At 37.9% G+C, this 144,179-nt stretch overlaps 4 protein-coding genes across 7 annotated transcripts; 2 read left to right on the forward strand and 2 right to left on the reverse strand.

Moving 5' to 3' along the window:
• Positions 1 to 13,660: 13,660 nt before the first annotated feature.
• On the reverse strand, positions 13,661 to 99,594 carry LOC137962099 (squalene synthase 1-like). 4 transcript variants are annotated; one of them, XM_068808812.1, is made up of 17 exons: positions 99,538 to 99,594; positions 99,152 to 99,213; positions 98,833 to 99,019; positions 97,095 to 97,352; positions 78,103 to 78,145; positions 61,029 to 61,118; positions 60,052 to 60,127; positions 59,670 to 59,739; positions 59,400 to 59,543; positions 59,207 to 59,311; positions 42,114 to 42,260; positions 35,689 to 35,764; positions 35,447 to 35,535; positions 14,977 to 15,068; positions 14,733 to 14,778; positions 14,588 to 14,664; positions 13,662 to 14,293 (listed from the first exon to the last, which is right to left on the reverse strand). In XM_068808812.1, the coding sequence occupies exons 4-16, from the start codon at positions 97,287 to 97,289 to the stop codon at positions 14,608 to 14,610; spliced, it is 1,230 nt and encodes a 409-aa protein (XP_068664913.1). In that variant the 5' UTR covers positions 97,290 to 97,352; positions 98,833 to 99,019; positions 99,152 to 99,213; positions 99,538 to 99,594; the 3' UTR covers positions 13,662 to 14,293; positions 14,588 to 14,607. The 4 variants fall into 4 exon arrangements, with proteins under 4 accessions (XP_068664916.1, XP_068664913.1, XP_068664912.1 ...); XM_068808815.1 differs by lacking the exon at positions 99,538 to 99,594 and having other exon boundaries at positions 13,661 to 14,148; positions 14,267 to 14,293; positions 98,833 to 99,454; XM_068808811.1 differs by lacking the exon at positions 99,538 to 99,594 and adding an exon at positions 99,324 to 99,454 and having other exon boundaries at positions 98,833 to 99,213.
• Positions 99,595 to 112,926: 13,332 nt separating this feature from the next.
• On the forward strand, positions 112,927 to 113,694 carry LOC137963072 (uncharacterized). Its single transcript, XM_068810252.1, has one exon. It carries the CDS (start codon positions 112,927 to 112,929, stop codon positions 113,692 to 113,694), a length of 768 nt encoding a protein of 255 aa, XP_068666353.1.
• A 1,356-nt stretch (positions 113,695 to 115,050) lies between these two features.
• On the reverse strand, positions 115,051 to 116,982 carry LOC137962689 (small ribosomal subunit protein uS14z/uS14y/uS14x-like). Its single transcript, XM_068809701.1, has 4 exons — positions 116,874 to 116,982; positions 116,006 to 116,069; positions 115,450 to 115,549; positions 115,051 to 115,356 (listed from the first exon to the last, which is right to left on the reverse strand). Exons 2-4 carry the CDS (start codon positions 116,065 to 116,067, stop codon positions 115,348 to 115,350), a joined length of 171 nt encoding a protein of 56 aa, XP_068665802.1. The 5' UTR covers positions 116,068 to 116,069; positions 116,874 to 116,982; the 3' UTR covers positions 115,051 to 115,347.
• Positions 116,983 to 138,456: 21,474 nt separating this feature from the next.
• Positions 138,457 to 141,636, forward strand: LOC137962975 (inositol diphosphatase DSP3-like). Its single transcript, XM_068810130.1, has 5 exons — positions 138,457 to 138,817; positions 139,653 to 139,746; positions 140,816 to 140,867; positions 140,956 to 140,999; positions 141,102 to 141,636. Exons 1-5 carry the CDS (start codon positions 138,606 to 138,608, stop codon positions 141,381 to 141,383), a joined length of 684 nt encoding a protein of 227 aa, XP_068666231.1. The 5' UTR covers positions 138,457 to 138,605; the 3' UTR covers positions 141,384 to 141,636.
• Positions 141,637 to 144,179: the final 2,543 nt, after the last annotated feature.

Consider the following 144,179-nt stretch of genomic DNA (forward strand, 5'->3'; position numbering starts at 1 on the left):
AGTTACATAAAGGTAACTGAATCTCAAAACATCAATCGTGATAAGACACAAGTAGCAATTGATCTTGATAAAGCTGGTAATTGATCTACAAGAAGATCAAGATTATAACATCATTTTAGTCATAAAAATAAATCTTCACAACATATGAAAATTATCTTGACTTGATGTGATTCAAAGTTAAAGAAGAAGAAATAATACGTAAAGAAGAAGAAAATTAACTTATATCTTCATGGCTGAACTCCTTTTAGCAACTTCTTGGACAGATTTCATAACTACTTCATCAAGTGGGATCCTAAACTCCTTGCTCTGATACCATGTAGAATTTAGGATCTGATAAGAAGAACTTTAGATCAACGAGGAAGAAGAAGAAGAAGAAGAAGAAGAAGAAGAAGAAGAGAGAAAGGAGATGAGAAGAAGAACGTAGAAGGAGAGAGTTGATTAAGGGAAGAAGGGTTTGCGTCAAATAAGAAAGAGGAAGGCTGGACGAATTTGTGAAAGAAGAGGGGAAGACTTCAATGCTCTACCTCTTAGCCAATGCATTTATTTATAGTTTTACAATGCCCTTAGAGCTACAATTTGATAAAACAAAAGACATAAAAGGAACACATATTTACACCTCTATGCCATCTTTATGAAAAGTACCATATTTTACACATATGCCACCCCTTTGAAGTGTGGGCTTCTTGTCTTGAGTTTGTGGGCTTGAGCCCATCTTCCCAACAGATCGGGTGTCATATGGGGGTCCAAATATAATGGGTGAAAGAGGAGAAACTTACCTCAAGAGGATCAATAGATTCCACAAGAGGGTGGTCAACTAGTAGAGCAAATGGATTGTCTGTGCTAGAACCGAATGGATCATCCAATAGCACCATATGCTTAGGAAAGCTTATAGAAAGGGAGAACCCAAGTGGAGTATTACCTATAGGATAAAAAGATTGCCCTTCAAGGAAAGTGGCATCTATTAGCACAAATAACCATTGTAAGGAGGGATTATAATATAAGTATCCGTTTTGGTTGCGAGAGTATCCCAAAAAAATCCATTTAAGAGTCCAAGGGTTCAATTTGTTTGTATTGGGAGATGTGTCATGGACAAAAAAAGTACATGCAAAAATCTTCAATAGAAGAGAAAAAACATTATCATGAGGGAACAACATAGAGTATAGTGACTTGTTGTAGAGAACTATGAAGGCAACCAATTAATAAAAAAACATATAATGAAACCATATGTGGCCAATAGAAATGATGCACATTCATACACTGTATTAGAGTCCTAGCAACTTCCACTAAATTTTTTCCTTTCAGGTACTCCATTTCATTGTAGAGTGTAAATGCATGATAGTTGATGAATAATACCATGCTCACCAAAAAATATTTGAAACTCAACAAACATATATTCTTTGGCATTGTCAGATTGAAGAATCTTCAATTTTGAACCCAATTGAGTGGAAAACATAGCATAAAAGGATTTAAAAATAAGCAAAAATTTAGACCTATCTTTAATAAAAAAAACCAAGCTACTCTAGTATATTCATCAACCAACATGTTAAAATATTTAGACCGAGCAATATTTGAAACACTCAATTGTCCCCACACATTAGTATGAACTAAAGAAAATAGAGTAACACCCATAATTTCAAATCAAGGAGGGTAAGTGCTCTTATGGTGTTTACTCAAATGACACACTTCACATTGTAAGTCGGAAACAGAGTTAAACAATGGAAACATGGTCTAGATGGATTGAAGTGAAGGGTGTCCCAATCTATTATGTCATTGTAATGCCTTTTCTTGTGAGCTTGTTGTAGTAGCAACTACTGGTCTATCCAAGAAGGATATGAGGAACTACTGAACACAATCACTTGTTGTCGTTACTCTTCAGTTTTCTATTGAGGTCTATACCGTAGAGGTACATAAAAGTGATCGATTTCTAGGTTTCATTGTAAACCTAATAAATTACTTTCAATTACGTAAATCAATAGTATAATTAAAGTTATAGGATAATTACACACACACACACCAATCACTTGATTGGTTTGCAGATCCTGAAGAATACAATGACCAGGATAAAAAGTTATAGGATAATTAAACTTTTTAGTTAGCTAAGTGACAAAAATGTGGAAATTGAGGAACAAAGAAAACATTATCCAAGTGAAGAGGTATAGTAGTGGTATATCCTATACCTTGAAGAATACAATGACTAGGATAAAAAGTTATAGGATAATTAATCTTTTTGGTTAGCTAAGTGACAAAAATCAAACTTAATGGAAATTGAGGAACAAAGAAAACATTATCTAAGTGAAGAGGTATAGTAGTGGTATATCCTATTCCTTGTACCTTGGTTTGTGATCCATTATCTAAAGACACAAATTTTTCTTTGGGACAACGAGATAAAAAACTCAAGAGACCAACATTACCAGTCAAATGCTTGGAGGCCACAAAGTCAATGATCCAAGGAGAAGAAGAGAGAGAAGTAGTAGATAGCGTACCTATGACGGTAATTAGGGGTGGCATCGAACCGAGCCGGTTCGTGAACAGTTCAAGCTCAGCTTGCTGCCGACTCGGTTCGGCTCGACCCATCTTGATCTCAAATCGAATTTGTGTTCTAGGTTTTGTTCGTTTAATTACATGCATTGGTTCGGTTTGCGAGCTCACAAACTAGCTCGGTAACTTATGTCTTCGACTTTGAGTCTTCAAAATAGGGGACGACGGTGAGTCTGCGACTCTTCACAAATCAAGTTAGGCCCTGTTAGTGCCCTCTGTAAGTGAAATGTATTTCACTTACGCTGGGTAAAAGGAGCCAAAAGCCATTAGTGCCCAGCGTAAGTGCAGGGGGAAAGTAAAACACAACTATATTTCACTTTCCCCCATTTTAGGCATAATGGGAGGGAAAGTGAATTCAAAGGGATCGAGCTCTGAATTCAATTTCCCTCCCTCAATTACATCGGGTGCTTGGGCTGGGGCTGTCGGAAGGGCTCTGTTGAATGAGGGTTTCAAAGAAAAAATAATTTCTCTCTCGCTCACTCGCGACCTTCAGCGATTTCAATCGCCCTCTGTGCGACCTGTCTCCGGCGCTCGATTCTCTTCCTCTCGCCGGCCCCAGCATCGATGACCTTTGTTGTTTCCCATTTTATATCCATCCTATGTCTTTCACTCTCTTGGGAGGTCATCGCGGCGCTTCTTAGTCCCCATCCCCCCTCTTCCTCTCTCAGTTTCATCTTCTTCCTCCTTTTTTGACCATCCTGTGTAATTTTTGTGTTTGATTTTGGTGCTTAATAGTCTCTCTACAATATCTTTTCCCGTGCTTGTTGTTTCCTCTCCTTCTCCCTCATTTCTCTCAATTTTTATTTCATTCCTTGGCGCTCAAACAATTTCCGGCATGGTAGTAGTAGGGTCTCTGTCGCTGTAGTCCTCAGACATCAGCAGACGAAACAGACTCCCTTGTTTCCTTGTGTGATTTATTGGTATTATTTTCAAGGCAACCAGGTGGAATTTTCGGAGAAATTTAACATTACCATTGTTAATAGTAATTAACAACGAAGGGTTAATTAATATTTAATTTCTAGTAAGTAACTGAAGTAGTTTATAAAGTAATTAATAACTAATTAGTGGTTGACAGTAGACACCTAAATAATTCATTAATCAAATCATGGTCATTATTGGCTAAAAATTAATGATTAATGATTGGTATAATAGTGAAATGTGTATTATAATTAATGTTGAATTTATGGTAATAAAAATAAAACATAATAGTTGTAATATAAATTACTAAAATATGTTTACTGATTAATACTTAAATAGTTAATAAATTATTTGAGTAGTTAAAAATTAATATATAACTATTATATTAAGTAAACATTAACGACTTAGATATTCCCACGTGCAACACGGGGGAGCGAGTGCAGTTCCCTCATGCCTCACAGCTCTGTTTGAGATATATTTGTATTATTTTTATTTTCTGAAAGTCAGATATATCAAAATATTTTATTTAATAAATAATCTATCTGCACTTTACACCACACTTTCCTTTGTGCACACTAACACAAACAAGTACTTTACACTGCACTTTCCATTGTGTACACTAACACAAACAGGTACTTTATATTCCACTTTCCCCCTGCACTTTCATTGTGCACTAACCCCTCCTTAGAGCTTTTCTACTCTCCTCCAATCCTCCTCTTCCTTTCCCGTCCGCTTATCCCGTCTTCTCGAACAAATATATAGAGTAAAAAAACTCTCAGACTCTGTCGTAGGATGCCCTATTTCAATAGTGCCATCGCCATCTTCACCACCATCGAAAGTCTTCTCGTTTTTACCTTATTCTTCATCCTCTTCAACCAACCTGTTTTCATCGAGATTTTTTGTTGTTGACTGAATATAATAGACGTTAAAGGTAATCTATGTCCATCTTTACTTATAAGTTTGTAATATTTAGATTGTATAGAAAATTTCCTCTGTTTACCTTCTCGGGAGGAAATGTTATTTCTTTTCTGGTATGGAGATCGTATGTCATGGAAGAAACTGGAATTGGCATCTCCCTTTTGATCCATTTGAACTTGACCTTTTGTTTTCGAGAAACTCTTTCTTGTGAGATTGTATTTTCTTTTGGATTGCGCTAGTGAATTTTCAGAATTTTCTAGCACACTTGAGGAAAATAGAAAATCATTAGTTAACTTTCCAAATATGTTGGATAACTTGAGAAGAAATGAAAACCGCAAGCAAATTTTTGAAATTTGTTGGCAAGCTTCAAACTTAAGGAACCTGTTGGTTGTTTCTTTTTCTTTCCGTCATTCCCAAAGCATAGTATGTATGTAATGTCTAGTAATCACATATCCTCAAACCTAAGGGAAAGAGGGGGGGGGGGGGTGCGCATGACTGTGATTTCCTTTCAAAGAGGATGGGATGGGTGAATGGTCTGAAGTTGGTCTCGACAGTATTCTTCTAGCTCCTAGATGAAAGTGATATAGCCAATATTGAGGGCCAATAATTTATTAATTTTTGTAATCGTGGGTTTTACCTTTGATTAGTCCATGTAAAGGAGGCTCCTAGAACTAGTATGTCACCATGCCTATTATTTTTTTTGAATTTTGAAAAGGATTATATCGATGCATTTTTTCTAGTAGGTGCATTTGTGCTCTCTTTGTTGGACGTAATTATGTTGAAGTCCTAAATCAATTTGCTTCTAAGTTCATTCCCGAGGCTTTGCTGCATGTTGACATTCCCCTATTAAGCCTATGCCATTTCACACTATCCATTCTGCTTTTCTTTTATACTAGATGCCCTTAAACTTTGTCATACATAGGACTTTCTTTTCCTGCTGTAATACTACTATAATTGTACGTTTTTCGATATGCTATATGATTATTGCACTTTTTGGGGAGATCATGTTTGTTGTATTTCATGACATGAGATTGAAGGACATGGCTCACTTGTGGTGAACATGGAAATAAGACTAGTTTGGTGTGTAATATGTGAATTCTTCTTTGGAGCACCCAATGGCGGCTCCAAAGTGGCAAGTTGTTGAAGTAAGTTTCTTGAAAGTATTCTAAATTGAGTCTAAGACTTGCTCTTCTGATTTTTGGTTAGGGCAAGTATTATAGTTAACAGGTTTTAAAGACTGGAGGTTTAAGTCTTTGGATTTTCTATTTCAGCAAAGGTTAAGATTGGGAGTAAGGGCTTTTGAAAGGTCATTCTTCTACAACCCATTCTTTTTGGATTTTCACCATCACTGAGCTAGGTTTCCAAGTGATATTTTGGATTTTCACCATCACTGAGCTAGGTTTCCAAGTGATATTTTGGATTTTCACCATCACCGAGCTAGGTTTCCAAGTGATATTTTGGATTTTCACCATCACTGAGCTAGGTTTCCAAGTGATATTGGCTATTACTCAAGTAGCTTGGTACTCAAAACAATATAGCTTCAAGGAGGGTACAATTTATTTGACATGTATTTTATGATACGTTCTAAATGTTGGTTGGAGCTTGAACCCGACTCAAGCTCTAGCTCGAGCTCAAACTCGGATAAAATTCTTGGGCTCAAACTCATTTTTCCAATTTTAGGCTCGAGGCTGAGCTCGAGTTTGAGTTCGAAGTATTCAGATCAAGCCAAACTCGAACATATGTAGGTTCGAACTTAGCTTGGCTCGATACCATCCCTAACAATACTTGTAGTTGTAGTAAATTTGGATGCTTTGTTGGAGGTGGATTGGAACATAACCTTTAGTTTATGAAGTGTTACAATGTGGGACCCATCATGGTGCTCGAGCTGGTGGGACCCATCATGAGGATGTGGGACACCAAGAAGAGTCCTCACCCAAACAAGCACGAGTTAAAAAATTAAGAAGCACTAGCTAAAATAAGTTAGAAGACTTGAAGATCAAGTGGGACCCACAAATATCTTAGGAGCTGACAACTTTATCAAAATGAGCTGGAAGATCATAAGGGACCCACAAGGATAAGGCCACGAGCTGACCTCCTCCCTTATATTCGAATGAAGAAAGATTTCTAGTTCAACTCATATTAGTCTTCTAGTAGATTAGTTTGAATAGACTTATCTTAAAGAGTTAGAGTTGGAATGTAATTAGGATTGAAAGGCTAATTGTATAAAGAATCTACCTCTTCCTCTACTATAAATAGAGGTGTTGTAATTCAGAATTAATCAAGTTACACATCTCCATCTTGAGTTTATCTTTCTCTCTCTCTCTTTTTGCTTGGCACCACCTCTCTTTTCTCTTTTATTTTTCCTTCTCTACCCGAGAGCTCGTCTTTCCTTTTTTTTTTTTTTTTTTTTTTCTTCTTTCTCTTGCTCTGAATTATGAAAAAGGGATCCTAAATTCAACATGGTATCAAAGCATTAAATTTAGGATCCCTCATCAAAGGAATGCTCTAAAGAAGTGATGATCAACACCACTCAAAGAAGATTTTTTTGTGAAGGAAGAACACAAGCCGTGAGATAACTGTTCAATTTTTTTTCTTCATGTTACTAGTTTCCGAATTTTAGAAGGTGATTTAAGGATGAGTATGTGAGGGCTTTCATCTTATTATATTATGGATATGCATGCCTCTCTATCTAGAAGAAGTTATCAAAACAGATTTGTCAGTTTGGAAATTCTGTTAACCGAGACCAGTCCATGATTAGATTGTTGGATTTTTTTTCGTGGGAACAAGAGTCCCCTAATATAGAAGATTGTTATCGAGTCTCTTATGAGTGATATTAGAGGGAAAAAAATCAAAATGATAATTTAGCATCAATGCTAAAATTTCCCATGCATCGAGAAAAATAGAAGACTTCAACCACAAATATTTTTATCCAAGAAAAACAGAAGGAAACCTTAATTACTGCTATTTGTCTTGAATATGTTAAACCCCATATTGAGATTGCTAAGAGTCAACTTCTGAGTGCTTCTGTTGTCCCCAAGTTTGATGATGTATCCGCAATACTACTTCGTATTCCAAACACTTCTTCCTCCACTACTGAAATATCATCCGCTATGTATTCCGATCATAGAGGATCATCATCTGACCACGGCCGAGGCCGAGGCAGAGGTTATAGAGTAGGCAGAGGAAGAGGTGGAAGGACTGGTGCTAGCAAAGCAGATGGGAAAGAATGTACTCATTATAAAAAAAAATGGCCACACTATAGATCAATGTTATTACAAGGATTCCAAGGCATGCACTTACTGTGGACAATATGGCCATTTTATAGAAATATGTTATAAAACCAATGGATAATTAGAATTGACAAGGGCTAATCAAGCCTTTATAAGTGATACAAAAGAAGAACAACCCACAAAATCAGCAACACAAATTTTTTTTTATTGATGAAGAGTATGAGCTATTTCAGAAAATGAAGACAATGCTGGGTTCTTCTACTAGTTCCTCCGCAACTACTGCTGCCACTACCGCTTCAGGTATGCTATCTGCCTCATCTTCATCCTGGATAATTGACTTAGGAGCCTCCGAGCATCTTACAGGTAACAAAAATTTATTAAATTATCTATCTCCGAGTCTTTTACACAAGTTTGTTACCATAGTTGACGATTCTCAAACCAAAGTCCAAGGGAAAGGTTCCACTTTTGTCACACCATCACTTCCGCTCACTGATATTTTTTTCGTTCCTACTTTCCCTTTGAATCTATTATCTGTTAGTCAGCTGAAAAAAATATTTTAATTGCTTTGTTACCTTCTCACCCACTTCATGTGTCTTTCAGGATCTTATAACGAAGCAGGTGATTGGTGGAGGCCATGAACAAGGGGGGCTTTACTAGTTGGATGTGCCAAAAATGAATATGGTTTCCACTACTGAAAATGAGACACGATTATGGCACAATCGGTTGGGACATCCATCTGCACAGTCTCTTCATTATATGTTTTCTTCTCTTAAAGTAAGGTCAGGATTTCAATGTGATGTTTGTCAATTGAGTAAACATCAAAGGAGTACATATTCTCCTTGTCCAGAAGTCAAAAGTGTTACTCCATTTTATTTAATTCATACTGATGTTTGGGGGCCCTTGATTGTCTCCAATATTTCTCAAGCAAAATACTTTATTACGTTTATTGATGATTTCAATCGCGCAACTTGGTTGTTTATATTTAAGGAACGTTCTGAGATACCATTTATTTTTAAGTCAGTTCATTTTATGGTACTCACACAATTTGGTCAGAAAATAAAAATTCTCCGGTCTGATAATGCCAAAAAATACGTTTCCAAAGACCTTGACTCTTTTTGTCAAGAAAATGGCATTATCCATCAAACATCATGCGCCTACACTCCTCAACAAAATGGTGTAGCCGAATGGAAGAATCGTCATATTCTTGAGGTAGCTCGAGGTTTATTATATGTCATGAAAATTTTATACTTTTATTGGCCTCATGCAGTCCTTACGGCTTGCTTTCTTATAAATCGTCTACCATCTACCGTTCTTGGTAATAAATCTCCTTACTCTAGATTATTAGCAAATGATGATCTGTTTTCACTACCTTTGAAAATCTTTGGATGTCAATGTTTTGTTCATAATTCATTTCCTAGACACAACAAACTTGATCCTAAATCTATCAACTGTATCTTTTTGGGATACTCTCGCACAAAAAGGGTTATGTTTGTTATAGTCCTACTCTTCAACGTTTATTTGTGTCTAAGGATGTAACATGTTTTGAAGACTCCTCATTTTATTCTGATAGTGCTCCTCCTGGTCTGTCATCAGTACCAGGTTCCCCTCGACCGGTTGTGCCTCGTGATACAGAGATTATTCACCCCCCAGAGCAAGTGGCCGACACCACACCTGTCGAGTTAACAGATCCAACAGAGGTAAGTCCTTCATCACTAGTTATTTTTGGCCCTCAATATGATACTCGTCCTATTGCTATAAGGAAAGAACCTAGATCATTCACTAGACCTACTTCTCATCCCATTTCAAATTTTGTGCCTCATAATTGCCTCTCACCTTTATGTTGTCAGTTTCTTTCTTCTATTTCCTCCATATCTGTTCCACAATTCTATTAGGAGGCTCTACAACATCCAGGGTGGAAGGCACCAATGGATGAAGAAATGAAGGCCCTTAATGACAATCATACATGGTCACTGGTTCCTCTTCCAACAGATAAAAAACCCATTGGTTGCAAGTGGATTTATACTGTCAAACATAATTCGGATGGGTCAATTCCACAACTGAAGGCTCGACTGGTTTGCACAGGTTATACTCAAGGTTATGGAATTGATTATGAAGAAACCTTCTCTCCAGTGGAAAAAATGAACTTGGTACGTATATTATTATCTCTGGCGGCCAATTCATCATGGCCGATATATCAACTTGATGTGAAAAATGCATTTCTTAATGGTGGTATTAAAGAAGAAATTTACATGCAACAACTACTTGGGTATGTGGTTGAGGAGGAGTCAGTATGCCGCATAAAAAAATCTTTATATGGTCTAAAGCAGTCCCCTCGGGCATGGTTTGATAAATTTAATCAAGCCATCATACGGGCCGGCTTTTACAGATGCTCTGGAGATCACTTAGTATTTATTGAAAATACACCGAGAGGTAAGGTGATTTTGGCTATATATGTTGATGATATTATTTTAACTGGGAGTGATTCCGAGGGCATCCAGAAAACAAAGGAGAAAATATGTGCTGAATTTAAGACGAAGGATCTTGGACTACTCAAATATTTTTTGGGTATTGAAGTATTACAATCCAGACATGGGATTGTGCTATCCCAAAGGAAGTATGCCCTTGATCTACTAAAGGAGATAAAAATGATGGGATGCAAACCAGCAGACACTCCTATGGACTCAAATGCAAAATTATGTGGAGGCACTAGAGAAGATGTAGATATTGGGAAATATCAAAGACTAGTGGGACGACTTATTTACCTGTGTGTAACAAAGCCGAATATTTCATATGCAGTAAGTGTGGTAAGTCAATACATGCACAAGCCACAACTTAGCCTTTGACAAGCACTTGAAAGGATACTACGATATATGAAAGGAGCTCCAGGAAGAGGGTTTCCCTATAAAAACCATGGTCACTTCAACATCGAAGGATTCTCAGATGCAGATTGGGCCAGATCCTCGAATGATAGAAAATCTACTTCGGGATTTTGAATGATGTTTGGAGGGAATTTGGTTACATGGAAAAGCAAGAAGCAAAATGTAGTAGCACAGTCTAGTGCAGAAGTAGAATACAGAGCCATGGCACACACTGTTAGTGAGCTCATATGGATAAGATCTCTTCTCAATGAATTGAGATTCTACAAAGAAGCTCCGATAAATCTATACTGTGACAATGAAAAAATAAAGCATATTGAAGTGGACTGCCATTTTATATGAGAAAAGTTCCAAGCAGGTTTCTTATCTCTGAAGCATATATCATCACAAAGTCAAGTTGCAAATATTCTCACCAATCTAGTCACTCACAAGATTATATCTACCATATGCAGCAAGCTAGGCATTTATGATGTCTTCTCACCCCCAGCTTGAGGGGGAGTGTTACAATGTGGGACCCATCATGGTGTTCGAGCTGGTGGGACCCACCATGAGGACGTGGGACACCAAGAAGAGTCCTCACCTAAACAAGCACAAGTTAAGTAATTAAGAAGCACATGCTGAAATGAGTTAGAAGACTTAAAGATCAAGTGGGACCCGCAAATATCTCAGGAGTTGGCAACCTTATCAAGATGAGCTGGAAAATCATGAGGGACCCACAAGGATGAGGCCACGAGCTGGCCTCCTCCATTATATTCACGTGAATGAAGGAGTTCTAGTTCAACTCATATTAGCCTTCTAGTAGATTGATTTGAATAAACTTATCTTATAAAGTTAGAGTTGAAATGTAATTAGGATTGAAAGGCTAATTGTATAAGGACTCTAACTCTTCCTCTACTATAAATAGAGGTATTGTAATTCGGAATTAATCAAGTTACACATCTCCTTCTTGAGTTAATCTCTCTCTCTCTCTGCTTGGCGCCACTTCTCTTTTCTCTTTTATTTTTTATTTTCTTTACCCGAGAGCTCTTCTTCCCTTTTTTTTTTTTTTCTTTCTTTCTTCTTTCTCTTGCTCGAAATTATGGAAAAGGGATCCTAAATTCAACATGAAGTAACTCAAAACCTTCATCAATTAAGATTTCTTTGCCTTTTGAAGACTCAACATTCCCTTCATTTTTATTTGTTTTAATTGTAGAAGCTTGATTAATGATGACCCATTTTGGTCTTCCATGTATTTTTTAATAACTATCAACAAGATGATTAAGTCCTCCACAATTAGTACACATTTGACTCAGACCTTTTGTTCTTTGGGAACCTTGAATAGTCCTACCATCTCTTTCTCTGCCACATTTACTATTCCTTCATCGACCTTTAACATTTGCATTGCCTCCCCTATTCTAGGAATACATGACTGAATGATGTATTTGGAATTTGGAGTAGTGTGGCACACTTATCATCAAATAATGGCAAGACAATTGAGCTAAGAATTTGAGTTTTAACCACCTCAAGATATAGTTTAATATTTGCAAGGCACACGGAAGCCACCAATGCTTCAAGTTGTTTTTCTTGAACTACAATGTTAGTGGAGTATAGCTTGGCAATTTTCCATTCTTCCATAAAACCTCTGAATCTAGCAAAATAATCATACAAATTCTACTCCTATCTAGTATTGTACATTATCTGAAAGACATCATACAACTTTTATAAACTATCAGTACAAGAGTTTTGCACACGTCCCAAACAAGTTTTGTTGTTTCTAGGTGGACCACATTAATTGTTATGCTCTCTTTCATACTATTAACCAACCAACCAATAACAAGGGTATCCTCTTTAAACCACTTTTATGCATAATATCCTCTTCAGTTATGCCTAGAGGAGGCTTGATCAGATGATCAAATAGGTCTCGAGCAATAAGAAACCACTTAACTAATTTGAAACCAGCTCAAAAATTTGACTCACTTTTACCAAACATAGTCGAGGAATTCTCTTCCGCTATGAGTATCTTATAAATATCCTCAACTTGGCCCAAAAATAAGATTCTTTAGATGTAACACAAGTAAGCAATTATCTCTTAGGATAAGTTGTACTTAATAAAAAATATCAAGTAAACTCGAGAAGATAGAATTCACCAAGTACCAACTAAGGACGGTATTAATCGAGATGAATCAATCCTTTCCGCAATTAAAGAACCTCGAGTAGATAAGTTCTTGATCGTGTTTCCACTCAACTTATCAACACTAAGAGTCCTTTATCAAGAAAGACTCAAAAAAATAGCTCAGGTATGTTGAACCCTAGAGCACCAAACGAAGAGACACATGCAGGTCTCTTGACCTTGTGTTCTTTAGCAAATTGGACTCCTTTCAGAGGCACACATCTATCCAAAGTCTTCGTGTGGGTGCCCTTATGCAGCAAGAACACTAATATTAGCAAGCATTGCTCGAGAGGAAGAGTTCAAACTCGACTAAAATTCTGCCAATTCAAGAAGAAAAGTTTGAATCTAATTACTGTTGTGTTCTTTTTTCTCGACTGCTACTACAAATCTTTCAGGTAGACAAGCAATGAAGATCAATGAGTTGCAATGAACTCATGTAAGAAACTTCTTCTTGAGTCAAAGGGGTGTCAAGAGAAGCTTCAGCACTTCAAGAAGCCACAGAAAAATACCAGCTCGAGCTTGGTTTGTGAGAAAGAAACACCAAGAACGTATCTTGTGTGGCTGTTCTATAAATCACATGTCATTCTACTTTCTTTTACTAGAAATCAAATAGTAAGAACCCTAATCTATCTTAGATCATAACTCCAACAGGTGAGACAAAACAAGCCCTTATAAATTAAATAAAAAAAAAATATAGATATATATATATATATATATATTGTTTCAACACACACACCCTATATAAATTGACTACATTTTGTTGTATCATTCAAGCATTTAAGCTTTTTAACTATGTTTCAGAAATCCAAAACACCCATCCTTGGATGAAACTTGTGCCGCGTCACCTTAACAGTTTTTTAAAAGTTCTTCATATTAAACGTTGCAACAGCACATTTTCAAAATGAACAGTGTATTAATGGCTGTAAGTTGAAACACAGACTGAGCACATTTTAATACAACCAGCAAAGAAGAAATAAAAGCAGAGGGCCATATAGCGAGTAGTCAGAAATAAGAGCCCTTATCAGCTTAGAGTTACATTCTTACTGGTGAATATAATGAAATTTAATAAAGGAATTGATAATAGAGAAACATTGAAAGTGTACCTCCCAACAGTTATACTCCATATAAGAGTTAGCATTGCACTTTAAAGTATACAAATAAGAAACTACACTTTCCTGGTGCAAAATCATCATTCAATGTCTTTTCCCTTGAAGGAAACAAATGGGACTTCGACTCCTTGACTCTATGTAGATATCAATGAAAGAGTAGAATAATCGTTAAATATCAAACTTTTGAATTTGTTTATTCCCAAAGATACAAGAAAAAATAAGTAAAGGCATCTCAGGTGTGCAACCAAACCAACTAATACCCAGCCAAAACAAATGGTGCATGGATCCTCTTCATTGCTTGCAGTCTTTCAGCACAAGTGGGATATAAAGCAACTTCCGATTGATCCACTCAGACAAAATTTAGCACAAGCCACAGAGCTACTCCTTAACTTCCTAAATACAATACTTTCCTGGATAGAAAGAAATAAATTGATAGATAAAGTTCTTGTGCACAAGGGTAGAAATATTCATCAATACAGCATTTTAAGAGAGTGCCACTTCGATGGTTCCTAAAACTTCATCCCTTACCGTTCTGCACAATAGTACATACATTACCTGCAGAATTTAAGGATTAATAACTTTTAAAAGATTTGGTGAGCATAAATTTTTTTGGTTTTGAATAGAGGGGAGGGGGGAGATGACATGCTCTAGGGCAACTCTTGTCACAGTCTATTATAATATGAAGTCTCTCCCTCTTAAAACTATTCAGAAAACCCAATAATCCCATTGGTATAGGATTCATTAGGAAGACTACAGGTCCATTCATTATCAAGCAATATGATCAATAGTAATATATCTGATTATTTAGTTGAATTAGGTTTTAAGCAGGATGAAGTAAAACCAACATACCACAAGGTGAAAGAGGCAAATCATTTGGTAGAAATGAACCCAAAAAGGATTGCTAGCAGAAGGATTATCACGATCATCTGCATTCATGCTATCAATAATTAGTCAGGATACAACACAAAGAAGAAACTGCATAAGACAGACTCACCATTATTGAATTGTATGCCACTTTGCCCTCATCAATATAATATTTCCTACAAAACCCAAAAAAGCATTCCATCAGACAAATTGAAATAGCATAATGAAGCCACTACATAGGTCTTGAATATGTTTAAGCGCAAGGTCATCATGCACTCTAACCTGACCCAACAATACTTTAGTGATAAACCGAAGTAAAAGCATAAAAAGAGTAAAATTGAAGTACTGCATGAGAGCAATAAATTGTGATAGACCTTCTACTTAGCATCCCAGACGTCCGGCATGCTTTCTGGATTTTTTCCACTTGGTCCCTGGTTTGTGTTGCATGAGGATCGTTGGCATCAATCTGCAGCCACCACCAAGTATTCTCACACATTCATCTTTGGTTGAACAAGCTCCAGAGTATTCAATTCCAATGAGACAAGAAATTCCACAATATAATTTTAATAAAATTTAATTAGTTAATTAATGAAAAAATATTGCCAACCAGAACACCTTAACCACTGTGTCTAGATCAATAGAACAGCCATACAATACACTCACACTGACCAAGAAAATATCAAAATTTTGAAACGAATGTATTGGAACTTATTATAAATATAAAAATGTCAACACTTCTGATACAGAAATGGCTCAAAATACACTCACACTGACCAAGAAAATATCAGTGTTCTAATGTAGGAACAACCTGATTTGATTTATGACTAATCAGTGACCCTATACATACATTATTGTTTGTTTCCTTCTTCCAATCTGTTCATCATCATCATCAGACCCTTCCGCCAGTTTAAACCCTTCCAATAACCACTTTGATATTTCAAATGGGCTATCTATCTTCAAGAGTTTACCTTTATGTTGGAGCAAAAATCGGGATCTAAGAACACAGTAACATATGCATTAAGCCTAAGAAAGTTTTACTCACTACTTGCAAATCAAAGTCTTGGGTTTTCACATTTTAAACACCATTGAGCGAACTATCAATAACTTGGTCCTATTCTGAATAATGTTACTTCGGGTACTAAAAATCACAACCAATAGTATTACAGCTACTTATTAGAATGTACAAAGCTGTGCATTCCTAAGCGTTACTTGAAATTGTTGATTTTGCAAGATTTGCAGAGGGACATCTTCTTAGGTCAAAATTTTGAAATTGATCTTTAATTGTTATTTCTGGCCCAAGAAGATAAAGTATTTCACGAAGTTGGAAAGGGCCACACTAATCAGGTTTCAAAAGGTAATGCTACTGTTAAGTTGGGTCCAAGGCCCATCCTAAAATGACTAGACAACTTAAACATGGTATCAGAGCACCCAAGTACATCAATTTTCCCATTATGAGTATACAGAAGACCTTTTCCAGGTGCACCCATCAAGTACTTCAAAATCCTCTGAGCAGCTTCTAAATGGATTTTTTGAGGATTTTCCATGAATTGGCTCACAACTCCCACAACAAATGAAATATCCGGCCTGGTAACTGTAGCATAAATCAGTTTACCTACTAACCGTCGGTATTGAGTTTTATCCTTGAGTGTAAGACCCTGGGTGTCATGTAGATTATGATTAACTTCCATGGGGTTGTATATAGGTTTAGCACCTAATAAACCATACTCCTGTAACATATCCAATATATATTTTCTCTGAGAAAGAACAATACCTCGCTTGCTACGAGCAACTTCAATGCTAAGGAAGTACTTGAGAGAGCCCAAATCCATTGCCTGAAAATGTGTGGCCAGATATTGTTTAACTTCTGTAATACCATCAAGATCATCACCAGATAACACAATGTCATCTACATAGACAACCAAAACCACCATACCGGTCTTCCTTTTAAGTAGGAACATAGAATGATCACAATGACTCCTATAGAACCCAAATTGTAGTACCACATCACTAAACTTTTCAAACCAGGCTAGTGGACTCTGTTTAAATCCATAAATAGCCTTCTGCAGCTTACACACCTTTCTGTCTCCCCCTGAGCAACATACCCAAGAGGTTGCTCCATATACACTCCCTCATGTAGATCACCATATAAAAAGGCATTCTTCACATCGAGTTGAAAGCGAGGCCAACCCTTATTAACAACCACATATATTAAGATACGAACCGAAGTAAGTCGGGCCACAGGAGAGAATGTCTCAAAGACATCAACTCCAAAAGTCTACGTATACCCTTTCGCTACCAGCCGAGCTTTGTACCTTTCAATAGAGCTATCAACATTATATTTGATAGTATAAACCCAACGACACCGCACAATAGCTGCTCCTGTAGGTGGATCACATAGATTCCATGTTCCTCGAGACACCAAAACACTCATCTCATCATCCATAGCTTGTTTCCATTCTAGAGAGCACAAGGCTTCCTATACTGAACAAGGTATATGAGAAGTAGACAATGACATAGCAAAGGACTTGAAGGATGGGGACAAAAAATCAAGTGACACATATTTGGATATCGGATCAGAAATACAAGACCGTTTACCTTTTCGTAGACTAATAGGCAGGTCCAAATCAGAGACAACAGGATCTACAGGCAATGAGGAAGTTGGTGGATCGTGAGAAGAGAGCTTTGTAGAGGTAACTGCTGGAGGCACTGCAGGAGTACGAGAGCGACGGCTGTAAACACGAAGAGGCAATGAAGAACTCGATGACGCTAGTACATCCAAAACTGCAATAGGAACAAGATAGTCTGAAGGAGATTCAGGTGATATAGGAAGCTCAGTAGATGATGAAAAATATGGAGTATGTTAAAAAAAGGTCACATCGTTTGACACATATGTTTTCCATCGAATAGGATCATAACATTTGTACCCTTTTTATTGATGAGAATATCCCAAAAAAACACATTTGACAGACCGAGGTAACAACTTATCAACTGAAGTTCCAAGCATATGAACAAAACAGGTACATCCAAAAATACAAGGAACCACACCAAACAATTTACAATTGGGTTTTAAAACCTGAAGTGGAACTTGACCATTCACAACAGTTGAGGGCATACGATTAACCAAGTAGCACGAAGTTAAAAGTGCATCTCCCCAAAAAGATTTAGGAATATTCATATGCAATAATAGTGTCCTTGTAACCTCAAGAAGATGTCTATTTTTACGTTTACCCACCCCATTTTGTTGTGGTGTATAAGGGCAGGATGTTTGATGGGCAATACCATGAGAATCACAAAATACTGAAAATTTATGGTTAAGATATTCCAAACCATTGTCAGTACGAAATACATGAACACATGCACCAAATTGATTTTTTATTTCATTGGAAAATTTGAGGAATAGATCAAATACTTCGGACATTTCCTGTAGGATATACACCCAAGAGTCTCTACTGAAATCATCAATGAATAACACAAAATACTTAAAACCAATAGGGTTAGGAACCCGACATGAACCCCATAGTGGACTAATTCAAACAACTTGGTACTTTTACTAGAACTAACTGGGAAAAGGTAATGCAGCACTTTGCTTACCTTTTTACCCATATCTGAAGTACCTCAGACAGATTTGAGCATGTAGTTTCTTGTAGATTTTCAAAAAATACAGATCAATGGACTCAATTTTCCTTGTGGTATTCCCTAAGATAACATATTTCATTGCTTGAAGCCTACAATACTTCAGAGAGCTTGTTCTTTGGTGACAGCAGGTTCACATGGGGTGACAGAAATCAATTACATCTGACAGCAGTTTATGGAAATTGTTGGGTACGGTACTAAATTCAAGTAATTTCTATGACACAGAAAATTTAGATGGAAGTTGTTAATTGCATTCTTGGAAATTTACCAAGATCTTGATTGCAGATGATCCTAAGAAACGGAATTGCTCTTGTAGCTCCTCAACCACATGCTGGTAATATATAAGGTTACAGATATAATGTTTTATCTTCAAAAATTCAATTTGAAGACCATGAGATATTAGAAGCATCATAACCGATATAAAAGAATTAAAAAAAAAGCCAACTGACAAGCAATGAAGGATAGTTACTACTGAAGTTGGTGACTGATAAAGACCAGTTTCCAAGTGGAAAATATAACAAGCTAAACTATATATAAAAAAAAGGACAATATGAAGAAACTTTGTCTAAATGTTGAAGCTTCTTGGTCATATTCCCATTAATGATGTTTTCAATGTCAAGGATCATATTTTATATCCACGGACAGTTTGGAGGAAGATGAGATTCCCTATTTTGTAGACATCAAGGAAGAGAGAGGAAGAGCTTGAGGCGAGCAAATGATGAATTGCGAGATTGTGATGGGCATGGGGAGGGACTTGACTGGGGATTGAGGAGTAATTGGACTCTTTGGATCACATAGGACACTGCTGGTAAGGGTCTGCCGTGGGGCTGAACCGATAGGAATGACGAGGCACAGTTCATGTTCCAAAGTGAAGAGTGACGCGGGTGACTCCTTGGTGATCAAAATAATTATCAGATCCTGCAACGGCCACAGTTATCTCTTTGTCTTGTTGATCGCACTGGATGAAACAATAGAAGACAACTACTGAAGAGAGCTCTGGACAGGACAATCCATCTTGGAATTTTGAATTCAGCGACAGCAGGGGATACAGGTATGCAAGCTTGAATCCCATGATCAAAGAATGATCATCTACATCCTCGTACCAAAAAAGGGGAGTCTGGATTAGACTAGCTGAAGCTTCTGCATGCTCTTTCTGTATTGGAGCAAACTCTTCTGCCAAAGAACAAGGTGGCTGTTGTGGTCGTCCTTTCCCTCCTCTAGCCCCAAGGAAGGTGGTCGATTGCTGTTATGAGGATGATTTTCTTCATTGGAGAAGATATCACACCTGAACATAGAAGAGGAAACTTTGCTTATTGAACCGAATCTTTTAGAACAACAAATTCAAGACCAAAAAAATGTTTGGTTGGGAAGACAATTGGACATAACTGGTCAATGGAGAATTTAGAAGCCATGGAAAAGCTACACGGGAACTTATCCAAAGTGATCTCCTTCACGGAGCCATGTACATAGTTGTACCAGCTCGAACTATGGAGGGAAAACATCATATACTAGCTGAGGGGTCTTAAAATAGAGGTAGAGTTTTGCAAACTCTAGCAACTTGAAACCCAAAGGTGAGAAAAAGAGAAGAAATCTGTTTCAATCAAGGGCCTGTTGATCCAGATCTGGGACCAAGAAGTCCTTGAAAAAATAGGGGGAGTTAGAGGGGAGACTATTGATATTGATCCCAAATCAACGATTTGACTGGGCCTTGGTTCAAATCATCCCAAAATCAGATGATACTTTCTTCTCACTCCCAATCGAGGCAATGGAATGTAGGTGCACAATCACTGCTTCGACATTCACTCATAGTTTACATCATTCTCAAGTGGTCAATGCCAGAGAAGATAGGTGATGAGAGCTGAGTGACAACTCGCATAAGGACTCGATTTGACTGAGCCATTAATGATTTAATGTCATTACCACTCAGTGGATAACCCTCTAGAGACTGCCATTAATCAACATCAGCAAATTGAACCTGCAGAAAAAGAATCTAATGTTATAGAGCAGCGCTAAAGATCCCCTGATCATTAGGACTTCCTCCTGAGGAGGAAAGTTGACCCAAACGTTGTCATCAATCAGTCAGGCAGATGGAAGAAAATGATACCATGATCAGTTAGTGAATGAATCAACTAAAGGAAACCCTAACAACCAACCGTAAACGGCAAGGAAAGTACAAAAAGGGAGTATTCTAATGGAATTAATATATTTCATAGCAAAAGGTTGTGAATTTCGCTGCAGCATTTGGAATCAGTTTTTTTTTTTTTTGAAGAAAAAAGTGTTTTAATTAAAGCACAAGGCCAAAAAACTACAAAGTTTGAGGGGGAGTGTCCCTGACAATGAGGAATTAGAGCGAGGCTCCTTCTCTAGCAAGGGAGTCAACCAAACTGTTGGGTGATCTCAAAACATGAAACCAAGAAGATACATTGGACACCAGGTCCATACTTTCAAAAAAAAAAAAAAAATGCCAAAGACACCAATTGATGACGATGAGGGAACCTCCTTCAACAATCAATCTACCCTGAAAGCGAGAGTTGAAGATCCTGAGCCCATGAAAGGAGGTTGATAGTTTGGCAAAGGAAGCGTCAGCAGTACCCAAAGGACCAACATAGAAGAAAAGGAAATCTCCCAAGCTACCTCTGAAAATACCACCAAAGCCAGTAGGACCCGGGTTCAGTTGAGCTTGATGTGGCCCGAGGGAGGATGAAGCCAATACTGAATTCAAACAAGATTGGGCTCTGAAGGGGAGGCAATCTAAGCTCCTTTGCTCCTGATATAACCGGTTTCAAGGCGCTGAAAATGCGCTAGAGAACCAAGCAACGATGCAGTTGAGGGTGCAGAGAGAAACTGAACTCAGAGTGGAGAACTTTTCACAGAAGTGGCACTGGTTCCTTTCCAGCGAAACGGACCAGGGCATAAAGGCCACACAGGCTTTGAGTATAAGCTTAGCGGAAGTGAGAAGTGCTAAGAGAGGAGGACATTCTAGGACTCCGGAACACAGAAGCTGATGCCAAAAAGGCTGAAAAAAAAGTCCAGATCCGTCACGTGAAAGAGCAGTGGACTAATACATGGCTCATGGAGCCATCAACATCCCCACATAACCAGCAAGAGAGACAATGGAGGATGTGCCTCTTAAAAAAATTATCCAATGCAAGGATTTTACTGTGCAGCGAGCTCCAAATAAAGGACTTTAACCTTGAGAGAGCAGAAAGAGACCAAGCAGCTGGGGCGGAGTCAGGGGTAGAGGTCGGACACTTTTAGAAGCATGAAGCGACTTGCCACAGAATTCACTATCAGATGCTGGAGCTCAAATGTGAGAGTCATCAAGATGCCTCGGTAAATAAGCCTCATTGAGGCAGTGAAGGAACCTCAATGACTTAGATGCTTCAAAATCATTGAAGGCCTCTCTAGATCCCCATGTCCCAAAAGATATTGGAACCATAACCTCCCGAGATAGCATAAGCAACAGATCTGTGCAGTAACTGAGCTAGCCTACAGATGCTGCGAAATAGCTCCATGAGAGATTGCTGATCAATCCAATTATATTGTCGAAACCTGACTGAATCACCCTTAGCCACTTTGAAACACCAAGCATCACAAATCAAAGGGAAAAGGCAAGCAATACACTTCCAGATGGGAGCGAGACGCTGGAAGTTACAGTTACCGAATCACCAACAAGTAGGGATTCTGCCCTTGTGCGGTGATCCAAGTATTTTCCTTGCAGCAATTGATTTTCCAACACCATTTGGACAGGAAAATCTGATTTACCAGTTTGATGAGCCGGATACCATCTCTCTTACCCTTGACCACATCACTCCACTTGACCAGCTGGTGTTTGAAACCAGAATCAGCTCCTCTCCATAGGAAAGTTCTCATTAGCTTCTCGATTATCAGCATCAACACTGATTGGACAGTGAAGAAAGGAGAGGTAATAGGAGAGAATGCTGCTGAGAGAGGATTTAATGAGAGCGAGTCTGCCCTCCTTAGATAAATGTCTTCCTTTCCAGGGAGAAAGCCTCTTCTCCATTCTATCCAAGACGGAGTTCCAATGAACTTTGTCCAGTCTAATGGTGAAGAACGGTAGTCCGAGGTAGTTGGCCAGGAGAGAACCAACTTGACATCCCAAGATAGCTGCCAAATCTTCAAAGGCTGGTGGCCTCAATGTTGAAGCAAAGATGCTGGATTTCTGTTAACTTACTATCTGACCCCATACAATCTTGAAGATAGCCAATGTGGCCTTAAGGTTGAGGATCTGGTTTCATGAGCCATTAATGACAATTATCTTTTATCGTTAGCAAACTGAGTGATGGGGATGTCTAAGGCTAGGATGGAGGATGCATGCTGCAACCAACCAATCTCCCTAGCCATTTGAAGATTTGGATCCAACCGTGCCATTTGAGACCAAAACCCTGCTGCTCCATTACATGATCAAGGTGCTGCCAGCTCACCCTATCAAAGGCTTTATCAAAATCAATTTTGACAATCTGTTTGGGCTCATTGCACCTGCAAGTATCTGTGATTTCATGGACTGTCATGGCAGAATCCAGTATTCTTCTCTCCTTTTTTTTGAAATGATGCTGATTTTTATTAAGACAAAAGCTCAAAAGAGTAAATTACAAAGGAGGGAATCCTTCCCATACAATGAAAGATTGCTGGGAAGTTCCGAATTTAGCCAATTTATCAGCCAAAGAGTTGGCTGATCTAGGAATGAGATTCCAATTACAATGCAAAGAAGATACAATGTCAGCAATACTATCAGTGATGGGCCAGTGGCGCCAAGGGGGGAGGCTGTCTTTGGAACACCAACTAATAACCGTCTTTCAAGTCGCTTTCAATGATTAACTTGCCATGGAGACGATCTCTGAAGATTTGGAGGCCGAACAGTAGAACACTAACTTCAACAGTATTAGAATCGGCAATGCCCATTGGACCAGCATAAGAAAGAATGGGGTCTCCATTGTGATCTCTGAATATACCACCTACTCCTGCTGGACCAGGACATCCAACAGCACTACCATCAAAATTCAGTTTTATGCAGTCACAAGGGGGAGAATCCCAGATAGTCATTGTAGGAGCTCTGCTAGGGCCAAACATGTGAGCGATCAAATTCCGATTTTCCCGAAGGGAAACCCCTGAAAGAGTGGCAAAATCCTTCTTTGTATGAAGCCAGCTCGAGATGAGGCCGACGGCATGAGAAGCCGTGTTGTCTGAGGTACTAGCTTAGGAGTTGAATCTTCGGTTGTTTCCCTCGAGCCAAATGTACCATGAAACATACGCAAGACAGGCTGAAAGAATTAACTTGCCCAGCTGAGGAAGGAGAATCCCTCGAACCATCTCAATGGTGCCAAAGAGGTCCTGATGTAACCCCAGTTGGAGCCCGATTTTCTGAAATATCTTCATCCAAACTTGCCACGAAAATTCAGTGTAAGAGAACAAGTTGAACTGTCTCTTCACACTCACTGCAAAGGGGACAAGAAAGATCAGGGGCAGTGAAGCCTCTTCTGTGAAGGTTGTCTGAAGTAAGAATCTGTTCGTTGATGGCTGACCACACGAAGAACTTGATTTTGCTTGGCGTTGAGAGTTTCCAAGCCAGATTTGCCTTGTGCTCATGAGGACTAAAGTCTTGCTTTCTGGTATGAGAGTAAGCCGAAGTGACAGTGAATCGACCATTGTTACTGGGCTTCCAAATTATCTTATCAACTGAGTGCTCCCGAATAATAGTACTACTGAGTTTAGTAAGGAGAGAACAAAAAGCCAACGATTCCTCATCATTTAATCCCAGAAGAAACTGAAGACTCCACGAGTGATCACTCCATTAATCAGCCACAGAGCAAGAGAGATTGTTTGCCACCCTATGCAGCCCCAGAAAGTCCTCTGAGAGAGATCGGGGCCCACACCATTCATCTGACCAGAAGAGAAGGGTCCTTCCGTTGCCCGTGTGAAATGTGGTAGCATCTCTGAATATTGGAAGGAGCTTGAAAACTGATTTCCATATCAAGGATAGGAGGCGAGTAGCGCCACCCTCTCTCCACCATGCACCCGAAAACTGAAGGTAGAATTTTACCATGTTCTTCCATAAACTGTTGTACTTGTTGTTGAAATTCCAAATCCATTTGAGCATAAGAGCTCTGTTAATTTCTTTTGTAGGCCGGATGCCTAATCCTCCCCTATTATGGGGCATGCAAATATCTTTTCAACTGACCAGATGGTATCTAAAGGTATCTTCTGAACCCCTCCACAGAAATCGTCGATAGATGGCATCAATTTTGGAGCAAACGGAGGTCAAACAGTGCATAAATGATAACAGATAATTTGGAAGCCCCACCAGACAAGACTTGAGAAGAGTGAGATGACCCGCTGTTGATAGGAGTTTACCCCTCCAAGTGGCTAGCCTCTTTTCAAATTTCTCAATGAGGGGGGACCATAGTGACGCCGAAGGCCGAGCATCAAAAAGTGGGAGCCCAAGATACGTAGCTGGCATATTTCCCACAGAGCATCCCAGATAGTCCGCCATATTCCGAAGTCCAACTAGATCAATATGATAGCCAAGGAGAGTGGTTTTTCCCCAGTTTATGCTATCACCAGAAGCCAATTCAAATAATCCTAGCACAACACGTAATTTTCTGATCTGAACCATAGTACCAACCCCGAAGCAAATAGTATCATCTGCAAATTGGAGAATCGGAATATCAAAGGTTGTGCAATCAGTCGTGGGTAGGAGCCATCCCATGTTCTTGGCTGAGTAGATCAAGGAGGATAGGTATTCTGCCACCACATTGAAGAGCAGGGAGGAGAGGGGGTCTCCCTGTCTGATTCCTCTGGTTCCCTGAAAATACCCGCAAACTGTGCCATTGAGAAGGATGGAGTAGCTTGCAGAGGAGATGCAGCTTTGGATCCAGAAGCGCCATTTTTCTCCGAATCCCATCTTCCCCGGGAGGGTGTCCAGAAACTTCCAGTTAACTCTGTCAAATGCCTTTTCGAAGTCAAACTTGAGGATGAATCTGGGGAGCTTTTGGACCTTAAAATGATGACTAAGTTCATGATATGCCATGGCTAAATCAAGAATGTTTTTTCCCTTAATAAAAGCACTCTGGCCATGGTGAATGGCCATGTTTCTTCTCTCCTTAACAAATGCCATCTGATTCAAGCTGATTAGCTACTAGAGGACCCTATTGAGACGAGTAGCAAGGATTCCCAAGAGAATTTTTCAGGGCCCACTGATAAGATTAATCGGTCAGAAGTGTTATGCATGCAATAACATTATTTACAATCTAATTAATTTTTTTTTAATTTACTTTATTTTATTTCAGTTAAAGGATTAATAGGCCACAAGGGGTATTTTTGTAATATTTTATCTATAGGGGTATTTTTGTAATATTTTATCTTAAACCTTGTAAGGGTGAACCCTATTTAAGGGGTAAGAGTAATTGAGAAGGACAAGCATTGATTTAGCGTTTCTCATCAAAGAACCTAGGGTTTTCAAGCTTCCCTTTGGCTTGATTTTCGTCTTTCTCTTCTTCCTCCCTACGAATTGCCGTGTTAGATCTGGGACCATAACAACTGGTATCAGAGCGGGAACACAATGAGCGATTCTTCGTCCCAAGAGAAATGGATTGCCGTGCACGATCTATTGGAAGAAATACGTGCATGATTGGTAGCATGGGAAGATGCTTTGCTGGATGGAATGCGTAGAACTTCCATTAAAATTTCTACAATTGAGAGGCATCTCGCTGCCCCAGAAAAGGTCAGACAACCTAAACTTGCTCGAGACTCTGTCTCGGACGGGCAGAAAGGCCAAGGGTCAGAAAATTTGACAATCTCCGAGCAGGCCAAGCCGGTGCAGCAGTCCCGAGCCGCTAGAAATCCAAAATCGAAGGCTTATATTGCAAACACCTCATCGGTAAGGGCAGATTTGCATTCAACTTAAAAAAAACCCTTCTCACGGGACGCAAAACGTCTCCCAGAACAGGAGATGCAAGAAATCCGAGATCCCTCTGTCTCGGAAAATCTACAAACGGAGAAGCCCTAAAGGGGTGCAGTTCGCCATCGGAAAGGTGCGGCTCCGTCGGAAAAGGGTCCGGTGGGCTGTGGCTTCCGGACTCTCCCTCTCAATCTCGCTCTCGGCAGCCCAGCGGGGAACCAACTTCAACGCTTTTGGGGTAAGTTTCTGAAACACCCTCAATTGGTATGTCTAAACGATTCTTCCATGGGGGTCAAGGGGTTCCAAGGGACTGAGCAACAGCGACGCTGCTCGAATTTTTGGCCTGGTGGTTTTCTATTCCGTGAAGTAGAGAAACAGTCCATTTTTTACGGAATTCAGGTTATAGTGTCTGAATTGAGAGATGGGAATTTTTTAGGAATTCCAGGAATACTAAAAAAATTTATTGGGGTGATTTGTTTTTCTGTTGATGCGAACAGTACCTGTGTGTCTGTTCTTGGTCAAATTGAAAACATTGTGCTTCAATTGTTGGGTCCCATGTATGCTGCTCGGGCTCTGTTCGTAGAAATTTTTCACTTTGGTGGGAGTTTTGAACATGAGAAGGTAGACAACGTGGAAAAAAATGGAGATAAAACTTTTTTGGGTGTGCCGGGAATGATCTTGTCCTTGAATTATATCACTTTTTATGGGACGCATTCTATTGTTGTGGGTGAACACAGCAACAGTGTGGCTGTTTCTGGTCTTTTTTCCAGCAGTAACAGTCCATTTCAAAACGTTGTGTTTAATTTTTTGAATGATATGTATGCTGCTCGGTCACTGTTTGTCAAAATTCGTCAACCAGGTGGGAGTTCTGGAGATGAAATTATTCTTTGGGGATGCCTTATTTTTCTGTAGCTGGATTGAACAGTCTGACTAAATTTCAAATTTCTGCTGCTGTAGCAATCTTGGGTTGGACAAGAGAGACATTTCCAATTTTTAAATTTGCTGCTGCTGTGAGAAATGGGCTCAACAGAAAAAAAATAAAACCTGTTAGAAGTGATGCAGATGAGCAGCACCTGAAATATGTAGAAAATGAAAATGAATCACAGGGTGCATCTATATCTCACGAGAATCAGGGACATGCTGCAGTGTTTACTGCTGTTCAGATCTGTGAACACATGTTGGAAACTAGAAAACTGATAGGTCCATATTTAGGCCAGTAGCATGGCAGTGTTTATTGGAAGAAAGGAAGTTCCACTACATTGAGTTCATTAAACCCAGAAATGGTTCTTTTAACCCAGTTGAGTGATTTTTTTACACCAAAGAGTCACCTATATGGATGGACAGAAGTACCACTTCACAGTGCCGAGAGATGGAGAGAACTGTTGGGGGTGCGTTAGCATTGTCTCCACTTACCAAGTCTAGTGCATATGCAAAATTCACAGGTCCACAAATCAGGAAGATATTTGAAAGGCAACCAGATGTATATAATTCAACAGAAAGAATTCATCTTGTTAGTTCTTTCATGGCATCTCTTCTTATTGGAGGTTATGCTAGTATTAATGAAACTGATGGAGCTGGAATGAACCTGATGGATCTCAGACAACGAATCTGTCTCAGCAGGTTATGCAGGCAACTGCACCAAGTTTAACAGAAAAACTAGGACAGCCTGCACCAGCCCATGGATTTTGCAGCAGTTCCACCTATTGTTCCAGCTCAATCCAATGCATTGCTGGATTATACAGAGCTGTTTCGACAGTGCAGAAAACAGTGCACAAAATAGTCTGGCCCACATTTTTCAAAATGATATACCACTTCTGCTGTTCGGTGGTGGTGCTGCTGTTGCAGTGAAGAAAGGTTCCACACATCAGCAAATGCAACCTGAAAGAAAGGATTTTGCTGCAGCGGGTGTTCTTCTTCTTTTTGGAACAACTGACTTAATGTCAACAGTAGCAAACTTGGGTCCTCCAGTTGCACAAGAGCCTGTTGGTGACACAGCATTTCCTTCACCTATGGATGTGGAGAGGAGACAGGAGGAAGCTGCTGGTTTTGCAGCACTTGGGTTCTTCCACAAATTTTTTTGTGCTGCTGCTGTGGCACTGCAGAAATCAGTGCTGAAATTTAAATTGTTATTGCTGTTGCAGTCCAGAAAGGTGCAAAACAGCAGATATTGCAAACTGAGAGTAAGGACTTTCTTTCATCGGTGGCAAATCTGGGTGCTGCTGGTGGCGCACTAGATGCTGCCAACCAGGATAATGGGGTAATGTTGATGGCGGTATATGCAAAATGTGGAAGGAATACAGTCAAATTTTTTTTCAGCACTGAACTCTGTTCCAGCAGTATTGTTCCAGCAGAATTGAAGGTCGATCTGCCCACAGTTCAGATACCCAATCTCTTGCAGTGGGCTCATCCTATACTGGTTGAAATGCCTACAATAGAGGGGGAGTTCTGGAATTATATAATCAGAGGTTATGTTGAAAAGGGGACTGTTCTACTCACTGGAAATTATTGGGCGGTCGAAGTGAGAAAGATTGGAGAGACTAGTGGGTTCTTCCACCAAATGATGTCTGCGATGCCAGTGCAGAACACAGTGCTGCCAGACAGCCAAGGAAACAGTGCTGCTGTGGCAGTCCAGAAAACATTGCTGCTAGACAGCCAAGGACACAGTGCTGCTGTTGCAGTGCAAAAAATATTGCTGCTAGCCAGCCAGCAACCAGTGCTGAAACCAGTGGCAGTGCAGAATGAAAAAGGTGTGGTTAATTCTGGAAATCTTGATAGCTGTTTGGCTGTAATTGAGCAGATGCTCCAGAAATTTTTTTGGTCTTTGACAGCTGTAGTTCTGGGTTTGGATCGTCATGGATACTTCGACGATGCTGGTGGTTTTCCAGCCCATGGTGGCAAGTGGGTTTGCAGGCTGCAAGCATTCTATGTTGTGATCTCGGTGGAGCATGTCTGTCGACATAATGTTGTGATTTTTGTGGAAAAAAATGTTGCAGAGCAAACAGTATTACCAATTCTTGGTGTATCCAGGAATTTAGCTGTTGTTGGGGTAGACCATTCTGTAATGGGCATAGGTTTACCTGTTGCAATTCCTGCTGCGGTGAAGGCGCTGTTCCTGCTTTCTATTTGGGAAACTTGTGATCAACATGATAATGAACAGTATGATGAATGCTTTGTCTACAAATGGAGCACAAATTTATCTACATCCCTGGGTAATCTTTTCACCAACTTCGACAAGTCAGACCTCCAACATACTTTGGTTGGGCAGATCACACAAGGGCTGTTTAATATCAAAGCAGAAGTTGCCAGTTTGGAGCAGGTGATAGTTCAACTTGTTGTTTGGTTGCTTATCCGTATTGGGGTATGCTACTGCAAATGATGCTGGCAGTGTTGGCAAAAAAATAAATAAATAAATAAATTGCAACTCTGGTAGAATGTTCCAGTTTTGTCGTCCAGAAGGCTGACCCAGATACCGCGGATGCTACTTGGGACCAGGTGGAAACGTCGGCAAGCAGACCCTACCTTCGAGCTTGAGGACAAGCTCTTTCTCCCGGGGGGGGGGGTGTAATGTTATGCATGCAATAACATTATTATTTTATTTACAGTCTAATTAATTGTTTTTCTTTAATTTACTTTATTTTATTTCAGTTAAAGGATTAATAGGCCACAGGGGTATTTTTGTACTATTTTATCTATAGGGGCATTTTTGTAATATTTTATCTTAAACCTTGTAAGGGTGAACCCTATTTAAGGGCTAAGAGTAATGAGAAGGAACATAAACAAGGGTTTTCAGTTCTCCTCAACGAGCTCAGGAGTGTACGTTCTCCTCAAAGATCCTAGGGTTTTCAAGCTTCACTTTGGCTTGATTTTCGTCTTTCTCTTCTTCCTCCTACAAATCGCCGTGTCAGATCCGGGATCATAACAGGAAGTCCTTTCAAATTTCAGCTGTGGTGGATTTTGGAATTAGAGCCACAAAAGAGGCTCTAAAGCTTCTAAATGTTAACCCATTGGGCTTGGAAATCATTCAACATCTTGGTAATGTCTTTTTAAGGAAACTCCACCTCATTCTAAAGAATCCCCGTTAAAACCATCAAGGTGAGGGCCCTTATCTATCGGCATGACAATTTTATAGCGACTTCCTCAGTGAAAGGTCATTCAATGAAGTCAGCGAGAGAGGGAGGGAGTCTCAATAGAGGTTGCCATGTGGGCTGAGGACAGCCGATGAATTCCTCTGTATAGAGATCTGAAAAATAACTCACAATATTATCAGTTATTGCTGCCCGGTTGAAGGTTAATTCCCCATTGATTATGAGAGAATTAATCCTATTTGATCAGCGATGGCATGACAAAATTTGGTGTTGCTATCAACCTCGGTAGACCAGCTATATCTGGCCCTTTGCATCAAGTAAACATGGTCATAGTGAATTACGTTTTGAAGCAAATTGGAAGATGAGACACAAAGAGAAAGGTCAAAATCATTTAGAGGTCTACCTTCTTCCACAATGTTCAGGGTGTGAATTTGGGGTTTGAGAGATTCGTCGAGTGAAGGTGGCTTTATACTAAGTTGCCCAAGCTTTGATTTTGGATTTCAATGCCTTGGGCTTAAGTGGCCCATCTTCCAATACTAGTTGCCCATACTAATACCTTCTTCCACAATACATTCTTCCATACTAGTTGCCCATGCTAATATCTTCTTCTACAATCGTTTATAGCTGGTCTAACATGGAGGGGTTAGGTGGAAGCTAGGTGTTATGTGATCTTGTATGGGTGCAAGGTCAAGTAGTTGAGCCTATTAGTATGTGTTTGAGAAGTAGTTGGGAATGTCAACTTGTAGGTTAGGGTACATGGGGGTAGTGATGTCAGGGAGAGGGTGAGTGACATGAATGTCAAGAGGGACAAGGACAAGGGCAGTTGGTGTTGGAATATATGATGTAATTAGGATGGCACTAATGTAATTAGTTTAATTTCTTGTCTCTTCTTCACTCTTATTATGGTGAAGGGTATACTCGTAAAATTGGTAGTTTTGATGCTTATAAATATATCTTATGGGGGAGGGTTTGGACAAGTCCAAAACCCTAAATTCCTATCCTCTCTTTCTCTTCTCTCTTCTTCTTTCTCTCTTTTTCCTAAAGTTATCATCTATGGAAGCCTGAAAATCAACAGCTGGCTCATCAAGGAGTAGTGTCGGCTTGGTTTTGCAAGTTTTGGAGGAAGGGTGAGGGTTGTCTTGCATTAATGTCTCCAAGAAACAAAGGAGCATACTTCGCTAAGTAAGGCCGAGTCTGAGACAAGGCAGTCTAAGTGGTGTGCCGATTCAACTTAATCCCCACTCATTGTGTTCTTCCTTTGTCAGTAATCTCTGTCTGCCTTCATCTCCTCACGAAATTGGAGTCATTTTTCTCCATCAAGATTTTGATGATGAAAAGACTTCTAAATTGGGTCTTGTGGAGAACCAAACATCTTTGTTTGAGGCAATTTGTATTCTGGTGAAATTCAATCTGCTCATTTGTGTTAAGGAATAATCCCACGTGGAGTAGTGAGTATAAAGATCTTGAGTTTATTAGTTGGAAAAGAAGTTTGGACCCATATCAGAGCAAGTACTCGTATGTGGGCCTTCACCCAAATTATCCACGTGCTTACACGTGAGGACTTCCACTCAAATTATCCACGTGCCTACACGTGAGGGGGAGTGTTAAGGAATAGTACCATATGGATTAGTGAGTACAAAAATCTTAAGCTTATTAGTTGGAAAAGAGGTTTCCTAAGGTGACTAGTCATTTTGGGATAGGCTTTGGACCCAATTTAACAATTTGGTTGGCTTCTAGGTCAACATCTATCATCTTTCAAAAGTGGTTAGGGCATGAAAAATATCAGTTCCCCAAAACTCCATTGGGATGCCATGGATTCGAAGATAGTGCTTGTGAGGTCCCGTTGGCAGTGATGATGACCATTCCTCGGTTTCAATGATTGGTTTAGTTTGAGGAGAAAGAGCAGTGGTAAAGATGTGCTCAAAATCAACATGTTTGAGTGAACTTGTTAAGGAATAGTTCCACATGGATTAGTGAGTACAAATATTTTGAGTTTATTAGATGGGAAAGAGGTTTCCTAATTGGCTAGTCATTTTGGGATGAGTCTGGGACCCAACTTTACATGGTATCAGAGTAGGTACTCCTGCACCTAAAGTATCCACTTGTAGAACCACAAAAAAGGGCTTACAACTAAAAATTATCCACTTGTAGAGCCACAAAAGAAAGCATACACCTAAATTATCCACTTGTAGAGCCACAAAAGGGGGCACACACCTAAATTATCTACTTGTAGAGCCATAAAAGAGGGCCTACACATGAGGGGGGTGGGGGGGTGTTAAGGATTAGTCCCACATGATTAGTGAGTACAAATATCTTGAATTTATTAACTGGGAAAGAAATTTCCATCGATTGAAATTTCTTTCCCAGCTCGCTATTCTCAGTTCTCTCCCTCCCACTCATTCTCCTTTATTTGGAATAAGTATTGATGATAATAAGAACAAGATTGGGGATCAATGCTCAGTTGAAGCTCTCAATGGAATTCAAAGTGCTCTTGGGATTTCTCCACAACTCAATTGCCCAAAATAAGCTGCATCTGATTCTTTTAGAGGAGACCAGGACAGGACTGAAAGTTTGTCCACTCTGTTGGTATCTGATTTTTTATACAGAAGAAATTTTGGTTGAGACCTCATTGGGCTGAGGCACTGCTGGGTGTCTCTTCCTTGCCTGGGCTGGGAGAGTGTTCTCTATCTCTGAAGTGGTGAAAGGCTCGTGCTCTATTTGTCTTGAGCTGAATCCAACGGATGGTACGGATGAATGGGCATTCAGTGGGCTGTATGGCCCCACTTGATATCAACATAGGGCTTCTTTCTGGAAAGAAACCCAGAGTTGTATCACTTCTAAGGATGCCTCATGGCTTGTTGGTGGGGACTTAAAGCTATACGATTCTGTCATGAAAATTTTCCTCCTGCCCCTACTATAATTCAATCTATGAAGAGTTTTGCAACTCTATTCGATGACTGTAGCCCAGTCGATTACCTTGCTCAGCTCCCAATTCACTTGGTTCGTTAGCAGACCTCCCCCGATCTTTGCAAACCGGACAAATTTTTGGCAACTTCAAAATTGGCTCTCTCGATTTCCAAATTCCACCTGCCACCACCTGGCAAAACCAACATCTGATCACAATCCTCTCCTTCTCAACTGCTGTGATCTCAGCTAGGGCCCCTCACCTTTCAGATTTGAAGCCTGGTTCCATGATAGGGCTTTTAAATCTCTTCTCCTTCAATGGTGGAATCCTTCCAGGGTATTTTCTATAAAGCTCAAAGCTTTAAAAGCTAAAATCAGTACAAATTTTGAGGACTTCATAGGCAAAGATGGATAATCTCCTCCATGATGGACAAGAAAGAAGAAAACGCTACACTTAGCAGGAATTTGATACACATGCTAATGTCAGGCTTAGTTATAAGAGTCTTGTTACATAGGAGGGAATTTATTGGAAACACCAAGACTGTTTCAGTGGGTTAAAGAAGGGGATGGTAATACAGCTTTCTTCCATGTAGTTGCTTCTCACAATGAAAGTGCTAATGCCATTAGTTCCTTGAGTATCACTGGCCAGCAGGAGATGGACCCAGCCCTCATTGATCCAAAACTTACTAATATCTTCTCTCACCTTTATAATGATGAGATGCTTTTCAGGCTTCCATTCTTGAGGGTAGACTCCTGAGAAAGAAATTTGGAGCCCTGAGTCCAAGTGGATTTCGTGCTGAATTTTATGAAGGGAGTTCATTAAGAATGATATGACCCAAGCACTTTGTAGATAGGAAAGGCAATTTTATCTATTTACCTAATTTACAGTCTGTTCGGCCACTTACAAATGAATATGGAATAAAATCCTTACGCAAATAAAGATTTGGGTAATTTTACCCATTTACCAGTTTACCTTTGATTAAATGGAAAGGATATGGATAATGGTCATTCCAAACCTGATTACCTAATTACCAGAAAATATTTAAAGATAATATTATAATTTTAATTTAATAGTATAAAAGCTTAAAAAACCCTACTACTCTGTCCCCAACCTCTAACCAATCTCATTATCTTCCTTGTTGACTATCATTCTACAACTTGAGCAAATTTTAGAAAAAAATTAATTTAATTTCTATATTTTTATATAAAGTTTAAAGAGGGAGGTTGGTATCACCCTTTGTTAAACACTCCAGCTAACATGGGGAGGCACTGCCCGTCCTTTTCTTTCAAATATCTAAAACAAAGATCAAGAAGAAAAGGGAGGCAGGACCTTCCCTCCTCCCTCACATGGCTGTTTGGAAAGAAAATAAAAAGGAATGGGAGTTTTCCTGATTAGGTAAACATATGGGGAAAGGCCCCACCCCCCTTTTACCACTCTCTTTTATAAAGATTAGGAAGAAAAATATTGCTATAAAGGGAGAAGAGGGATGTCCCCACCCCATTTTCTTCAATCTTTATATACATTAAATTTATTTTTTATTAATGGTTCTTGTTTATATGAATACTATGATTTCTATAATAATTTTATAAGAATATTTTTTTATCCATTTATTTACCTGATTACCCGTTACCCTGTTTCTTTTACCCTTTTGTTTGTTGGGGGTAACTTCCCCTTTCTTTGCCTGTTTGGCTTCTTTTATTAATATTTTTTGCCATTCAAAAAAAAAAAAAGGTTTGGAGGAAAATGAGACTTACATCTCAATTCCAGCATAGGGAGATTGATGGAAAGCTTGTACAAGATATATTTTGTGGAAAACTTACCCAAGGAAAGAGAACACAGCTCAGAAATCTTACTTTTAGTATCTGCCTGTTTTTCGGAAGTCAGCAAATGGAAAATCAGCACTGCAACTCTTTGGCAACAACAATTGCCTTTCTTTAGGAGAGTAAAATTATGGACAGCGAATAGTTAATAGACTTCACATATCTTTTTTTGTTGTGTCTTAAGAAAGTCCAAAGTTAGAAAGCTTATGATTTTTTTTAATAGCTATAATAGAAAGCCTATAGTTAGTAAGATCTTTCCTAAATTAGCTGTTGGAATTCTTACTCTGGCACCTCTTGCTTGAATTTTGTCTACTCGATTTTTCTTTGTTTTGTTTGCTAAATTTATTCAAAATCCAATTGTCTTGTAGACTGTTTTATCACCATTGATCAAGGTCCATGTTTCAGCTTTGACCTTTTAACTTTGATGCCAACATAAATGCACTAGAAAAGAGAAGTCAAAGAATAAGGTTAAGAAAGAGTCACCTTGGATTGCAGAATGCAAGAAAAATCATAGAAAGCACCATACACATCAGACATTGTTCTTGTACGGTCAATAATTTTAGCGGTAAGACCTGGACAAAGAAGGATGAAATAGAAAACTAATAGTAACAAGAACATGATAATCAAATAATTACTGAACAAATAAAAAACCAAAGCTGAACTCTACATAGCATGTCTTCGACTGTTGCAACAAAGAAAAAAATGCCTAAAGAAAGTCATCTTACCACGCCTCATTTTTACAACTCCTCTGAAAACCTGAACATTATTGTAGCATAGAGCCAGAGTTCCAATAGCCATGATCTGATACAAACGAAAAATGGCACAACTATAAACATCTCCAAATATGAAAAGGAGAACTTCGCATGGACATCAGATCACTACACACTGCTAAAAACGTAAGAAGAGGAAGCCAAAACATAAATAGTTTACTAGCACTAGGAAGGAAAATAATAGCATGTAAATAACACATACGAAAAGTGAGAGAAGTTTCGCCACAAAATTATCATTAATTTTGTCCTTCTCTCCTTGGTGTGCAGCTCCCTACTCTCGGAAGAATTCTTCTCTCGGTCTGCCTTGCCCACCCTTTAGAAGTAATGCGGGAACAAGAGATTCAACTTAAATTTAGAAGCCCCGATGAGCTCAGTTATATCCTTGTTGGTCAAATTTCCACTTGGATTCGTACCAGAAAAGAGTTTGCCAGTTTTATGGGGTTCTCTCTCCGCCACAATAGGTGCACTCTTGCCAATTTGTCTGTCCCTTTCAGCCCACCTGATAACATTCCTTCGAAACCCCCTCCTCCTGACATCATCAAGCTCAACTTTGATTGTAGCACGCACGATTGTCCGGGTGTGGGGTTTGGAGGAATCTTCCGTGATTCGATGGGTGCTACTCTCGTCTCCAATGCGGGCCCAATGGGCATTGTTGATTCCACATTGGCTGAACTCCTTGCTCTCCTCAAGGACTTACAATCTTCCGGGACCCCCTCTATGGGCCCCTCTTTGTTGAGGCAATTCTCAAATTGTTATCAGATGGTGTTCCAGCAACAAGTCACCTTGGCGACACTAGCCGGTTTACCACCAGATTGTTGACATTGTCCCCCCTTTACAGTGTACCTGGACTCATGTCCCCTGCTTTGCAACTCTTTGGCAGATTCTTTGGCTAAGTAGGTGCCTCCCTTCAATCCTTCTCTGTTGAGGGAGTGTTGCTAGCCTTTGTTGTATCCCCCTCACTCTCTCTATATTAAAACTCTCATCTTTATAAAAACAAAAAAAAAGGATAACTGTCAATCGATTGAGGACAATATGAGACTCTATCGATCAATTTATGGTGAGCTTCTATAGGTTGAAGCTAATCTGGTCTTTTGTCAATTGATTGAAGCTAATCTGGTCATTTGTCATTTGATTGAAGCTTTTCTTCAACCAATTGAAGGATCATGAACTTGCACAAGAACTTTATTTTTTATAATCTTCTTCTTCCTCTTTAACAATCTTCACACGCCGGAGTCTGAAGTGCATAATATCAACCTTATTTAAAAGGTAGATGACCAAACCTTAGATAAGAACTTATATGAGACCTTTAGACAGAATAAAAGTTCTGAAAGTTTAGGCACTCAATGCAAATCCTCTCAGAGAAAATTAATTCATGGAGAGTTAACCATTCTAAGAAAACCACCTCAAGGGTATTTTGCTCATTTTACATAATTAGATATTTTTTATATATATATTTTAAATGATGCTGAATTTTATTATAAGAGCTCAAATGAGCAGATTACAAGAGGGGAAGCCTTCCCAAACAATGAGAGATTGCAGGGAGGTTCCGAATTTAGCCAATTTATCATCCAAAGAATTGGCTGATCTAGGAACGAGGTTCCAATTACAATGAATGGATGACACAATGTCAGCAATACAATCAGTGATTGGCCAGTGGCGCCAAGGAGGGTAGCTATCTTTTGAACTCCAGCTGATGGCAGTCTTTGAGTCGCCTTCGATAATCAGCTTGCCATGAAGCCGCTCTTTAAAGATTTGGAGGCCGAATAGAAGAGCACACTTCAGCAATATTTGAATCAACAATACCCACCGGTCCTGCATAGGATAGAATAGGGTCTCCACTGCCGTCTCTGAAAACACCACCAGCTCCAGCCGGCCCAGGACAACCTAAAGCACTGCCATCAAAATTGAGTTTGGTGCAGTCGTAAGGGAGAGGATCCCAGGTGGCCATAACCGGTTTCCTACAGGGGCCCGCCATGTGCGCAATCAAACCCCAATTTTCTCGAAGGGAGACGCCCGACAGAGAAGCAAACTCCTTCCTAGAATGTAGTCAACTTGAGATAAGGCCCACTGCCTGAGAAGCAATATTATCCAGGTTGCTAGCCTTGGAGATGAATCTCCGGTTGTTTCGCTCGAGCCATATACACCATGGGACATGCGCAAGGCATGCCAAGAGAATTATCTTGCCCAACTTAGGAAGGCATATCCCCATAACCATCTCAACGGTTCCGAAAAGGTCCTGATGAACCCCATTTGGAGACCAATCTTCTGAAATATCTTCATCCACACTTGCCAAGAAAAGTCACAATGTAAGAGAACATGCTGGACTGACTCGTCGCACACACCACAAAGGGGACAAGTGCGATCAGGGGTTGTGTAACCTCTTTTATGGAGGTTGTCAGAGGTGAGGATCTGTTCCCTGATGGCCGTCCATACGAAGAATTTGATTTTACTAGGCGCTGAGAGCTTCCATGTCAGGTTTGCCTTGTGCTCATGCATGTTGTAATCTTGTTTTCTAATGTGAGGGTAGGCGGATGCAACTGTGAATCGGCCATTAATGCTGGGCTGCCATATCAGTTTATCAACCGCATGCTCACGAATAGTAGTGCTGCTAAGTCTGGAGAGGAGAGAGCAAAAAGCCGTTGTTTCCTCATCATTTAGTCCCCGGCGAAACATGAGACTCCATGAGCGATCTCTCCAAGAATCAACCACTGAGCAAGAGAGGTCCCTCACCACCTTAGAGAGCCTCGGGAAATCCTCGGAGAGGGGGCGGGGGCCACACCATTCATCCGACCAAAAGAGGAGGGTCCTTCCGTTGCCTGTGTGAAAGGAAGTTGCAACTTTGAATATTTGGAGGAGCTTTTGAATTGCTTTCCATACCGGGGATAGGAGGCGATTAGCGCCATCCTCCCTCCACCAGGCACCCGAAGGTTGAAGATAGAATCTGACCATGTCGCCCCATAGGCTGTTATGCTTGATATTGAAGTTCCAAATCCATTTGAGCAAAAGGGCTTTGTTCATCTCCTTCGTATGCCGAATGCCTAAACCACCCCGATTGCGGGGTATGCAAATATCCTTCCAACTCACCAAATGATATCTGAAGGTGTCCTCTGATGCTCTCCAGAGGAAACGCCGACGGATGGCATCAATCCTATTGCAAACAGAGGCCGGACAGTGCATGAATGATAGTAAATAGTTTGGCAATCCTGCCAAACAAGACTTGAGGAGAGTGAGCCGCCCAGTAGTAGATAAAAGCTTGCCCCTCCAAGTAGTTAGCCTCTTCTCAATTTTCTCAATGAGGGTGGACTAGCGCGTCACCGAAGGCCGAGAGTCAAAGAGTGGTAGTCCAAGATATGTAGCTGGCAAATTTTCCACTGAGCACCCCAAATAGTTGGCCATACCCTGAAGCACCGGTGAGTCGATATGGTAGCCTAGGAGGGTGGTTTTCTTCCAGTTAATATTCTGACTAGAAGCCAATTCAAATAGTCCCAATACAGCATGCAATTTTTGAATCTGATCCATAGTACCAACCCCAAAGCAAATTGTATCATTTGCAAACTAAAGGATCGGCACGTCAAAGGCTGCACAGTCCGTCGTGGGGAGGAGCCAACCCAGATTTTTGGCCGAATAGATCAAAGATGATAGGTATTCCGCTACCGCATTGAAGAGCAAAGGGGAAAGGGGGTCTCCCTATCTGATCCCCCTGGATCCCTTAAAATAACCGCAGGCCGAGATATTTTATATTATGGTACTATCTTGTTCAGCATGTTGGATTTAGTCGATGTACAATTTTTTATATTAATAGGCAGAGTAGAATGGGAAAGGGAATAAGTGTTTTCTGTGTAATGTCATTTCTGTAATTTATGATTTAAACCTAATAAATAGCATTGGGGGTCGTGCACAATCCCCTAAGCAACTCATACAGAGCTTTGCCCCCTTTTTTCTCTTCTTCCTTTCTCTCCTCTTCTCTCTCTCTCTCTCTCTCTCTAGGTTTTCACACTTTTTACATGGTATCAGAGCAGTGATTGTTGCTGGGAGTGAATCTTAGCTAGAAAAACCTCTTCTTTTATCAGGATGACTTCACAAAAACAGGGTTTTTTAAATCTCCTCGACGACTGGTTGGTAAAAATTCAATTTTTCTCCTTTTTCTTCTGCCTTAACCCTAGGGTTACTTGTTTTATCATCCTTTAAAGGATTCCTCACGCCTTGATTGCCCTAAAAAGGGTTCTTTTTTAGTGATCTTGGGATGTGTGTCAACTATCCCTACCACAGTCAAACAAGGAACCTAGAGTGTTGCTACAGGTCTTTCAAAGAGGGAGAAAAGAAGAGAGGTACTTAGAGTGCACCTGTTTCGTTCAAAACTTGCTCTAATAGCATGTAGAGCAGAAACACCAAGTTCAGTAGCAAATAGAGGCTGTCATTACTTTCAATAATCAGGGATTAAGATAAAAGATCAACCCTTCTTACTTAAGTATTACAGATAACAATCAAAAGACTTACAAAACCCTCATAGCTTAACAACTTGTGAAGTTGGGTCAAACACCTATCCCAAAATGACTAGCCAACTTAGGAAACCTTTTTTCCTAACTAATAAACTTATGATATTTGAACTCACTAATCTATGTGGAACTATTCCTTAACACTCCTCATCACGTGTAGGTCATCTTTTGTGGCTTTACATATGGATAATTTGGGTGGAGGCCACATACGAGTACCTGCTCTGATACCATGTGAAGTTGGGTCAAACGCTTATCCCAAAATGACTAGCCAACTTAGGAAGTCTCTTTCCCAACTAATAAACTTAAGATCCTTGTACTCACTAATCTATGAGTCATTTTAGGTGACAAAAATACCCTACATATGCATCACATAGCCCTCATAGCTTAACACCTAATTACACTTTAAGTAACAAAACTACCCTTACATATGTGTCAACCTTAAAACAAAATAGACATCACAATAATGCCCCTAAACCCCACATCTCTCAACAAGTATAGGTTAACCCCATGATTACATAATTTACTTCAAAATAACTTTTGGCCAATGAATTTAAAATTTCTAAATAAATTGCTTAATAAATAAAATAATGAATTCATACATGATTATGTTATAGAAATGAAATAATTATAATAGTGTTATAAAATCCAGACTGCACCGATTGGTTCAGCCAGACCTATTGCTTCATCAGAGTAATAACTTTCAAGATCTAGAAATGGCTTAAAACCTAGTTGACGAAGTCAGGTTTGTCAATTCAACAAATGAACTGGTGGAACCGCCATAGTCACCGAGTCATTTGCCATATGAGGAATTCTCTTCCACAACAAAAATCCATGGGAGGGGGGGGGGGGGGGCAACTATTTCCCTCCCCTCTTTTTCAGCTCCAACAAAGGAGCTCCTACTTTCCTTGGCAGCTCCAAACCATCCATGGCAAAAAGGGTGGGGGCTCCACTCCCAATGCCATTAGACAAGGAAGGAGAAGGGGGCTGTTGCCCTTCTCCTCCCCCTTTTTATCAGTTATGGAGGAGGATCCCCACCCTTCTCAAATTGTGGAGAGGGGAGCAAAGCCCCACCCCACGCCCACCCCTTCCTTGCAAATCAGGGAAGATGGCTCTCACCCTATCCAAAGGCTTTCAATAAAAAGATAGCTACCCTTTCATATGACGTCATCTTCAGGTCAACCGTTGGTCAAAACTTAGTGACCCGGGTTCAACTAACCAGATCACCTGGTTGGGTCAATGACTAAGTTCGTTTTATAACTTTACATTATAAAATCATGGTTTAAGTAGCGATTTTATTCCAATCAATTTTTATGAGAAGCAACTATAAATGATTGAAATTATTAAATACATAATAGTTTAATGATTAACTAAATAATTAAAAATTCTATACAATAATTTGTCAACGAATAAAGTTGGGTCCAAATCCATGCTAAAATTACTAACTGAAGTTAAGAGGTCGTTTTCCAACTAATAACTATAGGATCTTTCTTAACACTTATTTATGTGGAACTATTCCCACTAATACTCCCCCTCACATTCAAGCTTGCAGAAATGAATAACTAGCCTGTGACGTGAACAATATGATAGGTATAAACTAAACAAGGTAAAAACAGACCCAACAAGACAGACGACTTGCTCTAATACCACATGAAATTTGCAGGAGAAAATTATTGGAGAAGTTAGGGTTTAGAGACCCATCTCTTCCATTTATAACTTTAATGATATCCAAAATTATAATCATATATATGCAATCCTTAAACCCTGGGATCTACTTTATATAAGAAAACACTTTCTAAGTAAAAACAGAAAATAAAGTTAAACTTGAAATAACTTATAAACAATACATATAATTTACTAGCAACAAACTTCTACAATTTCTCATACCTGAGGAATAGCGCAAAATCGAAAGACAAATGGATCTCTCAATGCAGACAAGTACTTTAGGCAATCCTCCCCATGTGTTAATGCATTAGTGACCATTTCGTTCAAGCACTCCAAAGCTTTGGCAGTATTTTCCTCATATTTGAAGCCCTGAATTAGATTTATAGTAAAAATTGTAGCCTAAGAAATAAGAAGAAGAGGAGAAAGAAGATAGAGGAAGAAAAGGAAAACAGAGATAGATGCAGAAAATCAACTTGTCCAGCTACTCCAAGCCACCAGTAGACAACTTTGTTAATAAGGTTTTTAGTACAAAAAGAAGCTTAAAACACATAAAACATAAAACTAATTAAGGATATGTCCATTGAGCCAGAGAAAATCACTTAAATAAAAAACCTATGAGCTTTATAACACTGGTCTACAAAGAAACTGGATACAATTCAGCTTTCTATACATGAAATAAGACTACCAAAATTTCAACATTGGACCTTCAAAATCTCCAACAAAAAAGCCAAACAAGTGAAATAAGTGGCTCGGTTAAAACATATCTGTTGATGGTTAATTTTAGTCTAGTCACTCATGTATAATTTAGTGTCAAGTTAAGGACTTACATGCATCTTACGCGTGATTCTGAATGCAAGATGTTGAGAGTTTTAAATCAAGGGTATTTTGGAAAAATTTCTTATGGGTAGTTAAGCCCAAATTCCCTTCTCTTATAGAATATTAACTTTAAGTTACTGGCCTTAGGTTTATGTTTATGCTGCTTCATAATGATGTGCTCAGTGTACATCAGAGAGAGGCAAAATAGTCTTTTATCAATTTCACTTAAGTAAATATAAAAGGGCGGGCAGGGGTCATGTTTCTCCCTAGCAACTGCCTAACCTTCTGCAGTAGTTGTCTCCTCTTCCTCCTTCTCTCTCTTCTCTTCTAATCCGTTCCAAACTTGATGTCCAACTCAACATGGTATCAGAGGGTGGTTGATAGGCCCTGGTAAAGTCTTTACATACTCTCTTCTTCTTCTTTTTTTCCTAATACCTGTTTGTGAAGCCCTTTTTGACGGTATTTCTAGTGCACCCATATTTGGCCCAGTCGTGCACATGTCCGTCCGTGGCACTTCCAGCAGCATATCATGCTCCCAAAATCATAACGTAGACGTCCTAGTCGCGCTGCTCTGCAAATAAGCTGCAACCTCCTCTTCGAATTGCCATAGTTCAGCATCTGCCTACAACGTGGCCTCACTCTCCGGTAAGCCTCACCATTTCACCAAATATTCCTTATAATGAGGCATGCCCTGACATCGTACCTCCCAATCAGTGATGATGTAGTCCACCTTGTGAGGAAAAGTAGTGGCACATCTATGGGAGCTCAAAGTCCGATAGAGCTTGAGGGACCCAAGGGATTTTCATTATAAGGTTTCAAGTTACTTACATGAAATACATTGTGGATGCGCAGGCAAGCAAGTAATTGCAGTCGATATGCAATGTTGCCGACCCTTCTGATGATAGGAAAAGGTCATTTATACTTCTTTATCAAGCCTTTGTTCTTTGTTCATAGTCGAAGATCAACCTATTGGTTGCTGGTGATAGTCAGATGGAACTGCTCAGAGTGGATTTTCACAAGCACAAGGTCCCCGACTTTGAACTCCAAGGGGCATCTCTTCTGATCGTTATATTTCTTCATCCTCTTTGTTGCTTTATGTAAAAAAGCACGAGCAAGATCAATATCATTCCATCTTTTTCCGAGTTGCAAGGCTGTTGGGCTCCTCCCAGACTTGCTCGGAAGTATGCTATGTGGCATGAGCAGTTGTTGTCTGGTCACCAACTCGAATGGGCTATGGCTGGTGGATTTACTTTTCTACAAGTTGTATGAGAATTAAACCACATCAAATAGCTTCAACCAGTTCTTTTGATTAGCATTAACAAAATGTCGTAAATACTCCTCCAATATGGCATTGATCCGTTTCGTCTACCTTGTCGGTTTGGGGATGGAAACTTGTAGAAAAGTTAAGGGTAGTTCCAAGAATTTTGAAGAGTTCGGTCCGGAACTTTCTTGTGAAAATCGAGGATCTCGATCACTTACAATTGTTCTCAACACTCCCCAATGTATCACCACATTGGCCATGAAATTTTTTGCCGCCACCATACAATCACCCAATACAGCCACAAACGTACCATACTTCGAAAATAGGTCCTCTGCCGCCATAATGGAACCAAGGCCTTCAGCTTTTCTGAGTCTAGAAATAAAGTCCATAGAAACGGACTACCACAGTCTTTTTGGAATAGGTAGGAGCTTGAGCAAACCCCCTAGTTTTTGCATTTCCAACTTATCTTGCTAGCAAATAAGACAAGTACAAACATAGTCCTCCACATCTTGCTCCATTCCAAGCAAATAGTAATTACCTTTTAATAGAGCAAGTGTTCGCTTTTGTCCCGGATGTCCAGCCCATTTGGTGTCATGACATTCCTGCAACAACTCATGTCGAAGGCCATCGTATTTGGGAACAAAAAGTCGTCCCCCTTTTTGTGCACAAGAAGCCCTCATTCAACCAAAATTGACACACAACTCCAAGAGCGGCAGCCTCCAACAAATTGTGAGCTTGTGAGTCTTGCCTAAGACCCACCTTGATGCGACCGATCAATGTTGTATGAACTTGGCAGAGAGAAGCAAGAGCTTCGAGTTTAAGTGTAGCTAATTAGGTTTGTAGCATAAAGCGTCGACCACATTGTTGTTAGCGTCAGATTTGTACTTGAGCTGCATATCGAATTCCGCCAAGAAGTCTTGCCATCAAGCTTGCTTTGGGCTAAGCTTCTTTTGAGCAAGGAAGTAGCTAGATGCTACGTTGTTGTCTGTCTTCACTACAAACCTCGACCCCAACAAGAAGTTTCGCCAAGTGCGTAAACATTGCACTATGGCCATCATTTCCCATTCTCCAACGGTATAGCGTTGCTCTGTCTCATTAAGCTTTCAATTCTCAAAAGCGATAAGATGTTTGTCCTGTTCTAAAACACCACCAAACCTCGACCCCAACAAGAAGTTTTGCCAAGTGCATAAACAATGCACTATGGCCGTCATTTCCCATTCTCCAACGGTATAGCGTTGCTCTGTCTCATTAAGCTTTCAATTCTCGAAATTGATAAGATGTTTGTCCTGTTCTAAAACACCACCAATTGCAAAGTTAAAGGCATCAGTAGCTACTTCAAAAGGCTTACTAAAATCAGTTAGCTGCAAGACTGGTTCTTTGGTGACTGCATCTTTGAGGGACTCGTACTCTTTTTGGCATTTGCTCAACCAATGCCATTGTTGTTTCTTCTTCAAAAGATTCGTCAATGGAGTCACTAAGGCTGAAAATCCCTTAATGAATCTTCGGTAGTAGTTCACGAGCCCAAAGAAGCTCCACAACTCCAATACTGTGGTTGGAAGGCACCAATCAGCAATTGCTTGCACCTTCTTCTTGTCCATCCATATCTTGTCCAATGTCCCAAAAAGGACACCTCAGATAGGGCAAATGAGTATTTTTCTCTTTTGATGAAAAGAGAGTTCTTTCACAACACCTCGAACACCTTCCTTAAGTGATGCAAATGCTCCTCCATGTCCCTACTATACACCACAAAGTCGTCCAAATAGATGACTACAAATTGATCCATAAAAGGCTAGAAGAGTTTGTTCATAAGAGCACAAAAAGTAGTCGGTGCATTCGTCAAACCAAACGGCATGACTAGAAACACAAATGAACCATACCTCATTACACATATGATCTTCTTCTCATCTCAATCGGTGATTTGAACTTGATAGTAGCCCGACCTCAATTCAAACTTACTAAAAACACGACCATGACGAAGTTGATCAAACAAGTCTGCAATGAAGGGAATTGGATACTTGTTCTTTACCGTCAACTTGTTCAACGCCCAATAGTCAATGCATAACCTCATGCTTCCATCTTTCTTCTTTTGGAAAAGTATGGGTGTGTCGAACAGAGCTAGAGTCCAATTAAAATTAAAGTATCCTTGTCCCAATTACACCCAAAGTCTAACACTTAAAGGATAAGTCCCCTCATAATTAAACAACTCAACATAAATAGAAGACTAACATAACTAAAACACCTTTAAACTGACTCTTCTGTGAGACCTTCTATGAGATTTCTGTAAGACTCTACCATATTAATTCTGGCTCGGTGAGACTTCTTAGTGTGAGAGTCATGTAAGAGTCTTCCATAACTTCTATTCAACAAGCTTCATTACACCGGAATCCAAGGAGACGCAAAGCCTCAATATGGGAAGGGATTGAAATTGGAAAAGCGTGAGATCTGAAACCAGCAACATCTGATAAGGGCGGCTCCAATATCTTGAAAAAGAGGAAGGGAGCCTAGCCAAGCAACCACTAGAGAGAGCAAATATTCTAAGTTCTAAGAAAGTCTATATATTTGCAAATGCAACATTTTTTTTTTTTTTGAGAATTCCCCTTACTGCCAGGTTTTTAGTGATTCAAATCCTATTGCAGTGGCTTGTTCAAGTGAATCTACGTCCTCCTTCATCTACTCTCCTTCCTGTCAATGCAGTGCAAATGAGGTCGAGAAGAATCCAACCCATACAAATGGTGATTCTGGCTCTATGGCACTTCCACGATCATTGCCATCAATAAGAGGTCATGATTTGTTTGGCCTTGACTTTCTTATTTTACTTTGGAAAGGAGTTTGTGCCTCGAATTGTCACCTTCTAGTAAAGTATGCATCTCTTGATAATCTTCTTTCCTCATAGAGATCCTTTGTTTCTTCACTTTCTTGAGTCTCTCTTCCTAGGTTTGTGGGGGATGATCTGAAATGTCCCAAATGAAATGTTTCTATGGATGAAGAAATGGGGCATTGTTATCAAGGCAAACATGGGAGCTATGTGAACCTCCTTCTGATCCAAGAATTGTAGGTTGTCGATATGTGTACATTGTAAAGCATAAAATCTATATGGACCTATTGAAAGGTACAAAGCCCAATAGGTTTTTTTTTTTTAGTGGCACAAAGCCCAATAGATTGATAAGGAGTACGTCCAAACATATGGAGTTGACTATTTTGAAACCTTTTTTTCCAGTGGCCCTATGGGCATTCATATTCTTTATGTTTATTGCAACGAATCAAGGTTGCCCTAATTTAAATTAATATCAAGAACACTTTTCTCTATGGTGATCTTCAAGAAGAAGTTTCTATGCAATAACTTCTAGGGTATGTTATTCCAACTGAGAGTACAAAGGTGTATAGGTTGACAAAGGCAATTTATGGGGTGAAACAAGCCCCAGAACTTGGTTCAACAACTTAACAAAGTGATTCTAGTAGTTGAATTTGTACATAGCTCACTAAGTAAGAGATTGGAATAGTGGCATTAACCATAAATGTTGATGACATTGTTTTATCAAGAAATGACAAGTAAAGATTTGTGGATATTAAATACCACTTCTTCTATACCATGGATGTGAGGAACTTAAATTACTCTTGAAATTGAGGTTGCAAAGAGTAAGTTTGGCATAATCTTGTCTGAAAAGAAGTGTGTCAAAAACATACTTCAAGAGAATGGATCCCGTTAGAAAATCCATCCAGGGGTATTTTGGTCATTTACCACTTCAGTGGTTAATTTTCATTATCTAATCTTGTTCTGCAAATTAAATAATATTAGTGGTTAAATTTTCATGTACATAGAATGTGTAGTTAAGGAGATTAAGGTTCATTAAGTGTATGGGGGCATTTTTGTAATTTGCAACTCAAAACACTTATTTGAGGAGTTTGGAAATTCGTGCACATGTCTCAAGGACGTCATTCAGGCTCTTCAGAAAGCTTTTCTTCTCTTTTGCCCCTTTTCTCTCAATTTTCTCCTCTTCCTTCATCCAAATCTTGATTTTACATGGTATCAGAGTAGTAGATCGTTGCTGGGAGCATTCTACTACAATTTTTTGTCATTTTTGAAGAGGCCAACCTGGTGGAAGGAGAAAAACTATTTATGATACTTCATCAAAGTTAAGTTTTTTTCTCCCTTTCTCTACTATAACCTTAGGATTAGTGGTCTTTATGAATTATTGAAGGATTCTATACACTTTGATTGCCCTAATTGGGTTCCTAACTGGGTTTTTTGAGAACTGCGTCACCCAACCCAATGCGAGATGCCTACGCCATCACCCAATTCAAGATATCAACCCTAATTGCTACTACTTTTGCATGATATTGGTTGAAATAGTTGTGAATTGCTGGTTATTGGATTGTTGAAGTGCACATATCCTATTTTTGTGCCCTAACCCTAATTTTGTGAGTGGGGCCCACCTTGGTTATAAATATAAAAACTGTCTAGAAGCTTAAATTGGTTATTGTGTGATCATATATCAGTATTATGATTGAGACAGGAGAAGTTTATACCTAGGCTAGAGAAAATTTTGGGTTTGATGGAAAGGATATCAACATGATTACTTCAAAAAAGTTGACAAGGTCTAATTGTCTTAATTGGGCTAAGTATGTCAAAATGTATCTTAAGGGTAGAAAGAAGTTGAAGTTTATCCGAGATTATCCCACAACGCCTCCAGATGATGATTGGGAGGCAGAGTACAATCAGGTTATGATATGGATTGTCAATAGTATTGATTCAACTCTTAGAAATCAAGTGATGAATTGTGAGACAGCAAAGGCTATGTAGCTGTCTCTATAATCTTTATATGCAAAGGAAAGTAAACTCTCTCGAGTTTATGAGTTGTATATAGACTTTCTTGGGTTCAAAAAAGGAAATCGAACTATTATAGAATATTATAGTACATGTCTTGGCATATGTTGCTTGTTGCAAAAAAAAATGGATGGTTTAGGTGTTGAATTTGATGCTATTAAAACCCAAGTATTAGCTTCAGCTGAAATTCCTACTCTCTGTACCACTTTTAATCGAATTATGAGGACCGAAAAGACTATTGTACCTGGAACAGGTAAAGGGGGTAAGATAATGGAAGACATTGCTCTTAATGCTTCCAACACTACATCAGCCCCTATAGATTCCTCTAGAGGTAGAGGTAGAGAGGGCCCAGGCAGAGATAGAGGACGTGGTGATGGTAGGTCAAAAAGGAAGTGTGTTCATTGTGGCAGAAAAAATCATTATTCTGACAGATGATGGGTTATGTTTGGGAACCCTGCATAGCTAATTCTACAACTCCTAATAGTGGAAGTGGGAGTGTAGATTCTTCTATGTTGATTACACCGGGTGCTCCAGATGAGATGCCACAATTGATACAGCAGTAGTGCAGATTGCTCAGTGCATGGCCCAGATCTCTATTGCCTCGACCTCAATATTTGTAGCTCATGCTTCCATCCCAATTCCTAGCTCAACCAGTGTTGACTCAGCTATGGCAGCTTATCACGTTCACTCGTCACCATCTTGGGTTCTTGACTTGGGAGCCTCCAGACACATGTCAGGTATGTTGTCATTTTTTTCGATTTAAAAACGTTTTTGTGTCAAACATGTTAATCTTGCAGATGGTTCTACCTCTCTTGTTCAAGGAGTAGGCAATGTTACTCCGGCTTCCTTTTCATCTCCTTAGTCAGCATTTTTTGTTCCTAAGTTACCTTTAAATTTGTTGTCAGTTAGTTAGTTTGCCAAGTCCATGAGTTGCTCTCTCACTTTTTATCCTACTCATTGTGTCTTTCAAGATATGGCAATGAGAAAGACGATTGGTTTTGCTCATGAGAGAGATGGGCTATACTACCTGGAGAACCATCGACAAAATAGCATTCAGGGGTTACATACCGCATATTCTCCTCTACAATGACACTTGCGGCTAGGTCATCCGTCTACAACAAAACTGATTCAAGTCTTTCTAGACCTTCCTTCAAGTTCTTCTTTTCAGTGCGAGTCATGTCAACTTGGTAAGCATCACAGAAGTTCATTTCCAGTTTCATCTCATAAAACCAGCCATTTGGTCATAGGTATTTTATTTCCATTATAGATGATTTTAGTAGGTGTACTTGGATTTACCTTCTTAAAGAAAAATTTGAGGTTTTTGATGCATTCAAACTTTTCTTCAATGAAATAAAAAATCAAATTGCTGCATCGCTTCGTATCTTACCTACCGATAATGGCCTCGAGTTCAAGAGCCATAAATTCTAGGTGTTTTGTCAAGAGCAGAGAATTATTCAACAAACATCGTGTGTCTTTACCCCTCAACAAAATGGCGTTACTAAACGTAAGAATCGCAATTTACTGGAGGTAGCTAGGATAATGATGATTCATATGCATGTTCCCAAGTCTTATTGGGATGATGTTGTTCTTACAACCTATTTCTTGGTTAATAAAAATCCCTCGTCTGTGTTAGAAGGAAAAATTCCTATGCAGATTCTTTTGTCGTCTGCGCCATTATTTGCTATTTCTCCCCGCGTGTTTGGATGTGTCTGCTTTGCTCATGTATTTGGGTCTTCCAAGGATAAGTTATCTTCCCGTTCACTAGAAAAACATTTGTATCTGCTAACATTACTTTCTTTGAGGACGTACCGTTCTTTTCCTCTGTGTTTTACCTTTTGATCAAGTTGTCTCACCTGAACCGGCACCAGTTATCCCTATACCAATTGATGAGCCCGTTGGACTAGCACAAGCTGTTACTATCGAGAAACCATTACAAGTATATAAAGAAAGAAGTATCACCACCAACTCTCTCATTGGACCATGATTCTACTTTGTCTCAAGATCTTGGAGATAATTATCTACATCTTCCTATTGCACTCAGGAAGGGTGTCAGGAAAGGTAAAGGTACGCGTTATCCGTTATCTCAATTTGTGTCTTTTGGTCTTTATCTAACTCCTACAAAAATTTTGCTTTTTCCATTTCTACTTGCACTATCCCTTATTCGGTGCAGGAGGTTGAAAGCAAGCTATGGATGTTGAAATGGATGCTTTAATAGATCAGGACACTTGGCAAATGTGAAATCTACCATCTGGGTGGTTGCCACTGGGTTTTACTATCAAGTATAATGCAGACGATTTTATTGAGCGGTATAAAGCCTGGTTGGTTGTGAAGGGGAATACTCGAACCTTAGGTATTGATGTGTTTTAAATTTTTTCATTTGTTGCTCGTTTGTCGTCTGTAAGTATTTTGCTCTCAGTTGCAGTGAATCAAGGGTGGTCCCTATGTCAATTGGACATTAAAAATGCCTTATTATATGGTGATTTGGATGAAGAGGTATATATGGAACAACCTCCATGATATGTTGATAATGGGGAGACACATAAAGTATGCAGACTTAAGAAGGCGATTTATGGGCTGAAGCAGAATCCATGTGTTTGGCTTGAAAAACTCAGCCAGGTTGTGGTATCTATTGAGTTCTCGAGGAGTCATTGTGATCACTCCTTGTTTGTGATGAAGAGGTCCTCTAGAACTGTCGTGCTTTTGGTTTATGTAGATAACATTATATTATTTGGGAATGATATTTTTGGTATAGAGAATACCAAGTCTCATTTGTTTGCACATTTTCAAACTAAAGATTTGGGACCATTGAAATACTTTCTGGGCATTAAAGTGGCGAAAAGCAAAGGTGTGGTGATGACACAATGTAAGTATGTCACAGATATACTTCAAGAGTATGGTTTGTTGGGAGTCAAGCCAGCTGATACCATAGTGGAAGTGGAAAATGATCTCCTTGATGAGCAAAATGATGAATTAAATGACAAAACACAGTATAGGAGGTTAGTGGGAAAGTTAATTTATGCAACAATTACTAGACCAGACATTTCTTTGCAGTAAGTGTAGTGAGCCAGTTTATAAAACATCCTCGGAAAGTACACTTGGAAACTACACAAAAAATTTTGAGGTATTTGAAAGGAGCACCAGGAAAGGTCTTTCCTTTAGACTTAACAATCATATGAAGATAGAGGTTTTCTCTAATGCAGACTAGGTAGGGTCCAAACTAGACAGAAAATCAACCTTTGAATATTGTGTCATCCTTGGTTTGTTGGCGAAGTAAAAAGCATAATGTTTACCACTTCAGTGGTTAATCTTTTTAGGTAATCTTACTCTGGATGTTAAGTTATATCAATGGTTAAATTTTCAAGATATAAAAAGATTAAGGTTTATTACGTGTATAGAGGCATTTTTGTAATTTTTAACTCAAAACACTTATTTAAGGAGTCTGGAAATTCGTGCACAGTTCCCAAGGACACCATTTAGGATCTTTAGGAAGTTGTTCTTCTCTTTTGTCCTTTTTTTTCTCAATTTTCTCCTCTTCCTTCACCCAAATCATGATTTTTCCAGATCCCTTGGGGCCAAACCTACTGAGACTCTCATGGAGTATGGATAGTAGTGTGGATCTTAATGATGAAGATAGCTCGAGGAGGAATCATTAGATAATGTATAGGAGGTTGGTTGGAAAATTGATTAATGAGGAAGTAAATAAACTTGGTGTTGTCATCAGCTGGTGTTCAAAAGAAAGCTCCCCTCCTTGGCGCCATTGGCCAATCATTGATTGTATTGCTGACATTGTGTCATCCATTTATTGTAATTGGATCCTCGTTCCTAGATCAGCCAATTTTTTGGTTGATAAATTGGCAAAATTTGGAACCTCCCAACAATCTCTCATTATTTGGGAAGGTTTCGCCTCGTGTAATCAGCTCGTTTGAGCTCTCATAATAAAATTCAGCATCATTTCAAAAAAAAAAAAAAAAACTTGGTGTTGCATTTGTCTTGAGTATGATTAGTTAATTTATGGAAAAACCAAGTTCACTTGGAAGCCATGTACCGAGTCTTTAAAGTACTTAAAAGAAGCACAAAAAAAGGGATTATGGTATAGACCATATATATATCTTTTACCGAGTCTTTAAAGTACTTAAAAGAAGCACAAAAAAAGGGATTATGGTATAGACCATATATATATCTTACTATTAAAGGGATTTTAGATACTAATTATGTGGGTTGTAAGGTGGATCATGCATCTACTATTGGGTATTGCACCTATATTGATGGAAATCTAGCCAAACGATTTTTATTTTTTATTTTTTTTAAATGATGCTGAATTTTATTAAGAGAGCACAAACAAGCAAATTACAAGAGGGAAAGCCTTCCCAAACAATGAGAGATTGATGCGAAATTCCGAATTTTGCCAATTTATCAGCCAAAGAATTGGTTGATCAAGGAACGAGGTTCCAATTACAATGAATGGATGACACAATGTCAGCAATACAATCAGTGATTAACCAGTACCGCCAAGGGAGGGAGCTATCTTTTGAATACCAGCTGATGACAGTCTTTGAGTCTCCTTTGATAAGTAGCTTGCCATGAAACCGCTCTTTAAAGATTTGGACGCCAAATAGAAGAGCACTCACTTCAGCAATATTTGAATCAGCAATACCCACCGGCCCAGCATAGGATGGAATAGAGTCTCCACTGCTATCTCTGAAAACACCACCAGCTTCAACCGGCCCAGGACAGCCTTAAGCACTGCCATCAAAATTGAGTTTGATGCAGTCGTAAAGGGGAGGATCCCAGGTGGCCATAACCTGAATCCTGTAGGGGCCCACCATATGCGCGATCAAACCCCAATTTTCCCGAAGGAAAACGCCTGATAGAGAGGCAAACTCCTACCTAGTATGTGACCAACTTGAGATAAGGCTCACTGCCTGAGAAGTTGTATTATCTGGGGGTACTAGCCTTGCAGTTGAATCTCTGGTTATTTCGCTCGAGCCATAGGCACCATGGGACATGCGCAAGGCATACTAAGAGAATTATCTTGCCCCACCTAGGAAGGTGGATCCCCATAACCATCTCATAGGTGCCGAAAAGGTCCTGATGTGGCCCCATTTGGAGTCCAATCTTCTAAAATATCTTCATCCAAACTTGCCAAGAAAAATTACAATGTAAGAGAACATGTTAGACTGTCTCGTCACACACACCACAAAGGGGACAAGTACGATTGGGGGCTGGTGTAACCTCTTTTATGGAGGTTGTCAGAGGTGAGGATCTGTTCTCTGATGGTTGTCCAAGAATTTGATTTTACTAGGCGCTGAGAGCTTCAATGCCAGGTTTGCCTTGTGCTCATGCATGTTGTAATCTTGCTTTCTAATGTGAGAGTAGGCAGATGCAATTGTGAAACGGCTATTAATGTTGGGTTTCCATGTCAGTTTATCAGTTGCATGCTCACGAATAGCAATGCTGCCGAGTCTGGAGAGGAGAGAGCAAAAAGTTGAAGTTTCCTCATCATTTAATCCTCGGCGAAACGTGAGACTCCATGAGCGATCTCTCTAAGAATCAGCCATTGAGCAAGAGAGGTCCCTCACCACCCTAGAGAGCCCCGGGTAGTCCCCGGAGAGGGGGCGGGGGCCGCACCATTCATCCGACCGAAAGAGGAGGGCCCTTCCATTGCTCGTGCAAAAAGAAGTTGCTTCTCTGAATATTGGGAGGAGCTTTTGAATTGATTTCCATATCGATGATAGGAAGCGAGGTAATCTCATCATTGACGTTGAGTGTGGTGATGCGGTTGGCTCTTCTCTGTGCAAAGGCGACTGCATGGAAGAATTTAGTATTGGCATCCCCCTCAACGAGCCACTTAAATCTTGCACGCTGCTTCCAGTGCACGAGTTTACTATGAGCGAAGGACTACATTTGCCCTTGGAGGGCATATCTCTGGGTTACTTACGAGGAAGAGAGGTTTCTAGATTTCTCCTTAGAGTCAAGAGTGGAAATCTGAGAAAGGACGAAGGCTCTCTCGGCTGATGAAAAGGCCCAAGATCACAGCAACGGTTTCGGCATCTTGAGCTTGGCTGGGAAAGTCCACCCGTTCAGGCCAGCCACGACCATCCTCTCCCAGAAGGACTGGATAGAGGGGTCCGCCATCCAAGCATTGTTGAATCTAAAAAGGGTGGGGGGGCAGCTGTCGAAGTGGGTATCTACCAAAATCGGCCAATGATCGAAAACGACCCAATTGAGAACTTTGTCTGTGGCATTGCTGTAAAACTGGAGCTAGTCATTGTTGGCTAAGAAGCGGTCAAGCTTGGAGAGGATAGTGGGTTGTCTACCATTTGACCAAGTGAAGGTCTTCCCAGATAGGGTAACCTCATCAAGATCCCAGCTGCCAATAAAGTCTCCAAATAGCCACATGGAGGTAGTGATTCTCCAAAGAGGGCGGGGATTTCTCATGGCAGAAACGGGTAACATTGAAATCCCCCGCAAGCATCAAGGGAACGGACCACCTCTGACAAGTCCTCAAAAGGTCATCCCAAAAGAGATGTCTCTCATGGTGCGTAGTAGGACCATACACACCCACAAGGCACCAAATGTTCCCCGATCCTTTGTCTCACAGCTTGATTCCAAGGGAATAAGTGTCACAACAACGATCGAGCACCTCAAAATGCCACCAGCCGATCCAATCACATCCATAGAAATCCATCCAAGCTCCTTAAGAGGCCACAACTCGCAGATATATCCAAGGGGTAGAGAAGCTGCCTTGGTTTCTTAAAAAATAGAAACATTTGCCTTGATAGAGGCAAGGAGGTCCCAAACTGAGGCACGGCGATGCACAGATCCAATTCCACGAACATTCCAAGAGAGAATGATCATTGATCACTAGTCTTCTTCTTGTTCTCAGATAGGTGGTTATCTCCCCGAAGGGGTTCCGTGTAGACGGTACCCATCACCTTGGCAAGTTCCACTATCTGGGCCCAGGTTTCTAGGTTGAATTTTTGTTCTATCTGAAGAGCAGCAACATAATTCTGAGCTCTTTCACCCGGCTCTGGAAAGATGAAATCCCCTATCTCCCGATTGCAGGGGTATCTAGTAGTAACACTGGGACCACCCTGGAGAAGTTGTCTTGGTTAACCTCTATTCTGGCGCTCGTAGGTGGCAAGGGGAGGAAGAGAAGGAATTTTGGAGTCGAAATTTCTCGGAGGTGGTAGAGGGGGAGTTCATTATCTGAGTGGTGGTTTGAGGGGTGTGAGGATTGTGGGATAGATTTATAGGAAGGCATGTGGAGCTTTTAATGGGGGTGTGGTTATTTCGGGGGATAAAGTGGAGGGGGTGTGGTTATTTCGAGGGATAAAGTGGGAGGGTGAATGACAACTGTAGGTATCTGGGGGTTGGGATAGATTCTATCTGGGATAAAATCTGAGGTGGGTTGAGATGGGCAGGTGGTATGGCAGGCTGGAGGGAGGGACTATCAAGGAGGCAGGTGAAATAGCATCAGTGCCAACTGTAAGACTAGCTGGTTTAGGACACATTTGTTGGGGAGAAGAGACCGGGGTTGCTGCTTTCAATGTGCGGACAGGTTGTGGAGAATCTCTAGATTTAGCTACAGGACTCAAGCCACATTTCTGAAGTCTTCCATATCTGCCAACTCAATGTAGATCCAGAGTCAGGCATTGAGATGATGCCAGTGTTCAGTAAGAGGGTCCAGAGATATTATGGCGCCAAACCCCGAGATGATGCTCATGAAAACCTCATTGTGCCATAGTTCCGCAGGGAGGCCGGGACTGTAGCCCATTGCCCAAATTGACTAGAAGGAGTTGAGGGGAGCCATTCTGATATCCCAATGATGCCCAAGGGGGTGTGGGGTGTGAGAGCAAGGGCCATAGAAGACTCTTGCTGGGTTTCAAAATGAACAAGCAGGGATTGGGATTGAGGTAGAAAATTCTGGGTATGTAGGGGAGGTGAAGCTCATCAGTCAGCCATTGATCCCGAGTTGGTGGCCTCGGGAATATAGATCTTGGCGAGCACTGTTGAGCCACTATGATGATGAGTTTTATTATGAAAACTCAAACGAGCAAATTACAAGAGGGGAAGCCTTCCCAAACAATGAGAGATTGCTGGGAGGTTCCGCATTTAGCCAATTTATCAGCCAAAGAATTGGCTGATCTAGGAACGAGGTTCCAATTACAATGAATGGATGACACAATGTCAGCAATACAATCAGTGATTGGCCAGTGGCGCCAAGGAGGGTAGCTATCTTTTGAACACAGCTGATGGCAGTCTTTGAGTCGCCTCCGTTAATCAGCTTGCCATGAAGCTGCTCTTTAAAGATTTGGAGGCCGAATAGAAGAGCACACTCCAGCAGTATTTGAATCAGCAATACCCACCGGCCTTGCATAGGATAGAATAGGGTCTCCACTGCTGTCTCTGAAAACACCACCAGCTCCAGCCGGCCCAGGACAGCCTAAGGCATTGCCATGTGGCCATAACCGGTTTCCTACAGGGGCCCGCCATGTGCGCAATCAAACCCTAATTTTCTCGAAGGGAGACGCCCGATAGAGAAGCAAACTCCTTCCCATAATGTAGCCAAATTGAGATAAGGCCCACTGCTTGAGAAGCAATATTATCCAGGTTGCTAGCCTTGGTGATGAATATCCGGTTGTTTCGCTCGAGCCATATACACCATGGGACATGCGCAAGGCATGCCCAGAGAATTATCTTGCCCAACTTAGGAAGGCATATCCCCATAACCATCTCAACGGTTCCGAAAAGGTCCTGATGCAGCCCCATTTGGAGACCAATCTTCTGAAATATCTTCATCCACACTTGCCAAGAAAAGTCACAATGTAAGAGAACATGCTGGACTGCCTCGTCGCACACACCACAAAGGGGAAAAGTGCGATCAGGGGCTGTGTAACCTCTTTTATGGAGGTTGTCACAGGTGAGGATTTGTTCCCTGATGGCCGTCCACACGAAGAATTTGATTTTACTAGGCGCTGAGAGCTTCCATGCCAGGTTTGCCTTGTGCTCATGCATGCTGTAATCTTGTTTTCTAGTGTGAGAGTAGGCGGATGCAACTGTGAATCGGCCATTAATGCTGGGCTGCCATATCAGTTTGTCAACCGCATGGTAGTGCTGCTGAGTCTGGAGAGGAGAGCAACAAGCCGTTGTTTCTTCATCATTTAGTCCCCGGCGAAACGTGAGACTCCATGAGCGATCTCTCCAAGAATCAGCCACTGAACAAGATAGGTCCCTCACCACTCTAGAGAGCCCCGAGAAATCCACGGAGAGGGGGCGGGAGCGACACCATTCATCCGACCAAAAGAGGAGGGTCCTTCCGTTGCCTGTGTGAAAGGAAGTTGCAGCTTTGAATGTTGGGAGGAGCTTTTGAATTGCTTTCCATATCGGGGATTGGAGGCGCTTTTTTTTTTCCATTACTTTCATTTAAGTGAATACAAAATGGCAGTACAGGTGTTTCTCCCTGATAACTACATTTTTGTGGAAGCTATTTGTTCTTCTTTTCTTCCCTTCTAACTCCTTCCAAACATAATGTCGAATTCAACACAAAAGAGGGGGGGGGGGGGGGGGGGGGGGGGGGGGGGGGTGTTCGTGACAATGAGGGATTGAAGGGAAACCCCCTCTTTAGCAAGAGAATCAGCTAAACAGTTTGTTGCTCTAGAAATATAACTACAATTACAAACAAAACAACCAACAAGCTCAAGAATCTCATAAAAACTAGACCAATGATGCCAGAATTCAAAGTGATTAAAGTGTTAAATGAGTAATCAAACCAGTGTTATCCAGCCCAAAGAAAATTTAAAGACCCTATTTCCCAGTGAAACAATAACTTTCTTCAATCTTTTATTCTCAAAAAGCAATCCAATTTTGAGTCACTATATCAACAATATATTAGGATCATGACAGTGATTCCACAATAAACTATATGATCATTGTGAAGTTGGGTCGAAGGCCCATCCCATAATGACTTGTCAACTTAGGAAACCCCTTTCCCAACTAATAAACTTAATATCTTTGTACTCTAATCTATGTAAGACTATTCCTTAACACTCCCATTCACGTGGAGGTCCTCTTTTGTGGCTCTACAAGTGGATAATTTAGGTGTAGGCCCTCTTTTATGGTCTACAAGTAGATAATTTTAGGTGTAGGCCTTCAAATGAGTACATACTCTGATACCATGTGAAGTTGGGTCCCATCCCAAAATGACTAGCCAACTTAGGAAACCCTTTTCCCAACTAATAAACTCATGATCTTTGTACTCACTAATCCATGTGGGACTATTCCTTAACAATCATAACTTAGGCTTTGTCAGATTACACAATCAGCATATAATGCACAAGAAAATCTCGAACTCCACATTGTTATATAGAATAAAAAAGTACGAACTTGAATAGAAAAAAAAAATAACCACACCTCAAGTTTGTCAGCATATTTACTCCATATTTCTCGAGGCCAAAACATGCGAGATTTTGGTATCTCATTAATATCTTCTAGATAGTCACGAATAATATTTGTTTTCTGCAATTGGCAGCACAGAGATGGAAAACGTACATAAGAAATTATCTCACTGAACAATGTATATAAGAGATTTTCCAGCTGCCAACACCTGAAGAAATAATCCCATTGAATTGGAGAGGTCAACAGGAGCTAGATCTTCCAGCTCACAAGTGAAAAACAACTTGGACAGTCCTAAGCCAACAAGCCCTGCTACATAGTGGCAATACTCATCATAATCATCCACCGTTTCAACCTACAATGTAATGTGAGCTTGTGAAAAAACATGTAATATTCACTAATGACCAATCAAAATAGCATTAAAGGATAGAATAGGCACCCATTTATGTTCATAAATCACTTTCTACAATAGTTTACAAACCTCTTTGCAAATGAATTTTGCCATCCCTGCTCCCATTCTTTCTGTAATGTCTTCTATTGCTTCTTGATAACTAAAGAAAACATAAATGAAAGACATTACAAAAAAACTATAGGGAGAACAGGACACCCTTTTTGAATCTGAAGTTTTTCCTTTTTCTTAATACATATACAATTAGAAGAATCAAAAGCTAATAAGACCATATTCGACTTTCTTTCCTCTTTTAGATCACTATCTTTAATTAGTATTTGAGGTGGATACAGAAAAAGACCACAAGAAAGCCTATAAGATAGAAAAAGACCACTAGTAAACTCAATAAATAAATAAAACAACACTATAGCTAATGATTTTTCTAGTGACTAAGAAAACAGGACTAAGAAACTACCCTCTTCCAAGATCTAGAAAGGCATCAGCAACATGGTGAAACTGATCCATGAGAACTTTGTAGTCCTTTATTCCACCTAAATACAAGTGATGTGTCAGGAATAATAATAGTAAACATTACAATGTAAAAAAAGTAAACAAATAGATAAATCAGTGCAAAAGAAACAAAATAACATGTAACCTACCTAAAAGAGCATTCACATGTAAGATCCAAAAACAATACAAATACACACAAAAGGTGAAGAACAGAAAGACCACCACCCATTCCATTGCATGTGCTGATTGATCGTGCTTTGACATGTCATACGAGTGGAATCAATCTTAAGAAGTAAATTGTTGATTATTTATGGCATAAGTTGATCAAACTATGGGATAAGAAAATACAAAAAGATTCATATTTTAAGTTTTATTTATAAAATTAAGTTAAAAAAAACAATACAATCCTGCTGCATAAACATGAAAACAATGGATGCTTCATAACATTAAAGTTTCCATTGTTTATATCCAAGTCTTCTCCTACATACTTACTGAACCAATGTTGTAATCAAGTATGAATATAAACCAGATTAACTTTAAGTGAACTAAACACATTCAAATTCTTCAATTGAACTGGTGTTAAACTCATCCAATTTTTTATGACACAAAGGTTCCTAATGAATTTTTTCCACATGCATTATTTACAAATTACAATTCATTTTCCAGGTGTAGCCATTTTACTTCAACAAAAGCATTAAGCTGTGGACTCATCATCTTATATAAATAGGGAAGCAAATCATTGTTGTTGACACCATTTCCACAGCAGAGTAAAAGCCTTGGCGCTACACCACCTAGCTTTATATGAACTCCTTCAGTTATTGCAAACATACCCAACATAAACACAACTAAAAATAATTAAAAATAACATTCTCACTAGAAAAAGATTCTTAGAGGAAATTGTTGGCAGAAGAAGTAATCCAGAATATACAAAAAGAGCCTCACATGAGAAATGCCACTCGCGGTCATATATGTGCTGATGAAAAGACTGCAGAATCGGTACTTTAATATCGGTGCTAATACTTGTATCATCCTCTGCAAATAATAGCAAAGGCAGCTTCAGATAGAACATGTCCCAAGACTTATTTTTGTTGCTTTCCTCAATAATAACAAAAATGAATATGAAGAAGACAACAACAAAATATTAATGAGAAATCTATCTACTCTTAGGAACATGAAGAAGCAAACCTTGAAAGATAGTCATTGAGTGTGTCAGTCATGCATGCAATTTAGTTGAAGGGTATTTTTGTCATTTTCACCACAGTTGATGCAATAATTAGTGAGAAGAGACAAATTTTGTCATCTCAGCTAAGACGCCCGACATCTTTCCTGGTTGTTTTAGCATTTTTTTCACCAAATCAAGCCCTAAAACTTATTATTTTGCAGATCTGAATAGCTGAGGTCCAGATCTACAACATATAAAGAAATCTTATCGAAATTTTGCCGGAAAAAGTAGATCTAAGCATTGGAAGTTTCCCCTGAAGATATCAGGTACCTGGATCTTCAAGTCAAACTCAAGGAGAATAATCAGGTTCAACAAAAATTAAAATAAAATAAAAACCCTTTTCCCTTTCTTATAAATTTCCTGCCTTCTCTAATATATGATTATGGAAGTTTTTAATAACTTTTTATATTAGTGGTTTTTAATATTAGTTGTGTATTTGATATTATGATAAAAGTTATAAAACTGACCGACCCGATCACTAACCTGATGAGGTGACAGGGTCTGATTCAATCAGGTCTGAATGTCAGTTGAAAGAGCTCAAAAAGTAAATATATATATATATATTAAAAATTAAAAAGAAAAAGAAAAATATTTCAATGTGGTTTTGCAGGGGGAGGGGAGAGGCATCTTTAGTCGACAAGGAAAAACTTCTTAACTCTTAAGAAAAGAGTTTTTTCCTCTTCCAAAATCCTATTACAACTTCCATGTATCTCTTATATTCTATCTTTTTCTTTCAAGCATCATTGCTACCCTGGAAACGACCATGGCTACTTGTGGGTAACATCCAACCTTTCTCCAAAAACCCATTGTCACGCAAATCCCACCATCCTCAAGTCTTTGTCGACATGGAACCATATCCATTCCTAAAACAAATAGAACTTTCTAATCTCACAAAGATCTTAAGCAATTGCACTTTAAGGAGAAATCCAAATCATCTTTGCCTTCTTCCTCGTCGACATGGTCATCTTTAATCTGCCAAAACCTGCAAAGCAACAAGATTGACAAGCCCACCACATAAAGGATTCCTCTTTAGACTCTCTTTTGGACACCTGCAAATCAAGATACATGAGTTTCCCTATGCACAATGACTGCTTCATATCATGCAACTGTGAGAGCTTAGCTTTGCCTTTCACTAAAGGACCGGGGTTCAAAGGATCACAAGAAGGACAAGAATGCGCCCAAGGAGGTTGAAAAAGTATAAGCTTCACCACATACCTACCAAATATGTAAGGGTTATATAGAAAATATGGGAGTTGGGGAAGTGTAAAAAAAACAATGGAAGCTTCCCTCATCTACCACTTACTTGCATTAGGAAGATGGGAACACCCTAGATTCAACATAGGTCATGCAGGCAGGATGGGTGTTTTGTTCTCAAAGAAATCAATATTTCCACTCTATTTAATGCACTTCCCATCCATTCTACAGGCTCTACTCTATTGCACAAGGAAATTCTCCCCTACAACATAGCAAGCAATGATCTGGCAAACCTATCGCTTCACCCAATTCGCCAATTAAGCCAACAAACCTAGGGGTGGCAATTTTACTCACTTTACTAGTTTAATAATAAAATGATATCAAAGAAAAAATTTTACTCGTTTATGAATTCAATCAATTTATCCAATTACCCATCACCTGGTTTATCAACAAAACGGATATGGATAATCAGTTTTCGGCATCCAACCCATTTATTGGATTTTATATAATATATATCTAGCCTAAAAGAAGGGAGAAAGTAGAGGATAATAGATTGTTTTTTCAACATTATAAAGACGTTTTATTAGTTTTATTATTTTATAATATTCTATAGTTTTTGTACAAATCAGCTATTTATTATCATGTTTATGTGGTTTTAAAACAATATATTAAATTATCCATTTACTTACCCATTTAACCATTAAACGGGCAAGAAAATTGATACGGAATAAATTGTTACACATTCGGGTGAAAAAGGTAACACACCAAAGGCATGGCAAACGAAACAGGTAATAGAATACCCATCACCCATTTCGTCTGTTACCCATTTACAACCCTAGGCTAACCTAGCCGGGTCAATTGGGTTAGACCCAAAACCAGAACAATGACCAGGGTCTGGTTGAACCGGATTCGATCGATCGGTTGAATTGAGCCTGGTCTACAAATCCCCAAAAAGTAAAAGTAATTGTTGAGTGGTCGGAACCTTCTACCATTCATGAGGTTTGTAGTTTTCATGGTTTAGCCACTTTTTACTAATGATTTGTCAAGGGATTCAATTCCATCATGGTGCCCATCACGGACTACATGAAGAAAGGAGAGTTCTCGTGGTCAAAAGCTACCTCTCACGATTTCCAAGAAATTAATAAACGTATGACAGAGGCACCTTTTATGAGATGCATCAGGTATCGGAATAGGTAGAGTACTGAGTCAAGAGCATCATCTGATCGCATATTTTAGTGAAAAAATTAACAATGCTAAACAAAAGTCCTCTGACTTATGATATGGAATTATATGCGGTTATACAAGCTTTACATTATTGTTGTCATTATCTCCTTCCACATGAAATTGTTTGTACTCCGAGGCCCTTCAATATCTCAATTCACAAAAGAAACTTAATTCTAGGCATGGACGATGGGTCGCATACCTACAAGCATACTCTTTTGTCTTGAAGCACCAATCCGAGAGTGAGAGTAAGGTGGCAGATGCCATCAGTCGCAAGATTAGCTTATTGTCTGTTGTGAGTGTGCAAGTTACCAGTTTTGAGAAGATCAAAGATGACTACACTTCATGTCCTGACTTTGGTAAGGTGTACACTGAATTGTGAGAGGGACAGTGGCACATCATCGATGACTTCTACCTCTAGGATGATCTATTTCAAGTTGATAAGCTATGCATTCCCCGTACGTCAGTGTGAAACTTTTTGGCTTGGGAACTCCATGTTGGAGGACTTAGGGGACATTTTGGGCGAAATAAAACAATTAAGTGGAAAACCGATTTTACGGGCCGAGCTTAAAAAGGGATGTCGCAAAACTGGTAGGACATGTCAATTGGGTAAACATAAGAAAAAAACATTGGGTTACATACACCCCTACCATTGATTTTGTCTTAGGTCTACCACATACCTTTCGGAAAAATGACTCCGTAGTTGTTATGGTGGCTCACTTTGCTATGATGGCTCATTTTATCCCTTGTACTAAAACTTCCAATGCATCCAAAGTCGCTCGACTATTCTTTGATGAGATTGTCAACCTATACGGTCTTCCTCAAACCATAGTTTCTAACAGGGATGTCTGCTTCATAAGCTACTTTTGGAAAACTTTGTGGCACTTATTAGGTACACAATTGAAATTTTCTATTGCAAACCATCCACAGACTAATGGCCAGACTGAAGTCGTTAACCATAGTTTAGGGAACCAACTTCAATGCCTTGTTGGTGACCATCATCGGACATGGGACTTAATTCGTCCAACTGCACAATTTGCATACAACAGTACAATGAATAGGTCAATAGATATGAGCCCATTTCAAGTTGTCCATGGCTATCAACCAATGAAACCTCTAGACCTCATACCAATGTCTCCCCATGCTAGGGTGTCTAAGTCCACTATTTCATTTGCATGTTGAGTCCAAGAATTACATGCTGAAATTAATAAACGTATTCACACAAATAATGCCAATACAAAAACTTATGCTAATATGCACAAAAATGCTAAAGAATTTAATGAGGGTCACTATGTCATGGTTTGGATCCGACCCTAGCGGCTGCCTTCGGAGCAAGCTCGAAAGCTACAAGCCAATATTGCAGAACCATTTAAGGTGCTGAAAAGAGTAGGAACTAATGCCAATGTTGTTAATTTGCCACTTCAATTTGGCATTAGCTTCACTTTTAACATTGAAGATTTGATCGCATACAGAGGTCCTCCATCTATTCCTGACGATCCATTTTGTCCGACCCCTTCTGACTCTATAACTTTGTCCGATACAGCACCCATTCCCACCCCTACAGCCCCTCCTTCCTTTCATCCTTTACCACCAGCACAAAAAGATCATATTGATACTATTTTAGATGAACAAGGGTTTTTACAAGGAACAGTGCGGTTCAACGTTTCTTAGTACGTTAGAAAGGGCGTCCAAACTTAGACAACACTTGCATTTCTTATGAAACACTACAACAATTAGATCCGAATTTGTTTTATCAGAGCCTCCAAGAGCTACACTCGACGGGATAAAGATTTGCCTACCCCAAGAAAGTTGGTGGGGACACCAGTGTGCCACCAGTCACACGAGTCTACACTCGGAGACGTAAAGCCCCACCACCCCCATATTTTTGTAATTTTTATTTTTTTTTTTATTTTTATTTCTCCTGATTTTATGAGATTTATCAAATACTAATTCATCTCTTTTCTTCTGATTTAATGAGATTTATCAAATAGTGATTTATCTCTTTTTTTAAATTTCAGTTTTGTTTCTTTTTTAAAGGACTGTAATTGGATTAGTGGGAGATTATTGATGAATTAAGATAATTCTCTGTTTTCCTTGTTCTCTGCTCCCTCTCTACTCTTTTCTTTCTTCTTCTCATTTCCTCTTTTCCTTCTCTGAATCCCCACTTTCTTCCCCAATTTCACCGTCTAAATCCTTAAAATCACGTTTTTCCACATCAATCAACTCCTCCATCTCTAAATTAATCAACTATATAATGATGAAATACCCTTGACTTCTACGCTCTTACTAAAGTTAGGGCATATATGTCAATTAACCCCAATTTAGTACAAAAATTATTGAAATCTCATTGGTGAATACATCTCCGATCTGTTTTGTGTTCCTCACATATAGAGTAACTACCTTCCTCATCATTACATCTCAGATAAAATAAAGATCTACCCCTATATGTTTAATTCTTTCATGGAAAACAGGGTTACTTCAAAAAAAAAAAAAAAAAAATGATTGCTTCATTATCACACTTCAGCACCATTAGATCTTCAAAGGCTAATCTCAACTCTTTGCACACTGAGTTTACCAACATAAGCTCACTTACACGGGCTATAGCACGATACTCTGCCTCAGAACTTGAACAAGCTACAACATTTTATTTTTTGCTCTTCCAACAGATGAGATTTCCTCCAACAAACATACAAAACCATGTAATAGATTTCTTATCCTTTTGGATCTTCCATAGTCTACATCTGAGTACCCTTCAACCTTTAAGTGTTCACAAGTGTTCACAGGATAAAATAGTTCTTTCCAAGGGCTCCCTTCAAATAACTCAATATTCTCTGAGAAGCTTCCAGATAAATCTTGAGGATATTTTTCGTGAATTGACTCACTACACTCATGGGAAAAGAAATATCTAGTCTGCTCATTGTTGTATAGATCAATTGCCCAACTAATCTTTCTATACATGGTCATGTCCCTCAGTAAGATTCTCTTCCTCAAACAAATTTTAGCCACTTTCTATAGGTGTCTCCATAGGTTTAACTTTTAATAACTTATACTCATGCAACATATTAGTAACATATTTTCTTCGAGAAAATACTACACCTTCCTTACTCTTAGCAATTTCAATTCCCATAAAATACTTCAAAACACCAAGATCCTTGGTCTGACAATGTGTCTTAAGATATCCATTACTTCTTCAATTCCCTAAATATCACCTTTGGACAACACAATACCATCTACATACACAACAAGTACCACAAATCTAGCTATTCGATGTAAAACAAATAAGTAATGATCGCAATGACTCTATACAAAAAATCAAAAGCTGTAACAACTTTACTAAATTTATCAAACTAAGTCCTGGACTTTGTTTCAAGCTATACATCAGCCCTAGTGCAGGTTCCGGTGCACTTTATCTTCTGAATTTGATCCCCTTGTTGGATTTTTTGGATTGTTTGATCTGCGCACATCTTATATCTGCCCTAATTGTGATTTTACGTTGTGGGACCTACTTGAGCTGGTTGATTTGAAACTTTTTGGAAGGTTTATTTGATCTGTTTGGTATTCTTATATATCTGATATGGCTGACTCTGGTGAGGTTTACACTCCAGCAAAGGAGTCATATAATCCTGATGGTAAAGATATTATTATTATCACCTCTGATAAGTTTAATGGTGATAATTACCTTACTTGGTCTAAATCTATTAGAATGTACTTTACGGGCACGAAAAAGTTAAAATTTATTAGAGATGATCCTTTTGTTCCTCAGGATGATTATTGGGAGGTTGAAGATAGTCAAGTGATGACTTGGCTTGTCAATAACATGGAATCTAATATCAGAAGCCAAGTTATGAACTTTGACATTGCCACAGCTATGTGGTTGTCCTTGGAAGCTCTTTAAGTACAAGATTTTGATTTTCAGGACTCCATGAATTTAGCTCATGGAGAAAAAGGGAAACAAACCCTTTGGGAGAAAATAGGAGGAAGAAGGGTTATGGAATTGATTATTCCTAACCCTCCCCCTGAAGCTCTATTTATAGATTTATGAAAGTACAATATTACAATAATACCCCTAAACTTAGGGTTTAGGGTATAGGGTTTTAACCCTGGAACTTTAACATAATTACATCAATGCCATCTCTATGAGATGGTCCTTTATTTACCATTCTGTCATCACTATATGTGGGCCTATGGGCCTTCTCCTTGATTTGTAGGCCTTGAGCCCGTCTTCTATTTCTCTTGGATCCATGGGTCTTCCTTGTTCTTATGGGCCCGGGCCCATCTTCTAATACACTTTGATATGTGGGTCTTCCTTGGTCGTGTGAGCTTGGGCCCTGTCTTCCAACACTCCCCCTCAAGCTGGGGGTGAGAGAACAGTATGAACTCCCGGCTAGCTGCAAATGATGCATAAAATTTTTTTTGTATAATGTGCCTTCATCTTCCAACACTCCCCCTCACGATGGTGCTCTCGTTCATGAGGCCAAGCTGGTATAATATCAGTGAGAGTAAATCACTCCTAGCCGCTAAGACATTGCTCTAAAGTGTCCACCTCCACCACCGTGTCCCTCCACAAGACAACGACTCTCAACTGGGAGAGTAATATATGATATTAATGGGGGGAAGTAACATAAATATAATAATAAATTTCTCCATCATGGACTTCCAACCACCAAAATTTAATATTTCTTACGGGGATGAACGTCATGGACTTCCATCCACAAAAAATTGATATTTTTTATGGGGATGAAGTTCCTCCCTCATGGACTCCCAACCACAAATAATTTTGATATTTTTTACGGGGATGATGTTCCTCCGTCATGGACTCCCAATCACAAAAATTGGATATTTTTTATGAGATGAAGTTCCTATGTCATGGACTCCCAACCACAAATAAATTTGATATTTTTGACTGGGATAAAGTTCTTCCATCATGGACTCTGAACCACAAATAAATTTGATATTTTTGACGGGGATGAAGTTCCTCCATCCGAGTCAGAAAGGACGGTGGCTTTTGACTAAGTAATGTGGGTTTTCAAGGTGATGATGGCGGTTATGGGGGGAATGGGGGATTTTGAATTTCGAGGTGTCAGTTTTTCTAGCCAGGGGGATTGTCAAGGATTTGAATTTGAGTTCAAATTTGGGGACGATCTGGCCAAGTCGGGTGGGCCTAGGTTTGTTGTTGGCTAGGTGATTTGACTCAGTCGAGCAATGACTTAGTTGAGCAGGGGGGATGGAGGTTGACCTACCATTGGGGGGGACGGGGGGACCAATCCAGCGAGTTCGCCATGGAATCCTCTGTCCAGTGGGATGAAGGGGCTATGAAAACCTTTGCAATGTCTAACCTGGCACGGCTAGTGGTTTCCACTGCCCATTTGATTGGTTCTCCGAAGTTTCAGGCCATCCGGTTTAGAGCCTTTTACAACCAAAGCTCTGCTGGGATTCCAAGAAAGGAGAACCATTCACTGTAGAGGCAAGCGGGGGAGGTCGAGGACCAGTCTCTTATTTTCGAGAAGTTGGGGAGTTGGCCCAATTTTCGGAAGAGGGGGGAAATTTTGGTCTGTAATTTTAAGGGGTATCGATGAAGAAGGGGCTTTTTTTGAAGGGCTCAAGTATTTTTCCTGGAAGAAGGATGGTAGAGAGTTTCGGAAAATGCTCCAATTGAAAGAAAAACCTGATTTCTCTGGAATATATATATATATATATATCCTCGCCATGATTTGGTCTCCCCTGCTTTGAATGATTTTACATTCTCTGGTTCCACGGTAAACAGAGAGGGAGAAGGATATAGAGCTTGATCAGAATTCCTTGGGCCGAGGAGAGGACGCACCTTCAGTGGTGATGGCATCGAAATTTTGGAGGAAATAATTCCCTGTCGTCTCTGGGACAGAGATGAAAGCACGCTTCGATCCGTTTCGTATTGTGATACGGATCGAAGCACATTTTTGTCAAGGAGCCGCCTCAAGGAGAACTCCGAGTCTCCAAATGAGAGGATGACCATCGACCGTCAAGAAATGCCTCTTACGTTTTCGGTTTTGTTGTATCATCATCCAACCTTCTGAGGGCTCTTCTTCAGTGTTTCCTCCATTTTCGACGTCTTTGTTACTGTTGTTGCTGGTGATGAGGACCGCCGAAGGGTCCTTTTTGCAGCCGATGCAAAAAGGGGCCTTCCCAGAGCAAGTTTTTTGAGTAAAGGTAATATCCCCACCTACCTCCTCCAGTCGATGTGTTGAAGCTGGTACGCTCTTTTGTCTTCGCTTGTCACTAGCGTCGAAGACCACCTGGTCCCCACTTTGATTCATCTCAGTTTTCTTTTTCATGTTGGTTTTGTCTAGTCACACAAATATGCTCTTCACAGAGTCCCTTGCCTCAAGCAACACCCAAGCTCGAACCGATGATGACGATTCCCACGCTTTTGGACAGTGTTTTTTTCCCTTCTCTCATTCTCGTTTACGCTGCTCGCGCCACTCTCGCAAAAGAATCTCGCTTCTCTCTCATGCTCTATCCTCACCCCCGACGTTGCTGGAGCAACTTTCTCTCTCTTTCTTTTGGCTAAGAATAATTATTTCTCAGTTGTTTTCTTTTCTTATACTCATTACTGGTAGTTTACAAAACATGAAGTTTCAAGTTCTTTTCATTGAACTATGAAACCAGACACATCTTAGAGTTAAGAAGCTCATGGTTGTGTTACCTACTATTTTCTGACTTAAAAGAGTATATTCTCGTTAAACATGTTAATCTTGTTGATGGGTCAGTTTCATCAGTACAGGCAGTGGAAAATGTTTCCCCTCAATCTGTATTGTTAGTTCCAAAATTTCCTTTAAATATGTTGTATGTCAATTAAGTGGGTAAGTCTATAAATTGTTCTCTAACTTTTTACCCTACTCATTGTGTCTTTCAAGATCTCGTGACGAGGAAGATGATCAATTCCATTCGTGAGAGAGGGGGACTATACTATCTAGACAGACAAAACCCAAACAGTACTTTTACATGCACTACACAGCTGATTCACCTCTTCAGTGGCATCTCAGACTTGGTCATCCATCTCTAGCAAAACTAATTCAAGTAGTTCCAGATCTTCCTTCTAGTATTACTTTTCAATGCGAGTCATGTCAACTGGGCAAGCATCACCAAAGCTCTTTTCCTATTTCATCTCATAAGATAAGTGAACCTTTTGAGCTTGTCCACTCAGATGTCTGGGGTCCTTGTCATTTGACTAATCAGTTTGGTCATAGGTATTTTATTTCCTTTATTGATGATTTCAGTAGATGTACTTGGATTTATCTCATGCGAGAAAAATATGAAGCTTTTGATGTATTTCAACTATTTTATAATGAAATAAAGAATCAATTTACAACTTCTACCCCTATCTTGCATATAGACAATGGTCTTGAGTTTATGAATCTTAAATTCGACCCTTTTTTGTCAATCACAAGGAATCATTCAACAGACTTCTTGTGTGTTCATCCGCAACAAAATGGAGTTGTTGAGCGCAAGAATCTTCATTTAATGGAGGTCGCTCGCACTATGCTGATTCACATGAATGCACCTAAGACTTATTGGGGTGATGTTGTTCTTACTGCATGCTTTCTGATATATAGAATTCAGTCTTCTACTTTTGATGGCAAGATTCCTATTCAGATTTTATTTTTTTAGCAGAAGCGTGAATATATTCAGTCTTCTACTCTTGATGGCAATATTCCTATTCAGATTGTTTTACCTACTGCACCTTTGTGTATGTTTTGCACATGTATATGATCAGTCAAAGGATAAGTTGTCCCCAGGGTCTATCACGTGTGTATTTTTGAGATATTCTCAAACACAGAAAGGGTACAAATGTTACTGTCCATCTATGAGAAAAACATTTGTATCTGTTGATGTTACCTTCTTTGAGGATGTTTCATTTTCTAAATCTTCTAAATCTGAGTCGGTTCCACCTAAACCCTCTGTACCTAGTCCGGTTATTCCACTTCCCGTTGATGAATATGCTCCAGCCTTATGAGATGCTCCTACTAAAAAACCCATGCACGTATACCAGCACCGACAGCAACCATCTCATTCTGAACCAGACCCCCTCCTCACATCCGACCATGATTCTTCATTGTCTCCTGATCCTGAGGTAAGTGATTTGCACCTTCCTATTGCTCTTCATAAAGGTATTCGTAAAGGTACTCGCCATCCTTTATCTCATTTTGTCTCCTTTGCTTCCTTGTCTGATAACTATCATAAGTTTGCTTTGTCCATCTCCACTTGCACTATTCCTTCTTCAGTGCAAGAGGCCTTTTTGCAACCTCATTGGAAGAATGTCATGGATGTTGAGATGGAAGCATTAACTGATAGAGGGGCTTGGGAGTTATGTGACTTACCTCCAGGAGTTGTTGTAGTTGGGTGTTGATGGGTTTATACTATTAAATATAAATCAGATGGATCAATTGAATGGTATAAGACTTGGCTTGTTGCCAAAGAGTATACATAGACATTTGGAGTGGATGTTCTTTAGACTTTTTCTCCAGTTGCTCACTTGTCCTCTGTTCGTATACTTATATTTGTTGCAATTCATAAAAGTTGGTCACTTTTCCAACTAGTTATAAAAAATGTCTTCTTATATGGTGACCTTGAGGAAGAAGCCTATAGGGAGCAACCTCCATGGTATGTTGCTCAAGGGAAGACACATAAAAAGGCTCTTTATGGTTTAAAACTGAGTTTGTGAACTTGGTTTAAAAATTTTAGTCAAGTGGTTATATCCATAGGATTTCGTAGAAACCATTGTAATCACTCATTATTTATTCTGAAACAACCATCTGGAATTATTATCTTACTGATATACATAGATGATATCATCCTATTTGGGTGTGACAGATCAGGTATTGAAACAGTTCAATCCCATTTGGGAAATCACTATCAAACTAAGGACATGGGTCAGTTGAAATATTTTCTAGGTATTGAGGTAGAGAGAAACAAGGAAGGAACAACACTGACTCAGAGGAAATGCTTCAAGAATATGGTCTTTTGGGGGCTAAACCTACGGATACACCAATGGAGGTAGGACTTGATCTTCATGATGATCAAAGCCCAGAACTAAAAGATAAAACAATGTATCAAAGGCTAGTAGGCAAACTCATCTATGTTATAGTTACTAGACTGGATATTTCATTTGTAGTGAGTGTAGTGAGCCAATTCATGGAGCATCCACGTAAGATTCACCTAGAGGCCGCACAAAGAATCTTGAGATATCTAGAAGGGAACACAAAGAAGAGGTTTCCTTTTCAAACCTAATAATCACTTGAGGATTGAGGTTCTCTTTGATGCTGACTATGCAAGCGCCTAGCTTGACAAAAAATCAACCACTACATAGTGTATTTTTTGGAGGAAATCTAATCAGCTAAAAAATTGTTAAAAGACACCCACGTGTGCAGGTGGCATGGCTAGCAAATAAGGAGAAGAAGTTTCATAGAGATGGCATAGAGTTGTAATTATGCAAACTGGAGTATGTCCTCTTATGTTTATTTCTTTTTGAATAATGTAGCCCTAAGGGCATTGTAGTCATTGTTAACACTTTTCCACAACTATAAGGCATGGGGTAGAGCATTCAAGCCTCTTCCTCTTGGCTCAAATTCATCCTTATACCTCTCTCTTTTCCTCTTCTTTCTCTCCCTTGGTTACTTCTTTCCTCTCTCCTAAGAGTTAGAGTTCCTCTCTTCTCTCTTTCCCTTGAGATCTCTTGTGTTTATGTGTTAACCCTAGAAATCAACAAAAAGTAAAAAGCAGAATGTTGTTGGTCGGTCAAATACAGAAGCTGAATATAGAGCAATACCCCACACTGTCAATGAACTAATGTGGAAAAAATCTGTTGTCTAGGAATTTGGCCTTGAGCAGAAGGATCCTATGTCCTATGACTATGTATTGTGATAACCAGGCAATAATCTTCATTGCAAACAATCCAGTCTTTCGTGAAAGAACAAAACAGATAAAGGTAGATTGTCACTTCATTCGAGATGCAGTAATGAGGAATGAGGTACTACTTCATATGTTCGGTTTGGTGATCAACTCGGTGATATCCGACCTAAAGCACTGGGAAAACGTGAATTCCTGAACTTTTGCTGCAAACTGGGATTGTTCGACATATACTCTCCTGCTTGAGGGCGAATGCTGAAAAAACAAGAATAGGGGCATTTTGGTTATTTTACCTAGTTGTTATTTATATTTCTTAATGTAATCTTGTTCTACAAGTCAAACTATGTCTATGAACCAAATTTCATGTAAATGGGACACAGAAAATAGGAGATACGGATAATTAGGGTTTTCACTTAAAGTAGGGGTAATGTTGTAAATTGCACTTGTTAAATTATCCACTTGTAGAGCCATAAAAGAGAGTCTACACGTGAGGGGAGTGTTAAGAAATAATCCCACATGGATCAGTGAAGATCTTGAGTTTATTAGTTGGGAAAGAGGTTTCCTACGTTGGCTAGTAATTTTGAGATGGGCTTTGGACCCAACTTTAACAAACCCAACTTAACACCACTCAACCACTCAACCCTAAGCTATAAATAGAAGTTGGGGGACGTGCAGGTCCCCCATCTCAGTTTCTTTCTCAATTTACTCTTCTCCACTTTATCTCCCTCTTATTCTCTCTCTTCAACCTTATTTCTTCTTATTTTCTTTCAGTTAGATTGCTTCATATGCATCTTTCCTGCATTGATATACCTACAATGGTTTATTTGGAGAAGTGGAAGATATGATAGGGCTATCCACGACTTGAAGGGGCAAAGGAAACTCAATAGGTATAGAGGGACTCAAAAGAAGGAGAAAAATAAGGAGTACTTTCAAAAAAGTAGACATCATCTAAAATTTAAACCTACTTGTTTCTTGGGTTCATAATACCAATATCCCTTCTGAGTGGAAAGATAACAAAGAAAAACACACTGAGTAGAACGAGGGGCAGCTTATCATTACTGGAACCAACCGAGCGGACAAAGAATACTAAACCAAACACCCGAGGTTTTACTTTACACAATGCGCAAATTGGTTTAAGTACTTGCATGGGTACTCTCCTCTCAAGACCAAAGATGGGCATTCAGTTAATCAAATAACAAGATGTCAAGACTGCATCTCCTCAAAAAGACTAAGGAACATTCATCTGGAATACAAGAGTATGTGCCAATTTTAGAAGATATCAGTTTTTATATTCTACAAGCCCTTTTGTTGTGGACATAAATACATGAAGATTGATGAATAATTCCATGTAAAACACAAAATGATGAAAACCTTTGATTCATAAACTCAAAACCATTATTTGAATGGTCGAGTTCTTATTTCATTGAAAATTTGAACAAATGCATCAAAAACTTTTGACTTATCCAGAAGAAGGTACACCCACAACACTACTATAATCATCTATGATGGGTAAAAACTATTGAAAACCAAATAAATTGGAAGTCCGACATGGACCCCAAACATTAGAATGTACTAACTAAACGCACTTGAACTTCAACTTCTACTCAATGGAAATGAAATTTTGTGGTGCTTTCCAAGTTGGCACTCTCAACACTCAAATGATAAATTTGAAGGCAAGAGAGGAATAAAATGACCAAGCTTCAATGGAGATGGATAGCCCAACTGTAAATGCCACAAGAAGGGACTAACGGTGACAACCTTAAGTGCAACAAATTGATTGTTTGGAGCAGCATCTAAGTAATAAAGTCCCTCGTTCTCACGCCCAGAATCCTGAGATACGCAACGGAAAGGGAAGAATGAAAGAGAACAATTTAAGGGATTTGGTTGATTTTCACATAACAAATTTCCAAGAAGCTTTGGAACATATAACACAAAAGCCAAAGGGAGCTAAGATGTAGGTGAACTACACCTTCCCCTATAACAGACGAGGAAGAATCATCTGCTCATTTCACAAAGTTACAAGAAGAAAGTAGAGGATAACTCGGAAACAGAGAACACATACCTAACATGTGGGTTGATGCCCTGGAATCAATAACCTATAATGACTAAAGAGGATACATGAAGTGCAAATATACCTGATGTTGCCAAAGTTGCATTAGCTGATGTAGGAGCAGTTGTAAGTTGCTCTAAGCATTGACGCAACTTCTGAATTTTCATTCCAAGAATTACCAGTTGACCCTTGCTCACTTCCATGATCTCCACTGTTGTTGTTATCACTGTTCATGTTCCGCATTTATATATGATCTCCACAGTGTTTGTTTTTACTGTTCCAAAGTTACTATTCAAAAGTACTGTTCATTTTTACTATTCATCATTACTATTCATGTCTACTGTTCACTCGTAAAAAAGAAAATAGTATCGAAATAGTGCCAAATAGGACAGAAGCTAGAGACTTGGAATTATTCGGCTACGCTCCGAGGTAGAAAACGAAACGGAGCTGTACTCTACTTTGCTGAAGCAGCCATGGAGCCGCAACGGTTAATAGGAACGGCTTGGGGCCCTCTGGAGACCGTGAGGACCGCAATGACGGATTGCCCACGTAGTAGTAAGCTGGCAGGAATAGGGTCAAACCCCGAAAACTTGGAGTTGGTCAAATGCTGGTTTGCCTAATTTATCCGAGAGCTTATCAAAACTATGATTGGATCGATAACAGTGCACACACCTTATGTCCCCACGACTACCACTATCACAATCATGTCCTCAACCTCCCCCTCTCCCTCTAGACAACTTAGATCTGGTGGGGGCTGAGGATAGATGAAGGGCAACAACATCCGAATGCTGTGGGAACATTAGCACTTTTAGCCTGGCCCCAAACCATCCAGGAAGCGAGCCAGCATAGTATCTCTAATCCCTTTGGCCACAATAGCACTTTTAGCTCGAACAACTCTATTACAAGCTTTCTTGAGTGTGGGAACATTGTCATCAACTAACAACTACGCTAGTAAAGCATCATAACCAGGCCCCAAACCATCCAAGAATCGAGCAACCTAGATAAGTCCTCTTGCAAATTTATAGGATCTGTAGTGAAGGGATGAAACTCTACAATTTCCAAAATACTCCACGCATTTTTGTGAAATATTCTGCAACGATCTTTTCACCTTTACTCGTACTAAAAAAATTCATTATAACTCATAAACATGGGACAAACTGCTTTAGTAAGCAAAGATAGATTCAAGAGTTTTCCATGGCCTTCGTTTTATCACAACTTATTACTTGATCACTCACATGATGTTTGCATACAATTCAGCATCCAGGTCTGAATTAGAAGATCTTCAGCCTCCCAAACCCCAATCCTAAGATCAGGATGATCCTCTTGAATATATTTTGCCTTCCACTTTTCAATCAGGAATGTTTTAACAGTTCTTGACCAATTCAAATAGTTAGATCCATTTAACTTAACAGATGTAATTTTAAATATAATCATTGTTCTCAGGAAATTACCTCTCCAATATTAGCCATAGATGTACCCAAAATACAGCAAATGTACAAGTAACGATAGCAGGAAACAATTCCACACCAATCGACCTTCAATCAGTCCTTATCAAGCACGAAATAGTGTGCATAGAGGCCCCACAATTCAAAAAGTCAACTAGGAGAAAACCTAAATTTAGTACTCTACAGTCCTCAAGTATCAATTACTGCAATTAACCAACAATTAAAGGCATACATGTACCTAATTAAGTCTGCACAGATACACTAGTGCACCAGAATGAGTGATGCAGGCACAGGTCTTCCGGACCACTCTTCAACACTTCATTCAATCCTTACAGGATCAAAAATACACTTAATAATTGCTTAATAATTGCTTTAGACAGCAACACAAGCCATTAACCCTTAGGTTAAGCACAGAAAGAGGATAAAGCACTAACCTTGGAGTTCTATCAGCAAACAAAGTAAAACAATAGGGTCAGGAATAGAGGTCCCAGACTACAAGAAGAGAAAATTGCAGGCTTTAGACCTCCCTCAATGAATCGGATTGCTTTGATACCATGAAAAGTTGGAAATTTAAAGAAAAATAAAAGAAAGAAAAAGAAATAAGAAAGAGAAGACGGAAGAGACAAGCTGCGATGTGCAGCCTTTTATAATGTCACTCGAGTGAAAACTACATAGGGATCGAAATGCCCCTCATAAGTGAATGTGTGCAGCAGTATAAAAGAGGGCAGAAAAAATAAAAATTACATCTTTGGCCCTTTTAAATACCTACTACGTTCTGGACAATTTTAACTCCTCTATATCTGGATTTACCAATTGTTTGATGACTGAAATACCCCTGACTTCTAACAAAAATAAAATAAAAGGATGAAGGTAAGAAGAAAATTAATATAACTCAAAAAATCATAAATGTCAAATGGCAATGAAACTAGGGAAGCAGATGAAAACCTATCACGAATTAAAAATCAGGAAGGAAAGGGAACAAAAAGAGTGGGAACTTACCTACAGTATCCAGGGCTCTCAGAACCAAATAAAACACACAGACCTACAAAAGAGAAGAAGTGGGCTCAGTTCATAGCAAATTAATTCTCCAGCCAGAAAGAACTGATATTGTAGTCAGCATGCGCGTCTCCACAAGTAGCATAAAGTCTTCAAAAATCTTCATGAGGAACTTGGGATGATTGAAGCAATTAAAGGCAAAACTGATGTTTTATGACTGTTATGCAATTTGTAGAAGCCAGATGCCAACAAAAATCTCAGAAGAGTATTATTAATAGATTTACCACCTGAAAAATACATTTGTTGAAGAGAAGGCAATAAAATAAATCACAAAATCTACCATAATAGTATCTTTAGAATAAATTTTGACAATGTAATGGAATCAAACATAAAATTTAGATTTGACTTATTTGCTAAGATATAAAATATAGATTGGTTACAATCCTCACAAGCATACTTCAGAGTCCAGAGATTATGGATTCACAAATAGGACTTCTTTCACATTGATCTTACAAAACATCAAATACATAAATCTCCTTTTTTAGAACAAATTTCAAATTAATCAATCAGAAGTAGAAATTATCATACTCTGAAAAATAGATGATTTAGGGAGGAAATAGAAGAAAAAATGGATTTCTGGAAGAGGGACAGCTTTGCTGCCTTGGAATCCGAGCCTGAAAGGCCCTTTCCTGCTTCTTTATAATCAGGGTTTAAGTGAAAATTTACAAAAGGACAAAAATGTTCCTCAATACTCAAAATTACATATCTCCTAAAATACATGTCTAAATTGAATGAAAATTTAACTAGAGATAAAATAAGACACTCTCTATCTAATAGCCATACTATAAAAGAAAAATGTAATATTGAAAATATAAGAATGAAGTTGGATCCAAGGCCCATCCCAAAATGACTAGCCAACTTAGGAAACCTCTTTCCCAAGTAATAAACTCAAAATCTTTGTACTCAGTAATCCATGTGGGACTTTTTCCTTAACACTCCCCCTCACGTGTAAGCCATCTTTTGTGGCTTTACAAGTGGATAATTTTAGGTGTAAGCCATCGTTTGTGGCTCTACAAGTGGATAATTTTAGGTGTAAGCCATCTTTTGTGGCTCTACAAGTGGATAAATTTAGGTGTAAGCCCACATATGAGTACCTGCTCTGATACCATGTGAAGTTGGGTCTAAAGCCCATCCCAAAATGACTAGCCAACTTTTTCCTTAACAATAAGAAATGACCAAAATACCCATGAACTTGTTTTTTGACACTCCCCCTCAAGCAGCAGAGTAGATATCAAACAATCCCAGCTTATCACTAAAAAATACATGTTCATGTCTCCCCAAAACTCCGACCTGGTTTGAAGACTTTACATAAGGAGTTACCACCTTCCCCTGCATAATTGCATCTCTAATGAAGTGACAGACAAACTTTATATGTTTCGTTCTCTCATGGAATACAGGGTTGCTAGCAATAAAAATAGCTGTCTGGATATCATAATTCATAACTATAAGGTCAGGTAACATAAAAACAAACTCAAGAAGCACAGAATTAATTCACATAAGCTCACTAACTATATAAGTCATTGCTGGATACTCAGCCTCTGCACTGGACCTAGCCACAACTGTCTGTTTCTTACTTTTCCAACTTATCAAGTTGCCTCCAACAAAACAAAGTAGCCTAATGTAGAACACTTATTCATCTTACACCCAGCATAATCGGCATCAAAATACCCAAGTACATCAATTTTCCCATTATGAGTATATAGAAGACCTTTTCCAGGTGTACCCTTCAAGTACTTCAAAATCCTTTGAGCAGCTTCTAAATGGACTTTTTGAGGATTTTCCATGAACTGCCTCACAACTCTCACAGCAAATGAAATATCCGGCTTGGTAACTGTAGCATAGATCAGTTTACCTACTAACCGTCGGTATTGAGTTTTATCCTGAACTGTAGGACCCTGGGTGTCATGTAGATTATGATTAACTTCCATGAGTGTATCTATGGGTTTAGCACCTAATAAACCATACTCCTGTAATATATCCAATATATATTTTCTCTCAAAAAGAACAATACCTCGCTTGCTACAAGCGACTTCAATGCCAAGGAAATACTTGAGAGAGCCCAAATTGTGTGGCCAGATATTGTTTAACTTCTGTAATACCATCAAGATCATCACCAGATAACACAATGTCATCTACATAGACAACCAAAACCACCATACCAATCTTCCTTTTAAGTAGGAACATAGAATAATCACAATGACTCCTATAGAACCCAAATTGTAGTACCACATCACTAAACTTTTCAACCAGGCCCGTGGACTCTGTTTAAGTCCATAAATAGCTTTCTGCAGCTTACACACCTTTTCTGACTCCCCTTGAGCAACATACCCAAGAGGTTGCCCCATATACACTTCATCATGTAGATCACCATATAAAAAGGCATTCTTCACATCGAGTTGAAAGAGAGGCCAACCCTTATTAACAGCCATAGATATTAAGATACATACCGAAGAAAGTAGGGCCACAGGAGAGAATGTCTCAACGACATCAACTCCAAAAGTTTGCATATACCCTTTCGCTACCAGCCGAGCTTTGTACCATTCAATAGTCATCAGCATTATATTTGATAGTATAAACTCAACGACACCCCACAATAACAGCTCCTGTAGGTGGATCACATAGATGTCATATTCCTCGAGACACCAAAGCATTCATCTCATTATCCATAGCTTGTTTCCATTCTAGAGAGCACAAGGCTTCCTGTACTAAACAAGGTATATGAGAAGTAAACAATGACATAGCAAAGGACTTGAAGGATGGGGACGAAAAATCAAGTGACACATATTTGTATATCGGATGAGAAGTACCAGATCGTTTACCTTTTCGTAGACTAATAGGCAGGTCCAAAACAGAGACAACAGGATCTGCAGGCAATGAGGAAGTTGGTGGATTATGAGAAGAGAGCTTTGTAGAGATAACTGTTGGAAGCACTACAAAAGTACGAGAGTGACGGTTGTAAACACGAAGAGGCAATGAAGAACTCAATGACACTGGTACATCCAAAACTACAACAAGAACAGGACTGTCTGAAGGAGATTCGAGTGATACAAGAAGCTCATTAGATGATGAAAAATATGGAGTACGTTCAAAGAAGATCACATCTGCTGACACATGTTTTCCGTCGACTAGGATCATAACAAATGTACCCTTTTCGTCGAAGAGAATATCCCAAAAACACACATTTGACAGACCGAGGTGAAAACTTATCGACCGAAGTTCCAAGCATATGAACAAAACAAGTACATCCAAAAATATAAGGAACCACACCAAATAATTTACAATTGGGTTTTAAAACCTGAAGAGGAACTTGACCACTCAAAACAGTAATTTTTCAAGGGTATATGAGTTATATGTCAAGATGTTCAGCGTCAAATGAGGTCATCTGTCACAGAGTATCATAGTGAATTAATTGGAATATTGCTGAAGATTTATGTTTTTCACCCTTTTACTACTAATGAGAGGGAAACACGAAAGCAGTATGGACAAGTACACATTGCAAAAAATTTGGATGGACTAGGACCAGAATTTGATGTTGTTCGAGCACAGCTTCTAGCTTCCAAGGATGTTCAATCTCTCTTTACTGCATATAGCAAAGTTCTGTGCACATAAACTGCCATTATTTTGCAAGAGGAAAAGATGTTACAGATGTCCTTATGTCTGCCATGAACACTCTGGGATCCACACAAACTTTTAAAGGTATAGGTAATAGTACAAGAGGCAGAGGAAGAGACAGTCAAGGCAAAGGTCGAGGCCGTGGTGATAGTAGGCAGGATAGAAAGTATATCCATTATGGACAGACCAACCACTTTTCTGATAACTGTTGGGCTAAATTTGGCAAGCCCACATGGCAAATTCTCTTACTCATGATACCACAGAGACACCTACTAGGCCCGCAGTGCATATTGCACCTAGAGCATCAAATGAGATACAACAGGTAGTCCAGCGTATGGCACAATTGACTGTTGCTTCTACGTCGGCATCTATGGCTCCAACTTCCACTCCTACAGCTACTCTGGCTAGCTCAGGTTCGTCAGCTCTACATGTGCATCTTTCCTCTACCTGGGTTCTTGATTCAGGTGCCACTACTCATATGTCAGGTATGTCTTCATTATTCTTTAAGTTAAAGGAGTCTACTATTCAACTCAACACCTTTCCTCCCCCCCCCCCCCCCCCCTCTTGGGGGCCTTCTCCCTTCCGGTTTGAAAACTCCTGGACCCTGTTGGAAGCTTTCAACTCTTCCATCCCGGTCTGGTGGGAAGAACTGAATCATCACCCAAACCCTGGTTGGAATCTTGCCCTAAAATTGAAAGCTCTAAAGATGAAGATTCGATCGTGGTCTATGTCCTACCGTGCTGCTGCTGCTTCTCAGAAGGATTTAGTTCGTCGTCGTATATCAAAGCTCGATCTACTCGAAGAACAAAGGTCCATTTCTTCCCTTCAGTTAAATCTTAGATGTCAATTAAATTCTAAGCTCTCTTGTCTGCTTTGGTGCGAACCTATCCATTGGAAACAGCGGGCAAGATTCCGCTGGATGGCCGAAGGGGATGGAAATATGAAGTTTTTCCATGCTATAGCCTCGGCCAGGAGGAGGGTTAACCGTATCACTTCCCTCTGTCATGGAGACCAAGTGATTACGGATAGCCCCTCCATCTCCAACATCTTTGTGAAGTTTTTCTCAGAGTTGTATTCCGAAGAGCGTTTCAACTTACCGAAGTTGCCTCAACTCGACTACTCGAGGATCTCCTTGTCTGAGGCAACAGATCTAGAAAGGCCTTCAGCAATGAAGAAATTGAACTGGCAGCGATGAGGCTCCCGAAGGACAAAGCATCTGGACCGGACGGGTTTAATGGTGAGTTTTATCATAAGTTTTGGGATACCATTAAACCGGAAGTTTACAAATTTGTTCGAAATTTCCATCAAGTCGGCATCACTCACAAGGTAGTTGGAGCTTCTTTTATTGCCCTAATCCCAAAAAAATCTGCTGCCACTCTTCCCCAAGATTTTAGACCTATCAGCCTCACCACAAGCTACTATAAAATCATTGCTCGTTTGCTAGCTAACTGCCTCTGGCCCCACCTCTCCAATATTATTAGCCCCTACCAAAGTGCATTTATCAAAGATAGAAACATTCTAGACTCTGCCATGGCTGCCCATGAGCTTCTTGACACCTTAAAAAAATCGAACAGACCAAGATTCGTTCTTAAAATCGAATTTGAGAAGGCCTTTGACCGAGTAAACTGGAAACTAATTGATTACTTGTTCGATAGAATGGGTTTCGGGACGCGGTGGAAATTTTGGATGAGAAGTTGTATCTCCTCCCCATATTTTTATGTTTTAGTAAATGGGACTCCTTGCGGTTATTTCAAAGCCACGAAAGGAATAAGACAAGGGGACCCACTGTCCCCTTTCCTATTCACTCTCTTGGGGGAGCATCTTGCTTCTATGGTCGAATTTGCCAAAAGAACCGGCTGGCTCAATCCTATCTCAACAGATTCTGGCCAAGACATTCCTTTACTGCAATATGTTGATGATACTATTTTTTTCGGAGAAGGCTCCTTCTCTCAAATCTCGCACTTGAAAGCCCTGCTAAATCTTTTTGAGTTGTCCTCTGGACAAAAGGTAAGTTGGGCTAAATCTTCCATTTTGGGTTTTAATATTGACCCCCTGGTTCTCAGCTCCAAGGCAAATTATCTGGGATGTACAGTTGATTCCACTCTGGGTACTTATTAGGGTCTCCCTTTATCCTCTGCCTTGCCCTCAAAATCTGCTTGGCACCTAGTCATTGAGTGGCTGGAAGGTAGGCTCTCTTCCTGGAAAGGGAAATTCTTGTCTAAAGCTGGTAAACTCATTCTGATCAAGTCCTGTTTACATGGTATTCCATCTTACTTTTTATCCCTGTACCACTATCCTGTCTCTGTCAGCAAAAGAATCGAGTTTCTAAAAAGAAAATTTTTATGGGGAGGGCAAAATGGGGAAAAAATAGTATGTAAGCCTTTTGCTGAGAGTGGTCTTGCGATTCATGACACTGCAACAACAAACTCAGCTCTACTTCTGAAGTGGCTCTAGAAATTCAATATGTTCCCGTCTCTGATCTGGCGAAATATAGAGGCCGGTAAAGCAAACAAATTCTCCGGATGGTGGACTGCAGGAGGAAGGTATAACAGGCTCTCCTGTTTGGAAAAAAATAGCTGCCCTGCTTCCTGTTTTCAAAAAATCCGTCAAGTGCTATATTGGATCTGGTAGTAGGACAAAATTCTGGACGGATTGGTGGATTGGCCAGGCTAGCCTAAACTCTAGCTTTTGTCAAATCTTCTCTCTTGCAAAGAACAATGAGGATTATACTTCAACGGTCGGGTAGAACTCTTGTAACTGGAACCTAAATCTCCGTAGAGCTTTAACAGAAACAGAAATTCTTGAAGTTGCTGATCTTATTACGAGATTATCTGCGGTTCGTGTCAGAAAAGCTCCTGATACTCTGATATGGACTCCTTGTCCCAATGGTACGTTCTCTACCTCAGCTGCATATAAAACTCTTCTCACCCCCCCCCCCCCCCCCCCCCCTTGCTCAATCTGGTCCCTTATCTGCAATTGTGTGGACCTTACACGCCCCTCCAAGAGCAAAATTCCTTATTTGGATGGCTTGCCAAAATAAAATATTGACATTGGACTCGTTAATGCGCCGCGGAACTCAGGTCGCCGATCCTATGTGCCCGTTCTGCTTTGTCTCCACTGAAACTGCGGATCATATACTATTGTTGTGTAATTATGCTCACTCGGTGTGGACTACTCTCATCAGCAAAATTGGCCTAGAATACTGCTCTTCTCAAAACCTCACAGAAACTATTCATACAATTACAAAGGCTAATCTCCCAAAACTTGGAAAGCTTTTAATCTCTTGCTGTGTTGGTCACATCATCTGGGCCCTTTGGAAAGAGCGGAATAATCGAAGGTTTAATAAAAAATTTCTTCCTGATAACATTCTTAGCAATCATGTTATTGGGCAAGTTACATCATGGATTCGTATGAGAAAAGAATTTAAAAACCTTGAAGGAATCAACTTATGAGAAAATTGGAATCTGGTTGCAAAAATGTCTTATCCCCCTCGACCTCCAATAATGAAGACTTGGTCTCCCCCCCCCCCCCCCCCCCCTCGGCCGGATACTTTAAACTAAATTTTGACAGAAGTGCATTGGGTTGTCCGGGACCAGCTAGCTATGGTGGGGTTATTCACGATGATAAAGGAAATCTCCTCCTTTCTTTTTTTGGACCTATTGGGATTTCAAACTCTACTACGGCATAGTTATCAAGATTATTTAATGGCCTCAAACTGTTCCATCAAAGGATAGTAGGACCGTTATATGTTGAAGGCGATTCTCAAGTCAGTAACAGTTGGGGTACTAAGAAATGTAAACCACCTTGGCGTCACTGGAATCTTTTTGATGATGTATGTATTTTAACTTCTCAATTGCAATGTATATGGAATCATATTCCTAGATTTGCTAATCACTTAGTGCATGATCAGGCTAAATCAAATGTTTTTTTCCAACATCTTGTTGTGGAGGAAGGTCTTGTTTAGTTAAGTTTGTATCTCTCTCTCTCTTTCAGTAATATATTTCACACTTTTCCTCAAAAAAAAAAAAAAAGAGTCTACTACGATTAAACATGTTACCTTGGTTGATGGATCCATATCCTCAGTTCAAGGAATGAGTACATTATTTCCGTCATCTTTTTGTCACCCCAGTTTGTGCTGTTTGTTCCCAAATTTTCTTTGAATCTATTGTCCATTAGTCAACTCACAAGAGTAATGAATTGTTGAATTACTTTTTACCCTTCTCATTGTGTTTTCCAAGATCTCGCGACGAGGAAGACGATTGGTTCCACATGTGAGAGAGATGGACTGAACTATTTGGAGAGTCACTCACAGCACTCATTACAGGCATTACACTCTGAAGATACACCTTTACAATGGCATCTTCAGTTAGGTCATCCCTCCTCTGCACAAGTAGTTCAGCTTTTTCCCACATTTCATACCAGTATTTCATTTCAGTGTGAGCCATGTCAACTTGGCAAGCATCACCGGACACATTTTCCTCTCAGTCAATCTAGAAGCCGTCGCTTAATTGACATAGTGCATTTTGACGTTTGGGGTCTTTGTCCTGTATAGTAAGTATTTTTTGTTTTTCATTGATGACTTTAGTCATTGTACTTGGGTGTATCTCTTACAGGAGAAATTTGAAGTACTCAATATGTTTCAACTTTTTCTTTTTTATTTTTTTGATAAAAGTGCGTATATTGATAAACAAAGGAGAGGAACAAACCTAACTTTGGGGGCCTGACTCCACAACAAATGTTGGAGAGAAACACCCACCTTAGCTTGAGAATCCGCTAAATGATTAGCAGAACATGGAATTTGGATCCAATTACAGCTTAAATCAGAAAATAAATTACAAATTTCATTGAACACGTCCCAATGCCGCCACAGGGGGTAATCATGGTTAGCACATCAATTGATGATAACTTTCGAGTCACCTTCGATCAGAAGGGGGCCAGAGAGGTGGGTAGTGAAAGCCTTGAGCCCATTAAGAAGGCCTGCAATTTCTGCAATAGTAGAGTCAGCTATGCCAAGGGGACCTGCATACGAATAAAGTAGATCACTATTTCCATTGTGGATAACCCCACCAAATCCTGCAGGACCAGGGCAACCTAATGCACTGCCATCAAAGTTGAGTTTTATGAAACCAGGAGGAGGCGAAGTCCATGAAGCCATAGCATGAGGTCGGCGAGGGAGGATCATCTGAGCAATAGATATCCAGTTTCCTCTGAAGTTGGTGTTACTGAATGTTTTGAATTCTTTTTTGTTTAAGAGCTAGATAGAAACCTGGCCGGATATTTGATCAGTCAACACCTCAATAGGCAAAGACTTGAGGCTGAATTTCCTTATGTTGCGTTCCTTCCAAAGAGCCCAAATAATATGCCCCACACAGCAAGATAACATCATTTTTCCTAGCTTTGGGAGCTTTTGCGCCGGTAAGGGAGATGATAGTGCCAACAATGTTTCCAGGGGTACAGAATTGAAGACCAATCCTGCTTAAGAAGGATGTCCAAACTCGATAGGCAAATTGGCACGTCAGGAGAACATGGGAGGCTGTTTCTGGAGCATTTGCGCAAAATGGGCAAAGTGGGTCCAGGACAGGAGTACCCCGTCGGATTAAAGCATCTGAGGTCAAAATCTTGTTTTTGCATGCAGACCAAACAAAAAACTTGGCACATGGAGGGATAAGCAGGTCCCAGGCACATGCAGCGGGGTGATTTGGTTGGATTGGTAAGTTGCCTAAGAATGAATAGGCCGAAGAGGTAGAGAAATTTCCCTTAGAGCAAGGGTCCAGATCAGGGTATCTTGGGAAGAGTTTGGATGTCTGAGCGGGAGAGCGAGAAGGAGCTGGGATGCCAGGATGGCTTCAGTGTTAGAAAGGTTTCTTCTAAGATTAAGGTTCCAGCTCCCATTATTAGATCAATTGTCCGAGATATTGATCTCTGAATTATTAGAGAGAGAGAGAAGATTTCTGGGAATTACTTCTGAGGGGAGACTGGCCCACCCACCAATCAGTCTAGAATTTCGAATAATTTCCATTGCAGATGTAGCATTTTGTGGCCGTTTTGAATTTAGGCAGGAGTTGAGCAATTTTCCACCAGGCAGGCGAGAGGGCATGAATACGTCCACCAGCCAGAGGGGAGCCTTGCTTTTTCTTTGATAAAAGCATTCCAAATCAAATGCCAATCCATGTTGTACTTCCAAATCCACTTCATCAGCAGAGCAGAGTTAGTGAGAGAAGTATCTCTAATTCCCAAACCCCCAACTGCTTTCGGCTTACAAAGCTCCTCCCATTTAACCAAGTGGTATTTTTTTCCCCATTTCGCCCTCCCCATAGGAAACGCCTCTTAAGGAGATCAATTCTATTTCTGATTGATGTTGGGCGACAGAACATAGACAGGTAATAGTTAGGTATTCCTTGCAAGCATTATTTGATGAGAGTTAATTTGCCAGTTTTGAAAGAAATTTCCCCCGCCAGGTGGCAAGTCTCCCTTCCAAGCGCTCAATAACAGGGTGCCAAGAAGCCTTAAGAGGGGAGACTCGGGGTCAATGGCAGTCCCAAATAAGTTCCAGAGGATGACTCTATATGGCAACCAAGATAATTAGCCATAAGAGACCAGGTTCAATATTGTAACCAGAAATAGAGGATTTTTCCCAATTGATTTTTTGCCCTGACGAAAATTCAAATATACTAAGTAAAGCACTTAAGTTTTGAACTTGACTGAAAGTGCCATCGCATAAGAAAATAGAATCGTCTGCATATTGAAGGAGGCTTATATCAAGGGCAGGGTTAGGAGAAATAGGATTTAGCCATCCAGATGATTTAGCCAATTGAGTCATAGCAGCAAGTTGCTCTCCAACGAGCGTAAAGAGAAGAGGGGACAAAGGTCCCCTTGCCTAAGTCCTCTGGAGCCTTTGAAGTAACCAGAAGGCTTACCATTAATCAGAACAGAGTAGGAGACATTAGTTATGCAACTTCTCATATAAAATCTCCAACGTGTAGGAAAACCCATTTGAATGAGGATGTGGTCCAATAATTTCCAGTTGACTCTATCAAAGGCTTTTTCAAAGTCCAGCTTTATGACAACTCTTGGTGTGTGTGATTTCTTAAAAGAGTGGAGAATCTCATGAGCTGCCATAGACGAGTCGAGGATATTCCTACCAGTAATAAAACCACTTTGACTAGGACTGATGACTTTGGGGAGAACAGAATTGGGGCGCTTGGCTAGGATACGGGCAAGGACTTTGTATGAACTAGTTGTGAGGCTGATGGGTCTGAAATCCTTTGCCTGGACCGAACCGGAATTTTTTGGGACAAGGGCAATGAAAGAGGCTCTAATAGAGTTGTGGGTGATCCCTACTTGGTGAAAGTTGTTCACGAAGTTATGGAAATCATTTCTGATAGTGTCCCAAAATTGAAGGTAGAATTCTCCATTGAACCCATCTGGGACCGGGGCCCTATCTCTAGGCATACCAAGGACAGCTGCATCAATTTCTTTAGGGGAGAAAGGCTGCTCAAGATGAGAGGCATCAGATTCCGAGATCTGAAGGAAATTGATCTGATCTAGCACAGGACGATCAAAACATTCTTCTGCATAAAGACCTGAAAAAAACTTAACAAACTCGATAGCAATAGAGATACTAGCAGTATTTTCCTCCCCATTTATGATAAGGGAAGAAATACGGTTAGATCTTTTTCTTCCGGATGCAATAGCATGAAAGAATTTGGTGTTCCCATCTCCAGTAGATAGCCATCTAAATCTGGAGCATTGCTTCCAGTGAGTGGTTTCACTGGCTAAGAATCTTGAAAGATCATGAGTAAGACTAGGAGATGAGTTCAGCAGGAGCAAGAGCTCTTTGTTCTTCCAAGAAGTCAAGTTCTGATAATCTGTGGCGGATGGAAGCTTTTTGATTTCTAGCTCCATGAAGCAAGCAGGCCCAAGGTTTTATAGCTGATTTGAGAGCTTTGAGCTTGCAGTGGAATGCCCATCCCGGGTTTGTGTGATGTGGGAGAGCTTCCCACCATGTTTTGATGTGAGGGAAGGAGTCCTTGAGAAGCCAAGAGTTTTCGAATCGGAACTGAGAGAACCCCCAATTTGGGGGATGAGAGTTAATAAGAATAGGCCAGTGATCCGATCCAACTTTGTTAAGAACTTGGCCAGCAGTATTGGGGAAAAGAGACAACCAGTTGATATTAGCCAAAAACGGTCTAATTTGGAAAGGACAAGGGGGTTTTGACCATTGGACCAAGTAAATTTCTTCCCAGCGAGAGGGATTTCAATGAGTTCAACGCTGCTGATTAGGTCACAAAAGGCTCCATGGTGGATGTAATCCGTTTTGCGCTGGGTTTTTTTTCCGAGCACCGGAGGGTGGCATTAAAATCCCCAGCTAAAAGCCAGGGAACATTCCACTGTTGAACTTTAAGAAGGATTTCACCCCAAAAGGGGGACCTGTCTCCATTTCCCGAAGGCCCATAGATCCCCGCTATGGCCCATTCCGACCCCAAGGTTCTATCTCGGAAACGGACGCAGACGGAAAAGAGACCGTATTCTGAAGAGATTGCTTCTACTAAGTTTGGGTTCCAGATTACAATGATGCCCCCCGAGTGCCCGATAGCATCAATTTGAACCCACTCGGGGTCAGGACTAAACTAGATACTACTAGCAATGGAGCGGTCAAAAGACTGTAGTTTAGTTTCTGATAATATAACTACATTAGGCTTACATTCAAAAAAGGTGGCCTTGATAATGTCTCGCTTGGAGGACGAGTTGATTCCACGGACGTTCCAAGCTAGAACTTTCATAGGTCGAAGTGCTTACGAGTATCCTCCACCGTGTAGCAGAAAAGGCCATTGTAGTACTTGGAGAAGTCCCAACAGTATTCCATCATCTTTATGAGTTTTTCAGGGGGGACTTTGCTGGTCGAGTTCTTTATGATCCACACTTGCATATTCCGACACCTCTCCTCTCGGGTGAGGTGCGGAAAGTCCTTGAAGTATTCTGAGCGAGTGGGGTGGGGGGGTGTCTGGCGATTTTGCTTGTTTTGGCTTATGCCTGGAGTAGGTGATGGGGGCAGTGTTAGCTTTTCCATAACAGGAGGCATGGTTTGAGGAACTTGGGTTCATGGTTGTTGGCGGAGTGTGGGAGATGATGAGAAAGGAATTGGGAGAGGAGGGCGGTGAGCTGCTTGCAATGAGGGGCGTTGGGCTGTTTTGGTCGGGGGGTTTTCTTTAATAGTGGATGGGATTTCGGGAGGAGTGGGTTTATCCCGATATTTTTGGAGAACTCATCTGGCCGATTTGAGAGCTCTGGAAGACTCTGCAGAGTGGCATCCTAATGCTTTCCGTTTCGAATCATTGTATTTTGTTCCTCTCTACGCTTCGGCCTATGACCTGAATTCGTCTTGCTATGCTCCTCATCCTCCGCTCGCGTCGCAATGCTCTTCGTTTCGTTTTCGCCTTTCGTATGATCTACGTAGTTCCGCTTCATAGTATCTTGAGATGCAACATCGTCGATTTGGAGTGCACTATCTCGTAGTGCCCCGCTTTCGCTCCCTAAGCCATCGATGCGTAATGCACTATCACATAGTGCCTCTTTCTCATGCTCCTCTTTCTCCTCTTTTCCATCTTGTTGTCGTGCCTCATTGGCCCCCCCACGCTCGCCCTCACTCCCGCTCTCACGCTAGCTCTCACTCATCCTTTTTCCACAAAGTAAGTCCTGATAGGATCCGGTGCATTAGTGCTGGTATGATCGCACCCTGTTTCAACTTTTCTTTAATAAAATAAAGACACAATTTGATACTTCTCTTCATGTACTTCACACTGACAATGATTTGGAATTTATGGATTAGAACATTGATTTATTCTGTCAGAGTAAAAGAATTATACATTAGTCCTCATGTGTGTTTACTCCACAATAGAATAGAGTGGTTGAGCGTAAGAACCGTCATTTGTTAGAAGTTGCATGCACTATGATGTTCCACATGAATGTTCCAAAATCTTATTGAGGAGATGCGATTCTTATTGCTTGTTTCCTCATAAACAGGATGTCTTCTTTTGTTCTAGGAAGATAAATACCTTTACAGGTATTGATACCATCAGACACATTGTTTTCATTGTCTCCTCAAGTATTTGGATGTGTTTGTTTTGCACATATTCTTGGTCATGGAAGAGATAAATTATTTGCTCGTGCTGTAAAATGTATTTTCTTGGGATATTCTCATACTCATAAGGGTATTGCTTTTGTCCATTTACTAGAAAGACATTTGAATCTGCCAATATTACATTCTTTGATCATACTCCATTCTACTCATCGGTTTCTATAGATGAATTTGCATGTCTTACAAGTCCAGATACTATCGTTCCTCTGGTGGTAGAGGATGTTCTTATTCCTCCATCTAATGCCACTACAGGGAGACCTTTACAGGTATATCAGAGATGAGGTGTACCTACACATCAAATCTCATATCCTCCTTTCATGTCAGCACTTGAATCCTCCTTGCCTGCTGATCCTAAGGTGAGTAACTTACACCTTCCCATTGCTTTTCGAAAAGGTATGCACAAATGTACTAGGTATCTCACTTTGTTTCTTTTAATTCCTTGTCCAATCGGTATAAACACTTTGTTCTATCACTATCTTCTTGCACTACTCCTTTTGTGCAGGATGCTTTGTCATCTCCTCAATGGAAGGAAGCCATTGATTTTGAAATAGAGGCACTTCTTGATAGAGGCACATGGGTTTTATGTGATTTGCCACCTGGTTCTACAGCGGTTAGATGTCGTTAGGTGTACACGGTTAAATACAAAGTAGATGGCTCCATAAAGAGGTACAAGGCAAGGCTACACACAAACTTATGGTGTTAACGTGTTTGAAACTTTCTCCCAGGTCGCAAGGCTATCCATTGTACGAATTTTATTTTTTGTTGTTGTAAATCAAGGATGATCATTATCCCAGCTAGATATAAAGAATGCCTTCTTGTATGGAAACGTACAGTATGGAGCAACCTCCAGGATACATTGCTCAGGGGGAAATAAGTGAAGTGTGTAGGCTCAAGAAGGTCATATATGGTCTCAAACAAAGTCATCGAGCGTGGTTTGAGAAATTTAATCAATTAGTTATGTCTATTGGCTTCTCTCGAAGTCACTGTGATCGCTCCCTTTTCACCATGAAGCGTCAACCTGGTATAGTGGTCTTGCTTGTATACATTGATGATATTATCTTGTCTGGTAGTGACGAGAAATGCATTGAGGAGGTTAAAATACATTTGGCCAAACATCTTCAAACAAAAGATCTAGGAAACCTGAAGTATTTTTTAGGCACTGAAAGTGGCCAAAAGCAAAGCGGGTTTTGTACTAACTCAAAGAAAGTATGTCACAGACATGTTGCAAGAATATGGCTTGTTGGGAGCTAAACCAGCAAAAACTCCTATGGAAGTTGGGCATGAACTTTATAATGAACAAAGCGAAGAGCTTAATGATAAGACAATTTATCGTCACTTGGTCAGTCAGCTTATCTATGCTATAGACACACGTCCTAACATCTCATTTGTTGTGAGTGTCATTAGCCAATTTATGGAATGCCCACAGCAAGTTCATCTGAAGGCTACACAGAGAATACTAAGGTACTTAAAAGGGTTACCTAGTAAGGGATTGTTTTTTATTTCAAGATCACTTGAAAATAGAAGCCTTCTCTAATGCTAATTATGCGGGTCAAAACTTGATAGAAAATCTATCACAGGATACTGTGTATTATTGAGAGGCAACCTTGTTAGTTGGAAGAGTAAAAACAAAATGTTGTAGCCAGGTCAAATGCCGAAGCTGAGTATAGAGTTATGACTCATACGGTCAATAAATTGATGTGGGTGAGATCTGTGGTTAGAGAGTTTGACCTATTTCTTTTTTTACCTATAGAAAGATGAACCTATGACTAGGTACTGTGATTACCAGGTAGCCATATTTATTGTTGGAAATCCAGTGTTCCATAAAAGAACCAAGCATATTAAAGTCGATTGTCACTTTATTCGTGATGCTATGATGAAGAGAGAAGTTGTCACTCCGTATGTTAGATCTGGCGATCAAGTGGCAGAAGCATTTACCTAATCTTTAGGGAGACGTGAATTTAAATCTTTTTGTGACAAGTTGAATCTCATGGATACATACACTCCAGCTTGAGGGGGAGTGTTAGAAAATCAGTAGAAGGGTATTTTGGTTATTTTACCTTGGCTATAATTTCTGAAGATGACATTTTATTGTTCAGCAAGTCTAACTTTATTTGTAGTTCAAATTTGATGTCATTTGAGTTGATCAATAATGAGATATAAGGGATTATGTAAAGTGTAACTGATTAGGGGTAATTCTGTAATTAATTAACCGTTAATTGAATAAGAAGAACTTGGGGTCGTGCATGACCCCCAAGGAGAGCAGTTTCTTGTGGCTCTCTTCTCTCTTTCTTCTCTCCCTCAATCTCTCTCTCAAAATCTCACTTTCACTCATTTTCACAAAATCCATAGCAAGGATAAAGGAGCTCAAATGAGCAACCAAAAGAGTACACTTAATCTTTACCAAATGCAAGCTTACTCTTCACTTGATTCCTTTTTCTACCTTGTTCATAATTATCTTTGTCGATAATGTTTAGGACATTACATTCCATCACGTATTACTTATATGAAGAATGATTGTTAAAATTAATCAAACTCACTTAAAAAAATTAGGCAGATGAAAGTTGACCAATCTCAGAAGTACCTGAGAAAGTACTTCAAACTTCACATTGTTTTATTTACATTCCATACATTTATGTCAGTGCAGAATTTTGGGCAATGACAAAGATGACAATGTAGATATGAAATGACTGGAAACAATCTGGAAAGACCCATTGAGGAACGGACCCATTAGAAGACACCTACAGGTGTCACTGATAGACAAGAATAAGATAATCAATCTACCAATGTCTCAGGCTTATAGGTGATCAAATGGATAAAAAGATTCATACAGCAACACCAACATAATCAAGCCAATGTTCCAGTGATGATGAAATTCATGACTTCAGCATTTTATTTGTCCTCATTCTTCATAATTTATTTACATTAATAGCAATCTTTAGGTTCATTCACCTTCTAGACATAAAGTGAAAGTAACAAGTGGAGAGGATACAGGCCACTTAGGAGTCTTGGCCTTGTTACCACGTACAGTACAGTATAGCCTATCAACATATTATCAAACTGGCCGCAGAGGCAACTGTAGTCAAGATCCATTACTCATGGAAAACAATAAAGCAGCTGATTGAAAGCAATAAAATTGTCAATCCCTATTAATTTAAAGACAAATGTTACAGCATGGCATGGGATTTACCAATACAGCAACTCCCACTAGCCAAGAGAATGTGCTTTTCAGTGACTTGATTTCCATATTAAGTCATTTAGTCCTGGCTAAAAGTTCAGTTTTCCATGCTTGCAAGTTGGACAGATTAGTACACACTAAGACCTGCCAGAAGATTATAGTTCCGTCACTGACTGTAGGTAGTAGTGACAACGTTAAAGATTCACCTTCAGCAAATTACATGCTAAGGGCTATTCTTATTATGTCTATAGCAATTTACATGCTAAAAACAATTCAATGAGTGTCCATTTGGAGCTTGTTTCCTTCAGTAACGTACAGAGGAACTTCCTATATGAGTCTTACTCCTTGAGAAGTGTCTCAAAGACCAAACATTTTATCCTTGACAACTTAGAGTTACAAGTTTTAACATTTCATTCTGCAAGTCGATCCCAAAGACTATGAGATAATGTTCATTTGTGAGCCAGAGGTCCTACTTCACTAATGGCCACAAGTTTTATTTTTGGTTTTTGCAACATACAGATAATAGTATTAGTTTGAGATGGATTGGATTTTTTTTTTCTTTTCTTTTTTAAGAATTGAATGGATGGGATGGTATTTTTAGTCCACTAATAGTTTGCTTACTTTGAAATTTGTCAAATATATCCTCATTCAATAAAACCTTGTCTCCTAATCAGAATTTATATTATGGAGGATTTCATGACCAATGAAGAAGACACAATCCTGCCTGATAAATGAAGCATTATGCAATTTCCTGTAAGTCTAGAGATGAACAAAAAGGCTAGAGTTGAAACTTCTAAAGGAAATGAATAAGAAATAAACAAGATGGTATCATTATAAAATGCTACCTCAGCTTATCCATTTATTCATCCAAACCATGGTCATCTCTAAAGGAAATGAATAAGAAGTAAACAAGATGATACCAGGTTTGTTGAAGAGCAAGTATAGAAGAGTCTCACATGACTACCACAGTAAGAAGTCTCACAGAGCCAGAATTAATATGGAGTCTTACAGGAGTCTCAACAAAGAAGGTCTCACAGAAGAGTCTCAGTTAAAGGTGTTTTAGTTATGTTGAGTTGTTTAATTGTATTAGGACTTATCTTTAATTGTTAGACTTTGGGTGTAACTGGGACAAGGGTAGTTTAATTGTAATCAGATTCTACTTGTTATTTTATTATAAATAGAGGCTCATTGTACTCAAATTACAACAAGTCAGTAAAGTATTTCTCTTTTCCATAAATTCAACAAGGTTATTCTCAAAACACTGTTTGTTAGCAGGTTCTGTCCAGATTCTATGGCTGCCTCTACCAACATTAACCTACTTTCATACAATTGATGGTTTAATAACCTGGTATTACTTTATTAGCTTTTATTCTTTTTTTACTTCAACTAATAAATAATAGTGCATTTATCGATTGTTGGTTGAGAAGTTTATGACACTAAAGACTCCAACTACATGAATGCAAACCAAACCCAGAAGAAAACATATCATCATTAAGAATTTTGCATAGAATAATGAAGTTTGTGACCAGGTATATTTTTTAATGTATAACTATTAGCTACATGTATCATTGGCCAATATGTTTTTTTTCCTTCTGTTTTTCCTTTTTCCAATATTTTGCAAAGGTAATCTTTTTCCCTCTACTCATGTTCCAGCTCTTTTACAATATTATCACAAGTACACTTAAAGAATATCTACCATTTTGAACGTGATTATTAAGAAAAAAATTGAAGGCACAAATCCAATCAAAATTACTAGTAGACACCTATGTCAAAGAGAAAAATACATGACAATACAAGATTTTGTACTGAAATATTTTGAGATAGAATCAACAAAAGAAGTAAGCTAACATCTCACATTCACAAAAACAATTCATCACCTAATTTCAAACAAGAAGAGAATAACAGCAATAAAGCATACAGCAGCATCCATCATTTCTTTTGAAACAGGAAATAAAAGGAAACGGTTATAGAAATTATCAGTTTCCAAAGTAAGACTGATGAATGAATTACCGCATCACGAAGCTGAGGACAGAGCTGCTGAATGACGAGAGCAAAGCTTCGAGAAACCTTCTGAAGCATGTTATAGCAGAAAACCCAATGCAGTTCTGGATGGATCTGCTTCACAGCTTTTCTTGCTGCCAATTTCAACTTCACAAGCGAATAAATGTCCTCTGGATGCTTGAACATCGCTCCTAAAGTCCCCATTTTCTTTTTTTCCTCTTTCTATCTTGTTTATAACAAAAATGAATGAGATTCTAGAGCTTGCGCCTATGCAAAAGAGAATGAGAAGAAAAAGAAAATAAGTGAGATTAGAGAAACAAAGAACCAAGTTGAAAGAGCCATTCAGGAACAAAACCATTGTAAGTTTTATGGAAGTCCTCATTCACTAACCATTATAGCCCCTCTAACGCACAAATATGGAAACATTAGATAACACACTCTCCACATCATCAAGTAGGGAAAGCATTATTTACTTTTTGAAGAGAATAAATATGTCATTTAATACATTGAAGATCTGCAAAGTTGCATTCCTTTTATTAGTTACATGAACTGAATCCAATAGATAGTAGGATTGAAAAGATAACATGCAACTTTTAAATTTTCAACTACATTAACACATTAACCCATTAAGAAGAAAAAATTAGAAAAGGTAAGAGCAAAACTAGCATGTTGGTTCTATGCCTTCGAAAATCAGTCTCACAAAATGCTATGAATTTTTCTCATCTATCATAACAAATTTACTAATAAAAAAACAATACCAAAAATTTTGTCTACAAATCTTAATTGGTAGAAATTAACTTTTGAACAAAAGACGGTGCTTAAAACTTTTCCATGCTCCATTGTGTCCTTTTCATCATCCTATGTAGAAATAAGATAATAAAAAATCAGCCACCTCTTCTTGACAACGTCAAATAGAAACTAGAAAGTAGAAAGTATAAATATCTTTCCCTTAGCAAGATTGAATAAAGAAATCCCAACCATGAGAACCTAATTCGTGTTGCTCAGATCCCATGACCAATCAAACAAAAGCACTAGTTCTATCAAAATTTCAGAATTCAGTTAAAATGCTATCTATAGTAAAGAAGTTAGGTCTCATGTAAACAAAAAATTTCAATATAAACCAAACATCTAATGCAAAGGGCAGTTTACGAGATTAATTCTATAGTCTCACCCATAAAATCAGTTTCAAAACAACTAGGAACAACTAATGGAACAGAAAATGATTCATGTTAAACTTAAAAACTATGAACAAAATTTTTTAATAATAACTTTGATCTTTTTCTCAAAAATAATAATAATAATAACTTTGATCTCTCTTTCCCTTCTCGCTCTTTCCTTCTTCTGTCTTCTTCTTCCCTCCCCTGCAAAACACCCCCCCTGTCTAATTCCTATCCTACTCCTTTTTAGCAAAGAGAGAAAAATTTAGCATGCACATAATCAGTAAAGATTGTTACCTGAACCCATTTTAGATTTCTATAGTTCTTTACCCTTTTTGTGACAGAAAATTTTACACAGCAGATGGGGAAAATACAAGAAACCAGATTTACGTTGCACAACTATATACTCCTAACAGAGACATCAACTTTTATGATATGGTTCGCTGACAAAACAGAATGAAAGAGTATGTTGCACAGAGGAAATATAACCCGGTGAATGACCTTACATAATTTCAAAGTAACCCTCTTATGTAGCAAAATACAATATTATGACACCATGATGGTTAAAAGAAATATGATGAATGACTTACGTTACAAATTTGGAAGGAACCCTCTTATACAGTGAGATACGTCCAATACAGTGGAGCAATCATCATCTCGAAACCATCTATGATCCTAAGACAGTTATGATTCTGCATTACCATCAGATCCGTTGTGCACAACAAAGAAGCAACTATCAGCCTTGCTCATTGTCCCAATCATCTTGTTAGTCTTCAGCTACCGGGGAAAATATAAGAAACGAAGCAAAGACCATAAATTTCAAACAAACGAAGAAAAAGGAAGCCGTGGAAACAACAAATGACTACTTTTAATTGCTTTGAACAGAACTAGAAACCATAAGAGAAGAACCAGAAAAGCTTGCGAGAACTTCGGGCAGGCCTTGTGAAGACAAGAAAGAGGGAAGTAGCGATCTGTGAATCAGAGAGAAGAATGAGGAAGTAATCAAAGCAATGCGCTAGAAGATTGGCATAGATGAGAAAAACGGGCCCCGATTTTATAACCTCGAGAAATCGGAACTCACCCCCTGAAAGTCATATTGTTTTGGAGTTTACCAAAATGAATATAATATCGAAAAGATTAGATAGAAAAGCAAAAACTAGTTTGGAACTAAATTCTTAGTTTAAATGCTCAATATATTTACGTGAAACCAAAGTTTAAAAACTGATGGATTCACCAACTTGACAAGGTGACCTAATCCGATTAAACTGCAATGACCCAAAAATGAGATGACATACATAGTCACATAGGCAGTTGAACTTCTGCTTGGTGGAGACAAAAGGTGGAAGTTTTCTCTTCCATCAAAAGGAAGCGGAGAAGCTGACAGGGCAGGGACAGGGACAAGCCAAAATGCCAGAAACATAATTTTTCTTAAAAGTACTTTTTCAAGTTTATTCGCAAAAGTCCTAAAATTGGACAAAAGCTTATCTAAATTTAGACCATTGGAATTTTGTATCAATAGAAGCTAAGGAGAAGAGTGACCATTTGAATGGTACTGGGACCAATCGAACAATGACTTTACAAAATGCGACAAAATTTGATTTTGAGTTTCACCAAAGTGACCTATTTGTATTTTTTAAGAACTCGAGTCAAGAATTTTAAGTATTTATTATGGTTTTTCATAAAAGAAAAATAGCAAAGGTCCTTATCTAAACCCAACAATTATACTTTAGAACAATGGATCTCTATTGTTTAAGAATTTTTTTCTCTCCTCATTTTGAATATGAAGAATAGCTATGCTGAGGAGATTGGATTTAGGGTTTAAAGTTTAAAATTATTTTTAATTTTTTTTACTATCTTTGATTGTTAAATCATTTTATATATTCCAACGAGATTCTTCCAATTCGTTATATGATTGAGTTGCTTTACATGAGCTAAGCAAAATAGAACTTTTTATTTCTTGAATTCTTGATTATCAAGCTTTTAACTGGAATTGGAATTGGTATTCTCTATTTGTTAAATCATTTTTAATAGTCTAACAAGAAACTCTAAATCTTTTATTTTTATGAAAGCATAGTGTTTCGTTCTTTTTAAATCCCTCTTTGTACTTGTTGCTTTCATGTTGAACTTGTGATGTTTGACTTTCACATCATAAATTAGTGTTCAACAAATCATTTTTTAGTCCATAACTTCAATGCATATGATAAGAACCTCTTCAATGTCATATTTTCTCACTTCCAAAAGAAGAATTAAGGCTCTTCTAGGCAAGAGAGAGATAGAGATAAAGACAGAAAGAGAGAGAGAGACTAAGTGGGAGAAAAGGGGAGAGAAGGAGAGGAGAACAAGAAAAGAGAGACTTGAAGAATAGACTTGATTGATTTTTCCTTCGATCGAGATTCTTATTTATACTTTTTCCATTACATGTTTAGAAAAACTCCTCAATCAATTAGGTTCCATAATTACATCAATCAAAGGGAGATTACTAAATCAAAAGAAATAATCTAGGGAACTTCTAAATGAATTACAATCTTATCTTCTAGAGACTATTTAACAAAGGAAAGTAGAAATTCTAGGAATCCATCAAAAGAAGGAAGGTAGGACTCTCATTCCTATCCTTGACTTTTAACCTTATTTCTACTTTTGCCCTTGAGTATCATTTTTCTCTTTTGCCTTTGAACTCCTATGCCCCCTTGCATGTGCATGGGACCACATGTGTGCCACCTTTTCTCTTGCTTCTTCTTCCTTCTTCCTTGGTTTTTTGGAAATTTGAGGGTTGATATCACCATGATTCTATTTAGATGTTTTTTAGTAGACCTTTTATTTTCAAATAATTGTGTGGGTTTGCAAAATTCATCTTAAGTTTCAAATCAAATCAATTTGCATTCCCCTGAGCTACTCATCACATTTCTATGTTACATTAGAATTGAGGTGTTTTCTAATTTTGTACCAAAATGTTGTATCAACCTAATCAAGAGGCACTAGATGAGTTATCCTTGTAAAGAAAGTATAGCTTGGTATTTGTATTAGGAAAGTTTTGTGCAAGCAAATCCTCAGTCATTGTATTTGATCATTTTTTGCCATGGTTGTGCAAGTGGTTGCTATAATTGGGTTCTATTCCCAATTGGTGTTACTCTTGTGTCACATAGAACCCAAGTTGAATGACCTTAGTGGCCTTACCTAGGGTGGTATTGTTAGAAACAAAGTTATTTCAAAAATTCCAATTGTTTATTTCAGTTTTTAAACATTTTTTTTAACATTTCAAACTATTAGTGGTAGAAGAGTTTTACATTAGGGGCTTGCGATGGAAGGGCAATGCTGAAATTATTGCTCATTTTAGTAGAGAGTGCCCATGTAGGTCCAATAAGTGTAATTTTGAGAACTTTGCTTGGTATTTTTATAATGAAAGTTGATAGAAAGTGGTAGAAATGGGAGCCGGAACCCTAACTCACATTTTGTGAAAACATTGTGTCGGTGTCTCCTCCCTCTCTCATGTTCTGTCTCCCCATTTTCTTCCTCTCTCTCTCTCATACCAACATTGAATTTGCTTAAGTCTCTTTCACTTGCTTGAGAGAGTTATGTTGGTATCAAAGCCAATGGAGTTCGAGGAAGAAAAGGATTACTTGATTTAGAGCATGTCATGGGTTTTCTTTTTCCAAGGGAGCACCACACTCATCAATTTTTTTTTATCATTTTTTACTTTCCCACATAAAGGTCCCACTACACTTTCGACCAAATGTCTCTGGAGACCAAAATTTAGATGGAAATTGTCATGACAACTCGAATTAACTACCACCGCTCAAAGAGTGTGCCCAAGTGAATATATGGAATTAAGCTAGACTCACCCATTTGGAGACCTTAGAATATCACAACATCACCAAAATATAACTCATTATTTTCTCAAGAACAAAGCTTGCTTAAACAATAAAGTTATTGTGCCCTACTTGAAGTTACCATCAAGTTTGAACCACTAGATGAAAAATAAAACACTAACTATAATTTCTTACTTCAGTTAAGAAACCATTTTTGTTGTCATAGGAAAACAAAATGATACAAGAACCGGTTCCCCTTTAATATTTGTACCTTCTTGCTTTAGGTTATCTCTTGTTTCCTTCGAGACCAAGAAGATATATATTCTCTTATTCACTTTAACTTAGTGAGACAAGAATAATTCAAGCGGAAGTATTTTATGTCTTAAAATTGGTGCAAACACCAAAATTTTGTCAAAAGATTTTTTGTTTTCCGTATGCACTTGCTGAAAAGGTTTTGCTCAAATACACCTAGTGGGAGGGGGGGTTGAATAGGTTTATCAACGTTATCTCATTTAAAAAAACTTGCACAAACACATCTACTACATAAGAATTTTTATAGTTATTCGCAATCACTATTTCATACTGCTACTCCACTCCCATCTCTTGCCCTAGAACTAAAACATCCACTATCAGTTGCCAAATGATATCTACAACATAGAACCACAGAGGTTCAATTACAATACCTGTCTAAAAACTTTTGGACTTATAACCAATAGTTTTAGGTATGGGCTCCCAGATCCAAAAAGGATTTTTTTTTATAAAAATACAACTAGTCAATCTGATACAATTGACCTATGAGCAAAGATTACTTGCTTTATAATCAAGCTTACAAATGCCTCTTAATAGACATATCAAATTGAAAAATAATAATATAGTTATGCTACGTTCCTAGGTGAAACTACCAAATGATCAATAACACTAGAAGAGATATCAATGTAAATTTAAATAATGCTAATTTAATAGAAGTTTTGAAGTTGAAAATTGATAGTTAAAATATTAAAGATGTTGAAAAGTATTCAATAGATATAAAAATATAAATACTTAGCTATTTGAGACTAATTCTTGAGTAGGAGACTTTAATATCATATTTCAAAATTCAAGCTCTTAGAAATAACTGAAAAAGACAAGAGAGCTTCAAAAAATTCGTGTGTGAAGTTGTTATTTAGGCTAAAAAAGACTTGGGTATTTATAGGACAAAATTCTAGTTCAAAAAAATAGTCTTTGCACAATATCAAGCATGTTTGTAGATTTTGTCAAAAAATTAGTATGAAAATATTCCAATAATTTAAAAAATACTATTAAATTCTACTTGTGTTGCTTGTCTTTATAGTAGGCCACTTACACAAATTAAAAACATGTAAGCAAAGTTATGGCCTCTGGAAAGTATTGGATTTCCTTATCTGCATCTTAGGGTGGAATCCTTTCTGCTCCAATGGCTTTTTTGAAGGTCAAATCTTTTGATTACATCAAATCCTTTGTCTTTTGTTTCCTATTAGGGTGGACTCCTTTGTAGGGTTAGAATTCTCCATGGTATTTTTCACTTCAACTTAAGTCGAATCCTCTTGATGTAGTCGACTCCAATACATTGCTCTTTCTTACATATGTCGACTTCTTAAATAATTTTGAACTTACTGTTTCTCGGGTTTGACTCCTTGTTCCTTGTTGCTTGCTATATGGGGTATGCTCCTTCACTATGGGAACAACTCCTTTTATTATTTCAACATGAATTTGATTTGAAATTCTTCTTCATTGGGCTTAACTCTTTGGTTCTCTACTCGACTTCAGTTGAATATACTCAACTCTATGTGCATGTGTTCAACTCTTTTTTTTTTTTTAAGTAGTTGTCTGTAACGATTTTCTAAATTCTATTTATTGCCTCTTGCATCTAGCTTGACTCCTATAATGTGTGCTCGACTCCTTATAATTTGTGCTCAACTCCTTTTGCTTTTTGAAGTGGCAATCATAAAAAAATTAAATTTAACTTGCTTGTTCTTGCATGGGTGCTCGACTCGTATGATATGGAGATCCTTTTTGTTTTTTTTAATTCAGCTTAGAAAAAACTTGTTCTTTGTACACAAACCACTCAAAAGCAAAATAATCAAATTCTCATTTTTATTATCATAAAAATTTGGGTACTTAGCGGAATCTTGAACTTCTTTTGTCTCTCTTCTCATGTAATTTCATATTGGCACCAAAACATCTTAAAATCATCATTATCATAGAGGCATGCCCCAATCAAGCTTAATAAACCCCAATGGTTAACTCATAATTAATTTTCTATGTCAATTGTAATCAGCTAAAGGATGTTTATTCACATTATTTCATTGGACCTAATTTGCATTAGTGGTAATTTGGACGAAGTTTACATGGTTTAGTTTATTCAAACCAAGACCCAAATCCTTGATGTATAAAATATTTTGTTACTAAATTGGCCTATTTGTTATTGAAACAATCACAACCCAAATTATCCTTTGGGCCGCATCTAGTGACCTTTTTCATGGAAATGTTAATGTCATTGATCTCATTAGATAATATAATTACAAGGTTTATAACATCAAATTAATGTTAATCAATAGTCTGCTTCACCAAATAATTTAACAACACTAATTTGGTAAATTATGTTTCAAAACTAATCCAAACTCACAATTCTACAAGCCTAATTTCAAATGAACTTTTTTCCATAATAGCCAACTTTTAATTTAGTTACTTGAACTATAAATCATCAAAACTGAATTTTAGGTCAAAGATGAACCTAAACCTATACTTTGGGCTTAAAATACATTACCTTAAAATTTTTCTCAATGTTTTATGTCAAAATCGAATCTCAAGTTGAGCCAACATATTTGCAATTTTGGTTCTTCAACTAAAGCAACCTACTATGTTTCTCCAACTCATGTACTTATACTAAATAACACAACTTTGGTCTACTTTTACTATTAATTATTGAAAATTTTAATAACCAAATAGTATCTGATTTTAGGCCCAACAAATTAGAAGTTCAAATAAACCCATATCTCTAACACCCATTGTTGTCCCAATAATAAATCAAAAGTTTCATGAACTATTCAAAAATTCTTAGATTTACATAAATAAAACAATTGGAGCACTTATCTCTTTGTAACAATTTCTCCAATGGTTGAAGTCCACAAAAGTCGGAGCACTTATCTTTTTTGTAAAAAAATCTCCATTCCACTTTGACGACTACTCATTTGATGTAGGTTCTTCTCTCACGAGATAGGCTAGAGTCTATTTGAGGATTGATGTGAGTTCTTAAACATGTGCTTATATAGAATCTAGTGGTTCATCAACCTATTTTACTCTAAAGAGGATTTCTCCTCTATATCAACTTCCCAGTTAAACTAAAACACTAGTTAGATGAGGTATTCCACAACATCAAATCTTGATACCAAATATGACGCCCATAAAGGGGGGACTACGGGGCCTAATTCTCACAAAGTTATAAATAAAAATAATTTTAATCAATAATTTTCATAAAAATTCAATATAGTTATTATAAAACTACTTATAGGAATCTAAATATCTATTATAATTAATATTTGTAGGGTTTCTTGTCTTCTCTAAATATTACGATGTCACCCCTAAGATGAATATATCTTAGATAAAACCTTCTAACTCCCACTCCAAAAGAATCACGTAACTCACACAAAAATTGTATCAATTCTTAATATCATAGGAACTGACATAAGAAGATGATTAGATATCACAAATTTAAGGCCTAATTACTTAATTAAATGGTCATTTGTCCTATGTGTTATAAATACTTAATATAGTTTATTGATGTGATATCAAATCAGTACATGGTCTTACACCTCACATCCAATATGTGACCATCTAGCATACAAGGATAAAGTGAATTGCCCCATTTTTCACTATTATCAACCTAGAATTTTTTTTTTTTGAGAACTAGGCTCTAGGACACAACCAATATCACACCTACCTCCCAATAATCAATCACCAAAAGGTTGGATTTCATGAAATCAAATAATGCATGCACAAATCGATGAAAGAAAGAGTTTTGAGTAGGGCCACATTGGAAAAATGTTAAGTCTCTCACTTATCCCAATTAGAACCAAGGAGAACAAAAACAATGCTCATACCATTTGAATGTTTGACGAACAAATTTAAAGTCCCATAAGCAAATCATTCTAATAGTAAGCTCCTAGAAACAAATTGTTCACAAAGAAATGACCAAAAAATTGTAAAAGACAAATTTTGAGCTTCCATTCAACCAATTTAGTTTTAACTGACCTACCATTGTGTTTAACAACTCAAATTAAGCCTTTCAAGTTTTCATTTGTGTTATGGATTTTAAAATTGGTAGATTTTATAAAAGGACAAAATGTCTTTTCCAAAACCTAACAGTTCTATTTTGAAACATTAGACTTTTGTTATTTATAAAACTTTCTACCTCATTTCAAAGGAGGATAGTCACAAAAAGGAGGGACTCTCCAAAGCATTTTCATTCTTTCAAAACTTCCATATAGTTTGGATTTACATTTTGAAAACTTAAACTATCTTGTTTTTTTTTTTAAAGTACACAAACAATTTAGATTTAAATATTTTATTAATTTACCTTAAATTGTATATGAATAGCAACACCTGGATTGTTAACTCAGTCACATAGTCCAACAAGCTTTACTAGGCCTTTATTTTCATATTTTTTTGTTTTATTGAGTCGTATTTTGAAAGCTTAGTACACTTGTGCTCTTAATTTTTAAACCTTTTTTATACATTTTATTTTCTATTGAACTCATGTTCTTTGAGTTTGAAATAATTCATCAATGTTCAAAAATCGCCATTGAGCTTAGATTTCAAATCTCTAATTTGATTGATCCGCATGTTTAAAGGTCAAGTATAATAGAACTCTTATTTTAAAATCAATTGCTACACTTGCTAAATCATTAGTCATTGTTCAACAAATCATTTATGAGCTTTTGAAGTTCAAATATATCATTCTATTGGGAGGTTTTTATAAAGATTCTTTATTTTTAGTTATTGTTTAGGTTTACAAAATTGATCTTAAGTTTCAAATCCACTAAATTTGCATTCCTTTGAGTTGTTATTCCATGTCAAGAGCACATTAGGATTGGGGTGTATTTTATGTTATCCTTTACTTTGTATCAACTTATTCAAGACGCATCTAGTGAGTTTTTACTATAAAAGCAAGTAAATATTGATATTTTATTAGGTGAGTTTTGTATAAGCGAACATGCAACCTTGATAAACATATCATTCGTAAGACCTTTGTGGCCAAGGTTGTCAGTACATGTAATTGAGTTTATGCTAGGTTTGTGTGGCCTATAAGGCAAGTTGATGTGGCCTATTAGCCTTTTTAGCAAAAGTTGTTGTTGAGCATTTGATAAAACTTTTGTCATCGGTGTGCTGCTATTAGGGTTGTTTAACGTTAAATTTCTAGACTTGTGTAACCTAATAGTGTTGTTGTATTCCCTTAGTAGGAGTATATGTAGTAAGGTATTTTTTTTTTTTGAAATAGTAAATTATAATGAAAGATGTGAAAAAACACCTTTGAGTGGATTAGATGCCTAAGTTTGTGCTATAAACCACTATAAAAATCATTATGTTGACTGTGGTTTCTCTAATTATTCGCTAGCTTGATTGCACTTTAAGTTAGGAGTGTATTTTCTGTTGACATCGTTATTAAGGAAAAATTTGAGAATTTTTTCTTAAAAAATTGATTATTTGCTTGAAGAAACTATTCATTGCCTCTCTAGGTTTATGCCTTAGGACCCAATATTATCAATAATCCATCCTTGATCAAGCGTCTTAATAATCTGAGTCTCAACAGATAATGTGTAACAAACAAGGTGTAGTTAAAAAAATTACATTTAAGAATAGTGATAATTTTTTAAGATCAATAGTTTTACGATGTGTGATTGAACTTCTTATAATACTTATGTTTGGTCCCTCTTTCTCTATGATTGTTCCAAAAACATCACCCTTAGTTGCCAATATTCTTTCTAGGACCACCTTTGTTGTTGTTATTATTGTACCCCTTAGGTTGAGGCTACCCAGTAGTGTCTACACCCTTCACCCTGAGACTAATGGGTAGTGATTGCAATAATTGGTGCATGGCCTAAGGTTCTTGTTGATTTATCCTTGAACAAGAATTACTCCTATTGTAGTAATCATGGAAAGAGTGATTCAAAGCTCCATGAAACAATTTCTCCAACCACTTAATTGGACATTAATACCTATGATATGATTATGAACTCTACCATAGTTTTATTTTCTAGTAAAAAGGGCTACAACTTCAACTTGAGTTGGAATGCCTCACATCAATTTGAATGGCATAGTTGCTTCCCAATGAGTCCTAAAAATCATACACATTCCAAGTCTCAGTAACTTGGGAAAGAATATCAAGTGATATGGTGGCTTAGTCCACTTAGTTAACTATAATTTTGGTAATAACCATTTCTTATATTTAGGATTTCTTATAATGTTCTCTTTATTTTTGTCTTTCTCAGTAGAATTCTCATTAGGAATACTAATAGATTAAGAAAGTTTTAAGAGTATTCGATATGATCAAATGCAGCTTTTCCACATATAAATTTTTGCACAAGATCTTTCCATATCTCATAGTTGGTATTGTCTAACTTCACTAGCACTAGTTCAATAATCATAGTTATGATTACAATCAGATGATAATCAAATTAAAGTCATAAAATCACCAAATAATGTTAAAAATATGCTTCAAGATATGTGCCATGAGGATGTAGATGAATGTTGTTCCATCATACTAAAGAGTATTCTTCTACTTGTATTCACAAATAAAAAAGAAAACACCCTAGATAGTTTCTCTAAGTTCTAAAAGTTATCGTTCATGTAGATAGAGTTTCTACACATCATCAGTATGCCAGAAGCACATAAATTGTGTATTTTCATTTTGATTATTTTGTATGGTTATTAATCTTAGATATATTATTTTTATGGTATTAGAGCAAGATGATCCAAAAGATTTCATTTCAAAGAATTCCAATCATTGAGTTGCATTGTAGATGTGATCTACGATGAATCTTTTGTTTTCAAGATCAAAACAATGCATTTTTGTTGCTTTGGATTGAATCAAATTCTCTCATCTATTAGAGACATGTTTGATTACCAACAATGGCTAGGAAACGGATTGGTTGTCATTATGAGCATCAAGAAGCTGATTCCTCTAATTTTTCTTGATTTTTTAACCCAAGATCATTATTCGAAGATTGAAGACAACAAATCAAGTTGACCCGATATCACCTCAAGTTGACTCTTTAAAGTCTATTCTAGTCATAGTTCAACACATGGACTCAATACACCATCAAATTGAATGGATAGCCTACAGAAAGTGATTATCCTCTAGAGTAGGTGTATTTTCCTCTTTTTCTTTTCAATCTGAGTAAGAAAATGAATGATCTAGTTTTCTAAAGTTAGATTCTGAAAATTATGTGTTATGAAAAAAATTAGTGTTATCTTTTTTTATAAGTGAGGATATTGTAGGATATATTGATGGGACTATTGTTCCACATGGATGATACGTTTTTGTTCTTAAGAAAAGTACACCAACAAGCACTTCAAATAGTGAAAAAACAACTGGTTCTAATGGTATTGAGGACCTTAAGAAGAAAGTTGATTTTGAGGTCCCAATCATAACACAAACACTAAATTCATAGTGTATAATGTGGTAGATCCAAGATATGAAGGTTGTAACTTGGATTGAAGCCACTTGTCCATTGAAATTTCAATACAAGTGCAATAGGTGCTCAAGGCTTATGAGCTTTGGGAATAGTAGAGGATTTCTTCTCTATTCATATAATGCCAAAATATTTCATCTTAAAAATGAGTTGAATAACGTACAATAAAGGGATAAGACAATGACTAAATTTTATAATCGTGTCAAAGATTTGTGGATAAAGATGGCTTATGTTGGTGAACACCTTTCTTCCATGGATAAAGTCATGTATGTCTTTCAAGGTTTGAAAGGTGAATATCAAGTTTTTGTGCACTCATTGATATAGCCACTTCCAACCTTTGAGTTTTTATTTTCTATGTTTGTTGCAACATGGTCAAGAAAAATGTTCTTTTGGTGGATTCTTTGTAAAAGACCCTTGTTACCCATTATCACAAATTCTGCTCATAACACTTCTAGAAAATGTTGTGGATAGTAAGACAATGAAACAAATATAGTAGGCAAGGTGGTGCAAAGTCAATTTTCCTTCAAAATGAACCATTCGACCAAAAATTGTTGGACACTACAGAAATTGATTGATGCATAAAAGAATAACCAAGTCCCAACTTAGGAAATTGCCACTGATTTTAATGATCTATAACTCATTAAAGCGCAAAGATATGTTATTGATAGTGGTGTGGCATAAAATGTCTCTAATGATCCAAGTAAACCCCTTGACTGAATTCCTTATTTGGGTCTTGTTACTATTATCACTGGAGATGGGAGAGAGTATCCCTATACTCACATCGGCTTTATTTAGATTTGTACACCTAAAGGTCTCTTCTAATAAAGCATGTTTTGTTAGTTCCATCCTTTCAATATAATATGTTATTTTTCCTTTGTTTATTACTTTCATAACGTCAAGTGTGTATTTACTCCATTTTATGTTTTTTTTTAAAGATCGTTTAACTTTCGTGTTCATTCTTTTATTTCTGCCCAAGAACATTTTTATGGCATTGTAGGTCTTAGACATTGCTCCCAAATTTTTTTTGACAATTATTTGGTCATGTTTTTGGCGATAATCTAAGTTTTAATTCTTTATGTTTCACTTATCAACTTGTAAAGCACACCGACTACTTTTTTCTTTGTCCACATTTAGGTCTAGGTGACCTTTTGCAATTGGTGCACACTAATGTGTGAGGACTTGCTCATGTTGCTTCCTTATCACACATGAAATATTATGTGATATTTTTTTAGGACTATTCTCATTAATAATAGATTTATTTTGTGCATAAAATATTCAAAATCCTTGATTTTTTTATGTCATTTAAGTCAAGTGTGGAACTTTTTTTGAAATATTTAATTTGTATCCTTCAAAATGATTGAAGTGGTGAGTATATCTCTAATTCTTTCAATTGTTTCTTCAAAATCATGAAACTTTACATCAACGATCATGTGTTTTCAAAAGAAAGCATTGATATGTTATTGAAATGGGTCTTGCCATATTGATTGTTACTAGTTAGCTTAAATTTTTATGGGCCAAGACATTTAATTATGCAGTGCATGTTTTTCATAAACTGCTTACATCCATTTTGGATTAGAAATTTCTCTACAAAATGGTTTTTCATTTGGAACCTAACTTTTCCCATTTAAAAGTTGTTGGGGCCATTGCATATGTTCATATAAATTGTTGTCTTTGAGATAAACTTTTGACAAAATCACTTTTGTGGTGAATGGTGGGTAGTGATGATCATTGCTAAAGGTTATAAATGTTATGATGCCACTCGACCTATTTATGTTTCTAGACATGATAATTTTGATCAATCTAGCATTTTCCCTCCGCCTACCGCCTGTATCCCTATTGTTTTATCTTTTTCATCACCATTTGATTTCAATTTTTGGTACCCAAATTACACTAAATTCTTTAGATCCATTGTAATTGAGTCCACTTTTTTTCATTGTTGATATGTCAATTTCTCCATAAGTGAGTCGACTTTCCCCATCCTCTTCACCTATTCAGTCATTGAATCAACTCAATCCCCTCCAATAATTTCGGATTTATCCTTATCATCTACTAGCCTCCTCTTGCGTGTTAGTATATATCATCCATAACTATTTTTTTCTTGACTTCTCAAATTCCTAAACTTCATGGACCAAGAACCTAAACTGAAGCATCTAAGGACCTACAATGGGTGTGTGGGAAATTTATGTTATGCATGAAAATGGTACTTGGGATTTGGTACCTCAACCCCTAGTAAGAAATGTTGTGGGTAGCAAATGAGTTTAAAAGATCATGTACAAATTTGATGGTAGTGTTGAAAGATATAAAGCTCAATTTATTACAACGATATGACCTTGATAATGAGGAAACTTTTAGTCCAATCATTAAAATTGTTATAGTTCAAACTCTCTTTACATTTTGTTCTTGGATGTATAAATACTTCTCTATTGATTTGCAACAATCGTTGTGCTCTATCTATGACTATCGTCCCTGTCCTTTATAACAAATCGAAGTATATCGTGTTAGATTGTCAATTTTATTCACGATTTGATAGTATCAAGAGTGCTTTCAACAAACTACATTCTTAACGAAAATTAAGTGACATACATTTTCACTAAAGCCATTGCCACCCCATAGTAATTAAATTCACCATAGCTTACACTTATACTCAGCTTAAGAGGGGGAAGGGGGATGATATGTCCAATGATGATACAGAAGTGGGACCATATATTAACCCTAAAAGGGTATTATTCCTGTTTTTGTACTATTTTCACAAAATTAACCCTCATCAATGGGTCCCACTCGAAGAGAAGTGGGCCCCAATAGGTAGGAGTCCAAACGTTGAAACTGTTAGTGTCATCGAAGAGAAAAGCAGGGAGAGGAGGGTAAATTCCAGCAGCAGCCCACGGAAGGGAATACCGCCAAGAGTGGGCCAACCAGCATCCGTCATTTTGCTTTCGGCTCCTAACTTGGAAAGAGCTCTTAGCGCCTCATAAACAGTCATCGATTCGACCTTTTGCTCTCTTCACTGTCAAAACCCTCACCGTGTTCTTCAAGATAGAGACTGTGATCGGGCGCCCGCCGGCCCGACACCCCTCAGATTCCACTATAACCAGCAAAAGCAACCCCCCCAAATAGAGAAAACAGCCAGCACCCATTTTCTACTCTTCTACCAGAAAAGAGAAGAGCACAGATGAAGAATCTCTACCCTAAAAGCAAAGGCAAAATCTATCCTTCACCTTCGTCAGCTGCCACTGCTGCTGCAGCTGCCTCCTCCTCTTCTTCTTCGCCTTACTCGACTGCCAATGTCCTCAATCTGCTACCCGCAGCTATCTTAGCTCTCATTTCCGTTCTGGGGTTCGAAGACCGGGAGGTTCTCGCTTACCTCATTCTGAGGTCGATGAAGACGCCTTCGCTGATGCTGGAAGAGAAAAAGAAATGCAAGAAGCCCCCGAATACGCCCCACAAGCCGCTGCTCGATTGCCCTTGTTTCGACTGCTACACCAGCTTCTGGATTCGCTGGGACTCCTCATCCAACCGGGAGCTCATCCACCAAGCTATAGAAGTCTTCGAGGAGCACCTCGCTAAACGAGAGAGCCCCAAGAAGGGCCGCAAGAAAGACCGCCGTTTGACCCACAAGGAGAAAGGCCCGCTCCAGAAACTGAGGATTCCAGAGCTCGACGCTGAGACCGATAAGCCCACCGTCAATATCATCACGGATCGGGAAGCTCCCACGACAACAACAACAATTACGACGCCGGGAAAGAAAGACGACGACGAAGTGCTGGGAGAAGTCACCAGAAGCCCCCTGGAACCGGCGGAGCCCGTAGAAGAGAAGGTCTCGACTGTACCACCCCAGCAACCGGCAAGCAACAACCGCGGTTTGGTGGGGAAGGTCTGGCCGGACGTGATGGGGATGTTCAATTCCCGCTTGTGGGGTATTTGGAATCCGAATGTATGAGCGAAACGAGGTTGATTAGATTTTTCCGGTTTTTCTCGTTATCACGCTAATTTCCAAATTTTTTCTTCTTTTCCGGGAAAATTAAAAAAATTCCTCATTGTAAGTTAATCAGATACTTGGCCAATGAGAGTTTCCGTTTTTACTAATTACTAATTAGAACGAAACGTTTATTAATCTCATCGCTTTAATTTAAGCCGTCGTGTTTTAACTGCTCAATGAAAGCTTGTTAACAAAATAGGAGGCGATTGATTCGGCGCCAGGAGGGTGTGGGGGGGTATTGAAGAAAATGTGAGGGTGTTTTGGGTATTTAGAAGGAAAGAGGATAAGAGCTTGCGTGGCGTCTTATTCGTTGGTGGTGGGAGAAGGCAATTATTGTGGAGAGGGAAAGTAATTTGGTGTCTGGCGAGTGTACTGCCCTGACAAATGTTTTTGTTTTGCTACTTTTTTCTTTTTTTACGGACGTTTTTGCCCTCGTATATTATCATTAATTTTTTAAGAGTAGGGCATCCTATTAGATTTTCGACTGTAAGTACCAGTTGGCCAGCCGTTCAAACGCTCTGAAGAAAATTAAAAGAGCTTAGTTGTGAAGACCGTTCGACTGGACTGGACTGGATATTTTGAAATCATGCTTGCACTCAGTTCAAAAGTTTTGGGTTCTTTCCGTAGCTTTTCAAACTCGAATCATCGAGTTTTTCAAATCTCAATACTTTTGTCGTTCATGTGTGAATTGAACTGCTAATTATGGTGGTAGACTCATCTAAAATTGAGTGTACTCTCTCATGCTTCAACATTGCAATATCTGTATTTAAAACAAGTAATCCTTGCAAAATTTTAAACCAATTAAAACTCAAGATAACTACTGAAAATCACTTTTAAAAGGCCTAAACTCGTACTTAGAGCCACTAATTATAAGTCTCAAATGTTGGGTAGGTGTTGTATTCAGGACCCTTTGGGTCTGCTATTTTAAATAATGATTAAAATGAGAACCATTAAAAAGTAGTTTTAAACATTGCAATTGATTAATAAATTGCATGCTTGCGTTTCAATACTTTCAAATTGTAATTTGCTAAAGTTATTCATAAAGACTCTTTTAACTTTTCAGTTAAGTTGGTGTAGGTTATGTACGAACACAAAATGGTGATCCTTAAAATTGATCAATGCGAGAACTGGGTGAGAATCTCAAACTAGTTACAGAGCCAAAACTCGATTGAAATAAACGAAGTCACATTCATGGTTTGTCATGAATGGGGATTACTGAAAGTACTGTATGTAAACCACACCTCCTTTCTCTTCCATGGAATCAATTAGAAAGATGGTTTCTACTAGAGTGTTTTTACACCTAATTTAAAAACCAAATAACCAAAACTAGAATTTTATCAAATCATTATAAAAGTTTACTTCTTGAAGGCACAGTGTCTTTCAATGATGCTTCTCTAATCCAGCGTAATCACAAGTCTTTCAAATGCTTCTTAACCGAAAAGCAAACATAAAATAAAAAAAAAAAAAAACTAAAAACTTTTTCATGTCATATAAGCAACGCAGAATAATCCTAATTCTTCAAAGTATTAAAACAGCTACAGCAGCAAATCTCATTATGGAGAAAGAACATACGCCTAGCAGTGTCGCAGTGCTCCTCCAAGCCATCAGACTTCCTCAGCGATACTGCAAATTAAAGAACAGAAATAAATTGCAACACATCACACATCGAAGTGCAAGCAAGGATGAATGTTAGATCAATTACAAAACAAAACTCACCTTGATAAAGCCAATTTCTTTGGCATTGCTGCGGAAGCACTGCCTGCAACACATCAACCCATACTTCCTGATGAGCCCATGCCCATTTCCACACACCCGGCTGAAGCAAACAAATAAACAACAATGATGATTTCGGTCTCGGATGGATTATGAAGTATGCACTGATTGAAAGCAAAGGAACATATACCAACAACAAAGAATGCAAATACAAATAAATGAAATTTGAATTTGTTGAACATGTTTCTTTGAATACTCTGTTCCTAAATACATACTGAAAATAACTGAAATCTATCGTCTCAGAAAGACTAAAAGAAGAGAAGATAGTGGACATGCTACAAGATGAGTACTCATAGGGTAGCAAGCGTTTTAATTCAGCATGGAATACCAAACACAAAGCTCAAGCATTGCAAAACCATGGGTTCCCAGCTAGATCCCAGATTCCTAATATGAACTGAAATGGAACTATACTTGTATTCTTTTTTCTTTGGTATTATGTTCTACACTGCAAACAAACAATATAAAGGAAGAGAAGAATAATGTAAAACCAAAAACTCACCATGCACGAGAACCAGGGCCATAATTTTTCGGATGAGTACTCCACACATTGGAATGACCCATCTCTGCATAACGAGAGAAATTTAAGTTACAGACAGAACAAAATCTAGAGGCCAAAACAAATAAATTATATGTCATAAATAAGACATGTTTTCAACAGAAAGATCATTGTAACAAGCTAAAAGCGATGATGAATAGAGACATTTGACATCAATAAAAAACGTTCAAGAGAAAAATAGAACAACATTCAGATGTTACATAACTTGAAAAAAAAACGGACAAACATTTTCAGCTTCTTCCACGATAATAACATGTATTTCCCCTTTCAGTTTGCAAAATGAGCATCAAGCTGAAAGATGCAGGGAGAGCTCATTTAAACCTGGCCTTGGTGGATCAATGCTTTCTTTTTTTAGAAGGACAGAACGGATGACGTTCCCTTCACATTTTGTCCAGTAAAAAAGCCAATATAAAGTAATTTAAAATCCATTAGAAGCTCTAGTGAGTCCACTATTCTCGCTGGATTTAAATCCTTGTGGCATTAACTACTTGATATCTGGTATATGTCATTAACAAAATAGAGAGAACAGTATAGTCACATACACCAGTAAAATCGCTGATGATCCCCGAGCAAGAATTAGGAAGCCAAACAGAAAATAAATAATACAAAAGGCCAAGACAACGTTTTATTAAAAGAACAATTCAACTTCATACGAAAACACCATGCAATCTTTGCTAGAGAGAGAGAGAGAGAGAGAGAGAGAGAGAGAACGGAGAGGTACGCAAATTCGAACCAGATAGAAGGGTTTTTATTCCACCGGGATGAAACCCTTGAAGAGAAAATAATTGTATCTGTTATTTATCTGACATACCTTCAACAATTTGCTAAAAAAGACTTCAAGAACAGCGTCGGCACAATTGGCTGCAAACTCGTTCTTGAGAACGGAGGTAAGGCAGGTCGCAAAAGGTGAAAGAATGACCTAGGGTTTATCCCTCTATATAGGTCGACCCAGCATCACCGACATCTGATCTGATCTGATCTTGACGCTTCTGTAGCATCAGTGTTACTGGGCCCCCTCATCCGCACTAGTTAATCAGCTTCACTTCAGGACTTATTGGGCTCAGGCCCATTGTCCCATATGGTGAGCTTCCTTTCTTTCTTGTGTGGCCGAATTGTTCAACTAGGTCATCTGGCTTAATAACTTAATAGGAAACCTTGAGTGGAGGAATTAGGTTTTTCACTCTCCTTGGGTTTTAAATGTCTGTGACTCAACCAAGGGATTGGTCAAGTTGAACCTGGATCAACCATCTAGTCTCGTCCATGGTTTACAACATTGAGTAATTACGGTACTTTAATTATAGATTAAATTTGAATTATAAGGCCGTAATAGAAAATATTTTTTAATGACTAAAGGAGTGATTCAAAAGTTTCTTCTTCCCTCTTTGTATTGCTTTTTATTATGATAAAAAGGGGACAATTTACAAGAGTTCTTCACTTTTTAAGGGGAGATTTTATCTAGAGAGAGCACATAATTTACAAAAGTTGTTGTTAACAAGATTGTTGACGTATGTTGATTCCCATATAGATTTTGATGCTAACAAAACTTAATAGAGTTGAGAATTGTAAATCTAGTATTTCAAATACCTTTATTTCAAAAGACATTCATTTCAACATCTAAAGCATAAAAACAAATCAAACCTCTAAAAGACCTCAAGCATTATGGAAAGTCAATAAATCTTAAAGAAACACCCTTGAAAGATGAAGACAAATTGAAGATTAAAGTTTTATGACTTATTGAAAAATATCAAAACTCAATCCATCTAAAAGAGAACCGTTCAACTCCATTCAATTTAAGGTACAATGTAAACTTGGAGCTTTAAGATACAACATGCATTCAAACATGTTTTAAAATTATCATATACACATTTTAAACATGATCGATCATCTAAAACTGCATAAGCCAAAATTATAAAGCATGATTGATCAACCTAAGTCGATTGATCGATCATCTAGAACATGGTCAAACCATACTGTAAAACATGTCTGATCACCCATTTGGATTGATCAATCAATCCTTTCCATGCAAGGGAATTTCATACTAATTGAATGATCAATCTATAATATCGATTGATCATATAAAACTTTGCTAGTCAGGGATATAAAAACATAATCAATAATGGAAAATTCATTGAACAATCATACTTTCAATGCACTACCAACAAAAATTCTGATTGATCAATCATACTATGTCATTGATAGACTAACCTATAATATCAGATTGATAGATCATACCATCGATCAATAAGATACATTCCGACAGAAAAATAGCCCTTACACTCGATTGATCGATTAGTCACTTCACAGTGATCAATCAATGTAAGCTATGATTTTTGAAAATGGACAAAAAAATGGCTAATTTGGCTTGGGAAAGTTATAAATACCCCACCAAACCTCCCTTTGAGGAGTTAAGAAACTAGGTACATTTTACAAGCCATTATTCTCATTTATTTGAAAATCCTCCCAAAGTGTTTTTGGGAGAAAAAGAGAGTACTCTGGAAAATTCCATAATCCTTTATCAATTTTTTTTCCATTACATCTACATTAGACAAGCTCCACCTTAAGACTAGGATATGTTTCAGAGAGCCCTCTGTCTCAGAAAATCTCCAAGCGGCGAAGCCCCAAAGGGCTGCTATTCGCCACTGAAAACAAAGGAGGCTCCGTCGGCGCCGTCGGAAACAAATCCAGTGGGTTTTGGCTTTCGGAGCCTCACTCTCACTTGCAATCTCGCTGTCGGCAGTCCAACGGGGAACCAACTTCAACTTATTTTGGAGTAAGTTTCTAAAATACCCTCAATTGATATGTCTAAACGATTTTTCCATGGGGGTGACCTGGTGGTTTTCTGTTCCGGGAAGCAGAGAAAAAATTCTATGTGTGGTGTTTTATTTTTCTAGTGCTAAGTACAGCAGTAGTGAGCCCATTCCTTATCAATTTAGCAAAGTTGGGTTTAATTTTTTGGGTTTCCTAATTGCTGCTTGGGTACTGTTCGTGGAAATGTTTTAATTCAGTGGGAGTTCTGAATACGAGATTGAAGTGTTTATTTTTTTTGGATGATATGGATGTTGCTCGTATAGATTCTGAGATGGTTGGATTATCTGTCTGGACTTTAGTCGTTGCTATTGTGGCAATGTAGCAATGGACTCAAAAAAAAAAAATAGAAAACAAAAAACTTATAGGTCCATCTTTAGGCCAACGACTTAGCGGTGATTATATACTTAAGTCAACTATTTATGCATCTATGGACAGGTGGGAGGATGCACTGAAGGTGAGAAAACAAATAAAGGAAAGAGGAATTACGAAGACTCCAGGTTGTCGTATGATTGAGGTGGATGGCGTAATTTATGAGTTATTTGCTGAAGATAGTGACCATTATCTGTCCAAAGACATATATGATACAATTGAAGAAATGCTTCAGAGGATAAAGTTAGAAGGTTTTGTTCCTAACACATCAGAGGCAAGATTAGACACAGATGATGAAGAGTACCTTCCTACTGAGGTTACTTGTGGTTTTCACAAGGATATGCCGCTGGGTGCTGATAAGACCATTGTTCAATCTAAACCTTCAGATGTGGAGGTTCCCTTCGTTGTTGCTGCTTTGCTCAACATACAATCAATTCGTGAAGAGGGTGAAAAGGGAGACTTGTATGGTGCACATAATTATTTGAGTATCTGGATAGAACGGGAGCGCAACAACCACCATAGTTTTTCAACCCAAAATTTTTACTCTGATCTTTGGTTCATGAATACGTGTACTATGAAATCCCCTACTCAATCCGCCATGGAAAATTTAAAGTCTAATTGCAAAAAGGATGGTAAGCCCCTTGTTGTGGTTGGGGGTATGTCTCAAGGCAGTACAGACTTGAAGGTGCTTGAAGGGATTTGTATAATTGGAGTGCAAAAAAAAAAACCACTAGATGAAAATAAAACACTAACTATGATTTCTTACTTCAGCTAAGAAACCATTTTTGTTGTCATAGGAAAACAAAATGATACAAGAACCGGTTTCCCTTTAATATTTGTACCTTCTTGCTTTAGGATATCTCTTGTTTCCTTCGAGACCAAAAAGATATATATTCTCTTCTTCACTTTAACTTAGTGTGACAAGAATAATTCAAGCGGAAGTATTTTATGTCTTAAAATTGGTGCAAACACCAAAATTTTGTCAAAAGAATTTTTGTTTTCCGTATGCACTTGCTGAAAAGGTTTTGGTCAAATACACCTAGTGGGAGGGGGTTGAATAGGTTTATCAACGTTATCTCATTTTAAAAAAAAATTGCACAAACACATCTACTACATAAGAATTTTTATAGTGATTCGGAATCACTATTTCATACTGCTACTCCACTCCCATCTCTTGCCCTAGAAGTAAAACTTCCACTATCATTTGCCAAATGATATCTACAACATAGAACCACAGAGGTTCAATTCCAGTACCTGCCTAAAAACCTTTGGACTTATAACCAATAGTTTTAGGTATGGGCTCCCATATCCAAAAAGGATTTTTTTTATAAAAATACAACTAGTCAATCTGATACAATTGACCTATGAGCAAAGATTACTTGCTTTATAATCAAGCTTACAAATGCCTCTTAATAGACATATATCAAATTGAAAAATAATAATATATTTATGCTAAGTTCCTAGGTGAAACTACCAAATGATCAGTAACACTAGAAGAGATATCAAAGTAAATTTAAATAATGCTAATTTAATAGAAGTTTTGAAGTTGAAAATTGATAGTTAAAATAGTAAAGATGTTGAAAAGTATTCAATAGATATAAAAATATAAATATTTAGCTATTTGAGACTAATTCTTGAGTAGGAGACTTTAATATCATATTTCAAAATCCAAGCTCTTGGAAATAACTGAAAAAGATAAGAGAGCTTCGAAAAATTCGTGTGTGAAGTTGTTATTTAGGCTAAAAAAGACGGGTATTTATAGGACAAAATTCTAGTTAAAAAAAAAAGTCTTTGCACAATATCAAGCATGTTTCTAGATTTTGTCAAAAAATTAGTATGAAAATATTCCAATAATTAAAAAAAATACTATTAAATTCTACTTGTGTTGTTTGTCTTTATAGTAGGCTACTTACACAAATTAAAAACATGTAAGCAAAGTTATGGCCTCTGGAAAGTATTGGATTTCCTTATCTGCATCTTAGGGTGGAATCCTTTCTGCTCCAATGGCTTTTTTGAAGGTCAAATCTTTTGATTACATCAAATCCTTTGTCTTTTGTTTCCTATTAGGGTGGACTCCTTTTTGTAGGGTTAGAATTCTCCATGGTATTTTTCACTTCAACTTAAGTCGAATCCTCTTGATGTAGTCGACTCCAATACATTTTAAACCACCATAGTTTTTCAACCCAAAATTATCTGTCCAAAGACAACAGATAAAGGAAAGAGGAATTACGAAGACTCCAGGCTGTCGTATGATTGAGGTGGATGGCGTAATTTATGAGTTATTTGCTGAAGATAGTGACCATTATCTGTCCAAAGACATATATGATACAATTGAAGAAATGCTTCAGAGGATAAAGTTAGAAGGTTTTGTTCCTAACACATCAGAGGCAAGATTAGACACAGATGATGAAGAGTACCTTCCTACTGAGGTTACTTGTGGTTTTCACAAGGATATGCCGGTGGGTGCTGATAAGACCATTGTTCAATCTAAACCTTCAGATGTGGAGGTTCCCTTCGTTGTTGCTGCTTTGCTCAACATACAATCAATTCGTGAAGAGGGTGAAAAGGGAGACTTGTATGGTGCACATAATTATTTGAGTATCTGGATAGAACGGGAGCGCAACAACCACCATAGTTTTTCAACCCAAAATTTTTACTCTGATCTTTGGTTCATGAATACGTGTACTATGAAATCCCCTACTCAATCCGCCATGGAAAATTTAAAGTCTAATTGCAAAAAGGATGGAAAGCCCCTTGTTGTGGTTGGGGGTATGTCTCAAGGCAGTACAGACTTGAAGGTGCTTGAAGGGATTTGTATAATTGGAGTGCAAAAAAAAAACCATGTTGTTGAAGTAATTGAGGAGACACTCAAGGGTCAAGTTGTAAGAGTCTCGACTAGGAACACATTGCCAACACTTGATTTTCCAAAGGTGAGAAAGAACAAATTTATTGAGATTCTTCCAATTAATGTTGGTTGTTTAGGTGCTTGCACTTATTGCAAGACAGAACATGCTCGTGGCCATCTAGGGAGCTACACAGTGGACAGTCTTGTGGAACGTGGGAAAACTGTCATACAGGAAGGTGTTGAGGAGATATGGAAAAGCAGGGAGGACACTGGTGCCTATGGTAGTGACATTGGAGTTCATCTTCCCATTATGATAAATGCACTTGTTGTGGAGCTTCCTCAAGATCAAAAGACCATGCGTCACATTGAAATGACTAATCCTCCTTTTCTTCCTATGCACTTGAAAGAGATTACTAGTGTTTTACTACATCCATGTGTCTATTCATTTCTGCATGTGCCTGGGCAGTCAGGGAGTGATTCGGTTCTGAGTGCAATGAACAAGGAGTACACTGTAAGCAAGTTCAAAACTATGGTAAACACAGTATATCAATGGCAATAGATATAGTTTGTCATTTTTCTAGTAAAGCAATTGTGGCAAATCACGCACAGGATGTTAATGTTGTGCATGCTCCTAAAAGCTGTGTTGAATGGGCTCCACAAGTATATGTTGTTAATGAGACAATCAAGAATTTAGCATCAGAAGTTCAAAGGTTCCATATGAGAGAAGTATCCCCTGAATGGGCTTATAGTGGTGACCGAACTAAGGTTCTTGTAACTGGAGACTTTCTATGCAGTCCTTCGAAGTGTTCATGGGCTTGTATGTTTGGGGATGTTGAAGTATCTGTGGAAGTAATTCACGAAGGGGTGCTGTAATGTCTTTTTCCTCACCATTCTTTTGGCTGGGTAAGTTTCTGTGTAACATCTGGAAATATGAAAGCCTGTAGCAAAGTACGAGAGTTGGAGTTTCGACTTGAGCCTCAGACTTCATCTTTGGGATCCACCTTCCAACAAAAAGAAGTAAATAAGACTAAAGAAGAATTAACTCTCCTACTTAGATTTGTGAAAGTCTATTTCAGGAATTTGATAGTGTAACTGTTCAGAAGGAAGACTTTGTTGAATTAGGAGCTGAACTTTATACAAATTGGAGAGTTGTTGATGATCCATGGGGCCATATCATAGGGACACTTATTGTTGGCAATATAACCTCAAGCTAGACATTGGAATGGGTGGTGGAAGAACTACTAAAGGTTACGTTGCATAGCTGGGCTTTATCAAAAGTCCAAGATTGTGATGGGGTAACAGATAGTTCCTTACCCAAGCAAGAGGAAGGCATGATACACATAATAGCTGCTTTGGGTTATAAGTGGACCTTAAGTCCAATTTTAAGTTCTGAAGTTGGTATAAACTTCTGTGACATCAATGGCACTACCCAGCATTGGGTACGTGGCTGCTTTCATAATACATTTGTGACCGATAGGGCTACACGGACGATGGTTGTCAAGAAGGATGGCACGACCATTGCTGGTAACTCGAGCCAAGTAGGTGATAGTGCTGGTGCAATCCTCTTTCGGAGAAGTTCAGTTGCAGAGCAGAAGGCATTACCATTTCTTGGTGTGTTCAGCACATTTATTGTTGTTGGTGTGGACCCTTCTATAATGGGCATAGATCAACCTATTGCAACTTCTTCTGCGGTGAAATCGCTGTCTGAGGAATTCGTTCCCGCATTCTATGTTAGGGTGATTTACCGTATTGGGATGTGATACAGCAAGTGATGCTGGCAGTGTCCCAAAACAAAAAAAAAAATCTCTGGTGGAATGCTCCTGTTTTGTCGACCAGAGGATTGACAAAAATACCACATATGCGACTTGGGAACTAGTGGAAACGTCGGCATGGGCAAGTAAACCCTACCTTCGAGCTTGAGGATAAGCTCTTTCTCCCGTGGGGTCTAATGTTATGCACGCAATAACATTATTAAATTAATTTTTTTTCTTTAATTTACTTTATTTTATTTCAGTTAAAGAATTAATAGGTCACAAGGGTATTTTTAGAATATTTTATTTATAGAGGTATTTTTTAATATTTTATCTTTAACCTTGTAAGGGTGAGAGTAATGAGAAAGACAAACATTGATTTAGCATAAACAAGGGTTTTGAGTTCCCCTCAACGAGCTCAGGGGTGTGTGTTCTCCTCAAAGAACTTAGGGTTTTTAAGCTTCCATTTGGCTTGATTTTCGTCTTTTTCTTCTTCCTCGCTACGAATCCATGTGTCAAATCCGGGACCGTAATAGTTTCCCTATTGGTATTTATCATCCAAGAACTTTTGCTACAAAAATATCACTATTTTAAAAGCTCTAATAGATGGAATTAAAGAAAGAGAGTTAGGCTCTCTTTAAGCCACGTGTAGTTCAATATATGCTTTTTAGAAACTCAATCTCTCCAAGAGATTGGCTTTCTTCTAGATCTAACTAAGCCTTTCTATCTAGATTAAACAGGTTCTAGATGAACTTTTCTCAAATAAAAATAAAGAAAGGGAAAAACTTACACCCAACATTTGGAGAGTACCTTCTCCTTAAAAGATCCAAACATCGATTTTTTTAACACAATATATAGAATATGGGAGCTTGACTAATGTAAAATGCAAGGATAGGCAGGGGAAAGAGTGAGGGTTTTGCAATTGTGTAGCTCTCTTTCACTCAAAAGCACTTTAGAGAAGGAATTGCAAGTCTTTGAAAAAAATGCTTATGGATTTTCTAATAACTACTCATTAAATTCTCTATATGTGGTTTGGTGGGGTATTTATAACTTTTCCAAGCCAAACTAGCCATTTTTTACCTGTTTGCAAAAATCAGTATGTCGAGATATCAACCTTAATGACACTTTTTTCTGTCAGGATGTTACTTCTTGATCAATGGATTGATCAATCAAGAAGTTGTCGTTGGTCCATAAAAGTTAAGTTGATTGATCATTACAATGGGATGGTGGATCAATCAGAATCCCCTCTTTTTGTGTAATGTAAGTATGATTGATCAATGAACTTCTTATGACCGATTATTCTTTATGTTCTTGACTTGCAAGATTTTGTCTGATCGATCAATCTTGGTCATTCCATGTAAATTTTGGTTGTTTGGACAATATTGATCGAACAATCCAAATGGTATGGTTGACCATACTTTATAGCATGAAATTTTCATGTTCTAGATGATCTATCAATCGACTATGGTTGATCGATCATGCTTTATAATCTTAGCCTGCACACTTCTAGATGATTGATCAATTGCAGAAGCTGATCGATCATTCTAGTGCCAATTTGACTAATTTAACTTTTAAAGCATGAGAATGTTGAATCTAAGTGCTCTAACATGTTTTATAAAATGTGTATGATGTTTCTAAACTTGTGTATATGCAATGTGTCCTAAAGCTCTATGTATATCAATGTACTTTAATGAAAGGAGTTAAGAACGGTCTCTTACATTTTGACCGAGTTTTGATATACATCAATGACATCTAAACTCTAGTCTTCACAATGTCCTCTTCTATAGTGTTGTTTCTTCAAGAGATGTCCTTCAATGCATTGTCTCTTAAATTTAAATTATCTGAAATACTTAGTTTGCAAATTATCAGTTCTATTAAGTTTTGTTATCATCAAAATCCGTAAGGGAGTCAACCTAAGGCCAAAAGGACCTACTCTAACCTTAAGGCTAAATGGAAAGCATCTCACCCTAGTGGTGGTAGATAACTACTCTAGATTCACATTGCTAGATTTCCTATCTCACATGGATGATGCTTTTTTGGCCTTTTCCAAACTATGTAAAAAAGTTCAAAAAGAGCAACGTAATAGTATTATCAAAATTAGGAGTGATCATGGAGGAGAATTTAAAAAGTCACACTTCAAAAAATATTGCACAAAGCATGGTATAGACCGTAGATTCTCATCTCCTCGAACTCCTCAACAAAATGATGTTGTAGAGAAGAGAAATAAAACCTTAATTGAGCGGGTTAGAGGTATGGTATATGCATACAACATGCCACATAAGTTTTGGGTTGAAGCTGTTAATACCGCTTGCTATATGATAAACCTAATAAGCATAAGGCCCCTTCTCAACAAAACTCCTTATAATTTTTATACGGGCATCCTTCCCAATCCCCCCACTCTAGGATTATCCATGCAAAATATTTTAAGTTTATCAATTAATTTCGACTATATAGTTTTAACTTGATTTGTTGTAGCACTATCTATTGTACTAGCTACAGTATTGCATGAACTTAAACCCAAAGATGTGGGATAATAAGGTGCACCATGAACCACATAGCCAGGTCACTATCTCCACATGGTTCACCACATTAGTAGCCAGCTTAGCCTCTACCACGTTTTCCTGCATTTGTTCCTGTCAAATTTAGCTGCATGAGGAGCAAACCTAAGAAGGGGAGGGGGTGAGGTTGTTAATAGTTTTTTTAAACTTTGTTACTAATTTTTTTATTTCTGTCACTTACTAATTTTTTATTTCTGACATTTTTGTTCGGCATGGACCACACAAGGACTTATGGTCAACAACAACTAGGCATGCAACCTAAACACACATAGGGATATTTGGAAGTAACAAATAAGGGTTAACAACCTCTACACTCAAGGAATTAGTTGGCCAACTAAGTAACACAACATATACCTAGAAAGGGCTTATCAGTAGCTATCCACAACCAGAAGGGTTTTCTCAACAAATGGGATGATGGGAAGTCTTGCCAACACTAGGTATGACATAATCTTACAAGGATTACTTGTTTTACAATTTTAGCCAAACACAAAGCCTCTTCAATTAAGTTGATATTACAATACAAACATAAGAAGATAAACACAACCAATCATTTGTGCCTATACTATGTAATAGTAACTATTTTAGTCCTTTATATGGCGATTGTTTACATTAAATCTCAAGATGAAACCCGATTTGTTTTTTAAATAGCCTGACACATAAAAAGTAGCTCAAGTATACATGTCAAGTCCACAAGTAATTTATCTGAACACTTATGAAAATTCCAAAGTAGAAGAAATTTTAGTTCAAATTTATTTTAGCAAGTATAATCAATTGATTTTAAATTAAAGCATTCAAACAATTGGATTATTTTTCAAATTAGCCCCAATCATTAGCACTATTGATAGATGCCAGATTCTGACATGAGAACTAAGTTAATTATAATAGAATAGCCCTTATAATTGTGTTATAGGTGGTTATTTATCGGTTTTTAAATGAAACGTGCATTTATTAAATTTGGCATTAATCACTATCTATATTGCATATTTTTCTCTCTTGCATTATATTTCATTTCTTTTAGGGTTTATTTCTTCCTGAAATGATTTTTATGGATTCAATTATGAAATTTCAAGAGAATTTTGGTGGAGAAGGAGATATTTACCAAAATGCCATTAGTGAAAGGGAGATAGATTTTTAGGGTAAAATCAATTTGAAAGAGAAGGGAGTTCGGAGGGGGAAAAACAGGGGAAAAACAGGGGACCGTCAATGGAAAGGGGAAAAGGGCCGCCGACCGAAGAAGGGGAGACCCGAGAGGGCTCCCTCCGAACGCCGTTCGTCATCGTCGTCCACCACCATCTGGCAACCGAGAACAGACCCGAGGAGAGCTCGAGAGAGTCTCCGTCGCGGCGAGTTCGACACAGCCATTCTCTGCTCGCTAGGCCGAGAGGTGACCCGAGAGGGCTCCTCCGGTGCCGATTCCGCATTTCGACCATCCTCCGGCGTCGATTACCCATTTTCGACCATTTCCGAAGCTATTTCAACTCCGACCGAGACTCGAGAGAGCCGGTCAGAGGATTTTGGCTCCATTCTGTCGTCCACCCCACCACCTCCATCCATGGGTTTCTATACTTCTTTGTCGGCGTCGTCTCTACCTCCGGCCACTCGCTCTTGCAACTCGAAACCATCAATTTCTGGAAATTGCAGCACCCATGAGAACCAGCCTTTGCTGCTCGAGCGGGAGGAAGGAGTAGGGGAGTAATCCGTCATTTTGTAATTTAATTTTCCTATAGTTTGAACTTAGGTTTTGAATGTTTATAAAATTTGATTTGATAATTAATGTTTAACGAATATTTGTTTTCCGGATATGTGATTAAATTAGCTAGTAAGGGTAGGATTGTAATTTAGGTTAGATTTTGGTATTTTAATCCAATTTCTGTCTTTCACTCTATGCGCCCGAGAGGGGATAGATGCAAGGTTTGAGAAATCGGATCCGTGGTTACGTGGCGCTCGAGAAAGACACGAATCACGATAAAATCCAGAGTTAATAATTTTAGCATCATCATAATAGGAACTTGATTCTCTGCATTCTATTGTAATTTGATCTCTGTCATTAACTCTAGGGACCTTAGAGAGGCTAGACGCAAGGATTGAGAATCTGGATTCGTGGTTACATGGCGCTCGAGAGAGGCACGAATCATGGTAAAATCCAGAGTTGATAATTTTAGCATCATCACAATAGGAAATTGATTCTCTGCATTTTATTGTAATTCGATCTCTGTAATTAACTCTAGGTGCCCGAGAGGGGCTAGATGCAAGGATTGAGAATCTGGATTCGTGGTTACGTGGCACTCGAGAGAGGCACGAATCACGGTAAAATCTAGAGTTGACGTTTCCTGTTGTGCAAGTAGTTAATTAGATTATTGCTTGATAATTTAGGATATAATTAGTATTTAGTTCAGATTAATTCATCATATTTGGTTAGGCTAGTTGATTGAAGGATACACAAAATTCAGTCCTCCCTGTGGATGTGACCCTCGCTTCCCGCTAGATTACATGAACGATTCGTACGCTTGCAAGGTATAAAAGTCGATGTAATTAAATTTCACATCAACTATGCATATGCCACTTGAAATTCTCTTTCTAAGCTAAATGACACAATTTCAAAGTAAACAATGACAAAATTCTTGCAAGGATTAGGCTAAACAATTAAATATTTCAAAGTGAAAGCTTAAAAAAATTAGCTGTTTCAAAAATGGCTTCTCAAATCTTCAAATTTGAACTCCAAAATTGATTTCAAAGAATAATGTGGTTATGAGTGGTCATGAGAGCCTTGATAGTAGAGAGATTTTTATTTTGGACAAAAATAACTTCAATAAACAAGTTCTCAAAGTTAAAAAATTGGAGTTATAGATCTGGGAAAGGGGCATTTTGTCCTTCCAAAAATTTATGTGAAATCTTGACTAAAACTCTTGAGAAAGTACTTCAAATTATCTTTGGAGCAGCTAATTGCATAGAAGATCACATATGGAATTTGGAGACTTGTCTTTCCAGGATTGAAGCTTTCAATCTCTTCTTCATAGCTTTTCTAGAATGTGTCATATAGACGTTATGTCCATTCACATAGTCTTCAGTAAACACCTTTTACTTTTCTTCTATCCATTTGGACGGATAGTCAAATGGCTTGCCATGATCATATTCTCTCTCTTGGCTGTTTGGTTTTTTTGGCCTAACCATTCAAACGAATCATTGAAAAAATGATTCCAATGGCTTCTCTCTCTCATGTCTACTCGAATGATCTTTGTCTAATCCAATGGCCTTCTTTGTAAGGATTTTTTTTTCTCTTTTGCCTCGATGGGCAAGACAATTGAACGTCTAGATGAATGGACTTTAACAAAGAGTTCACTCTCTCTTCATCATTTGGATAGTTGGCTCCATACTGTTCAAATTGATTGTCTAATCGTACTATGTTGAGCATTCATCTAGACAATTTGAACACTACCCTTGATGGTTGCTTCCCAAGAGTTTTCTTTCTTGACTTCTGGAGCAAGTGAAACTATGTCATTTAGATAGTGTGACTTTTTCGCTTGAGCTACTCATTCCCTTATTTCATAGTGCTTTCTGATGGCCCTCAACTGTTGAAGAGTTAAGTTGCTAGAAATTTCCTTTGGAGATTTATGTTCTTTAAAGCATACTTAATACACATTATTAGTAACTTAAGTGTTTGTCATCAAAACTAACTTAATAAGGATCTTGAGACCAAAACAAATGAGGTAAAAAAAAATTTCATACTCACTAATGCAACCCCAACACACTCTAAAGACCATTCATGTGGCTTTGGGTATTTTTGTAATGATTTAGTTGATTCACATCCTCACCCTACGAATGTAACATAAAAAAAAGTTAAGAATACATAACAAATAAAAGAAGAAATAAAAGTGTCAATCATATTATAAATATCATCTCATGTCAAGCCTAAACAAATGAGTTTGACTGAAATGAATGGCATATTGTTTTTGTTTTGGAAATTTTCTTTCGAACTCTAAATGTTGGAACAAAAAAATTAGTGCAAATTCAAATAAAATTCTTATCCATATAATAAAAACTTACCTAAAAGTTTGAGGTCATTAAGAGTGAGCATAATCATTCCCAATCCTCCCTATAAACCCCTTGATATGGGTTCCTCCATGCCTTAAACTCATCCTCAAAGTGTTGGAACCACTAAAGCATCTTGTTGTGATAATCCTGAAACTTATGGCCCCTTGGGCTAGAATGCATCATTGAGCATTCTCATCATCAAATATATCTACCACATATTTCTCCTTCTTCAAAAAAAAAAAAAAAAAACTAAAGCATCAATCACTTCAGAATAAAACCAAATACAATAAGACAACAACACAGAATAATGTTATCTCAACTAAGTGAATAAGTGTCCAAACTGTGCATCTATGTATGAATAAATTTTCAAAAATTTTTACTTCACACATTAGTTATTTTCAAAACTAATTTTAGGAAACCCATGAACCCTATATTTTGATGAAAGTTTTTTCAAACGTTTCATACCAAAGTGTCCTAATATTCTATGGCATAAAGTAGTGTCTTCACGATTTGCCACTAAGGATGCTACTTTGTTTTTGAGCAATTAATCTAAACATATGAAATACATTTTTCACTTCCTATGTGCATAAAAAATTGGTATTGAATTAAACAATACTAGACATCCTTTCAATCCAAACTCAACCTTGACTCCCTTGTCACACAATTGACTTACAGTTAAGAGATGGTAGTTAAGACCCTTTACAAATAAAACATTCTCTATAGTCAGATAGGGGTACATACCTATAGTTAAAGTCCCCTTGACATGCCCTTGACTTTTCCAAGCTTGAAAATTCCTCATTCCTTGTGGTCTAGATGTATAAACAAGCTCTTGTCTCCAGTCATGTGTCTTGAACATCTGTTGTTTGAAAACAAAGTTTCTCCTCTTCCATGGCCTTCAAGATACATTTTCAATTCCTTTACATCCTCTTTCTTGTACTTCTTCTACTTCTCCCCCTCAAGCTTTCTTGGAGCAAGTGCAACTATGTCATTTAGATAGTGTGACTTGGTCAACCCATAGAGATAATAAGATCCTTTTCTCTAAACCCTAAACCCTAAGTCTAGGTTCATAGTTATTTTTTTTCAGTCCCTACACCCATAGTTTTCTTGGCATTTTTTACCTCTATACTGAGATTTTCATATTAAAAATTATATATTGACGAAAGATATTTGAGTCTACTTTCCAAGGAAAAATGATTTTTTTTCCAATCGAAGTTATCTATTATATATATATATATATATATATATATATATATATATATATATATTTGAAAGAGAAAAGGCCAGATTGAAAAAAGGTTCGAGCAGTAGCATACAGTTTCAACTTCCAAGGTAGTTTTTGCTATCAAGAAAGAGACTTTATATGGAGAATTATATATCAAAAGAAATATATGTAAGTCTATTTTCTTACCTATTTAACTAATTCTCGGTATGAGTTTTTTGTAAGGACATATTGATCTTAGAATAGTCAATGGTCATTCTAGAAAAAAAGATAAACAGTACTTAGTTCGGCCAGATGACAGAGCAAAATCTATCCGATTATTTATCTTCTGAAAATTATATTTTATGAAGTGAAGTTATACTTGTATGAAAGGTATTTAAGTCTAGTTTCAGAAGGAGAAAATTTCATGTCAATCTGATCTATATTTAAAGATATATTTACATTGGAAGAATCAAAGGCCATGCCAATATTCTGTTGTATTGAAAAATCCGAATTTCGGCCAATTGTTTTGCGTCACTTTTTGAGTTGAGATATCAGGAAAATATCTCACTTCACCCTGGTTTGAGGGCATATTTATACATTTCTGTTATTTGGGTTTATTGCTACATCTATGATATTTGGTTCAAGCTGGGATCACAACCATTACTTTCCTAGCTTGAGGGGAAGAAGTAAAAGAAGTACAAGAAAGAGGTATTTTATTCCTTATGTTGTGGATAAGTTAATGTGACCAAAATATTCAAGAAAGGGGGAGCATAAAAGATGAAGCTTCTGCATCTAAAAAAAAATATTTATATCGGATTATGATTATTTCATAGGTCCTTCTACGAGGTTTAGTATTTTGGTTCGTGTTATTTGTGTTGGAAGATGGTCGTGTTACATTACAGTTGCTGCTATTATGTCTCTTTGGATGAGACATTATTATTAAAAAAGGGGTGGCCTGAGTACCTTTTCTCATACTATAATTTATTTGACTCTCAAAATATCACGGTCGGGACACCTTGAGAGTCGGCGCCCGGATTAAGACACCATGATAAATTTACCTCTAAAAAATATCGCAATTGGGATACCATGAGAGTCGGTGACTAGATTGGGACACCATTATAAATAAACCCACTACTCCCCTGTAATGAGTTTTATTACTCCTACCACTTGAGAGTCATTGTCCTGTGGAGGGACACAGTGGCGGATACTTCAGAGCAATGTCGATAGACATACTACCTACAGAAGATGGAGTGTGCCCTACATCCAGCATTAGGACTGGATTATGGAGCAACGTCTTACCGGATAGGAGTGATTTTTACTCTCACTTATATTATGCCAGCAGGGCCTCGTAGAAGGGCGCAACAGCATGAGGGGAGTGTTGGAAGATGAAGGCATATTGGAAGATGTGCCATTTTATACAAAAAAAAAGATTCAATACATCATTTGCAGCAAGCTAGGAGTTCATGATGTTTTCTCACCCCCAGCTGGAGGGGGAGTGTGGGAAGATGGGCTCCAACCCAATTGACAAAGGAAGGCCCACATATCTAAGAGTATTATAAGATGGGTCACACGACCAAGGAAGGCCCATAAGATGGGCCCAATCCTAGAAGAAGTAGGATCCACCATGATTACCACGAATTGGCATCCTTATCCAATAAGTTGGAAGATCAAGAAGGACTCATAAAGACATCTTTATCTTATGATCACGTCCTAGAAGAGTTCTAGTTTGAGTTATGTTTGTTTTTTATCTATATTTAGTTATTTAATTATACTAGGACTTATTTTAAGTGGGAGGGGGGGGGGGGGGGGGGGGGTCTCAAATTTAAATAATGCAAGTAATTGAAAAATAAGCATACATCACAAATAACAACAAATGGTTCATTATCAATGTTTTCATATTGGTATTCATTGCTCCAAAAACCATACTTGGAAAACTCCACTAACCCAAACTCTATTAGATGAAATTCTACATAAAAGAGATTTTTTTTCTCTTTTAAACCAGATGTATACTCAAATACACAATTATAAGAATTTTTCCCTATGATTCTAGCTCTAGCAAGCTTTTCAATCTAGATTCTAAGGTTCTAGATGAACCTCTAGTGTAAAATGGAAACTCACAAAAAAAGAAAGAAAAGTTTTCACCCTTTGATTCTTGGAGGGACAACCTTCTCCTTTGCATTGACCAAGCTTCCAACCTTGGTGCTCACTTTGAAATGAATTTTGAACTTGACTAAATGAATGCAAGGAGTTGGTTTTGAGAATAGTGGAAGTAATTTGCAAAGAATGTTTTTTCTCTCTCAAAAATGAACTTGGAAGGATTTACAAGGTAGAATGCTTTGAATGTTGTAGGTATGCCAATAGATTCTCATTAACTTCTCAAACTCACATTTGGTGGGGTATTTACAAGTTTCCCAAACCAAACTAGCTATTATTTGCCCATTTTTAAAAAGTTGACATCTCATTTATTGATCAATGTAAAGTGACTAATCAATCAATAGAGTGTAATGGTTATATTTTTGTAAAAAAATGGTTTATTGATTGATTAATATTTTATTATTGATCCTAACAAGTTAAGTTGATCGATCAGTGTGTATACAGACTGATCAATCATGTGTTGAAGTTATGGGCTATGCAATACATGTATGATCAATCATTGCTCTATACTTGGTTTGATCCACACTTTTCCTGCCACATCTTTTCTATGCTTTGCCATTGAACTTAGTGGGGTTGTTACACTTCTTTTATCATGTATAGTATACTTCTTGAGATTCCTTCGTTTACCTTTTTATTTGTAACTCAAGGAAGAAGGTTACCTCACCTATTATGCTCATTCCAAATTCACTTTGCATTAAATCTAAAAATTCTTTACAAACTACATATTTCATTTGAAGAGCAAAATACTATGTCATCTACATATATTTGAACCACAAAATATGAGAATTTTTGTTCTTAATGAACAAGGTGGTGACTACTGTTCCTCTAGTAAAATTATTTTCTAATAAAAATATATTTAAACTGTCATATCATGCTCTAGGAGGCTTATTTTAATCCATATAAAGTCTTTTCTGAATTTATAGACATGGTTTGGTTTTGATGAATCCTCAAAACTTGGTTCCTTTATGACTCAATTAAAAATGCTGATTTTACATCCATTTGATCAATTTTAAAATTTTGAAATCCTCAGGCCAAATCGAACTAGATACACACTTTACTCATCTAGCTTGTTTCTAAACACTCACTTTGTCCTAATAACATTTTGTCCTTTAGGTAGTAACACCAGCTCCCATACATAGTCCTAGTGAATTGATTAAGCTCATCTTACATAACATCACTTCTTTAATGTCTTTGGGTTCTAATTAGGAAACAAAGGTTTGATCTATTTTCTTTTGAGCTTCACCTGTAGTGAGTCTAGGGACACTAAGTTCCCTTATGATTAATTCCATATGATGATGAGGCTTGAAGTTCCAAGTTGTTGGTAGCTCATGACTTGTTTCTTGAGCTTTGTGTAGTTGTCAAGGATCGAAAGACTCATTTAGCTGTGGTCTTCCTTCTCTTAAATTTTCACTAAAATTGAGATCTTGATGTTTCTCATGTTTTTCATGAGCATCTTCTTCATCTGGATGATTATTTTCATAAGTAGGAACAAATTTAATGGGATCTCTTTCATTAAACTTAAAAATGATTAGATTCTTCTATTGTCTGACTTCTTCTATATAATAATATTGAATACAGCCTAACTTCATCATACCCAGGATCTAAAAATATTAGTTTTAGTGATCTATTATTCTAAGTTATACGGCTAATCCAATACGAAAAATCATTTGGTGTGAAATATGCGAAACAATTGAGATAACTATTGATTGGACAGTTGAGATAATCATTTGATTGGACGACTGAGATAGTTGTTGATCATAATCAGATTGCTGAGATAGTCGTTTTTGCATGTTTCACACCAAATAGTTTTTCGTATTGGATCAGCCCTCTTGTAAGCTATATATAATTTTTAATATTTTTTACATTTTTTCCTCTTTAATAACTTACCATCCATTATGTTTAACATGTATTTAAATTTAAATTGTAAAAATAGATTAAAAAATATAATATCCATTATTTTTTAACATGTATTTAGACCAATTTACTTAAAAATGCTTTATACAAATCAATAATGAGATATTAAAAATAATTTATTTGTTATTAGTTTTTTTATAATGACATGCGAGTCCTGAGTTGATGAACTCCTAAAAAATGTGAATCCAACACGGTCAAGTCTTGACGTTCATACTTCACACTAAATCCGAGCCAAGTGTCAAAATTTCAATTGCTTGCACTCTTCCACATCCCACGTGCTCAACATTCAAAGCGGTTCCCACTCTCGGCCCCACAAACGGGACTTACAGGGGGCAAAGCGTTTGTTTCAATAATGGAGGAAATTTTGAGTTGTCGTTCGTAGCGCCGGCAAAGACTTATTTTTGTTTGCGACTAACCAATAATTTGAGAATCTTCTGCTTTTACGTCCATTTCCACCGCCTTTCTTTGACTTACATTTACGTGCATGCCACGCTGCACGAAACCCCCTATTATGCGCGTCTCAAGTCCCTATCCAACCTTTCGACGTCTCCTTTGACCCCTCTTGGTTGGGGCCTCAGATCGGACGGGTTTTTTTTTCATCGACCCGGTCCGAGATGTTATATTTAGTCTTAGGGTTTTTTTTTGTTAGAAGTTATTATTTTCTCTTTAATTAGGTTTTTTAATTTTATTAATATTTTTTAATTTATTAATAGGATAAAGGGTTTTTTAAACTCTAATTTATCTGTACGTTTTCTCCTTCAAATTTCAACAAGTTAATCTCTCTCTTACTCATAAAGATGTTCTTGACTTTGTACGTGGTTTGTTTTCTTTTAGTAAACCCATTCTTTGTTTCATATTTTTCAAGTCTGTACAATTTTCTCTTGATCTTTGTCACCCCTAGCATAGTTCGCATAAATTAACCAATAAATTAATTCGATTACAGCAAAGATTTTGTTAATTGATGTCGAGTTGCTTTTTCACAATGGCAATGGCGGCTACCGTGTTTAAAACAAGCGTTGGATTCTAACTAGCCTGTGTTGTCTTCTCTATTTTATGTGGGTTTTTTGACATATGTATATCTATTTTGGAGAAGGAGAATTATTGTTGTCGAATATTATGAGTGATGTTACATCTGTTTTGACAATTAGCTACCTTAATAGTACTTGAATTTTTCTTACTTCTTCCAAAATTGCAGTAGCTATCAATCAGTTGAAGAAGATATATCAAGGAGTCTGAGATGAGTCTCATGTAAAACAAGTTTCACAAGAGAAGCGAGATCAAATAAAAAAGCTGGAATAAAAGAGGAATATTTTCTCTCTTTCTTTTAGTTTTAGTTTACTTGTTACAACTCATTTTGGTTATATTTAGTGAGATATTCTCGAGCATAATTGGGGACTTTTGGAAAAGTTTATTTTTAGTAGGATTCAAGATATATTTCTTTATAAATTAACAAGATATCGTTTCTTAATTAATACCAATATGCCTTTCTTTCTCCTCTCTTTTCTACCTCAATTTTCTTCTCCCCTCTTCTATTCTATCTTCCATACTTCCTCTCTGAAAATCAACACAATCCAAATTTCGTAAGCTATCTTTTATCTTATCTTATTGTTGTTAAACTAGAAACTATGTGTGAAGTGCAGGGCAAATGCCCTCAATCTTAAACTAGTACGACTAGTTTTGGTTTTAAGACTTGTGTGGTGTGAAAGAAATTAATGTAAAAAAAGAAAAATGTGACAATTCCTCTCTTGTCTTCAAGTCCACTAGCCCTTTTCTCACCAGTTCTTATCTTCTCTTGAAAAAAGTCTCAAAACAAGACATCTACTCTTCCTTTTTCTCTTCATTCTTTATCTTCTCTCTCAAAGTCATGTATCTGAATCTCCTTCTTTTGTTTCCTTTCTCTCTGTCGAGTGAAGACTTAAATAATGTTATCCATGTATCTGAATCTCCTTCTTTTGTTTCCTTTCTCTCTGTTGAGTGAAGACTAAATAATGTTATCCTTTTTTTTTGAAAGAGTCTAAAGAGAGAAATAGGGATAGTTTGGTAGACAAAGTCCACAAAGGTATACTCGTTCATATTAACTAATTTTTTGAGATTTATTTACTTGAACATCGATACTAAAGGACAACTCGGTGCAATTATGATAATGTAAATTACAGATACAAGAAAATTGACATACGATATATTTCGTATTCTGATAAATTTATAAATCTAAATTTTAAAATTGTTAAGTCATTTGAGAGAGAAATGTGTGACTACAAAGTTTAAACCAGACCAAAAGCGGTTCAATTAGCTAACCCAACCCAACCCAAAGGGCTCCAAAGAAAGTAGACCAATGTGGGTCCCCCGGCAATCACTGATTGATTAGATTCACTACGGATAACGCCCAAAGCCATGCCTTCCTCCGGAACGGAAACTAAAAACGGCGTGCAATGCAAACTGCTTCATCCACTTTTTCAGGACTTCAGCAGAAATCTCTGCCGCTGATCTCGATAAGTAGTCGATGGCCCACACGAATCCTTTTGCCTTACGTGTTCTCTGACGATTCTCACTTCCCGAGAATTCAATCAAGGCCAACAGCAATTTTCCAAAATTTGCCCCTTCCTCCTCCTCACGAGGCATGTGGGCCCGATCATTCCACGTGGCTTGAATTCAAGCAATCCTGGAGATTCAAAATCCTATGTAGAGTCAAAACGGACTTCGTTCGGTTATTTCTCCTTTAAATAGTGAAAATGATTATCCGCAAGGAAGAAAGTCGGCTTCGTAGGAGAGCAAACATGGAGGATTCCGGATTGTGAGCCCTGGCCCCTGCCCGCTCGCAATCTTTAAACCCTAATTCATACAACTCTAAATTCTGCTGGCTTTGCTCCTTCCTTTTTCTTACTCGACTTGTTATCCGCTGTGAGAAATTCTGATGATTCTGGTTCAGAATTCTGAAGATCAGATGGTTTTTGAGTTTATTAAGAGGAGAATTGTGGTGAAAGATGAGGTAAAGAGCAAGAATGAAGAGGATGTGCTAGTTCCGCCTCTCAACTTCTCTATGGTCGATAGGGGGATTTACAGATCGGGGTTCCCTAAAGAGGAGAATTTCGGGTTTATTCAGAGCTTGAATCTTAAATCGATAGTGTAAGTGTTACTTCCATTTTTCATTATCATGTCATTGTCTGCTTCTTTTTAATCTAATATTCAGCGTCATTTTTTGTCTTTTAAATTGACGCTTTCGACTGTGAATATTGGGATTGAGTGTTCTCGATGGTGCTAGTTTATGAACTTTTTGTTTTGGATTGTGTTTTTAAGTTTAGCATCTACGTGATCTCTATATTTTCTCAGTGGTGATTAACTCTGTTTTCTCCCGAGTTTCTTTTCTTTTATCATAATGACATTTTGTCGGTTCTTGCTTTATCGGCGAGATTGGAGGTATTAAGGGTGGGTTTGGAATTTTTTACTCTTGTATTTCAAAAATGTTAAAAACTCAGGACGCTTAGTTGGTTGAAATGGACAGTCCAGATTTTTTTTCTTCGTTTTTTAACTTCTTTTTCAAATTGTTGATAGTTCCAAGTCGACAAGATTTTTTCACTTTTTGGTGTCCTTTGATTTCCAATCCCTTGGATTTTCTTTATTTGATTTGCTTTGGAGGTTTTCTGGGGTATTTGATGCGGATGAGCGTGGTAGACAAGAGGCTAACGATCTAATACGAGTGAAAAAATTTCAGGTTCCTTGGGAGCATGAATGTCTGTTTGAAGTTTTCTGCTTCTACTTTCTTGTTGTTTTCTTTGGAGTTTTAATTCTTGATTATGATCTGGCATTGCTTTCTTATTTTATTTATTTATTTGAGTGACAATTGCTCTGTCCACTAATATGGTTACGATATAATCTGTTTCCTATTTCTTTTCTTTTTTTCTGTTTCTTCCTATTCATTTGAACAACATGTGACTTGGTTATTGCATAAAAACTATTGCAGATATCTGTGTCCTGAGCCTTACCCAGAGCCTAATGAACAATTTCTCCAGTCTCATGGAATTCAGCTTTTTCAGTTTGGAATTGAAGGATCAAAGGTAGAGTTCTAATCTGGTGCTTTATATGAATTAAATATGGCTTTGCTACAGGGTCCACTTGTATGGGAGGATGACGTTTCTGTGAACTACTCAAATGTTTTTCTACCCAATTTATACTGCCATTATTTGACTATCTTGGATTAACCTTATCAGGAGTTAGTGCTGTCTGAGGAATAGTATATTCTTTCTTTATAACCTTATATTTGATGGCATAGCAAAATGTTGCTGATGGACATCTCTTTCGTTGGCATCCAGGGAACTTTTTGGGTTTGGGATATTAGGATTAATATGATATCTTGAAAACTTTTTGAATTATGAAGAATTCCGACTTCTTAGAAAAGTTTTGGGATCTGAAGACTGTTCAATCAGTCCTCCCTTCAATCTGTTGAGTTTGGCTGTAATGTAACCCATGCATGAGCTCTGACCTGTAGAATAATTTGAATTCTTTTTTATTTTTACGTTCAAGAACATGGCTCACTTTAACAAGCTTCCTCAAGATAATGCATGTATAGGTGTTCTTTAATCAGTTAATTCAGCTTTTCAGTTTCAGTACTGTGTGGAGAGTTAGCTCGATCTAGTTGATACTAAACTAGCTTCAAGTAGAATTTTAAATCTAGGTAGCTTAACTGTACACATATTGAAAAATGTTTTTTTATTTTTTGACCCTGTCTATAAGCATATGTTTTTCTGTCCTGGTTTCTCTAGGTATTATTTGGTGGAACGGATAGCAGCAAGTACTTCATGTCTATGACCTATGTTAAGCAATTGTTGAAACTGTTGATGGAAACTCAGGCATCAAGCAGTCAATTAGAGCATGGTATAGGGTGCTAACTGAAATATTTTCTAAACTAAACAAGAGGGTTGAATGCTTTATAGTTTACCAAGATCAGTATTTTCTGGACACGGGAGGCTTGGAATGTAGTGATCTATATGTAGTCATCTTACTTTAATGAGTAGAAAGGTCCTAAAAGATATCTACTGAAAGATTGATATGGATTTATGTATATCTGCCTACCCTTTTGTTTTTGTCTTTATATTGCTAAACATCCCTTGAAATTATAATCTGCAGGAGTCTTCCATGCCAAAGGAAACCATCTTGGAGGCGCTGCAAATTGTACTTGGTACTGTTTAATCATATACTTGTCAAGTTCCACTTTCTGGTTGCTAAGACAGAATCTCCATCTGACTCTACCCTTTCTGTTTCTTCAGATGTCAGAAACCATCCACTTCTCATCCACTGTAAACGTGGAAAGGTAAGCATATTCTTACCAAAATTTCCCCCTATTCTGGTAACACTTTAATAGTGAAAAGAGAATCAGGCTCATATATTTGAATTTTTCATTGCATAATTACAGCACCGGACAGGGAGCTTAGTGGGGTGTTTGAGGAAACTGCAAAATTGGTGCTTGACATCAGTATTTGAGGAGTACCATCATTTTGCAGTAGCAAAAGCCAGAATAGCAGACTTGAGATTCATTGAGCTGTTTGATATTTCTTGTTTGAGAGATTGTTTATACAGCATTATATACCAGTACCAAGGATGTGCCTCTCGCTCCAGGCGCATCAGCTACATAGTTGATACAGAGGCTAAAACCAGTGAACCCAGGGAAACTGAATGCTTAGATTGTAGTAGTTAGGAGGACCAATCTCTTGGAGTAGGGTTCAATTTCTAAGAAACAGTTTCTGCTTATTCTGGTTGCCTTTTTTCACTTACTTGACAACCATCTTAGGTTGCTGTGAATACGGAGGCTTTAATGACTTTAGTTTGGTGAGAGATGTCTGAGGCGCCATGTCTTTGGTTTGGGGAGAGATGATTGAGGCACCACGTTCCAGAGAAGGCCATTCTTTTTTTTTTATTGGAAGAAACATAAATGAATTGCGCTTTCTTGATTGTGCGTTGTCTCTGCAACCTGCATTCAAACTTTTATGTCAAATTTAGTGTAGATATGTTGCTGAGATGGGTAAGTAGGTTTCTTACTATTGAAACTTAGGATTTTATGATCTATAATCACAGTAGAAGAGGATTAAGGGGTGAGAAGAAGAAGAGGGGTAAAAGGTAATCACTAGAATATAATATTTTGGGGCTACCATGTGCTTTCTTTTTTATCAGAGTAACCAATGCTGACAACAATCAACAACTGAGGAGTCTTTCAATAATAATGTCTAAATCAAAGATACTAGCAGTAACTATAATGAGACAATGCCCAAATAATACGTACTAAATAGGCAATTATATAACAACGGATAGCTATTAGGTAGTAAAAGTGGATTTTTTTTATAATTCCATGAAATTTTAAAATTATTCATACTATTATAAAAATTACATATTAGTTTTGAAATTTAAAATAATTCATATTATTATAAAATTACATATTAATTTTCAAATATTGTAAAAAATTTATGTCACTAAAATGGTATACTATGTATTATATAATATATTATAATAAAACTATATTATATGAAAAAAAACTTCAATTTCATATGAATTATCAAATTAATATTTTTAATAAAATTTATATTTTATTATATATTATAACACGTGTGACAAAATTGTATTATATTTTAATACATTAAATTATATTATTTTAGAAATATATTGTGTTATGTTATAATCTTATTGTTCTTTCTAACTTGAGAAGCCATTACAGAAAAGAGGAAATGAGAGATGTGCTGATGATATGTTAGAAGACATAAAACAAATAACAAACACAACTTGGCTTTTGATCACCCTAACTTGTACACTTCACGTATTTTAATATATTTTAAATAGATTTTATACATAGAGAAAGTTAATTAGGAAACTATCCCTATTAAGCTGCCTAAAGCAGGTAGGCAACAGTTACTCTAACTTAAGCAACTATAAGACAATTACTCTTCAACCAAAGCAACTTGAAGGGGAAGCCAGTTGTGCTTCCTTACATGATTAATTTACCCCTTTGATATCTTCTTATATCCCATCAACCATGCCCTCTATTCACTTTTCTACCCTCTTACATTAAATTACCAAACTACCCCTGTAGTTGGTTAGTGTCATATTTTATATTATATTATACTAAAAGTTATACTTTAGCATAAAAATTTATAAAAATCTAAATATTTTAAAATAAAATTATTATATTTATTTTAAAATTATATCATATCATATCTTTAATATTATTGTGTATATCAAATTGTTGGTAGGATGGGACACTCTTGACAATTTAACTTGTCATAGGTTCAAACATTTCACAAGGATAATTTTTTATGATTGATTATAATCTTAACTTCAATTAATGCAATTCAAACATATAAATAAGGCATCAATCAATCAAGGCATGCATTGACAACTAATGGCAAAATGGTATATAGTGGCTCACAACTCTTATCGAGGATTGCTAATCCACTCTCCAAGTGTTTATATGTCATAGTTAATTCACTATATTCAACAACCTAATGACATCTAGAACAAAAGATCTATAAGGTTTGAATTACCACACCTGGCCTTGCTACTTATGGTAAGCAACTAGGTACAAACACCTAAACCCGTGCAGGGATTTTTAGTTACCAATCAACTTATTCAAGCTTAATCAATTGGTTTATAAATGCAAGGATTACATGCTTTATAATTGTAAAACAATAATACCTCTAAATACACTCATATGATAATGAAGCAAACACAAAATAGTACAAATAGAAACCTAAAATTATCCCCAAAGAACCATGAGAAGATGAGAAGTAGAAGAGAAGAAGAGAAGAAGAACAAAAATAGAAACAAAAGGAGGCACCACCACAAAATAGAAAGCGGAGGTGGTGCCACCCCCAAGAAACAAGGACCTTTCTCTTTCAACTGTGTCATGAACTTTGAAGAAACTATAAGGACGTTCCACTAGTGGATTCTTATCAATTAGTAATAGAACAATCTTTCCCTAGACCTCCATCTAAATTGTTAATTGAATAGAAGATTAGTTTGGCAAGACTGCATATCCGATGATTTATCAAAAAATCCACTTTACAAGAAGCATATTTTATGAGGCAATACTATTCTTGAATCAAATATGTTCAAGTAAGTTTTTGGAGCAATAAGTTTCATGTCAATCTGATCTCTATGTAAAGGGACATCTCCATTGGGTCAACTAGGGTCCTATTACAAATTAAGGAAAATAAAAAATCACAAAAAGATTCAAATTAAAAATCTTTGAGCCTAATTTATGGAGAAACAAGCTGTATGGTATCAAGAGTTACATTCTCTTAGATATCACCATCAAAAGCCATAAATGTTAGTCCTCCCAAAACTTTTATCTTTCTTCCTTGAGCCCATTGGACTTATCCCTCCGTTTCCCTTTCCCCATTACCTAAAAATCATAAAAATTATTTATTCACTATAATCCACATGTTTCACCTCATTCTAGAGTCCCATTAGGTCTACACCATCTACACAAAAATTCATATCCCTA

This window comes from Aristolochia californica, unplaced genomic scaffold, assembly GCF_029961685.1.
Source record: "Aristolochia californica isolate CCGP_79_NKW_82.1479 unplaced genomic scaffold, dmAriCali1.0.hap1 SCAF_4, whole genome shotgun sequence".
Lineage (NCBI taxonomy): Eukaryota > Viridiplantae > Streptophyta > Magnoliopsida > Piperales > Aristolochiaceae > Aristolochia > Aristolochia californica.

What these genes read in the sequence shown, in the direction of transcription:
- LOC137962099 (XM_068808815.1), bottom strand. Translation starts at nt 97,289, where the DNA reads ATGGGGACTTTAGGAGCGATGTTCAAGCATCCAGAGGACATTTATTCG. An exon ending in CCGCGAGTGGCATTTCTCAT is followed by an intron (nt 60,128 to 61,028) that starts GTGAGGCTCTTT and finishes ACTTGTATTTAG; the next exon opens with GTGGAATAAAGGACTACAAA. An exon ending in CAAAATTCATTTGCAAAGAG is followed by an intron (nt 59,544 to 59,669) that starts GTTTGTAAACTA and finishes ATTACATTGTAG; the next exon opens with GTTGAAACGGTGGATGATTA.
- LOC137962975 (XM_068810130.1), top strand. Translation starts at nt 138,606, where the DNA reads ATGATTCTGGTTCAGAATTCTGAAGATCAGATGGTTTTTGAGTTTATT. An exon ending in TTGAATCTTAAATCGATAGT is followed by an intron (nt 138,818 to 139,652) that starts GTAAGTGTTACT and finishes AAACTATTGCAG; the next exon opens with ATATCTGTGTCCTGAGCCTT. An exon ending in TCCACTGTAAACGTGGAAAG is followed by an intron (nt 141,000 to 141,101) that starts GTAAGCATATTC and finishes GCATAATTACAG; the next exon opens with CACCGGACAGGGAGCTTAGT.
- LOC137963072 (XM_068810252.1), top strand. Translation starts at nt 112,927, where the DNA reads ATGAAGAATCTCTACCCTAAAAGCAAAGGCAAAATCTATCCTTCACCT.
- LOC137962689 (XM_068809701.1), bottom strand. Translation starts at nt 116,067, where the DNA reads ATGGGTCATTCCAATGTGTGGAGTACTCATCCGAAAAATTATGGCCCT. An exon ending in GGCCCTGGTTCTCGTGCATG is followed by an intron (nt 115,550 to 116,005) that starts GTGAGTTTTTGG and finishes TGTTTGCTTCAG; the next exon opens with CCGGGTGTGTGGAAATGGGC.